The 128,645-nt window shown below is 39.7% G+C and overlaps 3 protein-coding genes, 2 long non-coding RNA genes and 1 pseudogene across 6 annotated transcripts; 5 read left to right on the top strand and 1 right to left on the bottom strand.

The window, feature by feature from the left end:
• Positions 1 to 263: 263 nt before the first annotated feature.
• On the top strand, positions 264 to 10,517 carry LOC147870848 (FACT complex subunit spt16-like; the record flags this gene model as incomplete). Its single annotated transcript, XM_087341817.1, has 10 exons — positions 264 to 406; positions 719 to 1,033; positions 1,979 to 2,148; positions 3,055 to 3,238; positions 4,962 to 5,037; positions 5,653 to 5,830; positions 6,444 to 6,530; positions 8,026 to 8,091; positions 9,376 to 9,483; positions 9,967 to 10,517. Coding segments are annotated over 10 exons (1,334 nt in total), but the record flags the coding sequence as incomplete, so codon positions are not given.
• A 1,948-nt stretch (positions 10,518 to 12,465) lies between these two features.
• On the top strand, positions 12,466 to 27,665 carry LOC110841224 (PI4KA lipid kinase complex subunit hyccin). Of its 2 annotated transcripts, none has more exons than XM_022086558.2 (8): positions 12,466 to 13,946; positions 15,826 to 15,986; positions 16,858 to 16,992; positions 17,369 to 17,494; positions 18,118 to 18,335; positions 18,874 to 19,154; positions 19,787 to 19,906; positions 20,171 to 27,665. In XM_022086558.2, exons 2-8 carry the CDS (start codon positions 15,837 to 15,839, stop codon positions 20,701 to 20,703), a joined length of 1,563 nt encoding a protein of 520 aa, XP_021942250.1. In that variant the 5' UTR covers positions 12,466 to 13,946; positions 15,826 to 15,836; the 3' UTR covers positions 20,704 to 27,665. The 2 variants fall into 2 exon arrangements, with proteins under 2 accessions (XP_021942250.1, XP_021942249.1); XM_022086557.2 differs by having other exon boundaries at positions 17,357 to 17,494.
• Positions 25,231 to 29,772, bottom strand: LOC147870847 (uncharacterized). The gene is made up of 3 exons (XR_015533112.1): positions 29,384 to 29,772; positions 29,037 to 29,307; positions 25,231 to 26,430 (listed from the first exon to the last, which is right to left on the bottom strand). It is a non-coding gene; the product is annotated as an uncharacterized LOC147870847 (long non-coding RNA).
• Positions 29,773 to 31,696: 1,924 nt separating this feature from the next.
• On the top strand, positions 31,697 to 100,223 carry LOC147870844 (transformation/transcription domain-associated protein-like). The gene is made up of 9 exons (XM_087341816.1): positions 31,697 to 31,723; positions 41,355 to 41,506; positions 41,831 to 41,928; positions 90,991 to 91,078; positions 91,323 to 91,543; positions 91,903 to 92,114; positions 92,650 to 92,863; positions 95,060 to 95,198; positions 99,907 to 100,223. The coding sequence occupies exons 1-5, from the start codon at positions 31,697 to 31,699 to the stop codon at positions 91,489 to 91,491; spliced, it is 534 nt and encodes a 177-aa protein (XP_087197942.1). The 3' UTR covers positions 91,492 to 91,543; positions 91,903 to 92,114; positions 92,650 to 92,863; positions 95,060 to 95,198; positions 99,907 to 100,223.
• LOC147870846 (uncharacterized) lies at positions 42,520 to 49,399 on the top strand. The gene is made up of 2 exons (XR_015533111.1): positions 42,520 to 42,967; positions 43,314 to 49,399. It is a non-coding gene; the product is annotated as an uncharacterized LOC147870846 (long non-coding RNA).
• On the top strand, positions 70,750 to 86,812 carry LOC147870845 (peroxisomal multifunctional enzyme type 2-like; annotated as a pseudogene).
• Positions 100,224 to 128,645: the final 28,422 nt, after the last annotated feature.

Here is a 128,645-nt window from a genome sequence, read left to right as displayed (position 1 = left end):
GAAAAAGGGAATGTTAGAATGACAGTGAAAATACTATTTAAGCGAAAGGAGATTTTTAGTGAGATGGAACAGGCCATTGGAACTTATTCTTGAAGTTGATCGTGGTTTAAGTATGGTGTCTCATTAGATGATTGAGAATTATTAAGTAGCCTTTTGGTCACTACAAGAAGTTTGGTGTTATTTAACTTTATGAAAAGTTTCATAATTTTCTCCAGAGTTTATTGATATTTCTGTTAAATGTTAAATGCATTTTGTCATTGCAGGATCATTAGAAGCTCATGTAAATGGATTTCGATACACTTCTGTTCGAGGTGACAAGGTGGACATCTTGTACAACAATATCAAGAATGCATTCTTTCAGCCATGTGATGGAGAGATGATCATCCTTCTGCACTTTCACCTTAAGGTGCTAAAATCTCACTTCATGATACCATTTATTCTGTTGTATGATCGTAATTCCACATCTGTATTACTTTTGTGGTCTGGTATTCTAAATATTTCGGTTCTAATGTTATTTTTTCATTTTATTTTTCGAGGTAATTTTTGTTCTCTTGAGTGTCATTGCTGCACGTTCCTGTAGGTAATTTAACATTAATTTTATATTTATTTGAAGTGGCAGTTAATTGATGTACAGTAATTTCCAGTTTGTCCTCTGATGCGGTTAATAAGACCTGAACGCTTGCGCAAAGTATTATGTTTATATTTGTGTTTCCTCCAGCATGCAATTATGTTTGGGAAGAAGAAACATGTTGATGTGCAGTTTTATACTGAGGTTGGTGAGATAACAACTGACTTGGGGAAGCATCAACATATGCATGATCGAGATGATCTAGCAGCTGAACAGTCTGAGAGGGAACTGCGTCACAAACTGAAGACAGCGTTCAAGAGCTTTTGTGAGAAGGTGGAGATCATGACAAAGCAAGAAATTGAGTTTGATACTCCATTCAGGGAACTTGGATTCCCTGGCGCTCCCTTCCGCAGCACAGTCCTTCTGCAGCCCACCAGTGGGTGTCTCGTAAATCTTACAGAGTGGGTGAGTATTGTCAAAAACTGCCGAGTTTCATTGTCCTTATTTTTAAAAGAATTATAAAATGCATGAAGCCACTAAAGGGACTGTAAAGGAAAGGCCACTTTTAAATCAAGAATTTTAGGGCCTGGTTTCATTCTGATACTTTAGTCTACGTATTGATGCTAGCAAGAACTCTGAAACATCTCCACAGTTTAGTGATTATTTCTTTGCATAATTTATGATAGCACAAATTAAGACTGCATTAAATTTGTCATATGCAACCTCAAGGTTTCGCACATTGCACTGTTTATAATTGTTACATGTGGCTGTCATATTTGCTAGCTACTGAATGTTGTGTCGAAGTGGCATATTTAGGAGGTCCCAGAAGACTGGTTGTCCTGTGTCCCCCCAGGCAAATACCAGTACAGCTCTTTAAATTAGGCCATGACCACTTCCTTTCCAAGTATTCCTTGTCTTATCTGATGCTGTGTAGTCTGAGTTGCTGACACCATTGTTAAATAAGCAGAAACAGCTTTTAGGACTTCGTTATGATATAAATTCTAAGGTTTAAGGCAGGTCTGAACGTCATATAATACAAAAAGAAAAGGTTCTTTATGAACAAACTGCCTGTGTGTTTGTAGGCGTGAGATTGTTTCGTTTATTCTGCGTAATACATAATTCAGCAGACTTTGAGTCGATGTCTGGTATGACGAAGGTATGGCCATTTGTTTTATTTCCATTCCCACACTTAATAGAATTAAATATGTAATCAGAGCTTCTAGAATAAGTCACATATATCCTTTGTAGGATCATAACTACATGATGATGATGATAGCTGAGGAGGTAAAGTTGGAGATGAACAATCACGTGGCAGTTAAAGTTTCCTAAGACATCTTTTGGGTTCATATGTGAAAGCTTTTCTTTGATAACCTCCTGTAATTATTTTGACACGAATTTGTGTGTTTGCAGCCTCCATTTGTGATCACCCTTGAGGATGTTGAGCTTGTACATTTTGAACGTGTGCAGTTTCATCTGAAGAACTTTGACATGATATTTGTTTTCAAAGATTACCATCGTAAAGTTGCTATGGTTAATGCTATTCCTATGAACATGCTTGATCATGTGAAAGAATGGCTCAAGTAAGTACTACGCTGCTTTTCTTTACATTTGACTCTAAGAACTTTCCTCTTTGTGTGCTCGACAGCTCTGAAAATGCACAGTAAAATACGAAAATGCTAATAGGATATTCTTTGCCATTGTGTAATAATGTGATTTGGAAGACCTCTATTGAAATGGAAGAGAGACGACTAACTTTAATACATGAAAATGTTTAAGTCTGCCACAAAAATGGTATCCAATTGCTATTGGGATTTTTACTGCTATAAAAATGTTACGTATGGTCTTCTGGGTTGTGACATTTTGAAGGAATTTTATCAGCTCCATTTTCAGGGTAACCACCTACAAGACTACTCAGTGTTACAACTTAAAAGACCGTAATGTACATTAATGTATATGTTAGCATATTTCATCATATAATTTATACTTTTTTTTAAAAAATTGGTACTTTATTTGAATGAGACGACGGTGGTCTGAAAGATGCCATATCCTACTTATGTATAAAAGTGAAACATATTCTCTGAAAAGTGGGTAACTTTTGTGTAAGGTTAGCAAAAATAATGTCTTGTTCTGTGAATTTAAATACTTCTTCTGTTTAGTAAACCAATCTTCATATCAAGTGCAACATGCTTCTTTGTGTGGTACATTGTCATTGCCACAGATTAAATAAACATTTGCGACAGGTCTTCAAATCGTCTTAATTGGAAGAATTCTTGTAATAAATAATAAATGTGCACAAAAGCGTTCTAGAAGTGAATGTGTTGAGAAGTAGCACCGTATAAACTTAACTCTAATAATAAATAATCTAAATATATCAGTCCCTTAGATTTTGCCAAATTGAGAAACCACATGTGCTGTCGTTTGTTAACTTTATAATCAGTAAGAGAGGAAATCATTTTGGTTATCTTTTTAATTGCTTCTGATCGCAGCTCATGTGACATTCGGTACTCTGAGGGCATACAATCTTTGAACTGGACCAAGATCATGAAGACAATCACAGATGATCCTGAAGGATTTTTTGATAGTGGTGGCTGGACTTTCCTGGATCCTGAAAGTGATGATGAGAATAATGCTGAAGAAGTGGAAGAAGAAGAAGAAGATGATGCTTATGAGGTTTGAACTTGATAAATATGATAACCTGGTTGACAAATTGATATTTAAAGAGAAACGTTTTTAGTTTGATGAGTTTGTCAAGGAGGGGAATAATAGATACTGAAGTGCTGATGTTCGTAAGTCAATTAATAGCAAGTTCCAGTGGTGGTTGCTGCAGTTTCTGCACTAAGATACTGTTCATTTAAGTTAATTATATCCACGATTACGATTCTGTGCAGTTTAATGCCATAGTAGGAGGTAAAATTATATGGTTCTTGAAGCTTTCATTGTGACTGTAAGTGATAAAAGTCCTCTTGGGTGATCAGCCAATTCAGTTTGGAGTAGAATTGCAGGAAACCAAATCACATGGATCTTTGCCTCGATACTAAGTCAACAAAAGGGGACATCTTATGTACACCAGTTGGCCGTGTGAGGACCATCTGCTCCATACACTAACCCTTTAAAGCCCAGTGATAACTTACTAAATGTGCCTACAGGTTTAACAGTCAATAACTGCGCTTATGGGTTTTGCGTGATTCTCAGTGCAGACAGGAATTCTTTCCTTAAACAGCATTTGCAAGTTGATCTTTGTAATGAACAAATGCTGCCTGCCTTTGACATATAGACTCATAAATATAATTTTCATGAACTTTGGCTTCAGAAGGCTTATATATGAGCATTAATCAACTTTTAAGTATTTGTATTTGCCCCTTTCCAGCATTTCTCATTTGCTTGGTATTTTATTAGTAACTAGCAAAATTCTCCCGCAATCTTTAACTGCATGTAGTATGAATGTAGTATATGCTGACATTCATGCTGTAAGGATAGAAGGCAAGAAAGACAATTATTTTTCAAGGTCAGGACTAGTGAACTACCACAAGTTTGTCTGAGGTACCTCCAAAGTTATAAACTGAAAATGGAATTGCCCTGTATGCACTTGTTCCATTCTTTCTGTGCAGACTTCTGTGTTTGTGTGGAAGAGTTTGTTTTCATTTCAGAGTCTTATTGCATTCAGTAAATATGGCACTTCATTGCTTGCATAGTTCTGTAACCAATGGCAGATTTATGAGCAAACAGAAACTGTACTCTTGAAAATCCAAGCGTCCTGTGGCTGAAACTATATTTTAAAAAATAACTGATTTGTTGTTAGCATAATTGTAAGTTTGGAAAAAATAAATGTATTTGATGGGTGCTCGTAATATCCGAGAACGGTTGAAATTTACACTGTTCAAGTAATTTCCAGATGCATCACAATATGGCACCAAGTTTAAAGGATTGAATGTGGGTAGGACAATTTATATTCCTTTTCAAGTGGTTGTCATTGACATGAACGTAATTATAATGTTTCAAGTCAAAGATTTTCTCATATAACCTATTGTCCCTGCAATGTAAGTTCCTGCATGTGCATACATGTATGAGAACCCACATGTTGACTTGCATGGAACTTGCTTCGTAGACATAATACACAAAGAAATTGTAGTGAACCATCATATGTATGTACTCTACGTTACAGGCCTGTGCCACACTTGACATGTACTAGTGTTTGCCAAACAGAATGTTGAACAATATCAACTCCCATTTACTAGCAAAGTGACACAGTAAATATACAATGGAACAGTGAAAAATATGAAAGTGTCACCTGTGTTCCAGTTTGTGAAAAGTTTTTTGAATTATAAACTTTTTAACTTATTAACTTGTTGAATTAATGTCAGTATCACATTGACATATTTATTTTTATTTTCAGCCATCAGACGTCTACTCTGAAGAATCAGATGATGACTCTGACTACTCTGAGTATTCAGAAGATAGCGAAAGTGAAGGTAAGATTAAAAAAAAATGTATATTCTTTATTTGTTTCATTTTTACACACAACCCCTCCAAAGGAAACATCTTTGTGTGTAGCGATCAGACTATCAAACTCATTGGCACTGTTATTGTACCTGACTCTATTGTCAGAATTTTCAACCCTTCATATATAAATTTAATGTCTTCTCCTCCAAAATCTCAATTTGTGTCTCAGAGGATAATCCTGATATTGGCATTTCCCTTTTTATTGTAGAATTCTTTGAAGCATTAAATCATTGTTTGAGTAAGCTTATATTTGATGGAAGATTTTACCTGTAAATGTAAATATTTTGATAATAGTATGTGGGGAGAAAAAAGTATATTTGATTTAAGAGAAGAAAGTTTGAATGAAACTGCAGGAGTGGTAAAATGGCCAAAATTTGGTAGACAGTGGTAAACAGTGTTTGTGGAAGTTACAGTTAAAACAAATATGCAATATGTGCATGTGCGCTTTGTGTAAATATAGTAATGTGATGCTACTGAAGTGGTTTAAAAAAACACAACATGAAAGTTGCCATCCTAGTGCATAAGTACTTTTAATGGACAAAGAACTATGCATCTTCATTCATGTCTGTTTGTTTGTTGCTCAGAGGAAGAGTTGGCCAGTTCAGAAGAATCAGGAAAGGACTGGTCAGATCTGGAGCGAGAGGCAGCTGAGGCAGACAAGGAGCGCAGTGACTTCCAGGATGAATATGCCGGTTCAGACATTAAAGGGAAAGGAAAACGGCCTGGGAGTTTCAGAGGACTAAAAGATTCTAACCAGGACAGGTTAGCGACTTCAATAATTTTCAGATTCAGCACTGATGATCTTCATTACACGTGTCCACGTTTCAAATGAATTGCAGTCACCTCAGTTTTTGTGACAAGTTGATTTGTGAATGTGGTGAGCAGAAATTTGTAACAGACTTCAGAATTTTCTAAGTTTTTAAAATATGTATCTGTATGTTGTCAACCAAACGTTTCCTCTTTGTGTCAGACGTACAGTGTACAGGTGAAGAAAAAGGAAGAGTATGTCAACATAGAACTAGGCAGATTGCAATAGTAAAAAATAATATAGTTCAGTATTTATGTGTATTATATTGTTACTGCCCCATGAAGATGTAATTTCAGACAATGCAGAAAATAAGCTCTGCCTTCCTTATTGCAGAGTTGTTAAATGTCGTCATAATCGTGCCATGTAAGAGGATATCTGTCCTTGAGCCAGGGTTTAACGTTGTCCCTGAGCCTCCTTTTAAAATGAGTGAACGTTTCGTTTGTCAAGCAGAAGCTAACCTGATTTTTTGAACCCTGCACCTTATGTATGCAGATTTTGATGTTTGTAATTAAACTTTTCCTCCACTCGTAATTAAAGATACTACTTTTTGTTACGTTTGTTTCGCAGACATTCTTCAAAACACAAAAAGCACAGCAGTACCTCCAATCACAAGGACAACCACAAGAGTGGCAGCAAATCAAGTGATAAACACAGGTGAGTACTGACGTTTATGAATGTGGTTCCTCAGATGAATACAGTAGAATTGTAATAATATCGCCTAATTACATCCATATAGGAATTCCCTTCTTAAAGTGGGTGCCACCTGATGTATTGAAACCTGAAGGTGTTAAAGAAGTTTGTAATGAAGGGGCCAAAATAGTTTGGTCTTACTACGCAGATATGCCTTTCCTGTACTTTGTCTCCAGTGAAGACTACGTTTTTGAGAATATGAGGAATACTAAACACGGACATTTTGCTCTGGCTATCATTCTTAATGAGCTGGAGTAGCTCAGTCATTATAGTGACTGACTATGGACTGGATGATCATGATTCAATCCGCTGTAGGGGCAAAGCATTTTTCTTTTGGCGTCTTGTGTCCAGACTAGCTCTGAGACCTACCCAGCCTCCTATTCATTGGGTGCCACGGTTCCTTCCCTGGGGATAAAGCACGGCCAAAACATGATGCTCACCACTCATCTCTGTCTAGTGCCAAGATCAAGAAGGAGTAGGAGCTGTGTCTTCTCTCCCCCCAAGCAGCTCCATGGCAAATAACAGGACAGCTTTACTTTTATCATTCACAGTATGGGGGTACCTGAGTACATTTGAGAAGTGAACTCCAACCATTGCCTACGCAGGCAAAAACCAAGAATATTGAATAAAACTTAACTGGTGTCATTAGACACAACTAATGCAGTATTTTTATGTAGGTTCTGTGCTTGCAGATAGGTCAGATTTCAAGATTGTATTGAGGTGACGCACTCATAAAAACATAGATTTTTAGAATGCTGCCTGTGCAGAATATAGGTATAGTGAATAAATTTAAAATAGAAATCATTGAATTACATTCAAAGTACACTGGAATGACAGGAAGCGTTCTGCATAATACTATATCGGTGCTGTATCGTCGTAGCCACTTCCTCTCTTCTTGTCACTTGTTGTTTCATTTATCTCGTAGTTTTCAGCTTCCTGGCCTTTTTAAAAGGTAGTGAGGGGCATCACAGCAGTTTGTCTGCCAGTACGTTTGTTTAGCTTGAATTGCAACACAGATTATTGACTATTAAAGTCCAGTGAAATGGATGGCAGTGAGAATGTTATGATTATTGTGTCTGATGATAAGATTCTACTGTGCTCAAAAGAAAAAGCTTCTGCCCTTTATATGTTTTATACACACTAATTTTAAGAATGAATAAATTTGGGGTAAAAGAACTGCATGTTTTACACCAAGTAAATATGGTGTATGCGGAAACTTTTCTTCTAAATCTAAATAAAATAATCGAAGTGAACTAAAATAATATTCTTCTCATTTTTATTTTTGGATGCCGCATTTGGAAAGAAATTCATAACGCAGTTGGTTAATATATAAATTTAACATCAAAAACTACTACGCTACTACTAAAGTTACGCAGAAATTCATTGCCATTTTACATTGAAGTATTATGAATTAATTATATGTCATGAGATTGTGTATTGTTTGCCTTGTGCTGCCTAGGCAAGCCCGCACAAAGAGTGGCAGAGCAGGTGGGCACAGGAAGGTGCCACCTTCATCAAAAAACAGGTTAGAAGGGTGCTCATATTTATGCATTTGATCTTTTATGCATGATTTCATAGAAGTGTCATTGAGTGATCATAATGTTTGCATTTATGTGTTCACCAATTTACAAATTTCAGTTTGTCATTTTATATGAATGAGGCTTTTTACTATTGCCTCGAAGCCCCAATAGAAAGAGCTTAACCTGTAATGAGGACTTCAATATAGGAAGCTTAATTATTGGCACCATCAATTTTGTAACATTGCGTGTATAGAAAATGTCAAATTAAATTAGAGGTTTTTCCATTTAGTTTCACCTTAATGAGTGATTTTTACCTAGTCATGACATTTAACGCTAATTACATGCAGTTTTACTTCTGAAGCTTGTTTATAGCTGGTGGTCTGTAAAACTGCCATTGACCCATCATATGTGCCTGTCCCTAGTCTATGAGGCTACCATTCACACAAATGATGATGTGAACTATCAGAACTGCAGAATTTGTGGCAATTTCAATCTGCCCACTATAATTTAATCACAGCCTAGTGGTTAGCATTCTTGCTTCATACTTAGGAGGTCAGTTTCAAATTTCAGCCTTAAGACTGGCTGTCCTGACTGAGGTTTTTCATGGTTTTCCTCAGTCCTAACCAAATCCTGGGATTATTTTAAATGTGGTCATGGCCACTTCCTTTCACGTTCTTTCCAATTTATCTTTCATTGATCGTTCTATCATTCAGTGCTTAAGAGTCTGATCTACTGACAGTGTCATTAAATCAACCATTTTGCAAGTATCTACTGAGCTTTGAAGTTTTCCTTGATATTTTGGAGGACTGTGTTTATGTAGCAGTGGTCATTTTCTACAGGATGGTGTTCTACCACAATTTAATAACATGATACACAGCTGTCATCATTATGCAGTTTTCTCCGTACCCCATCGTCTTCTCTCCTAGGCCCAAATATCCTCCTCAACACCCTATTCTCAAACATCTGGTGCCCAAAATAAGCAAAGCAAATTCCAGTCATTTTCCTGATTTGTTTTTATTCTTTAAGATTCATCCCAAATAAACGGCTGCCCCGATTAACCAATAACGCAATTAACTGGAATCTACTGTTCAAGGAAAAATGTTTATTTCTGCCTCTGCATCAAGAATAGTTGTGCAGTAGTGGATTTGTAAGGCCATTAAAGCATGCAGTATGAATTTTAGGAAAATGTGAACTACATTGGCATATACCTGCCCACTCTTGTAATGTTAAATAATATTTGTGAGGTACTTGTTCTGGTACATTACTTAAGTGCTGGTATTGTTTCACAGTCCATCAAAGAGTCGAGATAAACACCATGATAAACACAAATCTTCACCTTCAAGCAAGAAGAGGTCCCGTGAAGATAGTGGTAGTCGTGACAAACACAGCAAGAGGAGGTGAGTTGTTTCCATAACTGAAAAGTGTTTTGGCATTGGTGCATTACAGTGACTGAAATGCAAGTCACATGCTGATGTTAATGTTACTAAAAAATGTTAAATTTCTTATTGATTTTGTTGGATTTCTGCAACATAATTGCCGTTATGTCTGATAATATGTCAAGCATGCATGTTGTTGGAATATTGAAGGATGCTGTTTGGATAGATCTATGATGGTTAAAGATATTGCAGTGTTTAATGTCTTTTTATGCATGTTTTGAAACTTACCTTTATTTGTATTAAACTGCAAGTGTACTCTTTGTTCCATTTTAGAACATATAGCAACATGTATAAGTGTGTTCTTTTCACACGTGCTAGCTTCTTGTTCATTTTAGCACTTATCGTTATTCCCAAGATATTCCTCTTGTACAATGGGTGAGTTTTGACATTTAATATTTAAATTTGAGTTTATTACAAAAATAAAATTTAATATTTTACTTGCAGGAAGTAAGAGTACAGATGTTGGAAAGGGTAGTCTCGAGGGCTGCGGCAAAGTGAATCTCCACCATTCCATAATTGAAAGAGGCTCTGATAGATGATACGAAACGAACTTCGATTCCAACCTTCATTGTATTCTGGCATGAGAGAGCTATGGTCTTGCATATGGAAAAAACCAAAAGCACACAGAATTCAAACCATGTTTCTGACAAAAGAAAATGACAGTCAAAAGTAAACTTTCAAAATCACGAAACTCCTATATGTCCACTGCAGTCATTTTACAGTTACAGATCGCTACAGCAAGTGTCAAGGGGTAATGACACTGGCCAGACGAACTGACAGATGATAGTAGTAAGTTAATTAGAATTGTCACATAGAAACATATGTGCAGAAGTGTGTAATTTTGGTTCAAGCTCAGACTGTATGATTGATTTCAAGTGTTGTGAAGAACTTAGGAATGATGTGTTGTATCAGAAATATATTTGATACATTATTACAGTTTTTATGACGTGTGATATGTTTTGGAAATGTAAGTATTAAAGAGTTCATGAATCTTACTTTCTTTCCAGATATTGAAAAACATTATTCTTCATGTGGAATGTAGAGAGTAAATTTCTCTAAAGAGGTAGACAGTTATTTCATCTTTTACAGAATTTTTCAAAATATTTCATAGTTGCCTCTGTCCCCAAGGCCTTACTATAAAACAAAAAGTTACTGCAAATATTCACAGTTTCTGCGTGTGCAGTATGAGAGGCAGGCATGTCTGGAATTATTATTTTTTAAGCTACTTACATAATGTGAAAAACAAAATTGGTTATGAAAATGGTCCCAACTGAGTGTGTGCTTACAGATAATTTTCTTTAAAAAGTATAATTATTTTAGTACTCTTTCATTATTGATTTTACAACAGCTTTCATGACATTTCTTTATTACCCATTTGTAAAAAGAACAGGTGGTAATTTTTTAATGTTGTGAGAGATTAATTTATTTGGCAAGATAATATGTTGCATAAAGCAGTTGGGTTAATAGTGACTTCAGGAATAATTCAAACTCAACCTTGAAAATACTCAAAGTTTAAGTTTTTATGAGCTGAAATAAATCTTTCTACCTGCCTGTACTTATTTTGTTATAGGATGTCTTAACAAATAATGTAAATTATATATCACAATGTGCAACTTCGATTATTGGGGATAAGCTGTGTTAAATGTTGAAGGTTATTCAACATTTCAGCAAACAATGCGGTTGTCATCTTCAGCTGTCACTAGATCTTCTGCTTGGCTTGCGTTTACAAATCATCCTGGACTTGGGATTGAGGTCTTTGCATTGAACCCAGCTGACTAGTTTGTATGATTTCACCTGATGGAAGCAAAGCCAGCTTCCAGAATATTGTGGTTCTGAAAATGTTTTAAATGAATCTATTAAAAAAGTCGTAGAAGTTCAGTTTAAGATGCACCTTAATCAAAAACCTCTAGACAAATCTTGGAAGACTATTGGTAAGATACCACATATTTTCATCTTCACTTACTATGTGTGGATCTAGTCCGAGGATATGACTCGAACAATATTTTCTGGTCTTTGCACTGTAAGCATCACAATGTGAGATACTGTGTGTCATGCTGTACGTGACAAAGAATACAGTGTTCAAATCATATGTGTTAGCTTGTTTGTTCAAACAAACAGATAATTTCATTTGAATGTTAATTTAAAAGATGGTAACATAACTATGTTAAGTAGCTCATCAATTAGTCATCGTGAGCTCTTAAACTCATCAGTTTAAGGGCTCATAGATCTCTCAGGCTTTCCAAATCCTTGCTGAGAAGTGTTATGTTAAATATGTTCAATGCCCATAGTTGACTCATTTTGACATTCATACTTGGAAATTGTAGGTTTTTCAGGGTGCTGAAGTTGGTTAACTGAAAGTGACATGAATTGCGAGCAAACAGTAACACAAATTTATTTTTCAGGTAATGGGGAGATTTCCTTTTAAAGGAAGATGTACTTATACAGAAATATTTCTGTTCCCAAGTGTTTCCATTTTAGATAGGGACTTACAGATTAAAGAAATATTCAGTACATGTCCCATATGTTTATTACCCAGATCATAAGTCCGAAATTCATGCTGTGTGTGTACGCTACGGTGTCATCATTAAACAGCATAAATTTCCAATTTTCCCTCTTTTATTTTTCTCCCCTTTCCCTCCACTTCAGTGATCCATGAAAGTATTCTGCATCTATTCTTTTAGCAGTTGGGCCTAAATCTTTCTCATCTGTGACAGGAATTTTCCTTCTAAGATAAATTATGGGTTGTACTGTAATATACACAATTTCATGATCAGTGAATAATAAAATTTCAAGCAGACTAATTGATGTTATTTTCTTAATTTGTTCCCAACTCAGTTACGGTTTAAATCATAATTTTGCATTTATTTTCAGTCTGTATTCGTGGGATTAGAGACTTTTTCAGACAAAGTTTAGTTTATATTTAATCTGCCCAGTGGATTATTGATCCATGCAAATACTTCATTTGTTACCCTTTGGCACACCAATTTTCAGATATGGAGAACATTTTGTGTTATATTATTGAGATATCATCTGTTGGTAAGCTGATTGTCATCTGTATTAGCCAGTATATGATGGTTCTTTTACCAGTTTGGATGAGAGTGGATCTGTGATAGATGCTAAACAGAGAACATAGAAGTACATAATATATTTTTTTCATACTTGTCAGATTCTTCATTAAAGTCATGAATGTAATCGTTAAATGATTTGTTCTCACAATTTGTTTACATATATCATCATTAATTATCAAATGTTAACAGCAAAATTAAGTGATTAAAATATGACTGCATTTTTTTACAGTGAAATGTAGGTACAGCAAACTTCATTGTATGTAGAAAGTTTGTTGGAATGTAATTTTGTAAGAAAAATATATATAACATTTTCTTGCAGACTGTAGTTATGTGTATCGCTTATGAATGAACATGTGTTTGAAAAGTGTATTTATTTGGTGCTGCATTATTGCCTGTGATTTGCAGGTCTTCGTAGAGATATCATATTTGAATTGTAATTATTTTTAAAACACAAGTTTAGTTATGAAGTGTTTTTAAGCATTTCTTGTAACTGCTTTGCATTCAGGATAGCAGCTACATTTTTTGTCTCTTTGTCAGTCAGTTAGTCTATCATTTGTGCTGCTTCGATTCTCTGTTTATCCCGAAGTCTGTATGTAAAGGTCCAACATTGGTTTATAAAATTTCAATTCGTTTGTCTGTTGTAATGTCTGTTAAGGACACAATTAATTGTATTTTATTATCTTTTGATGCTAATGTTATATTGAAGACAGTTCCCATCGACGTGCGCGCTACAAAGGACGAGGTTTGTTACGCAGCAGCCCTGAGGAGAGCAGAGATTGCTTTCGAACCGTTGGCAGAAATGGTTTATTCACCATTCAGCCACCTGTCGCTGCTCCTTACCCGAAATTCTTTCATCAACTTCAGTTGCCGCGAAAGCTTCACTTTAATGTAATAATATTTCTTTATTGGGATGCAGTGTTCAATTCCAACTTCACCAGAATTTGGTTCCATATTTCAGATGTTGGTAGAATCGTAAGAATGGGGCGAAAAGTTGTGGACTTGGAAGGATTTCGAAATGTTCGGAGAGAGTGGTTTTATGTAATTAAGTCTGCATTAAACGAAGGACTCGCGTATTCATAGTTTTCAGATGATGTAATATAATGACAAGTTTATGTTGTTGGATTGAACCGAACTTGGTTCTGTATTTGGAAAGTGAAGGCAAAACCGACGTATTTGAGACTGTGTTAAAGCGCAGAATTCTTTAGAATCTGATAATATTGATATCCCAAAAGTACGTTTGTAAATAACGTAAAAAAGAATTTACAATCTTTTCGTTAAGCGCCCTCGTGAAAAATTCTAATGTGATAAATGCACAGAATTATTTCCGAGAACATTTCAGAACAAGAAACTACATTGGTAAGTATGTCTAAGAGACTTGACTCACGAAATTCAGATTGTAGTACCATTATTTTCATATAATTATTATTTTGCCTATGTTGAATTTATAAGTTGTCGTGTGATGTAAGTACAACGGTATGTTTTAAGTTATATGACAACAGTGACGTCCGAGAAGTGTATAGTAACTGGGCAGGACAAACAACCTGTTTACAGTTTTGTTTAATTTTAGGAGAGTTTACAAGAAGTTGTAATTTTCATGTGACATTAAATATCACAAGCCTGTAACTCTGGTAATATGACATCTACAAAACTGTTCAGTTAAGTATTGAGGGTGTGTTAACAATCATATTTATTGTCTGGATGTAGATACCTGACAGAATGAGCAGTAACAGATAAACCTGTTTATCCATGTAATTGGCAGAGTAACTGAGCTATTTGTCCTTGTGGTTTACCACCTGTTCAGTTCTGGCAGAGAAGAAATTAGGGCTTTGTGTCCGCACACACTGGTACGCCTCAGCCTTCACCTTGTCATGGCTGAAGAGTTTTCTTTCAAAATCAAGTGCTTTAGTGAGGTGAAAGTTATAGGCTGGACAAAGGTCAGGGAGTATGATGTAATCATCAAGACATTTGTAAAAAAAAGTGCTTCAAGAGTTGCATTGTGATGTATGTTGTGTGGAGGTTGATATTGTTATGGAGGATCAGTTTCTCTATAGACAAGTTCAGGAATTTCATTTTCATGACTTCCTTTAAACTCCACATTGTTGCATCGAAGTGGTTTGTATTTACTCTTACCCCATGCTCTAGGAAACTTGATGCCGAATGCTTCATGTGTCCGGAACTGCTGTCAGCAGTCTTTCTTGCATTCTGCATGGTCTTGAAAGGCATATCATAGTCCAAGTAGGCTATGATATGAGAATTTCAGAACATGTCACAGACACCAGAGTAGAAAACCAATGATCAGCTGTAGCCATTCTCCTTACAGACAAAATATAGTATAAACTCTAGCGAAAAAGAAGTTCAAGTTAATGCCCTGCATTATCAGGGAAGCCATATAAGCAGCAGAACGCACATAGAACTTCAGTCATGGTGCCAAGTCTATGTGTGTGTGTGTGTGTGTCACTTTGTCGTACCAGTGATTCACTGTGTCTGGTCTATTTAGTGAATTTAGGGAATAATAAATTATAGGAACAAATTCAGAATTTGTTCATTTTGTTTTAGTTGTATTAGGGTGTGAATAGCAGTGACTTGCAGAATTGTTTTCTGTTATATTGGTGTTATCACTGATACAGAATGTGACAACCAGTTTTTGCTATTACTGATTGGAGAATTATTATATCAGGTATTAATATTCTTAATTCCTTGCACTGTAATGGTTAATAATGTATTTAAAATGTTATGGATTCTTTAATCTTCAGCTCTTTTGTTTCAAGATGGAGGCTCCTTGTTTGTCGGCATGGATGTGTTTGGAGTGAAAGAATCTATTTTAATACAGCTTAGTAGTTAAATGTCACCTCGATGTAGTTTAGGGAAACAGTTTCATAACCATTTCTGATTCTCATAACATTCAGTGACATTGTTAGATGTGATAAGTGAGCGATAAATATGAAACTTTATGTCAGTTGCTGGTATCTTGCATTGTGCCATACATAATTGATGTGTGGCCAAGCGGATTGATCTGTTCTTGTCTTTGGAGAAGTGCCTACATCAAATCATGGCTGAGTTACCACTGTTTTTTTAATTGAGTCTTTTTGCTGTTTTGTGAATTCTGGGATGGCATTTGAAGTAAACCGCGACTGCCTCCTCATGAGTCCTTCCTTTTCATGTTCTCATCTCATTCAGAATTATGTAACAATTTGTTAGGGTGATTTTCAGAAGTTGTGGATGTTCACTTTTGTAGCATGTGACGGGATGACAGAGCACGTGGTTCATGAGTGGCTAGCCGATTACAGTGCGCTCAGCCCTGTTGAGGTGCATAGCTTTGCTAGCAGTCTGGAGCACGACCAGGAGGTAGTGGCAGCTCTGTACACAGTTCTTGAGGAGCGCAGCAAATATCAGGAGGTATTTCAGTACTTTGCTTCATTTGATATGCCCCCTTATCTGTAATTTATGCAGATGTTCTGTAGCCAGGTTTCTTTGGGTAGTAAATGAATCCATGTACATTTTGATAAGCACTTCAAAAAATTTAAGTCATAGTTTGAGGGTGCTGTCTTTTAATTTAATTTAAGTATATTTTGTGATACCATCTTTCTGTATTCTGCAAATACATTTTTTGCTGGCTTATGAATTAATAACTGAGAATACTGTTTTGTAGAAGTACAAATCTTTATAGAAATACAATATCCCAGTAACAGAGTAATTTTAATCTTGTTTTCCTATACTGTAGGCATGTTTTGACAACTTGAATGACACTAATGTGAAGAGAAATTGTTTATTTTAAAAAAAATTGCACATTTAGATTCTCAGAAATACTGGTCTCATACACAACTTTTTTTTAATAGGTGGACATTGAATATTCCATATCCCAGTTTGGATTAGGCATGTTGATAAGTATGTTTAATGTTGTGATTACGTTTCTGTGGGGACATCATAGAATAAAATGGGATTTTTTAGATTGGCATTTTTAAGATTTTAAATTATGTATGTAATTTTTCTTAAATATTTGAAAATTGGTTCTATTTCTACATGTTACTGCTACTCACTGTGATGCAAACTGTAAAAAAGTACAAAATTGAAGAGCCTTCAGAATAAATAAGGAAAAAGATAACATATCTCGTCACTGCGACTTAATAGTGCACTGCATTTGTTAGAGGAAGTTTACAGCACCAACAGCAAAGCTTGACTAGAAGTTATTGGTTTTTCTGTCAGAATATGTCAGGTTATTTATTTTAGTACAATGTAAATAGCCGTCACATTCTGTGATATCTTGCAGTTGATTGATCCTGTATGCAACCAGCTGTTTGGATTCTACCGTTCCCGTGAAATAGAACTACAAAGGTTCACACTCCAGTTTCTGCCCACACTCATTTTTGTGTACCTGAATTCTGTTGCGCACGGGGATAAAAAGGTACTCTCTTGCTCTTTGATGAGTTATTTTAGATTGTTTGAGTTTCATTTGCATTTTTCTATGTTCGTTTGTGAATCACAATGAAATATCAACACTAATAATGGTGGATGACAAAAATATAAACATCATCTCTGTCCATCTGGGCATTTAACACTCTGAAGCTTGGTGGTAATTATATGTACCATGTACTTTAACATCCAGTAACTGTGTATTTTGCCCACATAGTGTATTTTTGGTTTCATATGATTCTTAGAATAACTAGTTAGTATTTCACATTTTGCAGTTTTTATATATATATATATATATATACCAGCATAATAAAAAAGCTGCATCTTACAGCAGTGTGATTTTTAATTATTTAAAGCTCTTATTTCAGAGCTGTCGCAGCGTTGAAACACTGCTTGTTGGGTTGTACAACCTAGAAGTGGTGGATGAAATTGGTCAGCCGAAGGTTGTGTCATTTCGGCTTCCATCACTGGCACAAGCTTCCATTTATCATGAGGTATTTACACAGATTATTGATTCACTACATGAATTTTGTGTGACAGTGGTTGTTTCATTATACTATAATTATATATATATATTAATATTATGTATTCTTCATTGTTTGAGGTGGACTGTGCTTTATATACACAGTGTTTCTGGAGTTTGGCTGTTCTTGTATCTTTGGTTAACATAAAATAATGAAGTTTTTGTTATAATTTTATTACTTTGTTCAGTGTCTATTTTTAAATAGTAGTGGTGATGGTTAGGAACAAACCTGGGACATCTCAAATATTAGGTTAGTAGAAGTTCGTAGGAAGTGCCATAGTATTCTATTATTAGTATAATAGTGTAGTTTTTGGAAGGTCCGATGTTTGGTTTGTGCTGTTGCCAGTGATAATAAAACATATAAAATTATAAAAAAAATCTGTCATTGTATTGACAATCGCCTAAAGAGTAGGTAACTTGTGAAACATGATGTATAACCCATACACCATTCCATCATTGACAGTGGACAATGTTTAATATAATATTAGTATATCATGATGCTCTTAACATGTCTTTCGTTATTATGTCTCTCTCTCTCTCCCCGATATCCTCGATGCGTTCGCTTAAAAGTTTGGGTTGAATTTGTTGTTTCAGCCAATGAGCCTCGCACCATGTTCTCTGACAGAAAGTGCATTGCGGAGGCTAGAAGAATGCAACACAAAACTGGTGAGCTGGGGACCACTTCCTCAGGTCGAGGCACTTAATGCTCAGAATAGGCTCAAAGTCATGACAGCTCTCCTCTTTGTTTATAACCATCAGCTTAGTCTGCTACACAAGTCAGCTCTGGAGCATGTCTGCAAAGTGTCTTCCAAGTAAGTGTTCCAGGCAGTCCAGCATAAATCAGTGACTTGGTGAGAGATGTAACTGGGGTTATTCAAATAGACAGTTATAGTGAAATATTGATGTTCCATGCTTCTCAACTGTTTCGAGCCAATATTGTCTCTTCATGAAATGTTCATATTGATTTCCCAGCATCATGTTTTAATGAGGAGCATTATCTTAATCCATCAACATTTCCCCAGGACAGTCCATTGTATTTACAGCCAACCTTGCCCTTCTGTATTTAACCCTTTGACGTCAATCGCCATACCCCGCGTAGTTTTCCTCGCCGTGCGCGTGGTCCCTCCGCAACATCCTTTGTTTCTGCCATGGTTGCTTATTTTCCATCTTCATATTTACTGTTTTCAAAGAGTTCTGTTGTCATCCACAAATAATACTTGTATGTGATGTTAAGCCAGGTCATGAAGAAGTAGGTAGTGAATTAACCCAGCAAGTATTTTGTGATAATGGTGATGAATGGTTTGGATTTCTGGTATTTCTTCAGCATCCAATTAGAATTGGTTCTTACAGGTTGGTGACTCAGGGTTTCCACAAGCCAGGCCATCACCAGCGCTCATCATATGGGTCAAGCGACTTGAGTTTCGTTCCACGCCTGTTGCCACGAATCCCTGTGAGCTCACAATTCCTTCTGGAGCTGCTTCATGCTGTGTACTTTGCCATGTTTAATGACTTCAGTTACATTGCCACTCAAGCTCTTGAGGATATCTACGGCCGCGCCTGTCACGAGGGATATGCGCAGGTGGTGCTGGTCACTAGTGCTATCCGAAACTCGCTTCACGTGAACCCGTCAGGTACTGCGCGTGTGTAAGGTGTCACTTTATATGTGATTATTGGTGACATGGTTTTGAATATGGGTCATGCTGGCCAGGATTTGTATGCGGCGTTCTTTACGCAGATTGTGTCTGTACATCCATTTAACAAATTTCTCTTAAATTTTATATCAGGATTGTACTTTAAGCATTATCAGCCTAGTCTAATTTTGGCCTGTGCCCGGTCGATATACTTCTTGTTTTGTATGAAGCTGAAATCAGACACTGTTAGTTTCCCAATAATTGTTCAGTGATCAAAACATTTATAGTGCATAAACAATATCGTCATAATATTTAGACAAAACTTGTTGCAGTATACATTTAATGAAGGTAAAAAGTGGCTTTCCGACCATTTACATTTTTTAGCCGTGTAACAGCATATTTTAATGTGCGGCAAGTGGACGTAAAGGTTGATGAGGCATGTGAAATAGCCGTAGAAATGAATGTGGACCTCTTCACTTTCATTTTTCCACAATTTGATTTTTTGACATTTGATTAGGTAATGAAAATTGCATTGTTGTTTTAATTGCGTAGATGTTTTAAGTGGTACAGGATAAGTACATCCTTTGTTTCATTCATATCTATATGTGTGTGTATGTCTGTCTGTCTTGCAGGCCAGCCTGGTGATGGACCAATGGGGATCAGTGTAGCCTTGTCTCCTGCTACCACTACTGTCACCACGGTTTCAAAGTCAATGATTACTAATGCCTCATTCCGCACCAAGAAACTGCCAGGTAGGAAGTCGTCCATGTTTTTAATGTCTTATTGTTTTCTTGTGTCATTGTTTTGTTGCGTCTCATTGTTTTGTTGTGTCTCATTGTTTTGTTGTGTCTCATTGTTTTGTTGCGTCTTATTGTTTTGTTGTGTTTTGTGTTTTTTGTCTTATTGTTTTGTTGCGTCTCATTGTTTTGTTGTGTCTCATTGTTTTGTTGCGTCTTATGTTTTTTGTCTTATTGTTGTGTTGTGTTTTATGTGTTTGTGATAATCTTTTGTTGCAGATGATATACCCATCCAGGTAGCAAAAGATGAGTCTGGAGTTACAGGGGGTGAGGGAAAGAATCTTACATCCATATCAGAAGAACAGGAAGAGGAACGAATGACACCCCGAGGAAGTTCACTTAGAGGAGGTAAGAACCTGCCAAAACTGCCAAACTTTCCAGGTTTGGGTAAGAAGGCCAAGGCTGCAGCTGGAGGTGGTGATGTGGGTGGGAAGAAGGCTCAACCAGGTATGAAGCCTGTAGCTTGCAATGGGGATTCAGAGCCAGAGAAGAAACCTGCAGCTACCATAAGCGCAGAGAATACGAACGGGCCTCTTTCGCTGGATGGAAATGGCACTGCCAATGGAAGCATAAGCTCAGAACAGGATCGAGCCATTTCCGAGTTAAGTGAGCTGAGTGGACCGTCTGACACTCAGTCTCTGGTTACGGCAGACTCCATCGACCTGGATGATGCTACGACACTGCTTACGGTACGCAAAAAGCCTTCTTTGGAGTTAGAAAATCGAGCTGCTCTCCAGGTGAGCTCTGTGTAAGGTGGCTGCCAGACCAGACCATTCCAATAATAAGAGCAGACTCTTTTCATATGGGCTGTTGCTTCTAGTGCTGCCACATGTACAAAATCAAGTTTTCTGTCTGTTATTCCACACAGGCGTGTAATATAATTAATTCGTTTCTTTCTGTAAGATGATAGTAATGGCCGTTTGTTGAATAGGATTTGAGATTCTCACCAGTGAGTGTGAAGATGGCTATCATCAGAGTTGTAGCACTGCGTAGTCTGGTAGATGTTTACCAACGTTTCACAGTTCCTTGCTGTCGTCATCATTACCCTGTTGATGCAGGCGGGTAGAATCTCTGAAACATTGGTAAACTTCTATCAGACTGCACGGTCCCCGGAAGGTAGCCATTTCGTGGAAGTTTGTTGGTTATTTCCTTGGACAAAAGTTTTAAATTTGCTGTAACAGTAGTAATGATGATTATGATGATGGTGGTGCTTGTGAGACAGCGACAGATAGCCTGTGACATGGCATGAAAATAACAGTGATGACGATGGCGACCGCGGAACAGTGCTGATACTGCTTTTTGGTGCTGGAACTATGTGGAAGCTGGTTGTGTCGATGATATTTAGAGGACATACTGCCTTTATCAGGGTGGATAATTATAGGCAGTGTGCCAGCTTCCACATAGTTGCAGCACAAAAGTGGGATCAACATCAGTAAGTCACTGTGAGAGCTTAAAATCAACAACAGCGATAACAGCTGATGAGTAACACCAATGATGTGGTTGTCCATTTTTATGTACGTTAGTCCAGTACACGCACATCATAGTCACTGTGCTGTTGTGGTGAAGCGAAGTGTATTGACAGAACGGCTAATGCTGATTTTGTAACGCGTACAAGAGGACATTGCCGAGAAGCATCACTGTCCTATTAACTGCGATACTGACTGTTCTTAATGCCACATGGATCATATTTGTTTCTTAGGTGTTTGATATTGTTTCTCAAAAAAGAAAAAAATTTCGACGCTGTTGAGTCATTTGATAAGATCATTATAAAGTTTTGTGGGGTGATGTTCTGCATGATTGAGTTATTGCAACTATCAAATATTTACTGCGTGAAAGAATTATTGGCACATCTTCATTCGGGTTTGGTTTCGTTTCGTAGTTGCTACTCCGTCGGTTTTGCTATATTTCGAGCACCATTACTTTTCTTGACCATTTCATTTGATGTCACTGAATTTAAATCCACAAATTATGAATAAAAGAAATTTATATACTGTACTATATATATTATAATATGTATGTATATATATTGAAAAGATCTTTCCTGAACATAAGTCAGGTAATTTAGTAACATAAGCAGCTTTATTCGTTGATAGAAAGTCGGCCCCTTCATATTTTTTAGAAGGTTATGCATTTAAGAATGATGTAATTTAAAAACCATTATATGTCTTTAGGTTATGTAAATAACTCCTATGAATTTTTCTTCAAAATTCTTATTTTGTTTTCATTTTAGATTATAATTTTGCAGCACAGTCATTTACCCTTTGTGTCACTGGACATTTAAATACACTGCTTCTCAGGGCAGAGATCTTAAATTTCACATCCTAGTGATGAACTCACTGCTTAAAATTGAAGTATCTTTTGATCTAATGAATGGATATGTTTGAAATTTTGTTGGGTATGTACTTAAAAACATGCAGAATTTAACTGTGTTTCTAAAACTTATGTATGGTTATTCATTGGCTCAGTAATTCATTTTCAAAGCATTCCCTGCGCTCCGTGCAGTAGTACACAGTCTCATCCTTTCTGTCATGCTTGGTTGATACAACAGACATTTGCAGTCTTGAATTTTTCACGTTGGTTGCCCTTTTCTCAGAGAGTGACGTTCTATTATGTTGTCTGGTGTATGCCTTCCATGTTGGTCTACTTTTCTACAACTATGCAGAATCACCATTCTTGTTCCCCATTGACTCCTCCTCTTTGCATAACTGTGATGGGGCTAGTCTGCAGGGAATCGCGTGGTCTCTCATTCCGACCTGCCTTCCCGTCTTGTGTTTCAGAGTGTCCGGTGCCCTATAGGGTCTTACATTTATGGAGTAATTTCCTTGCGCCAAATAAATTAAATGTTTTTCCTTGTTGGTGCAGCTTGATCGCCTGTTAAGTAAAACATCCTGATAGTTGAATAATGTTTTTTGAAGGGAATTTTTGGAATTGAGATGTTTTCCCCTTTCTGTTTCAACACATCTCTATGTTCTTTCTGTTTGTCATAGTGTGTTTCACTGACACTGCAGCTTCTTCCTTCTCTGCAATATTTCATGTCAATAACTGGTTCCAGAATCTCTTTCCTTGTCTTGTATTTAACATCCTGGTTTCAGTGTGCCCGTCTACGACCCTCATTATAGAGCCTGTAAAAAATCTGCTGTCAGAATTTCTTTGGTACGTGTGGTACTTCACTTCCACTGTCTCTGGTAAAGGAGATTGTTTTCACGGCGAATCTAAAGATCGCCGTCTTCTGGGTCGGCGGTCATCTGCCGGATTACGCGGCGCAACAACCCAGAAGACGGCAAACTTCTGGGTTATTATGTCCTCATTTTTGTTTGAGTTTGATTTTCTTCACTATCAGTCGTCTGTATTGAAATGCCATGGCCCCAACCTCAGCATACTTGTGACTGTATCGGAGGAAATGTGTTCCCTGAGTGCTGCTGCAATTAATATTGACGTGTTTGCTCACTAGTTAAAATGTGAACGCAATTTCTATGTCTCTCTGACTTATTTTGGTCTCTATTCATCTATGGGTTTTGATAATGAAACCATCTGCACTATTGACACTGACCATTTCATTACATTAAAATCCTACCCTTTTACAAAAACTAACGTCTGTTGCTCAATCAAGAAGCAAGGACAATCGGTTTTCATCGCTCACATGAGGTCTAAAGCAACGTACACTGGCGATTATTGGTACAGCCTGCCGACGTTCGAACCCACGGTCCCAGTGACCGAGCGGCACAAGGCCCGCGCCTCAGACAGCGTGGCCACTGTGACCCGACACGTAAGATACAGGAAGCGCATTAAAGAATGTGTAACACATATTCCCTGATCTTTGCATGTATAGTGGTTTTTAAATACATCCAGTAAGAATATCCATATGAAGCATACCTGATGTGAGACTATTTCGCAAAGTGGCTGTATTTTTACAGCTCTGAGACCTATACTATAATATTTACTCACAGGAATTGCTGTATCTTATTGGACTTTGCATTATTATGAACTACATGTGTAAAGTCTGTGATGCTGATGTTAAGTTACTTATGTGACAGGTGTCGTTATTAAAGAATAAGTAAACTTTATGGGAAGGAGAACTGTGTTGGAGGCCTATTGCATTTACGGTGTGCTGTGGAAGGAATACCATGAAATATGAAGTCACTTGTTCAAGTGACATGTTCATAATGTCATCTTGACAAGAAATGTTGTGCTTATTGACGGAACTCATAGTTAAAGTTGTCCGTTAATAATTTTTCACTTTTTGTTTTCATATTGAGCAGCAGAAATGACATCTTCCGAGATATTGCATTACTCTCTTGTTACATTAAAGCAATTTTGGAGGATACATATTTAAACAGTCTGTTAAGAACGTTGTGTGTAATTTTTTGACGAATTATGTCTGCATTTAAAGTGTGATATTACTCTGAGATAAAATCTGCAGGTACATTGTCAATATCCTCCATGAGGTAAGAACCTCTGATCATAATCTCCTCAAGAAAATAACTTCTCCAGATTAAGAATTTGTTTCACTACATTGTTTTGTCCATAAGTAGTCTTAGGAACTGGAAGTTTAGTAGGTGTTATAAAGTTCTGTTATTTTTGTTCTTTAATGATGCAGTATATTTGCAAAAGAGCTTTTCCTACCTGTCTGCAGTATGTGTTTCTTCATGATCACTCTGCTGTGTGTACAGTAAGTCCTGTGTGTGGTAGCAGTCGTGTTACATAATTGGTTGGAACTGTACCAAGCAGAGGCAGAGACGGTTCATATAATTTTTACGTAAGTCAGTTGTCTGTTAATAGATGCAGGTGTACATTGTAACTTGTCATTTAAAATGTATCGTCATAACTTCTGTGAATGATTCTAGCACATGTCTTGTCTCCTTGTGCCTGCGTTTTGTAACAAGGGGTTTTGAAACTTTATTCTGTCATCCACGTTCTCTACGGCATTGCAGCCTCTAAAAACTGTACTGCACGCTATATGTGGCATATTTTTTCCTCTCAGAAAATTCTCGTATGTTGCCCTTGAAGTCGGCCTTGATTACGTTGTTCCCCATATAGAACACGCATGATGCTCCGCAACCTATGCAGTTGATACAAAAATTGTTGAGTGCCAGTTCATTGTATAGGGTAATACAGGTGTTGTAAGGGTTGACTAGGTTATGAATAAGCATATAATGAAGTTGAAATATTGAAGTGTGTTATGTTGTAGGTTCCCTCTTCATACATATGTACAGGTTCTACCAAAAAGAATACCAGGATTTCAGGCACCTGTGGTTTAGGAATGAAAACAGATATGAGGGTGATGTTTGCAGTATTTTATTCATAAACTGTAGCAGTTTTTTTACATACAAGTGGAAAAATTGTTAGATAACTGATACTTCACAATTAACGCTTGCCTGACGCACTGTAACACTTCCTTTGTAGCATTTGCAATTGCTGCAGTGATTCACTCTTTGAGTGTACACTTGGTCTTTCACGTAGCCACAAAGAGAAAGGTCAGGAGAACGAGGTGGCCACGCAATTAGTCCTCTTCATATCCATCGACTTGGAAAATTCACGTTCAGACATTCACGGACAGTGTGAGGAAAATGAATAGGTGCACCGTCCAGTTGATGAACATCATCATTGTTGTTGTTGCTGAACTGTGGAAGAGCGTGGTTTTCCAGCATGTCTAGGAATGAATTGCTTGTAATGATGACCTCATCAAATAAAAGCCGACCAATGACTCTCATGAGTTGCCGTGCACCACACGTTCACTTTAGGACTACCTCGTTCATGTTCTAAATATTCTCTGAGTGGCTTACTGCCCCAGATGACACAGTTATGCCGATTAACACGTCCAGAGGTAATAAAATTTTGCCTCAAAGTGAAGACAGTACGACTTAAGAAGTTATTGTGTTCCAAAATTTGTGCACACACGTGTGCCGCAAACTGTGATCAAAGCTGTTTATCACGTGCTTTAAGTTTCTGGACTACCTGTAATTTGTATGGTTTTAGACACAGGCTCTTGCGAAGGATTCTGTGGACAGTAATTTGCAGCATCTATAACTCTGCACTTCCTCGGGAGATCGATTTTGGACTCCGTATAAAAGCTTTCCTAACGCGATTCACGTCATCAGATCTCCTAGGCCGCTCAATAAAATGTCTTCTTTCCACACTGCCAGTCTCTCCAAATCGCTCTTGTCATCAGGTGGTCTTACACCATACTCGTGTGTGTTCACGTCGCACTCGAATAATGGGTTCAAATTCTGCGTACCACAACACGGACTGTGCTCTGTGCTGTAAGGTAGACATTGTAGTGAGCCGTCGCCCGTTGACTACAGTTGGGACGCGCACACAACTTGTGTCAGTGAAACTGTTTGAGTTGACGATTACACCCCAAGTACCAGCGTCGCCATATCTGTTTTTGTTCGTGAGTTGAAAGTGTTTGGAATCCCGGCATTCTCTTTGGCAGACTCTGTATTATAGCATAATCCTCTGCGTTTTCATCTTCAGTATAACTAAACACACAAAACACATATCTTTGTCGTAATTCCAAGTTGACTTATTTTGTTTTGTATTGGAATTCCTCCAAGCGCCTACATGTCGTGTAGTAGGACAGCTTTACGTTTTATTTGAATTATCAGACGATTTATTTTGTACTTTCTGATTTAAACTTGATTTATTTCTGTAACACAAATGCATGTACGTGAGCGGGGGTAGCTCAGTCAGAATGGTGACTGAGTATGGACTGGGCGACCGGAGTTTCATGCCCGTGAATTTTTTCTCTAGGCTCTGCATCCAGATGGGCTCTGGGGCTCACGCAGCCTCCTGTCCGTTGGGTAGCGGGGTATTGCAGAGGTTAAGAATGAGTATGAGTTTTCCCCTCCCCCCAAGTGCCAGCTTGGCGTGTAGTGGGGGACAACATCTTTCATTGAGTTGGGCATTATCATTTTATGAAAATTCCATATGGCACCATTTACAAACCAGACATGAATTCGCTAGCTGAGCACAATATAGATTTTCAGGGGAACAGCAAGTTTGCCAAGTCTTGCTTTGGATTTTACCTCTAGTCGTCATTTGACTACAAGCGTATCGGTGAGGTCCTGCGTTTGATTCTGAGCACATGAGTAGCCTCTTGTAAATGGTTTTTCACTGTTTTCCTCAGTATCCAAACACACGCCGATACAGTACCTTAGAAGAGGCTGCAACTCTTCATCCCACGTCATTTGCAGTCCGTTGCTCATAATTACTTTGCTTGTTGATAGAAAGTTGTTACCATGAATAATGCAAAAATATCAGCAAACCAGTTTGGAAACCTCTGTGTTGATAGTGTTCTTAAACAATTCTGAATTAAATTTCCTGTTGATTACACTCGAAATGGTGCCAGGGCAGATTTACTTGTGCTGGACTGATTCACTCTCCACTATAGCAATACAAACATTGTACATAGTAAACTGTGCAGAGGTGTTGAGTTTGTATATAAAGAATTGTATTTGCAATTATCAGAATGTGATTCTGAAACAGAGTGAATGCGTAGCGTTGGACTTGCAGCACGAGCCTTCTTCAGTGTTTTGCCTTTCTTTTTTTCTAAATATAGATTTCAAAGATGTTAGAAATTGTTTAAAGAAAAAGTTATGGAAATATGCAATAAGACATTTTGTTACAATATCATACTTCCAGGGAAATACAGAAAAAAAACATTATGAAAATATTAGTGTGTCTTTTCTGAATATTAAATGTATGATCTGTTAAATTTGGCTGGTGTTCTTCATTATAGAGGATGAGGTTTGGAGTCGTCTGGCTCAGGCTTCTGTGAATGAGGTAGTTGACCTTTGGCTTTCATAAAATACAGAGAATTTCTTCACTTGTTGAATGTACTATTAACATTTCAAGAAGTACTTTAGTTCCCTATAGTAATGTTAAAGTAACAAACTAATGTCCTTGAAAAGATGACAGTCGCTCATCTAGTCAAGAAATGCCCTGCTTTTTATGGAACCCATTGGTTAGTTTCTAAGAAGCCTGCAACCACTTCGTCTCTCACGCCAGATTACTCCACTCCTCACCCTCACACCCTTTCATAATTAATGTCTTGTCATCTATGCATTGGTCTTTTTCCTTCAGGCTTTACAACCGGAGTCTGTACACATTTGTAATATCTCTCCATGCTGCGTGCCCTGCCTTGATTTTATCATCGTAATAGCAGAATATGGTGTTGAATCTTCAGAATTTGTTTTAACTAAACGAGTAGTAATATCACAACTTAATTTGTTGCAGATTATTTGTTAACGCCTAAATTTTTTTGCACATGAAACCCCCAATATCTTTCTGTGTGCATTACGTGCGTTTCAGTGGAACCTTGTTTCTGCTGGCTGTAGCAAATTCTGATTTTATTTAAATTGGAGCAAATAAATTTTTGAAAAGGTGATAATATTACTTTGTTCAATGGTCTGTGTTTCCCGGGCTCACGGTGTTTTGTATTGATATATTCGATCTGGGGAAGTCCTGAACTGTATTGTCTTACGTCTGATGTCTTATTGCAACCTGTGATGAAGTTTTAATTCGCAATTGAGCAGACTCCGCCACTGGTAGAAGTCTGCGTAAAAACATCAACAGTTCTCTTTCTGACATATAAAATGAACTTATGATAACATTAATATGCTTTTTTGTTATAACTGTCGTGCAGCTTTTAAAAGCACAATTGCTTCATAAATACGCTCGGTGCTTCCCCTTAATTCAGCCTTATCCAAATCAAGTCTTTTATAGTAGGAACAGTTTCGTACCTGCATTCCAAAAATTGTAGACTGAACCGCTCCGTAATGGAAGGTAAATTGTGATAGCCTTTCCAGTGTGGTATCTTTCAAAGATCTGTATTAGGTCCTTTGTTGTTTAATGTGCAATGTCATTAAATTGTAAGGCCATAAAGTCTCCTCAATATAGTTCTCTACTTTGAAAGGACGCAGAAAACTTAAAGAATTTGAAAAATGTAAACTTCAAAAAATTTTGAAAAATTTCAAAGTTTTTGGGTTTTGTGTTGTTTTTTTTGACAATTTCCAGCAATTTTAGTTTTTTCAAAAAAATTAAAAAATTTATGAAAATGTCGAAATTTTTCCCATTCTATACCTACCAGAAACGTTGAATGACACCCAGTCCATGCGAGACTCCGTCTGTGCAGCACCCAATCTCTGCTTCTCACGGTCTCGTCCGGGCTGGCCATGGGGCCCTTCCCGCGAAAGAGTTCCCGGCGACCGGCCTTCGAGGCCTGCCTCGCTCGCGGCACTGCGTTCTCAGCCACACGTAAATCAGCAATCGCCGGTCGTGGGGGTCCGCAGGCCGGCAGTCGGCTCCTCGGCTGCCGCCAGAGGCACGGGCAGCCTCCCCGTGACAGCTCACTAACACTTATTTGCAAAAATATATATAAATACGTACATAAAAATGTTTGTATGCATATATATTGTTATTTTTTATTCTTACCAAGTCGGTATCGCCGAGGAGTTTGTGGTGCCAAGCGAAACAGAAAACTACGACGCACCGCCGGACATTGACTCGAAACTCGACCGACCAAGTAGCATGCACCGCACTCGCGCGCGCACACACAGAAGCCACGGCGACGTACTTTATGTGATTTCTTATTATATTATGTTTTTACTCTTTTTTGATTCTACCAAAATTTCTTATTCTCTCAAAAATATATATATGCATATTTATATACACATGCGTATATATATTCTTAATTTTATTCTTATGTAGTCGGTATCGCCGAGGGACTTGTGCTGTCAGGCAACGCGGAAAGTAGCACGCACCCAAGAAGTTAGCCAGTCAGATATTACGCACCGTGTGGCTTTGACTCAGAACACAGGCAGCCAACTACCACACACGGTGAGCTGCTTGTACGTGATGTTTATTTATATTTTAATTTGGAGTTCCCCCCCTCCCCTTTCTCTTATTGTTTCATTCTTCGCACTGCGTCGTACATGGACGGTCGAGCTCTGCGGCTATGTTACACGGTGCGTGGTTGTTAAGACAGTCGAGCAAAGTCCGTCATAAATAAATATGAATGTACAAAAGAAATGTATCTAATCTCGAACTTGTGTGTACATGGGATATACGGATATCCGCACGTAGGAACGTTGAAACTTCGATATCAGCAGACGTGCGTGATTACACCAAACGCACTGATGATAATGTTTGGCATGTATTGCCTTGCGTCAGTGGTCCCCAACCTTTTTTTGCCCAAGGGCACATTTGAGAGTTTATGAGATCGTGGCGGGCACCAACCAATTAAAGCCAAATTTTCTTTTCTCTGGACAAATAAGATATGGACACCAAATAATACACAAAACGACACGACGTTTATTGATACAAGAAACCACGCAATCAAAAATACGTAATTTTATAAGTACAATTATTATTACTCAAGTGGGAAGTTAGTGTGATGTTTGACACTGCATTTCAGCGGCCAGTTTTACAAATTTGGGAGAGTAGGATGATGTTGCTGCTCGCAATCGTCAAGATGGGCATTAGTACGTAGAGAACTGTGCTTTGATTTTATAATGTTCATGGTTGAACGGCCTTTATTATTCAGTATAACCTCTTTCCGTATCAACGCGGGCACCGCGTTGGGGACCACTGTTGTACATTATTTCGCCCTCACATCTTCATCAGTTATCAGAGTGATTATTCTCTTGTAACATTGATGTCACTGTTAGGTCAAGGTCATGACAAAGTCAAGACAAGATCGCCCCAATAGTTTGCCAGATAGAGGTCTTTAAAATTCTCAAGGTCATACGTATTTATGCCAAACGGTAAATACCTGATTGACCATACTCATGTCAAAATGAGGTCACGTATAGGTCAAGGAAGCCACGACAAATTCGGCCCAATAGTTTCGTAGATACTGGTCTTAAAAAATCTCAAGGTTATATCTTCTCACCAATATTTCTGCTAGCCAGTCACCCTAGGGCCACTACCCCAGTCGCACCCCTTCCCAGGGCTATCCCCTTCTTTGGGCCAACCCTCATGATCACCCCTACCCAAGATCGCCCCCCCGGGACCATCCCCTCAGGATCCCTTCAGCATCACCATATCCCAGGAACCACAGCATCCCCTAGGACCCAAGGATTCCCTGATGAACCCCAGGGACACTGCCCTCTAGGACCACGGCAGGATCCCCGAAGACAATCACCTCTAGAAACCCCTATAACCCCCTCCAGGATTCCTCGGATTTACCAGGACTCCCCATGACCATCCTAGTATTCCCCACAGATTTCCTAGGATCCCCACCAAGGATTCCCTACCTAGATCTAGCAGAATCTGCCACCAAACATTTCCAACAGAATTTCCCACGATCGCAACCCAGGATTCCCAGGGATTCACCACATAATATTACCCACGATCCCGCAGGATTCCCCACCAAAAATCCCCATATTATCCCACATAGGATCCACAACCAGAATTCTAAACGCGGGGCCGCCACCCCAAAAAAAAACCCCGCGCCCTAACCCCCCCCCCCCCGCGCCCTAAACCCCCCCGCGCCCTAACCCCCCCCCCGCGCCCTAACCACCACCCCCCCGCGCCCTAAACCCCCCGCGCCCTAAACCCCCCCGCGCCCTAAACCCCCCCGCGCCCTAAACCCCCCGCGCCCTAAACCCCCCCGCGCCCTAAACCCCCGCGCCCTAACCCCCCCCCGCGCCCTAACCCCCCCCGCGCCCCAGCGCGGATGTACACAGTCTTTACGTAATATTTTCTTAAACAGCATTAACCAACTGATGTTTGTAAAGGAGAAGGATGGTATTTGCTTTGAGGTATGGTCACGTGAGATCGTCGATGACACCAACGTTTCCCAGAAAGATAATGTGTCGATTCTCACATCTTCAGTCCTGAATTCTGATAGAGTTTGTTTCTGAGAAACTTTGGAATTTAGCAACAAGTCTACACGTCACCAAAGCTTATAAGAACATAATTATCCTCATCGCCGTAAAACTCTCAAATCTGAGATGGAAAGAGTATTTTACCAGGACGTTAGCATCTACGTAGGAGTCCACATGGCGCCAAAATCCATATTTACATCCGTGCACTTGCGACCTTCTGCCAAAAGGGACCAAGGGAGACTCTCAGAACCAAAATACTACATGTCAGCTTGCAGTTTATATATTGATTTGAATGTTTTATTACGATCTGCACTGAAGATCGTTGCAGGATTTTGGAACGTGATTTATATTCAAATGTGGTGTCTTGAGAATGTAACAAGAGCTTATATCCGAGTTCCCTTTCTTATTTAGCTTTCCCGAAATATCATCTTAATATAAATGTGCTTTTGTATCGTGTTGCCGGTTTAATTTAAAGCCGCCATGGACAATCTAGAAGATGCAGACGTCATGCCTGAAATCGAAAAACGTGCGAAATTGTCCAAAAAGCGCACAAAACCAAAAATTTTTGAAAAATTCTGAATTCAATTTTTTTTCGAAAATCTTTAGTTGGGTGTCTTATAGATGCTCGTGAAGTACAACCTGGTGGCATAGGGGCTGTGTAGTGGCGACATATGCAATAATCGTTTATAGTGCTTCGTTCATTGAGCTGTAGTTTACGAAATCCCACCTGTTTTCATAAATGATGAAAGATATTTAGGTTATGGAAATGTTTATTAGTTGGTGTCTTATAGGTGATGTTGGTCGGACTTTTCAAATGACTCAGCTCGCGAGACGTTTTCGCCCTTCTGCAAAATTACTTGTGAGAAATTATCGCGCAGGGAGAATGTCGGTGATGAATTTGCGTGATGTCTTGAGTGCCAACATGAAATGTGACGAGGATAAGTTCGTGTTGGAAACGACGTGGTCGATTTCACTGGGTGATTTATAGGTAGACGTGCAGGTATTCAAGAGTTGTGTCTGGTATCAATCTGAGCAGGGTGTCGAAGGTTGCTCTGTGCAGTAACATAACGGCGACCGACAGGTTATGTGACAAATGTGCCCTAGGATGTAGGCGATGTAGATGCAAATTGTGGGCTACTTGTTTCATAGTGCTTCGTGCGAAGTTGATTGAGCTGTAGTTTATTGGGTGTGGTTGGATTCATAAATTATTTTATGATTTTTGAGGTTATGGAAGTGATTGGTAGTTGGTTTCTTATAGGCGAAGTTGGTAGCTCGTTTCGCCTTAATTTTTTTCTTTACTTCCTGTCGTTTTTAAAGGAGAAGATGTGTCACTAATGGTATTCACGGAATAAAGTTTGAGGTCTTCATAATTTTACAGTCTTTGGAGTGGTATTTCAGTCAGCATTTGGTTCGGCAGTGCCGTGTAGTGTTCGCGGACGGGCATATACCTCAGGTGTATTGTCGGTAGATGACAGGACAGTTCGTCAGGGTGCGCACATATTGATCATTGAATATCCCTCATGCTCCGCCGGTGGCGGGATGTGTTCGCTGTTTTTCAGACGTTGCCGTCCCTGCGTGCGAGAAAATGGCGCAGCTCCTCTGCTGTTATTGTTTACTTCGGACGGCGTGATGGTAGGATGCATGCCCAGTCGAGTGCAGCTTTACTCTCTTATATTTCCAATGCTTGCAAGTTTATTTGATCTGATGTTTGTCATCTTTCTCCTGTGTGAAGTACGTAAAGTGGAAAATATTTTGGTTGCACGAAAGGCCGGATTAGTTGCCAGTAGGTTATTAATGTGGTGTAGAGTGCCTTCGTAGTAAGAATTAATACTGGTCTCTCAATGCGGATGTTTATTTCTGTACATGGTTTTGTTTCAGGTAGGCGTGAATGCAAGCATATGGGATACTTCAGCCGTTATGCAGTTTCGAGTCCATCATTACTACGGAGGTAGCAAGACTTTGCCCCGGTAGCTGACATGACCACTGTGCATGATGGACACAGTTCATCAGTCGATGCGGTTGGGATGACCCACAGACTCGTGGTGGCAGCCTCTGTTTTTGTGACTTGCATGTGGAAATTCAGTAGCTGTTGATTTAAATTTGTGCAAGAGCTTATCGCAGTGAAGAAGCTAGAAGTAAGCAGCTAGGGTTACAGGTTGTAATGTTGGTTATGTGGCCACCACACCACACCACAGTTGCCCACTTTTGATTCCTAGTGACCAAGTATGGGGTGTTCGTAGCATGCCTCACAATGCCACAAGGAAGACCTCAGGCCCTCGTGCGATTATATACCTTGCTTTCCGAGGAGGTGTACTGTTATAGATTTAGTGGGAGTGCCTAGTCTGTCTCAAAGAGGAGTTTGAGATCAGGGGATGTGCTGAGTAGCAACTTTCATGTGAACTGTAGCTGTAGTGTGTGTTTACTGGCATCAACCAAGACATGGAGGACCAATTTGTCTGAATATCAGTGTTTCAGAAGATCAGTTGTGTGCGTGATGGGGAAGCAGCTTTTTTGGAGTTGGAGATGTGAAGAACGAGACAGAACGAAGCACCTGGAGTGTTTGTTACTTGGATAAGGAATTGCATTATTCAGGTATGTTAGAGAGTAGAGTTTGTTTGCATTCCATAGATCCTTCTTAGGAGTAATCCAAAGGATGCAGTACAAGTCATTTCATACAATAAACATAAACTTCAGGACTTCATTCAATATACGTAAACCTCGGTACTTTTGACACAATTACAAGAACGTGTTTCACATATGAATGTACATAACCTTCAGATTTTGCAATTCAAGTATGAAAGCTAATTTCAGTGCAGGCTTGAATACATTTATATCACAATTTAGAGTTTTAATTGTTGGTTGGTGATTATTAAATAACTTGACACGTGTAAAGTACACTCCTCTTTGACATTTAGCAGGGTTTACATCTTGTAATTAAATTATGTACATCTGTATTTCTTTTAAAATTATCCAACTTTTCCACCACAAATGATAGCAAGCAGAGTATAAATTCCCTTGCAAGTGGAAGTATATTAAATTTACGAAATAATTCTCTACAAGGTAAGCTGCTTTTGACACCTGCCATTGTTGTGATTATTTTCTTTTGCATGTAAAAAGCCTTATTACTGTCTGTTGAATTCCCCCAAAATATTAATCCATAAGACACCACAGAGTGGAAATAAGCAAAGTAAACTAGCTTTATAGTATCTATTGTCATGGGTGGTATGACTGTTCTGATGGCAAGGCACGCAGAGCTTAATTAGGGAATAATATACTCAGTGTGCTTCTTTCAATCTGAGGTGTTGTCAACTTGTAAGCCAAGGAAATTGTTTGTTTCAACTTCCGCGATTAATTTCTCATCACCGTAACCTCTCCTTTTGCCTCTGTACGTAGGTACATGCACATTCACAACATTCCCTAGGGTGGAATGCTCTCCTCGGGAGCTTACAGAGTTGTTCACGCCGACATTGTTGGTGCCCCGGCATATTCCTGCAGGCAGTCCACATCCCTTCTGTACTCACGTTTTCGGGCGTATGCATTGTGCAGTGTTGATGGTTGTCGTTCCGTGCGCCGTGATGTCCGCTCGCTTGCTCTGTGTTGGGGTACTGTAGTATGTATTTTCATTAATGTTCTAGGACACCGGCCATGCCGTCATCATGAAGTTACCTGCTTCAGTTCCCTCTGGGTGTTCTGTTTGACAAGGCTGGGGTGAAGAACCAGAACGATATTGGCCGCAGTTAGATGACCTGTTACTGGCGAGTAAAACCTCTGTGTTGTGCCCCTGACACGAGATAGGGCGTTGGACCAACATTTCTCAAAGAGAGAGCATATTAATTGGCTCACAAAGTGCAGCGTATGTATAGAGCTACAATAACTGGATGTGAGTGAGTGAGTGTGTGTGTCTGTCTGTTCATAAGAGGCACCAGTACAAGAAGTAGGACACTGTCTTCTGACTTCATATCACAAAGAATATTAACTGGATGAATATTCGGAATATGTACCAAGTTGGAAGAGGAATACTTTTTCTGCCAAGCAACGGTAATGCTCTGACAGAGGCTGACTGCATGTTGGATGTTTGTTCTTACGTGTCTAATCCCCTGTATGTCTATGAACGGCATTCCCCCCCGCCCCCATTTCAGATTAATTATTTGAATAAGCAGGAGGCACCCATTAGATAAAATAAGTTGGCATGAGATTGTTCCATTTCAGACGACTTTGCCTCCAATGTCTGTGAAAGTGGCCCCTTGAGATTCTAGATTTCTTGTGTATCTTACACCTTTCCTGGTATATTGCAGGAGGAGTGCACCAACACTAGACAGACTGATATCCGAGAGAAGACCGCTTGTGTCCCCGATGGTTGGCCGTCCTGTTGCTGAGTGCGTACATGGAGAAGAGGACTGAATGCAGCGTGTAAATTTTGTGTGCCTCTGGAGAGGTGGTGGAGTTTTCTGTTATTTAACCCATTGACAAGGGCTTGCTCTGTTGTGGTAATTGTGTTGCAAGTGTGATAGCAACTTAGATATGAATCATGTGAACGTGTAAGGTGTGGATGTCTAGTTATGTGTGTGGGGTGTTCTACGGAGTGTAGTAAAATAGTAGAAATGTCGGCCGCAATCACATTGCGTTGATAAGAGTCTGCTTCATAGTGTGGTGGCCAACACATCTCGGAATGAGAGAGAGTTTGTCATGTGTGACAGGCTGTAAGTTGCAGGTGCTCTTGGCTTTGGCCGCAGCTTGTCACCAAAGATGTGATTCCTCTTCCTGGAAAGAATATGTTATTTCGTTTTATCTGCTTCATCCCATTTCACATTCTCAGTTCAAGCTAATGCCACAGGAAGATCCTCAAAACGTCGGTAATTCTGCATCTGTTCGGAAGCAGATGGGGGGGCTCTGCAGTTTCACTCGTTTAGGAAGTGCGGTGATGAAGATCTCTGGCATAGCTATACCAGACAGTCTTGATAATAGTGGATGTCCGTTCTCTGACCCAGGAGGGCTTTAAAAGTGTGCTGACCACGCATTACTTAGTTTGTATTTTCTCTATGTAAATCTGTAAAGAGATGTCAAAGCGGGAGGTAACGGGAATACTTGGTGATCATCACCGAGAGGGAGTTTCCAAACAGTCGTTAACGGGAGATGCGCAATAGCAGTTGTCCTATGATCGAAAAGTGTGACTTGCCAGTGATGAGATTGCTTTTTGTAAGTTAGGTAAGTGCAATGAGTTTTATGGATTGTGTGTGTTTTTCTGCAAGTGGTTTTCAGCGAATATTGCCGGCATTAATTTTGTTGGTAGTGTATTAAGTGTTGATTGCTGCATGTGCCAAAATGAAGTCTGACGAAGGGAAGTTGGTGTTGTTGAAGTACGGTCACCAGTGGGCTGGGTCGTTGGGTGTGTTATAGATGCTCGTGAAGTACAACCTGGTGGCAGAGGGGCTGTGTAGTGGCGACATATGCAATAATCGTTTATAGTGCTTCGTTCATTGAGCTGTAGTTTACGAAATCCCACCTGTTTTTATAAATGATGGAAGATATTTAGGTTATGGAAATGTTTATTAGTTGGTGTCTTATAGGTGATGTTGGTCGTACTTTTCAAATGACTCAGCTCGCGAGACGTTTTCGCCCTTCTGCAAAATTACTTGTGAGAAATTATCGCGCAGGGAGAATGTCGGTGCTGAATTTGCGTGATGTCTTGAGTGCCAACATGAAATGTGACGAGGATAAGTTCGTGTTGGAAAGGACGTGGACGATTTCACTGGGTGATTTATAGGTAGACGTGCAGGTATTCAAGAGTTGTGTCTGGTATCAATCTGAGCAGTAACATAACGGCGACCGACAGGTTATGTGACAAATGTGCCCTAGGATGTAGGCGATGTAGATGCAAATTGTGGGCTACTTGTTTCATAGTGCTAAGTTGATTGAGCTGTAGTTTATTGGGTGTGGTTGGATCCATAAATTATTTTATGATTTTTGAGGTTATGGAAGTGATTGGTAGTTGGTTTCTTATAGGCGAAGTTGGTAGCTCGTTTCGCCTTAATTTTTTTCTTTACTTCCTGTCCTTTTAAAGGAGAAGATGTGTCACTAATTGTATTCACGGAATAAAGTTTGAGGTCCTCATAATTTTACAGTGTTTGGAGTGGTATTTCAGTCAGCATTTGGTTCGGCAGTGCCGTGTAGTGTTTGCGGACGGGCATGTACCTCAGGTGTATTGTCGGTAGATGGTGCGCACATATTGGTCATTGAATATCCCTCATGCTCCGCCGGTGGCGGGATGTGTTCGCTGTTTTTCAGACGTTGCCGTCCCTGCGTGCGAGAAAATGGCGCAGCTCCTCTGCTGTTATTGTTTACTTCGGACGGCGTGATGGTAGGATGCATGGCCAGTCGAGTGCAGCTTTACTCTCTTATATTTCCAATGCTTGCAAGTTTATTTGAACTGATGTTTGTCATCTAGCTCCTGTGTGAAGTACGTAAAGTGGGAAATATTTTGGTTGCACGAAAGGCCGGATTAGTTGCCAGTAGGTTATTAATGTGGTGTAGAGTGCCTTCGTAGTAAGAATTAATACTGGTCTCTCAATGCGGATGTTTATTTCTGTACATGGTTTTGTTTCAGGTAGGCGTGAATGCAAGCATATGGGATACTTCAGCCGTTATGCAGTTTCGAGTCCATCATTACTACGGAGGTAGCAAGACTTTGCCCCGGTAGCTGACATGACCACTGTGCATGATGGACACAATTCATCAGTCGATGCGGTTGGGATGACCCACAGACTCGTGGTGGCAGCCTCTGTTTTTGTGACTTGCATGTGGAAATTCAGTAGCTGTTGATTTAAATTTGTGCAAGAGCTTATCGCAGTGAAGAAGCTAGAAGTAAGCAGCTAGGGTTACAGGTTGTAATGTTGGTTATGTGGCCACCACACCACACCACAGTTGCCCACTTTTGATTCCTAGTGACCAAGTATGGGGTGTTCGTAGCATGCCTCACAATGCCACAAGGAAGACCTCAGGCCCTCGTGCGATTATATACCTTGCTTTCCGAGGAGGTGTACTGTTATAGATTTAGTGGGAGTGCCTAGTCTGTCTCAAAGAGGAGTTTGAGATCAGGGGATGTGCTGAGTAGCAACTTTCATGTGAACTGTAGCTGTAGTGTGTGTTTACTGGCATCAACCAAGACATGGAGGACCAATTTGTCTGAATATCAGTGTTTCAGAAGATCAGTTGTGTGCGTGATGGGGAAGCAGCTTTTTTGGAGTTGGAGATGTGAAGAACGAGACAGAACGAAGCACCTGGAGTGTTTGTTACTTGGATAAGGAATTGCATTATTCAGGTATGTTAGAGAGTAGAGTTTGTTTGCATTCCATAGATCCTTCTTAGGAGTAATCCAAAGGATGCAGTACAAGTCATTTCATACAATAAACATAAACTTCAGGACTTCATTCAATATACGTAAACCTCGGTACTTTTGACACAATTACAAGAACGTGTTTCACATATGAATGTACATAACCTTCAGATTTTGCAATTCAAGTATGAAAGCTAATTTCAGTGCAGGCTTGAATACATTTATATCACAATTTAGAGTTTTAATTGTTGGTTGGTGATTATTAAATAACTTGACACGTGTAAAGTACACTCCTCTTTGACATTTAGCAGGGTTTACATCTTGTAATTAAATTATGTACATCTGTATTTCTTTTAAAATTATCCAACTTTTCCACCACAAATGATAGCAAGCAGAGTATAAATTCCCTTGCAAGTGGAAGTATATTAAATTTACGAAATAATTCTCTACAAGGTAAGCTGCTTTTGACACCTGCCATTGTTGTGATTATTTTCTTTTGCATGTAAAAAGCCTTATTACTGTCTGTTGAATTCCCCCAAAATATTAATCCATAAGACACCACAGAGTGGAAATAAGCAAAGTAAACTAGCTTTATAGTATCTATTGTCATGGGTGGTATGACTGTTCTGATGGCAAGGCACGCAGAGCTTAATTAGGGAATAATATACTCAGTGTGCTTCTTCCAATCTGAGGTGTTGTCAACTTGTAAGCCAAGGAAATTGTTTGTTTCAACTTCCGCGATTAATTTCTCATCACCGTAACCTCTCCTTTTGCCTCTGTACGTAGGTACATGCACATTCACAACATTCCCTAGGGTGGAATGCTCTCCTCGGGAGCTTACAGAGTTGTTCACGCCGACATTGTTGGTGCCCCGGCATATTCCTGCAGGCAGTCCACATCCCTTCTGTACTCACGTTTTCGGGCGTATGCATTGTGCAGTGTTGATGGTTGTCGTTCCGTGCGCCGTGATGTGCGCTCGCTTGCTCTGTGTTGGGGTACTGAAGTATGTATTTTCATTAATGTTCTAGGACACCGGCCATGCCGTCATCATGAAGTTACCTGCTTCAGTTCCCTCTGGGTGTTCTGTTTGACAAGGCTGGGGTGAAGAACCAGAACGATATTGGCCGCAGTTAGATGACCTGTTACTGGCGAGTAAAACCTCTGTGTTGTGCCCCTGACACGAGATAGGGCGTTGGACCAACATTTCTCAAAGAGAGAGCATATTAATTGGCTCACAAAGTGCAGCGTATGTATAGAGCTACAATAACTGGATGTGAGTGAGTGAGTGTGTGTGTCTGTCTGTTCATAAGAGGCACCAGTACAAGAAGTAGGACACTGTCTTCTGACTTCATATCACAAAGAATATTAACTGGATGAATATTCGGAATATGTACCAAGTTGGAAGAGGAATACTTTTTCTGCCAAGCAACGGTAATGCTCTGACAGAGGCTGACTGCATGTTGGAATTGCATTATTCAGGTATGTTAGAGAGTAGAGTTTCTTTGCATTCCATAGATCCTTCTTAGGACTAAACCATGGGATGCAGAGCAAGTCATTTCATACAGTAAACATAAACTTCAGGACTTCATTCAATATATGTAAACCTCAGTACTTTTGACACAATGCAAGGACGTGTTTCACATGTGAATGTACATAACCTTCAGATTCTGCAATACAGGTATTAAAAAAAATTACAAATTAATATACATAAACCTCAGAATTTTAAATAGAAATGCAAAACCACTTTAAATATAGATTATAGATATACATAAAACTGAAGAAATTTCAGCAGAGGTGAATTAAACTGCAGAATGGAAAGTGTGAGTGATGAGGTGACCTCTCAATGCACGCTTGAACACCTTTAAATCATTTAGAGTTTAAATTTTTGGTGGAAGATTATTAAATAACTTGGTACGCGTATAGTACGTTCCTTTTTGACGTTTATTAGGGTTAGCATAGACTATACAAAAATTATATGCTTGTAGTTAATTTTTATTTCAGTGTTGTTGAGATTTGTCAAACTTGTTTCCACTTGCAAAATAAAAGTCTAGGTGTCCATGAAACCCAAAGTTTCTGGAAATAAATATGACATGCGCCCTGATGTGGAGAAAAGGTGTTTAGAGTATTACAGTAAGTGCAGTACGTGAAAGTATTATAACAATGCCGCATGGAAGTTACTGTAACTAAAACATTTGACTTCCCTTACTCGTTATAACTTGAAACTGTTGGTTGTGTTTTCCAGTTCGTGGAGACAGCATCTAGTGCTCAGAAGTCAAGCACGACGGATCCGTTCTACCGTCGTCAGTGCTGGGAAATAATTTGCTGTTTCTTGGTGGCATCCCTGAATTTTAATGATGATGAGAATAGAGTGCAGCAGCTGTTCTCCTGTCCAAGGTATATAAGAGCAGTTGGAGGCAGTCTATGAGGCACTGTTATAGATTTTTCTCTGAGCACCCAGAACTCATCATTTACTGGTTCAGTGAGCCCGTTAGAGGCTGTATCACAATTAGTTTGGGTTTAGTATCCTGCCAGTACCAGGAGGCTTCTACAAGTAATGTATTTCTTTGTCATATCATAAACCCAGATTTCCCATTTGCTCTGTGCCTCTTACATCAGTTGCTGATTTAGGAAGCAGCAACTGCATTGGCCACTGCTGTGACCATTGAACATTAGGATGTGAGTGTAATTGTCTTTACTCATTGTGATTCGCTGTTGCAGTTTTGATGATCCACATGTGGAGATCTCCGCAGTCCATGGGATTCCGTACAGATTGCAGGACAAGCAAGCCAGAGCCACTCACCAGATGGCAGTCACAGGTAAGTTCATCCATTTGAGTAAATTGTTTAATAAACTTCTTTTCTGAATTACAATGCCATTATTGAAAGAAGAAGACCTTTTTTCCTGAAAGGTAGCAAATGGTTTTAATGAAATGAAGAACTTGTCTATTTCTTCTATTGAGACTACAAAGAAACAATGAAGAACGTGATTTTTCTTTGCCAGTGTAAGGAACCACATTTTGAGGCTGACCTCCACATAGTTCTATAATTGAGAATGCATGGAGTTTACCTCCATGCTCCCACTGCCTCACGGCATGGCGCTTAGTCACAAGGATAACTTCAGCTGATATAGCGAACCATTAAATGTTTGAAAACCATAATCGGTGTTGGTTTTCTGTAAGTCCAAGTGGTGTTAGAACCCAAAGACCACTGTGAGAACCTGAAATCTCTCTTAAAACCACATTTAGTATGTGAACTTGTTGAAAGCGTCTGCTTCATATCTGGAAAAGCCAGTAAGGCCTGTTGTGTATGTTGGTAGGAGTGTTTGTTGCTGCAGCCATGAAAGAGTTATGACGGTGTTCCTTGTGTGTCACTACACAATGGTGGCGATATCACAGGAAGCTGGTGAGTTCAGTTTTATAAATTTAGATTGTTCAACATTGAAACAATTTATATTACTGATGGTGAAGTTTCCATCTTTGCTTCCAGAAGGCATTATAAAGTGGCATTACTGATGGTGATATGGAAAATAAATCTAATTGATACGGCTACCTCTTGCCCCTTGTCGGTTGAATTCACCTTAGTAGTAGAAGTGCTACAGATGTTGGCTGTGTTGTAGTGGCTTGCCATTTCTTAATCTTTCATTTACGTCCTTTCTTCATGACATCAAAACAGGCGAACCTGAAGGGCATGGGCCCTTCTGGTGTTTATAGACTCCCTCGCTGTCATAACGGGGCATGAGGAGAGGGAGCCGTGTAAGCCGGGACACCTCGGCTCCAAACAGACGGCAAGCGAACTGTTCGTAAAATATCCACTGAATCAGTGGCAAGGGAAGTTGCGTGGGTCTGACGTGATGTGTGTGAGTTGTAGAGTTTGTAGTTGCAGTATTATGACGTGTGGAATAATGGCCCACTTGGCGAATGTTTTAAATTTGCTGGGGGGGAGGAAAAAAAGGCTCCAGTATGAATCTGTAAGCGAGGGAGTTCAGAATTTGTCAGGTCGCTGGTTGTGACCCGTATTTAAAGTTAACTTGTGAATGGGTTTGTAATGAACTTGACAGAATTTGTCTTCTGAAAATGGAAGGTGCTTGTTCATTGGCTAAGGTAGGAGTGTTAACTGCTTGGTGAAGTAAAACTATGTGTTCTTAGAAGAGTGTGATGTCTTGATTTCTTGAATGTGAATGTATTTTCTCTTTCTGGGAGTAGCAGATTACGAGAAACAGAATGATCCTTCAGATTGTACTGAGCACCACGTGACCTGCGTACTGCTAGCCAGAGAAGCGTTGAAGTACGTGCGGCAACAGTTGGCAGACCGACTTGATGTCAGAAGATTAAACCTGCTGGGACAAAGAAGGAACCTCGTATCCGCAAGAAACTGATATCAGTCTGAACCAGGCATTCGTTGTGTGAGTACATGAGCATTAGAATGTATTTGATGCGGTTGTCATGTGAGAGAGATGAGTCTGTCCAATTTTATTAGGTACTTTAGATGTTGTGAACTTAAATGTGAGATTTGATATGTTGAAAGACCTATGTGCGGTGAGAGATTGGCATAATTGCAGTATCTGTGGTATGCTAGAGACATTCATGATTCTCTAGTGAATATATTGTTCATAGGACATCTAAATTGGAGGTTAGGTGTAGCTTGTAGATGAGGGTGGTGACTATTTGTGATAAGGTTTTGTTACACGTGAGATGTGTGCAGTGCTGAGGAGCCTTTAATGTGGTCTGTTTACTAATTAATAAGTGAGCATTTGCCAGTGTAAGTAATTTAGTTTTGTGCACAGTGAGCGGAGCTGCCGGGATATTTTCTGTGTTTGTGCTTAATTTTAGAGTTTGCTGTGTTGAGCAAGGGGATCGGTTACAAAACTTGTAAGTTTGGGGTGTGGTGTTTGTTATGAATTTGGATTTGCTTGCAAAAATGGAGATGACTGTCAGAGGTTCCATTTATTTGAGACTTAACCATAAGTTGAGAGTTGTCAGGTGTCAGTCTCATGGACATGTGATGAGGCTCAGTATTACTTCTGGTATATTCCGTGGTTGTTGGTGGGGTAAGGGGATTTGCATTAGGATCGAGGAGTGGTGTGGTTGGTTGGAACCAAGTATAGAAAGGCAGTGCCACTTATGTGGGTCACAATGTACCAGTGGTGGTGTTCATCAGGATTGTTATTTTATGTCTGTAAAATGGTTGTGAAGAGTTCTTGGCTTAGGAAAGACTAATTTGTTAGTGTTGTCAGTCAGAGTGTTCCTTAGGAAGAATGTAGAGATTGTGTTTTTGTGTGTGTGAGAGAGAGACAGGCTGAAGTTATTGACCATTTAGTTTGGTTAAAGATTGTTGACCTGGAAATGAAATGATATATGATGTCTGTTTGGTGTTCGTTGACCACCTTGGCTGCTCCCTCATAAATATATTTTTACATAACCCCTCCTTCCTCTCATCTTGGGCTCCCATATCGCACCCACGAAAACCCTCAGTTATTTTTTAGAGGGCAGAAATCAGGAAGGAAATGCATACAATACGAAACCCGTGTCTCCCCTCCATTCATTTCTAGAACTTATTACTACTGTAAGAATCCGTGCTGAAATGGAAGGGAGGGGACTTTAAGTGGTACAGCTCTTTTGCAGGATGTTTGTTAAAATATTAGATGTTCGAGCCGTCTGTGAGTGAAGATTCCTTTGCGTATGATTCTTGGAGGTAGAACGTAGCTTTGTTTGTTGCACGTTTTATTGATCTTGTTATTGGGTAGTCAATCAACATACGATTATGATGTTGAAGGGGTCCCGGGATCTTAATAAACATTGTGACCACAATCAGAAATTCTCGTGTAGACATGCTGGCAATTCCGTAATCAGCGTGCACTAAAACTCATCTCGTAAAACTGTTTATTGACGTAATGTCAGATACAAAATATTGTTTTGTAGAATTGCTTTCTTTATTTTGTTGTGTTTCTACTTGTTACATTGAGAGTGCTGCTGCTGGTGTCATGGAGAGATGTTTCCTCAAAGTAAGAAATTTTTGGTGGCTCCTTTACTTAGTGGGGAATCCCCACGTCCATATTACAGAATGTCTAAGTATTTGCGACCGGGTAGGTGGCCCCAGCACCCTGCCAGTTTCTTTAGCACTTACAGTCATCCTTCCATCATGTTATGTGAATTGGGTGTGGAGCGAGAGAGAGAAGGCAGGCAGTTGTCTTCTGGCAAACTGCTGCTTCTGTAATTGCTGGAAATGTGACCATACGAGTAACCAAGACTTTGAATAAAAATCTGCCCCAAGATGTGGTCGTAGGTGTGCGGATTGTTTTAAAAAGGGTAGCAGAAAAATTGAACGTAGTTTAGCGTAATGAATGGCGCGTTGCTTTGGTTAACAAGGAAATGATCATTTGTTTACCGTAACTGAAACAAATTATTTACGAACACACAGTCACGAAGGTCATATTGAACGGCTTTTCGCGTTTGCTTTACTTCATCGTTTTGTCGTCTGATTTGACTTCGTTTGTCCCCACCATTTTCCTACGTGATACGACCATAATTCGTTGCGTTGGATACGTTACTGGGCGGGGGAAAAGGGTCCCTTTGTAATTTATGAAAGTGACATTTGACAACTTGCCGAAGTGTAGCCTAGAACGTTTGTACATTGGCCGACAGAATTCGTGTATTTCTACATTGATTTGAGGTCTTGTTCGTCCTCGTAATCGTTAAAAAACAACTCGGCTCAATTTGAATACTAAGAAAAGTGTTAAAACTAGCTACTACATGTTTGTCCAGGAAGGCACTGATGTTTTGTAGTTGGTAGTATAGCCAGTATGATCTGAGTTTTTATCCATTTTTGTTGTCTGGATTTGGAAACAGTTATTATTGAAATATGATATTGTGTAATATTACCAGTTAGGATTTCAGTGAGACAGATTAGATGTTTGGAAGAAGAAGATGACAATAATGATGACAGTAATTGCAGTAAACTTGTCTTCGCGATGTGTGTGTTACTTTTTTTTTCAGAATTGTCACCTTTACTCAGAACACCTGATGTGATCTGGATATGCCATTCTGGTCGCTGCGGTGTGACAGCAGATAGGTTGCGGTGTTTAAATATCAGTGTTGTAATGCAGTTTGGAATAAGCAGGGTTCCTAATGACTTAGGATGTGGAAAGAGGCAACTCCATTCTGAATGAATCTGGTTACATGTGGAATGTCACGGACATAGCACTTTGGAATTTCCTGGAAACTCGGCTATGCTGTCAGAGGAATTTTGCACTTATCTTCATCCAAGATTGTTTCCTTCCACACAAAAGACTGAGCTACGCCGCAGTTTAAAATATAAGGTGACATTTTCATTGATCTGTCTTTTACACGAACATTTGTCATTTCAGAGTTGGTGACCATGAAATAATGACTTTTTGTACAGACTGGATGCAGCGGCTTGTTATCGTTTAGGTTCATTTGTAACAAGGTAAATGTTAGGTGGAAGGAATATGTTGTTTGTGGCAATTCTTACTAATATAGAATATCACAATTTCTTATCTTATACAAGAATTATTAAGAAATCTGTCAAACTGCCCTCCACTCTTTCCATTTTAGTTTTGATTAGATCGATCATTGCTGGTGGACGTCGTGGTCTCTTACAATTGAACAAAGTTTGAGGTAAGGGATTCCTATTTATTATTATTGTTCATCACATTTAATGTTTTCATCTGCATTTTTGAACTCGTGTACGAGAATTAGACTTGTCTTCTTTTTAACACAATTTCAATTAACATTAGATTGACTTGTGTGTGTTCACGGCAACATTGATAATAAAAGAATATTCCAGTAGGCAATTAACTTTTTACAATTTTAAAGGAATTAAACGTGTTTCGTGGCCCAGAATCTTAATAAAAATATGTTGATGCTAAGAAGTGGGGTACATATTCTGAATAATAATTCTAACACTTTACAATTCCTGATACATCGACATTATTAAAGCGTTTTAGGGAACTCTGAAGAATTTTTATTTCGGATTTAGAAGCCTAATTATCTACGAATCTCCCTCTCATTATCTCCCTACATCAGCAGATTAAATCCGGGGAATGTTTGCTATTATTGAGTGCAAAGTATTTATGGGTGCAAAACGTGGTCTTTCACTTTGAGGGAGGAACATAGACTGAGGGGCTCTGAGAACAGAGTGTTGAGGAAGATGTTTGGACCCAAAACGGGAGTGGGACAGATAAGAGAGAAAAATACTTGACGAGCAACTCACCCGATGTTGTTAGGGTGAGTTGAGTGTTTACAAGGCCTGAAGGGAGGAGACCTCGGCGTAGGTCGCAGGATAACATTAAGATGGATCTTAGGGAGACTCGATGTAGCGAATTGGCTTTCCGAACACGATAATGAATCTTCTGGTTCAGTAAAGGAAGTGGGATGTTCTTTGACAAGCCGAGAACCATAGAATATCTTGCTCATTGCAGGTTGAGAGTAGCGTGATGTAGGCCCGATCTGCGCATGCGTTAGAACGACTTTGAGATTTTGTGACTGTTCCCAACTGTAATTCTCGCGTTCATTTGATAAATTTAAATGACGTATTGTGCTCTTGGTTTATATAAACGTGTAACTTAGGCAGGAAAGTCCTTAATCATGTAAGCTCTTACGCACTTTTACTTCTACAGAGAGAGAAGAACTCGAAAATTTTATGCTTATGAAAAGGCGTAACCTTCTTTTTCCAAAATTTGTTTGTTAACTGCCCGGTTCTGCAACAAAGGTCGCATAATTTCTGTGGCATGTTTTTGTAAACCTTGACAAAGATGGCTTACTACATCGGCGAGCGGGAGGTCATTGCCCCGATCAGCTGGTAATGCCGCATGTGTTAGTAAATGACGTCATAGCCTCGCGTCACATCCAGGACAGAACAGGACTCTGAAGCCACGGATAGAGCGAGCGATACAATCCCATGTCAGCAGATGCGAGTCGAGAGACCGACGGAAACAAGGCCATGAGAATAAAGCCTCAGTGGGAGACCCGGAAGGGGCGAGGGAGCCATCTCAAGCGTGCGCCGTGGATCATAAAGCATCAAGGATTGGACTGCGAGACGCGGGATCAACATTTCTAGATCAACGATCACGCAGGTTATGAACTGGCCGTGACACCAAATGAGACTCGAGTCCATGCCTACCGATTCGCTAAGCTAATTAAGAATCCCTGAGACAACCCATCAAAACCCCTAAAAATCCCACCAGCTACGTCGCTCTCCGGGATGGGACGCAGTGTGCGACCAGCCACGTCGTAGCGGACGCCGCGATGTACGCGACAGACATTAAGGAGGCTAATAAGTCCTTTGAAAGTGCGACAAAGTTCAAATACTTGGGAAAAACAATAACGATTCAAAATGATGCTCACGAGGAAGTTAGGAGGAGATTAAATTCCGGAAATGCTCGCTACTTCTCAGTTCAAAATATTTTGTCTTCCCGTCTGATTTCTAAGAACCTGAAGATTAAAGTATACAAAATACTAATTTTGCCTGTTGTGTGGTATGGGTGCGAAACATGGTCAATTTCGTTGACATTACTGTGTTGAATATTTCGGGCACAAACCTGGGTCCACATTTTCGCCTTCCGCTGTTATGTTATGGCAGTGAGCGTCAGTGTGGACCCGGCTTTAAGAGGCCGAGAAGTGAAAATGAAACTTAAAGATAAAAAGAAGAAGAAGAAGGCAGAGCTAAGACTCGAGAACAAGTGTCCATATCCAGAAAATCATTCCGTACCGAGCATATTTTATTAGCCACGTGATCTAATTAGAGGTTTGTGGCGACTATTACCGATTGGGTACAAGAATACTTTGTGGGGTGGAGTTATTTTATCACGTGCTCGAGGCTGATTTTCAAAAGACATGCGTAATTTAGAATTTAAAAAGAACCGGTTATGACGACAGGCGTTTTACTTCTGTACGCTGTCAGAACTTTCGTTCACTGTTTAACGTTCAAATGCGGCAAGCAAACTTTTTAAATTTTGGGACTTTACTGAGTTACGATGCAACTGACCATGAATGCAGAATGCAACGTGCGTGTTATTTCAACAATTTTAGCGTTCCTGAATTTCTTGTCACAGTGAACTTACTAAAACTGCAGCTGTGGTAGCTTGCTTGGTGACACACGCTATGCGACTCCACCCCCATTTAAAAGAAGGTTGAGCTGAAACAGGGTGTTTCATGTTAATTGTCGTTGAAATAAAATTTACTGTGCGTTAGATGTATAACACACCTCTTTCGATCTTTACTTTTTATGTATTAGGGGATGGTTATTCATGTAATAAATGTTTCGAACCCCCTCTGAGCTTAAGATTATGGCAGAGCAGATCTCTATCTATCTACCTGTCCGAAAGTCCATCCACCTGTCTTTATTATCCAGAGTTTCCGCATAAAACACAGTAACTAAGTACAACAGCAGAGCATACAGGCTTGGATTCAAACCAGTAACCTGCCGAGTACGAACCCCATTCCACAGCGCCCAGTTCCCAAGCCGCGCGTCGATGCCTGTTCGTTGCTTGGTTCTCAGCGTCAATAACAAATATAATGCTCCATGCGCTGTGATCTAATAGGGCAAACCACGGAAGTCTAGAATACTTTTCCAGAAGTCAGATTTCTTGAATAGCCCAGCGACTATTACGTTGTCAAGAAGCATTCTGTTCTATAGTTTGTTTCGCAGTCAAATCTAGAGCTCATAACGTGACGAGAACAGTCCTAATGTATTTGAATACATTTATACAAAGACTGAATAATGGCTACAGATTTTCATGAAGCTAAACCTACGATGGCTCAATTTTGTGGGCCCTCAGATTTTAATTGGGAAACTTGGATGTTTCCAAGTTAATGTATGTTCAATAATTCTCTTGTGTTTGGATTATTTACGACGCGAAACTTGGTCAGTGGCATTTATGCAGTGTCACAAACGCCTACATTTTGCGTTTTGGACGAATGCTTTGTGTTGAAAAGCATGAAACATTGGGTACTTGGCTAGTAACAGCGGACATAGCGTGGGAACCGCGGCGCGCCATTTGCTTGTCTGGTCTCTGACGTCACTTACCCCAGGTTAAATTTTATATAATTTTATGTGTGTCGAACTTTAAAACCCAAATAATAGGCGTACTAAATATATTTAGTGGCGTCTGCACTTATTATTTTGATCATTAAATGCCGTCCATTTGTTAGATTTAGCTTTAACCGTCACAGGATGTCAGGTGGGGTGACATCTTACGGGCGAAATCGCTCTTCATTTTTTTAATCGCGTAGCATCAGAGAGCCATTAGCCTTCGTAAGGGTGAGACGTGAGCCTGCCTGCAGTCTATCTTGGCCTACAGCGTACGAATCTGGTATTGTAGAATAAGCAACTAGTGTCCATAAGTTGTATTAAATAGTTTACGTGAAATTAATTGTGATTTCGTATTAATAGAGACAAATTAAATGTTTTCGGACACGTCCAAAAGCTACTTCACTTTTCTTTGTATAGTTGGATAAAAAGTAGTTCGTGGTGTGTGCAAATTAGGTCGTGTGAAACAATGAAGAAGTGTTCACTAAAAACGTCGTAACAGTTTCGTGATTTGAAATAACTTCGACTTTGATTTCACGTTGCTCGGTCAACAATTGCAAAATCATTATTCACGATATTCATTCCAACATGGAAAATTACGTGCGAAGTTGGTAGCCATTATGGCGTCTTTTTGCGATGTAGAAATATTAAATATTCAAGTCATTCAGAAATGAAGAACTTTTCCAAAATATTAAATTTGTTTGCCGACTTTTGAGCACGTACACAAAATTACTGCTGACCAGTGGCTTTGTAATCCGCGTAGCCTATAGGAACTGTACCGAGTACACATTAATATGAATAATTAATTAGTTGCAAAAGTGGTAGACATTTTGATTTTTCCGACATGAATATTCAAGCTGATCTGAATTATATTACATATTAATAATGAATGAGTTTTGCAAAGTTTCTAGAAGTTTCTCTTCAAAATTCTGGCGAACGTTTGGGAATCAAATTACTGTAGGACATTAATTGTTGATTGTCATTCTTATGATTTAGTCTAAAAATTCAGTGGTCCCATTGTAAAGTTATTGTCGTAGTTTCATGAAAATAATTTTAAATGCACTTGAGGAGATACTTAAATAATTATTGTGATAATATTATGTCAGTTCGGTTTCATATAAATTGATGAGTACATTTCAGTCAAATAGGGTTACGATGCACTCAGATGTCATTGCTAATATTAAATAGTTTTGTTTTCATATTTATAATCAGCTATTTACATGTGACATTACCGTAAAATGACCTCGCTCGGCTCACTGCTTGTTGCATCCGGAAGGCTCTCGGATAGATTCCCGAGCTGGTACAGAAGGTTTCGTGTTTTTATCCAGTTTCTCAGCGCATAACTAGTCACTGTGTCTTATATTATACTTTATTTTCGAAGCTGCAAAATGATGTGAGCACTAATGTACCAAAGTTAAGTCGTGGGCAATTCTTTTGCTGATCCTGGGATTTGTGCAATAGAATGACGGACAATTGTCTTCCTGTGATTAAATGAAAAAGTTAATTACACTTGAGAAATGTGAAATTCATTTCTTAGGATGTCTGCACCATTCCACCCCTTCAAACTACGTTACATTTTATCTTTACGTCGACACGTTAAATGATTTGTTACATCTTTGCAGCTTTTCCTGTACTCTCGCGTAAAATATTCCCATTATCCATAGAGTCAGGAATTCTTCCACTATTTCATCTTCCAGGATAGGAAACCATGAACACTTTTCATCTCCTCGTAAACTCCCGTCGTTTGTTCTACTTAGGCTACGAAGTCTAAACTGCAGTGCGTTTAAAAAGTTCGGTTCATTGCATTCAGGATTTGTACAAAACTTGAAACATGTTCTCCTGCACCAACAAATTATTCCCCATTATAGCCAAGGTTCTTGGATTGTGACTGAGTAAGAGCAGTAACTGTCAAATCCGCTGACGTCACGTAAATTAAACATTGATATAAAGTTATTTGATGGCAGACTCCACACACGAATCGTACAAATTATCATTCTTTCTGCATGACTAACTCACTAATAAACCTAATAATTCTTTCCTTCTGTGTGCATGGCCGGCGAACACTAACTTTTCATGATTTGTACGTTCTCGTGTGCCCCTGCCATCCGTTGCTTCTTTGAATGTAGACAAATTTTAAATTTCGTTTCGTGAAAGAGCTTAAGAATGAACTTCAGTCGAAATCACGACAGTAAATAAATGGGACCAAAGGCGTCCCCACTCACAAATTCAAGGAATATTATAAAGAGTAGTATGATAATATTAAAAATGTCGCTAAATATGTTACTTGTGATGGGTAGTTGGACAGAACCTTCTATTTAATGTGTTTTGTTCTGAAGTTTCGGTCAGGATTACCACAGTGAAGTTTGCAAATGTTGAACACAGCTTCCATATCAGGTGTTATGTTATCCTGACATTTCAATAAGAGCTCTTAATTAATTTACACCTCGACGCTGAATCTCTTTGTCCCTGTTTCGACTTCTCGATTCTCTTCCACGTCTTCATACATTACAACGTTTTCGGGAAATTCACTGCCACAAAAGAACACGGAAGTTAATTCTCGTCACCAGAAAAACCGAAATTCTACTCCTAGTCCGAACCATTTACCTTAAATTCGGATCTTAACTCCGTTTTAATAATATTCTCCTCCACTCCGAGGCCCCTTAGCTCGTGTCACGCGTTTCCGTGTCAAAGTTTTCTGCTAGGTTTCAAATTCCTTGGGCGTGGCCTTCTTGATGTAATCACAGGAAGGAATGAAATAAATGAAACTCCTTTAACTGATACATCGTTGTTATATCATCATGCTTCGAGTCGAGAATAATTTCAGTTATTGTAGAGTATGAACTTATGTAGGCGTTGCCTTAGTTTTCTAATTTGTTCTGTGCTAGAAAAGATGATTCCATGGACCCGGAATCAAAACTTTAAATAATTCATTTTGACCAAACATCGGACGGCCGTCTTCGCTATGTGAAACTGAATAAAATCACGAAACCAAGCAAAGAGGAGGTTTTTGATCAGAGGAGCTTATGAATGCAACCAGTGGTGGACGGAGCACGGAAAACCAAAACTGTTTTGTTATTGTTAAATTGAGATTTGCAGACATCAGCAACAAATCTTTTTAAAATTGGTTGTCTGTCCATTGAAGAGCCTCCCCCCCCCCACAGCTTATATTTTATACGCAACGTGTTATGTATGCTGTCTAAATGCCCAGCCAATCGTAACCATATTGATTTGTTTATGGCTGTGATGTTCTCACACTAAAAGGCCATGTTACACGATCATATAACTTGCCGAATTCGATGGCGCACGCATTCATCGCGAACTAACAGACATGTCGAAATTTCGTAGTTATATCGCGCGGTGTATTACAGGCAGGCAGGCTCTGGTCATTGCGGTAAGATTTTCGATAAACCAGGAAATATAAGAGAATATTTGCTCGTCAGGGATTTCGAAGTGTTTAGTGTTCAGTAAAGATTGGCTCAGAGTTTCGAAAGAGTGTAAAGTCTGTGTGTGAGTGAAGCGGCCCTCTGAGTATTTGTGGTTGTGTTGTGTTGTGTTGTGTTGTGCCAGCGAGAGACTTCGAACCAGGGACCATGGCAAGAGGAGCAACGCGCAAACAGTAAAGTTAAGAGAAAAAACCAGTGTCGGCCGAACCCCTAGTGGACGAGGACCCATCCGCTGGAGGATGGGCTGGGTGCTCGCGGCAGATCTTGTACGCCATAGCATCGGCACGGTCTTATCAGAGCGGCCAGGCCCCAGGTTGCCAACGATAACCACGTCGGTCCGTGCCAGGCAACTTGTATTTGACGCGGCGCCCGCCACGACTGAGGGCATGTTAGGTTAAGGTCAAGTTGGCAACCCTGTGCACTTTATACTTTTTTTTATAGTTTGTAAGTGTCCTCCCTGCCCTCCCCGATAGGTGCCCAAGTTAGGTCGCGTGCACTTAGCTTTTGTGTCCATGGCAATGGACGTTCAGTCAGGAGGGTTTGATATTTCTGTGTGTGTTTTTTATCACAGGGTGCACAACTTGACAGGTTCGGTCGGCACGACCAATGAAATCAATGCGAGAAGGAGAGACAGACAAAAAGAACTTTTGCATTCTCTTCCTGTGAACAAATCGCATTGCAAGGAAAAAGATTCAGTAAAGCCAAAATACGTAATTTGGTTCTTCAATCTTTCGCTTCAGTGCTGAAAGATTTGTCTGAATCTGTAAGGTTATTTATTGTCAGGAATTCTGAAGAGAAATATTATGTTTTGTTGTGTGTTTTATTCTGTGAACTGAATTACAGGTTATTCGACGTTAGAGAAAGACATCGATTGTGTTTTTTCTTAAGAAAGCGTAATTCAGCGTTATCGAACGCAGATCAGTTACACGAACATTTTGCGTTTCGTTTGTCCGCGAGAATCGCGGAATTGGCGCCGGAGTTAGGATTTTGCACGACGAAAACTTCGCCGACGTAATAACGCGCTTTGGTTTGAACAAATTAGGAGTTTCGTGTGTTGTTCCGGGCCGCGAATCCGTGTCGCTGTTATTTTTTTCAGGAAGGCGAACTCCTTGCACGGGCGTAAAGGTAAGTGACAGAATAAAGGTGGGTGAGAGGTTCGACGTTGTTTGGTCCTCGTTTCCGACGTTTCGTTCTTCGATTCAGTGAACCGTCATTCCAGCGCGACAAATCTGAATTTCGTGTTCTCGTTTCATTTCCGATCTTATTGCGACGTCGTAAAAGCTCGATAAATTTTAGTCCGCGTTTTCGTTCGCTGAAGTGGATGGCCTGCAGTCGTGTCGCTTCGAAGTTGCGCTTGTCAAAACGGACAACTGCAGTGAGCAATCAGAAATGGCTACTAAACTCTGCGCATGCGCACAGCAGAAGAGATGAGTCACGGAGTCAACGAACAGCACAGGTAAGTTTTCTGAGTTCGTGTTCTTACTTCCAATGTATGATTGTTGAGCCGTTCTTACAGAAGTCGTTTTGTTTGTTTGTTTGTTTGTTACAGTTCCCGCTCATTTCCTGTGCCTCAACGTGGCGAGCGGGTGAAACAAAGAACGATGCACGTCCGAAATTGGTTTTCGGTTTTACTTTGACGGAAATCCGTCCATTTTGGTCACACTGTTTCGTCTGTGCGCGGTTATGATTCGTGATTTGCCCAAGTTAATTGTCCTTTAACCGTTTTAATATTATTTCGCGTCGCCTATTGACACGTGTTCGTCTGTCTTATTTTCTCCAGGTTGTGAGGATTTGAATAGGAGAGTCGACTTATGCACATAAGTGACGTGGAAATTATAATGGAAATGTCCGGGCAGTATTTTACGAAGTTGTGATTCATCGATTTTGATTAACATGGTTCGGGTAATTTGGACAATTACTCGCGGACGAATACGATGAGACTAATGGGTGGTCTTTAAAAAACACAGACGAGGGGGATTGTTTTGGTTTCTTAATTGTGACACTCTGTGGCACTTATAAAAGTGTCAATTATTTGCTTTCATGAATGTACAGAATTGAAAAATTTGACAGGGTGACCAAAAATGCTCGGAATGATGAAAGAACGTTTTGATATTTTGGCCAAGCAACGGAAGTGTGATGATACAAACTTCTGTTAAACCTCTGTTGTGTGACCACAGAGTTGTATTCGTGAATCTGGTAATTTAGAAATTATGGGGATGCATCGTTCCTTGGCCAAACAGGATGAACCTGATAATTTTAAATAATTTCCTGGTCACCAAACCCTCGTTCACAGCTTCAAATGCATTCAGTTTTTAGCTTTTCAAGAAGTTCCCTCTTACAAATCCTGCCATTTCAGTCTGAACCTGTAACCTAGCAACCTTAAATTTATTTTCATGTTAGCGATGTCATGTGTTGAATGTTAACCGAAGAGATTTTCTGAATCTTTCCGAAATTATTCACGTGTCTGTAGTAATAGCAGTGCCTGGATCCAGTTTCTGAAATTTAATGTCTGAAATAGTCATTCTTATAAGAATTTCTCTAACTATACATGAGTCAATTAACTCGACTTTTATCACAAGAATAATTTTAACATTTGCCTTAACGTCACGTATAAGAATTGTGGAATGGAGGGCTTAATGTTCATCAAAAGGTTTCAGGTAACTCGTGTCATCCCTAGCTCAAGTTGAATTTTGACACTCTGTGAAAATGATGTACGTAAATCTGTGATTTATCGGAAGGTACTGCGCCTGCAGGTACTTGGAACAACTAACAAAAACCAGGACAGCTCATCCGCAGTCCAATTCTTGAGCACAGGACGTCCAGAACACAGAGCAGAGGGGCTACGCCTTCAACAATTCATCATCACGAAGTTTTGTTGTTAACTTGATGCATGTTTTTGGATATTTCCTGGGGATTGAATTAGTTTTTCTAGTGTTACAGGATAATGTAAGCAGAGCCAGCGTCTGAAATGTTGTTTTTTCAACAAAAATATATTTGTTTCGAAAGTGCAATTAGCCTCTTTACCGTCCAGTAAGATGTTAATTTTAACTTTGTCCAGTTAACACAGTTTATTCCAGCAGAATCAATACAAATCACATTAAAATTACGCAATTTATAATATTTCTCTTTAGAGTAAATTAAATGTAAAAATACCTTCACGGCGACTACCAAAAACACGTAAATAAAACCGAGCGCCTTACTCCAGACTCCTCCCAGTTCCACAAGAGGCGCCACCATCACCTCGTTTTCATCTCGTGCTACCAAGGTCTCCTACGTCGCACTCGCATAGCAAATTATGATGAGCATTGACTATTATATTAGGAGCAAACCTTCGTGTGTTTTTAAACATAATTCTCGTATGTTCTAATGGTGGTGCAATGTATTCAGTACAGCTGTTTCTCTGTCGTTCAATATCCTAGAAACAAAGCGAGCTCCTGAAACGCTGAGCGATGGATGAACACAAATCTTAGTACTTAGTACATCGTATTTGATTCTGTGTAAAAATGTTGTTTTGAAATTGATGTTGCTAAAACTTCTGTCATTATTTACGAGATAAATTGTTAGTATTAACGGAAATTATGAATTGTAAAATAGTATCAAAGATTCTGGACTGAGAGCTGTGTTTTAAGTCCACCTGACGTCATATTTTCAGGGGCTTAAAATGTCGCCTTTGATACATTTCATTGCCTCTTCTTTCTCAATTCCTCGTGGCGTCTGTTTCGTCTCTGTCTCTGAGAGTTTGTTTCTGTTTTGTGCGGTCGAAATTGGAACTCCATTACGACAACTGAATCATCCAAATTCGAAAGAGTTCAGAGAAAGTTTCGTGCTTTGTGCCACGGTAATTACGAATGCATTTTAGTTACAGTAAATATCTCAGGCGGCGTCTTGATGACTTCCCTTTTCAATTCGTTTAAGAACAAAATTAACTTTTTCCGTGTTTGATTTTGCCATTTTCCTAACCTCTGTACATTTACGGTTGGTCTCAATTTCAAGGTCAGAGGCGTACTGCGTGTTTTTGTGCAGTAATTAAAGTTAAGATTCATCCGCGAAAGACTTGCTCGTGTTGTGTTGGTGGACGTGTATTCGCGTTAATAGACTTCTATGTCACTTTTATTATATTCGATGTAAAACAGGGCAATTGATAGTACGAATTAAAATAAATGTATGCTTATAAAAAATCCGGACAATTTGTGACCGAATGTCAAAGTATCATAATAATTATACACTGTCGTCTTCGTTACTTCAATGCTACACGAATATTCAAAATAATAACGTGTAAAATTTACTGCGATGTAACTTAATGAAGCTTCTACAAAGTACAGTCAAATAATTAAATAACTTTAGAGCGTGATGGAGCACGTACACACAGACGTAGTGTTCCGTGACCGGAAAAACCTAAATGGAGAACAGCCCGTTAAATCGGAAAATGTTGTGGGAGATTTGTCGCCAGTTACGAGAAAAGCTTTGACCTTGGTAGTGCGCGCAGAGCATAAGGAAAATGTTTTCTCAGCTAGAATACGTTCTCACGGCGGGGAGTACGAAGACGCCCGTCTTCTGCGTTGTAGCGCCGCGAAGTCTGGTAGGAGGTACCTCCTGCCTCCATCATCACGTCGTCTTATCGCCCTGACGATGGAGGCATCAAGCAGCGACCAGATATACTACGTCGGTTTGAAGCCGCAGATTTACAACCCTCAGACTTTTAGAGAGGTCAGAACTGCCGAGGTCAAATCTTTCGCCCTGAGTCAGGAATAATATGCATAGCAGATCGTTACAGATTGCACCGTCCTTTAATTACGAGTCGTAGTTCGTGAGTTTTTTTCTACGCACTTGTTAAGTAGCTGAGCGTTGCCACGTACAGCGCTGATTAGATCGCTTTAGCCTTTATGTCCGGATCCCTTGTTTTCAGCTGCACTTGTATCGTGTCTCAAGGTCCCCTCCCCGTCCTCCCCTGCGCCTCATCGTGGGAAATTGCAGGTGTCCGGAGTCTTTTTCTGTAACTTGTTTGTCAACTTGTTTTTCACCTGAAAATAAATAACTAAAGCCTCAGCTGAGGGATCTTTAATTACACCCCGTAAACCCAGCAAAAGAGTCCCATAAATCCCTTCATCGAACCCAAACCCACCTTGGCAACAAAGCAAAGAAGAAAGCGAACGGTTACACAACCTCTTCAAATGCCATGCTTTCAGCTAACAGATGTATTTATTTATTCGCGGTATTTTGTAAGGTACTTTTAGGTATTTTAATGAATAAGCACAAAATATTACCACAAAATACACAAAACTAGGAACTTGATTTAAGTTAAGGCACATACGGAGTAATGGAAAAATGAGACAGCTCTAATCAAACGGGGAATTCGAAGTATCTTTAGGAGATAAAATCGAATACAGAATCAGCTTAACAGATGATAAGCCGGGCCTGAACGAAGACTACGCCTTCTAACTGCCTGGTACCTCGACAATACCTCACCAGAATGCGCCACTAACCAGGACGTGGTTAACATAACACATCATTTATTCCGGCCCGAGTCCATTGTGTTACAAGACAGAACAGTTTCATTTCTTCGAGGATACCAGCAGAATCTAAAGTTCTCACGGCGGTAAGAACGAAATTTCTTTCGTTCTGGATTGACCACTGATCGGCGCTGCAAACCAAGGACAAAGTCTTTCCTTCCTCAAGCGCAGAAAAATCAATAACGTCCCGAAGTTCCTCGTCCGACAGATGGCAGGAGAGTGTTGATGTAGACCGTGCACGCAGCTAGTTTCAGCTCGCAGACACAGATAGCGCGCGTGTCAACACTTCCACTTCCTGTTCGTACGGCGCATGTAATGATGACGTATATTGATTTGCACGTGTTTAACTATAAACATAATTCACTATGGCATGTAATTAGCAAATGGTCATTTTTGGTCCAACAACACAAAGTTTATTCGCGGGAAATCTGTTGTCTCGTCTCAGTAAATAAAGAAATAAATTAATGCCAGACTGCGTGACCAAATATCCTTTGAATTTTAAGTTAATATTCATTAACGATGCCATTTTATAATGTCTCAACTTTTCGGTTCATAATTAATATATGATATAATGATTACCAGTCAATGGCCCATGAATATTGGTCATTTGGAGAGAAATTTTAACTGTGAAAGAGACTTAGAGCCTGCCACTTCAAAACCATCGTCAGTATAGGCTTCTACTGCACATTCTTCACTTAACCGGAAATCTTCTAGAACTATCTAAACAAAAGACGGAGCCTAACGAAGGTTTATTGCGATTACATACGAAATTCTTTCGCACTAAAAGGGCTATAAGCTGTCTATTTCTTCTTCCTACTTTTTAATTTCTGTTTTGCATGGATCAGAGTCCTTCATCGGAATCACTCAAGAAATTCATTGAATCCAAAGGTTCATCACCGTGTTCACAAGATTATCCTTATTCAAATTCAACCCACTCTCTAACATTTAACTTCATTACAATCCATTTTAATATTATCCTTCAACTTACTCTTATGTTTCAGGGTAAATTTAAAGTGACATAGAAGATGCTGTAGAATCTATTTTTCTTACAATCTCTGATTGATTAATTAGGTTAATGGACGTTTAATAACTTCACCTAGATTCTAGGTTGTCCCCAGACATTGTGGAAAAGGGAAGGAAACCCCCGTCCTGCCAAGAATTGAAGCCCGAACGCCCAGTTCGTAGCTAGTAGCCTGAAAGAAACGTCGTGCCATTTCAGAGGCCCCAATCCGGATTGACGGAGGCGTTACTTATATACTTTGTATATCATCTTGGAAATTCAGCGGACGCCGACTTCCTTATGAGCTCGGCGTAAACCGTAGTCAGAAATGGGGGGCGAACGCGATGCCTTTTCTAATAAAGTAACTTTTCTTTTGAATTCGAATCGTTTCATTGGAAAACAGAGACAGACAACGGCGAACGAATAAAATGTACGGAGAAGAAACATGGATCTGAAACAAGAGGGAACACAATAATAATTGTGATGTTACCTCTCGTTCGATGTTTGTCTTTTCCACGGATCTGCGTTCTGGCATTCGACAACCGAAACCTCCCAATCGCAACCCACACCGAGGAGTCGCAATATATCGGTACAACCCCCCACGCCTCCACCCCAACCCGCGTTATTAGAGCCAAGGACTGGAAGGAGGGGAAGAATGGAGACAGAGCCCTTGGGCAAATCATCTCTTTTATTTTACCTCCTGTAGCAGAAATTTCTTTTCCGAAGTATCGCCGTTGTCATGCGAGCAGAACGACGCTGTAAACGTTGGATTTAAAATTTAAATGTTGACGAGTATACTCGTCACTACATTTAAGATTTATTTATAAACGAAGTTGTAACATTTGATTTTTTGTGTTTGTTTGTAACAAGATTTATGAAGCCAACGCTCATATTTGCGGTGTAGAACGGTCATCAGACACTGGTATCACTGGTTCGAATCCCGCTGACGACATTTTCGCCTTGCAGCTGCGCATTTTGCGACGAGCTCATTCCGCGTCTACCGTCAGAGGATTAAAAGGACGAGTTTCTCACACGCGAAAATATTTCCACACTACTTTCAAATCCTGTACACCATCTCGTGCATTTTGCAAGAGGACTTCAATGACTGTCGGCCATCTTCATAAACCGTTGTCATGTGGTCCACGGTTCACATAGAACAGGTCAGTAGGAATGACCTTTTATTCCTTGCATTGGGTTCAGACTCTGACCACTAAAAGGTCCACGGCCGTGTTCCTGGTTTTTGCGCCATGTAGAGTAGGCGACTAGCAGCGTCAAAGACAAATGTTTCGGAGACTAACTCTGTTTCCATCATCATGTTAAGTTAATGTAATTCACCGATGAGTCCGTGACACCGTTTCAACTTGCAACAACTGCCGACTCCTCTCAAAAGAAGTCTGCGTTTCAAATATATTAATTTCCCCCACTCATTCCGAAATCTGAGATTTTGTAACATCATTGGTTGGACTTCCCGCTTAGATTTGTGATTGGTGGAATATTTTAAATTCAAGTCTCTGATTGGTCGGTTCGATACCCGAGGCCAACTGTTACAGTTTACATCGCGTGGAGACGCTAGGTCACTTATGCCTACTTTTGCATTAACCCAATTAATAGGGGTCGGACCTCCCAGGGGCGAAATACTGCAATGGCCAGTTGAAAGAAGTTTCGAACTTCCTGGATGTGGATTTTTCGAAAGGACAGCTGACATTGCTTCGTCCTTGATGGGCGGTCATAGTCCGAGCTCGACCTCATGGCTAGACGATTACAGTTGGTTCTTCCTCAGGCACATGGCACAACTCGGCCAAATTTAATTTTGCAATTTTTTAAATAAGACACGTAGATCAGAAATCGATACAAAATTCACAGTCTGTTGCCTTCATAATGACGTTTTTGTAAACGATGTTCATGAAGCAAGAACATTTAATCATGACGGTTTCGTAACTCGAAGCATGTCGCCACAAGTGGATTCATTTAATACAAGACGTAAAGAGAAACTGCTGTGTGTTGATGAATGGTAATTTTTTAGATAAAATTAAACGTTTTTAAAATAATTAATTTCAATAAAACTTCTTGAGCAGAAAATAACGAGAAGAAATAATTTTTCCTTCTTTGCTGCAAACAAAATTTCTCTTTATTTTATGTTTTTGTAGCTACTACACCAATTTCTAGTTTTCTACATTATTTTCAACAACAACAACAACTGTGTCGTGAAGAATTGCACCAGCTCAGTGACTTCGCTGCCCTCCCGCGAGCGCCGCTCCAATTAAGGCCTATCCGTGTATTCAATGAGAGTCGGAGATCCTCGCCCACCGACTGAATCTATGTCAAGGTATCCAGAGAAAACCTTGAACTCTTTCCACGCACCAAAGTAAGAAACGATGTAACCACACCAGGTTCAAACCCGTCGCTACATCAACAGAAGGAGTGTTACGTTTCTCCTTCAACATTTTTTTACGTTTCTCCTCCATTAATTTCTCTCTGTATTTGTAGGCGTAATCGCTTGCATTCGGTAGGTTCTCGATGACACAAGTCGACATCCCGGATCTACAAACATTCATGTCTGCCGCCTTGTCCCTGCAATTTGAAATATTAAAAGTGAAAACAAATTCTCTTTCATCGTCCATTAATATAATCTACACTCAATATAATTTTTATCACATTTCGCAGACACAGTTACAGAAAATATGTGTGTATATATACTTGTACTTTTGGGGTTTTAAAATATCAGAGATTTCTGTGTAGAATGTAGAGATTGTGTTTTTGTGTGTGTGTGAGAGAGAGAGAGACAGGCAGAAGTTATTGACCATTTAGTTTGGTTAAAGATTGTTGACCTGGAAATGAAATGATATGTCTGTTTGGTGTTCGTTGACCACCTTGGCTGCTCCCTCATAAATATATTTTTACATAACCCCTCCTTCCTCTCATTTTGGGCTCCCATATCGCACCCACGAAAACCCTCAGTTATTTTTTAGAGCGCAGAAATCAGGAAGGAAATGCATACAATACGAAACCCGTGTCTCCCCTCCTTTTATTTCTAGACCTTCTTACTACTGTAAGAATCCGTGCTGAAATGGAAGGGAGAGGACTTTAAGTGGTACAGCTCTTTTGCCAGATGTTTGTTAAAATATTAGATGTTCGAGCCGTCTGTGAGTGAAGATTCCTTTGCGTATGATTCTTGGAGGTAGAACGTAGCTTTGTTTGTTGCACGTTTTATTGATCTTGTTATTGGGTATTCAATCAGCATATGATCATCATGTTGAAGGGGTCCCGGGATCTTAATAAACATTGTGACCTCAATCAGAAATTGCTGGCAATTCAGTAATCAGCGTGCACTAAAACTCATCTCGTAAAACTGTTTAATGACGTAATGTCAGATACAAAAGAAATGTTTTTGTAGAATTGCTCTCTTTATTTTGTTGTTTCTACTTGTTACATTGAGATTGCTGCTGCTGGTGTCATGGAGAGATGTTTCCTCAAGGTAAAACATTTAGGTGGGCTCTCCTTTACTTAGTGGGGAATCCCCACGTCCACTCAAAGTATTTGCGACCAGGTTGGTGGCCCCAGCACCCTGCCAGTTTCTCATAATAACTAGCTCCTTAGCACCTACAGTCATCATTCCACCACTTCTAAATGATGTTCTGTCATTGCCCCAGATGCATTTCTCTCGTAATCATTGTCTGAGTTTCCTTGTGATGATCTCAAGGTCGTCCGTCACATGTCACGTGAGTTGGAAGGGGAGGGTGAGGTTGAGATAGAGACGCAGTTGTCCTCTAGCAATCTGCCGCCAGAGGCACGGGCAGCCTCCCCGTGACAGCGCACTAACACTTATATATATATATATATATATATATATATATATATATATATATATATATATATATTGTTATTTTTTATTCTTACCAAGTCGGTATCGGCGCCGTCTGACTTTGCCTCAGAACGCGACCGACCAAGTAGCATGCACCGCACTCGCGCGCACACACAGAAGCCACGGCGACGTACTTTGTGTGATTTCTTATTATATTATGTTTTTACTCTTTTTTGATTCTACCAAAATTTCTTATTCTCTCAAATATATATATATATATATGCATATTTATATACACATGCGTATATATATTCTTAATTTTATTCTTATGTAGTCGGTATCGCCGAGGGACTTGTGCTGTCAGGGAACGCGGAAAGTAGCACGCACCGAAGAAGTTAGCCTCAGAACGTGACCAGCCAGTATCACGCACCGTGTGACTTTGACTCAGAAAACAGGCAGCCAACTACCGCACGCAAACGAGACACGGCAAGCTGCTTGTACGTGATGTTTATTTATTTTTAAGGCAAGTCCAACGGTGCGTCGTACATGGACGGTCGAGCTCTGCAGCAATGTCTACTTCAAATTTTTTTCGGAATATTTCAAGAATTTTTAGTTACTTTCGACTTTCACGCCATTTAGAACGATCTATCCAATTTTTTAGCGGGCAGAAATCGGGAAGGTAAAGCATACAAAACCAAACCCGTTTCTGCCCTCCTTTTATTTCTAGAACTTAATACTACCGTAAGAATCCGCTGGGTCTCGAACTGCCGACGTCGTCCTCCTACGTAACCCATTCGGCTACGAAGCGTGTGGTAGATTAGGATTCTGGATCGACCTGTTATTCCGATGCCCTTCTCCCGCTGAATACGTAGTTTATTGGGTTCGTTACTAGAATTCGTTGTGGCCAAGTTCGCAGAGAGAGAGAGAAAAAAGAAGACAGAAGTGGGTAAAAATTGTTGCGTGATTGTAGTCTTTGGGTTTATGTAAAGAAATTCTCAGACACCAACTCCCGGTTAATGAGATGGTCTCTCAGATTAGCGGAGTTCGATTTCCACCCAGGATAGTCTATCCAGCATGTAGACGCCCTAAGTCGACACATCGCGACCCTCGAAAACAACCCCTTGAGTCGGGAAGACATGGCTACAGCAGCAGAGCGACAGTTTTCGTCAGCGTCTGTAGAAATAACTTTGACAAAGGTCAGTTCTACCTTGACAAAGATGGCTAGAAACTGACCGACGTTTCAGAGGTGCTTACTTCCTGCATCATTGGGCACTCATCGCCCTGATGATGGTAGGTAATAAGCACCTCTGAAACGTCGGCCAGTTTCTACTAGATTACTTGCCGCTGTGAGAAGCTGAAATCTCACTTACAGCAAGGATGTTTCTGGCAAAGTGACAACTTGCAAGATCAAGAAAGAGATGGGGGATACCATTGAGGTACGTGGACTGGATCCGTGTGGCTTGGCACTAGGACAGACGGAGGATTCTGTTGATCCTCGGGGTTCTGTTAAAGGCCTGCTTCGTGTTCGGCAGGTCCCGGGTTAAAATCTCGGCTCAGAGCCCGGCTATCTCAGCCCCTTCAGGCAAATTCCGGGATGGTACCGTAAATTAGGCCACGACCGCTTCCTTCCACATCCTTTCTAATTCATTATTCATTGTCTTCCTCTCATTCGACGCTGTGTAATCCGTTGAATTGTAAAAAGATAATCACGTGTACGCGTCTCACGCACGGCTCTGCCTGATTTCCGCTGGCCGTGACCTAAGTAATTGGTTCACGCGGCGATTTCTTGCTTCAGGCAGGATCCGGTACGAGAGCTCGTGGCAGAATTTCCTGAAGAGGACGTCTGCATTTTATGGCTGTCGACACGATCACTGTGATGGAAAAGTTCTCTTATCACGGAATGTTAAACTGCAGGTTGTGTCTCAAATATTTTTAGATGCATTTAACTCTTTGAAGCACAGTGGTAACTATATGTACCACCTGCAGTTATATTTATGGGGTCTTCTTAAGGTACAATTTGGCTGCACGCGATAGAGACGGACTCATCGCAGCTTCCCGCCACTCACTTTTGAGGTGACGACCGAGACATGCGGCAAAGTGTTTGTTTTGTTGAGACGCGTGCACATATTCTGTGAAAAATGAGTAGAAAAATGCTTCTAAAAAGGTTACTCGAAGAAGAAGAAGAAGAAGAAGATGTGTTGCTGTGTTATTTGTTGCGAAAGAAAGAAAGAAAGAAAGAAAACCTACGAGTTCAATATTCAAAACCAGACGCGAAGAAGGGTCTTTCTGTCTGTTAATAAAGAATCATTTATCATTAGAAGAAGAAAGTTTCAGGAGTTATTTCAGATTGAATCAAAAGCAGTTTGGTTACGCACTGAGTTTAATAGGAAAAACATACAAACAACAAAAACTGTCGCTCACGTTACGGTTAAGTTTCTTATATTGTATTATTACTAATTATGTCACAAATGTAATGACAATTGTCTTCATTCTGTGATGTTGGTTGGTTCGGGGGTCGAGGCAGTTCTTAAAGGAGAATACCTCAGATGAACTTGGGTTGGACATCCCATGTTGCTCCTCGCATATCCATCTGAATCACTTCATAGTGACTTAAAATGTTAGCTTGTATTTTCAAACGTGGAGCCTTTACGTGGTTCCCAAATGAAGCAATTTCGTCTTCAATTTCTGTATCAGTGTTGGCACTTAACTGTTGCACGAGATTATCAAGAATATCATCATGATTGTTGTTGCGTCTTTTTCGTCGTGGAGGCTGTGGTACAGAGGACTGCGATGCTTCATCTGGACAACCTTCGCTGTTTTCAGTCCGAGTCTCAAACTGTGCGTTTGCCGCTGAATCTGACTCAACATTAGATGCAGTAGGTCTTTCTGTTGAAACCGGTTCTAAGAATTGGAGTCTCTTGAAAAAATCCCACTTAGAATTTTTCGGTGGTGCAGCTGATCCGGTTGACATTTTTCTTTTGCGTTTAAATCGATTGTATGAATCCCGTATATACTTCCAGCGTTTTCTACAGTCTCCATATGAAATGAGAAAATACGCCCATTTTCGTGTGCGTGTTCTTTGTGTACGATATCACTTATTGAGTGATTGACAATTTTTTCCCTTCAGATTTATGGCGACTGGCGAAAGTTACGCTTCACTATCGTTTGCTTACCGTATATCAGCGCGTCATATTTCACCAATCGTGAAAGAGGTTCTTAGGTGTCTAAGAAACAAGTTGGTACCTCAACTCATGCCTGAACCTACGCAACGAGAGTTTCAACGCATTTCAAACGAATTTTGGATAAAATGGAATTTTCCGAACGCCGTTGGAGCCAATCTCTTTCAACTACAAAGCTTTCTTTTCTATCGTTCTTTTAGCCATCGTGGACGCTAATTACAAGTTTATTGCGGTCGACGTCGGTGCGTATGGCAAAGAAGGTGATTATTGGAAATAACTTTAATCTTCCGGGTCCTGAGTGCCTTCCGGGAACCATTTCTAACTTTCAGGCGAAGCATCGGGTCTCGACGCGTATCTGATGAAGTTGCAAAGAATAACGTAACTGAACAGACATTCAATTATCGCCTTTGTCGTGCCGGAAGGGTATCGGAAAATGCATTTGGGTTGATTTGCCAAGTATTTTGAGTGTTTTATACACACATAAACATTTTTCCGGAGACATGTGATGATTTGATATTAGTCGCCTGTTATGCGATGGATTCCTAGTAAAAATCTGGAAAAACTTTCTATCACTTCAGTAATGACGTGGAAACAACGCCACCAAACACGCACTCCTTATCTCGAGCAGGAGGCGAGATAAGAGAAGAGTTGAGAAAATATCTCATGTCAGACGCTGGTGCAGTTTCTAGGGAAGTAGATCGCAAAAACCTGGTAATAATCCATTCATTGCATGACGTGTTTAAGTCTAGAAGACGTTATATTGTATTATAAAAACGCAAACAACTAACCACTTTTGTCTAATTAGGCGAGCTTCGGGATTTAGAGGGTTAAGTCTGGCATTTATGAAAGCGACAGTGAACTTATGAGTCCTGCAAATTTCGTGACTGTCAGGCATCGAGCAGGACCCCGTTCCTTGGCGTATAAAAATGTATTCTGTGAAAGTTAAGTTGCCACCACGCCCCGCAGTAAAGCTGACAACCGATTTCAGACTACGTTGCCGATAACTGGGTTACACCGAACGCCTATTGATTGCAGCATCCTTGGCGATGTAAAAGTCTGACCAGAACGAGCTGCATGGAGCAGAGTCCATCTTCAGCCCTCGGTCGGTCGGCTAGTCAAATTCTGAACGAAATTCCTATCTCCTTATAACGCAGTTTCCTCCTCGCTCTTGTCACTTCATCCGTCTCGGGTCCAGATATTACCCTCAGCGCTCTCTTCTCAGACACCCCGAGTCTGTGTTTTCGCTTGAAGTGAAAGACCGGGTTTCACACCCATACAAAACAGTAGGAAACATTCGTTGTTAGAGAGGAGACGGGAAACAGAAGATTGTGAACTGCGGGCGGGAGAATGTGAAGGTGCGTCGTGCAGTTGTAAAACGCTTGGAAGTGCCTGAGGTAAAGTTGGTAATCGGCTTCCTCAGACGTTGGTAGTATTTCGTAGGATTGGCGGGCAGATTGAAATAGCTGAAGGTTGTCAGTTTGTAGATAATAATATGAAGAGTTTTATTCAGTCTCAAGACAAGATCAAGTTCACGCGCCCTGGGATCATGAAGTTTATGTATAATATCGAAGAAGGTGGCCTGATGTCATTCTCTTTATGAGTGCGACCTCACACGTGATCTCGTTACAGGCGATGACATCATAAGGAAACTGTTATCACAGGAGGCAGAGTTGCGAGCTGTGAGGGCGCTCTCATGTTACATCTGCTTAATCTCAATACGTGGAACTTACACAGTGTCTGAATTTAATTCGGATGGAGTTCGGACCTCAGCTTCTGGGGAATGCGGTGATGATCCTTCGTGGAAGTGTAGGCAACTGTCAGCTGCTCGAGAGACGTGCTAATTCCTTTCTTGTAGTTCCTGAGAAATGCCGCCAGTCGTTTTTCTGGGTCTCTCCGACTGTCGGTTGTTTCCATGGAGACGGTTCCCTGACCTTGACCGCTATTTGTGATCTGGCCTTCGGCGTTGTGCGAGGGCTGGGCCAGCCAAAGAATTACGGAATGTTGGTCGTTCGCTTAATAACTCGCCCTGCTCGATTAATCCAGACCCGGGGACTAACAGGAATCTTTACTCGAATTTACCGCGGGCCGGCGAGGGAAGTAGGTTGTGTGGATAAAGCTGGCTCAGGAGGAGAATGCCCCGCGTAGCGAACTTTCGGGTTGCTGCCCTCAACAGCGCTGAACGGATTTTGATGAAACTGAACGCGAACTGGCGTCGGTAGGCATCGCTTCGGGAAATTCTCCGCTCCACATTTAGCTCATCTCTGGTTTTCAGAGTTCACTTGGCAAATGTTCACATTCGCTGGCTTCATATTTTAGGGTAACAAGTTTGAATCCACGAAGTCATTGTCATTATCGGAGATAGAATTGAAGTTGCTCAAAATCTGCCACCACGCGAGATCCGACATCCAGACAATTGTCTCAGTTCCTTGCCCACGTAAAACCGACGTTTCGGGAACAAACCCTGAAGATGGGGACAGAGTTTGTTCCCGAAACGTCGGTTTACTACGGTAACCAGTTGATTATGTGTAATAAAATTGTTTGTATCTTGTGAATCACACAAAACATCATAGTTGAATGGTTAGTACTCCTGCTACATGTTTGGCAGGTCCTGGGTTCAGATCTTGGCCTGCAGACTGGCTATCGTGACGAAGGCTTGTTGTGGTTTTCCTCAATCCCTCCAGAAAATGCTTGGATAGTTCCTTAAATTAGGCCATGATCACTTCTGTCCACATGTTTTCCAATTCTCTGTTTACTATCATCCTCTCACTCGACATTATATAGTCTCAGCTAGTGACAGCATCGTTAAATAAATTGTGAGTCACATGAAGATGGCTGCCTTCTGGGTTGTAGCATTACAACACAGAAAACGAGTCATATTCGTACTCGCCACTGTGAGAACCTCAATTCTTACTGTGACTCGCATGCTTTTGTTATGCTGTAACTTTGTGTGCCTGAAACTCGGGACTGTCAGTGTGATGGTATGAGATAAGAAATTCATGAACATGTGTCTGCACGACCTTGAATTTTAAGACATCCCATCTTGCTAGTGACATCTTATAAATTGATCTGAAGTTGTCACTGACATGAAATCCCACAGTCTTGGACTGGGGACATTAAAATATCATAGTAATTTATAAAAAATACATTTAACACTGCTTTAGCTTTATTCAGCTTTCAGTATCACATTAAATTTTCATTGTTGCAATTTGCATGCTCTTTCCTAATGTTCTTCAGTAAGACACATCCTAGTTGCTGATTTAACTTCCTTGTGTAGAGCAGATGCTCATGGGAAAAGAGTGTGAAGATGACAACGTTGTGGGATATTGCGCAGTGTAGTGTAATATAAATTGACACCATTATTAGGCGATCTCTCTGGTGATGAAGGCAGTAAGCATATTCCCCTTGTTACTTCATGCTTTTGAGTTAGTCTTGTTTCTTTTCTGTATTAATAACATAGGCAGGAAAACTGTGACATGAGTTAAGAAAGATAAAAACAGTAAGTACAGTTTCTATGGGATATTATGATACAAGGTATAAAATGTGAAAGTAGGGCAAGGAAATATCTCAATTTGGGAACTCTACATTCAGACAGGTAAAATGCCATTTGTTGCTTTCGAACATTTTCGCTAGATCTACTGATACTATTGGTAGCACTGCATTAATCTAAATATATCGATATGGGAAAGAATGACTAGCGAAATTGCGTCGATCACTTTCGTAACCTGTTTTGAAGTACAGTACATATCTCTTGTACAGAGGTTTTGCAGTTATGTCAGACAGCAGACTGGCCGTATCTGATGCGAAGGTCTGAAAACACAAGCACACAAACTGTGATGATCTCGTGGTAGTGGATTGTGTCTTGGAGTCTACGACTAGACAGCGGCGGATTTATCGTACGTAGTAAGATTTAGCAATTTGTGCGTTGTATTATAATTTTAACGGTTACATTATTTCTTGACGATGACTTCGCAGTTATACACACGAAAGTAAACAAGGTACGAAGTACTGGTTAATCTTGCACTTGTACTACCTTATCCGTGTGTTTGGTCACGTAACTTCGTCTTGTTTCAGGTTCGGACTTCTGTAGGGCCCTATTAAGCATGACAGATCTGCGATTCGATGGCCGAGTGGTTGTAGTTATAGGAGCTGGTGCAGGTGATTATCGTACACGAAAATAATGTTTGTGCCTGATCGCTTTTTTAGTATGCAAGACTTTCTTTCGGAAATATTTAATTCTTGTCGAAATTATTTTAGGTTATCGTTCTTGTCTTCGCGGTTTCAGCTTCATTAATGACTATATTGTACAAAAAAAATATAGTTCTTTCCCTCATTTGTTAAGACAAAAATATGAAATTGAAGGGTGTGGGCTGCTACAACAGTATGTTTCCAGTTTTAATTGTACCAGTTTGTGTGTGTCCATTTCCATGGATAAAAGTTGTCATGATAATATTAAAGTATGATGAGACTCCACATGCCATGTGATGTGTGCACTGCAGAGGTGAGTTAATACCCTTCTCTTTTATCATTTGTCTGTTTCCATTGTCTCATAATCGTATTAATCATGGCATTTGCTTACAACTTTTTGCAATGAACAGTTCTGTGTGTCGTTTCACCCACTTATCATTTCTTGTGTGCCAGTTCCTCATAATTCTGACCAGCCATGACTTTATGTTTCAGGCCTGGGTAAAGCATATGCCCTGCTGTTTGCGGAGCGTGGAGCATCAGTTGTGGTGAATGACCTTGGTGGTGGTCGCCATGGCGATGGGAAGAGTAGCAGTGCAGCAGACAGTGTTGTAGAAGAGATCCGGCACAAAGGTGGGTTTAGTGCATTATGATGCTTGTTGGCTGCTACTGCATTTGCATGTAAGTTTCTTGTTTGTCCTCTCACCTCTTCTCTTTCTCCTTCCTTCTTACAAACTGCTTCCTTGTGTCCCCCTCTACCACCTCCGTCTGATTCCCTTTCCTTTCCAACTTCTGTTTTACGGTGAAGTCGCAGCACCGCGGGATTGCATTTGTATCGTAGATTGTTTTGTTTCTGGTAGGTGGCAAGGCTGTAGCCAACTATGATTCTGTGGTGAATGGAGAGAAGATTATACAGACGGCTCTGGAAGAGTTTGGACGAGTAGATGTGGTAGTGAACAATGCTGGCATCCTGCGGAACAAGTCATTCTCCAGGATTAGTGACGCAGACTGGAGTATGTTTGAGATTAAATCTTATTCTTGGCCATAATATCAGATTGTGGGGTACTTTCAGTGTATTTGGACTGCTACAGTCAGTCAGTCAGAAAACTAAGAGCGCCAGTGACTGGATATTATGTAGCTGTCCCAGGGGCCATTTTACCTTAAAGTCTGATAGTTCAGTGAAATTGGAATATCATTTTTCTGCAGAGACTAATTCTGAAAGAGTTAAAATTCACAAGCGTCTATTATCATTGTGGTTCTGACCAGTTTCAAGAGACTGTCCATGGCATTTGCCTAGAGAGGCTGAGGAAAACCTTGACAAATACTGTCTGCTATGCTGAGCTGTTTTGACTGTTATTGATATTGTATAGGAGGCCAAAAGAAAAGGGACTATGGTAGATTTCTTGAGTTTAGGGATGGTTTTGCATGCTTTTTTGTCTAGTTACTAGTGCTGTTGAGGTTTAATGATCATTTGTTACTGTTGCAGGCTTAATTCAGGACGTACACCTAACAGGTGCTTTCAAGGCAACTCGAGCCGCGTGGCCTCACTTCCGTAAACAAAAGTATGGACGTGTCATTGTGACATCCTCCAATTCTGGTCTATATGGGAACTTTGGGCAGGCAAACTACAGGTCGGTGTTAGTGACACTTCAGTATATTTATCTTTCATAGGATTGATCATTTGTATAATGTGTGCGTGATATCTTGGACATTAATCTGTTCTGCTTTGAATATCTTTGGGATTTAAAAGTATTAATTACAATACACCCCTCCCCCCGCCTATGAAATATTGATTTAACATTCTGGTTATTTATAAAAATAAAAGTTTGTCTTTGGTTGCCAGAAATGGTAGAAACTGTTTTCCCCCACAGTTCCTCAAGACAGATGCTGGGTTAGTGTGTTATATAACCGAGGGTCACTTCTACATCCTCTCCAATTCGCTCTTCCTTTCAGGACTGTGTAATTTGTGCGGCTGAAAAGTTGTTCTCAAATAAGAAAGTTGGTGTGAGCGATGGCCGCTTTATGCATTTCTTGGGAGGAGTCCATGTATGTTTTTTTTATGGTTGCAGTGCTGCCAAGATGGGGCTGGTTGGTCTGAACAATACGTTAGCGATAGAGGGCAGGAAGGACAACATCCACTGCAATGTGATTGTGCCAACTGCGGCATCCCGGCTTACTGAAGACATCCTGCCACCTGGTGGGTGCTGCTGATACTAAAGCCTGACAGTGTGTCACTTCTGTTTACAATAAATGAACATCAAAATGATGCAAACAGTGCATTTTGGAAGTATATTCACCCTTTTGTCATATTATCAGTTGTAATAAATAGTTCATGTTTTGGAGATCTGTTATCAGCAGTTTTTAATATTGTCTCATGATTATAAACACTAATGTGATACTGATAAGTCACTTGTTTGTTGCACAGATTTCTTTGCGCAGCTGCGCCCAGAGCTGATTGCGCCAGTCGTCGCGTGGCTGTGTCACGAATCCTGTGAGGAGACTGGCTCCATCATCGAGTCTGCTGCTGGCTGGGCAGGAAAATGTAAGTGTCAGTGGCACCCCTGTTCGGAATATGCTCGATGCCTGTAACGACACCACTGGTTCTGAGTCGTGATGCCGTCCAAAACAGGACTGCATTTCATTAGGGTCATGAAGGTTGGGTCTGTTGTTGCTCTTTCAGTGAAATGCAGAAATGATTTTTTCACTGCAAATCACAATCGTAGATAAGTCGCAGAATCTGCATGTGGACTTCCGTAGATGTGTCAACAGCGGTAGAATGACCGGATTCATGTTTCAAGGGTCCTGATTTCAGTGAGACAGCTTGGAATAGCCATGAAGCGCAGTAATGATAGACAAGCAGAGAACCGTTTACCTCCCGTGCTGAGTGTCGGCAGAACTTTCCATCAGGATGCGTTCTTGTCTGACAACCTTCAGGTTATCTGGTGCGTTCACCGGGCGGCCTGCTGCGTGCACAGATGAATGAGCTGGTGACGCCAGAGGCTGTACGTGAGAACTGGGGCAAGGTGACAGATATGTCTGCTGCCGTTAAATTGGAGTCCATCCAGGAGGCATCTGGTACCCTGATGACCGTTCTGGAGCAGATGAAGTCGAACTCTGGGCTTTCTTCTGATGGCGTGAGTTATGACTCGATGTAGTTTTTTGCATATGCTTTCAGATAGTAATTATTCAAGTTACCCCTGTGTCTAAGCACCATCCAGTGGAGGTGTATAGAGGGAGTGTAGTATAAGACGTATGAATGAGCAGAATTAATTTTGTTTATTGTGTACAGGATTTTAGCCCGTCGCCATAATTGTAGTACGTGGTTTACGTTACTTCAGTTGTGGCTTACGCCACTGGAGGTCCAGTATTTTGTTAAATGAGGTGTACATTAGTTTTGGCAATGGCTGGTGCTGCCATCCAAGTATTGATGGTGGCTAATCTTTGTGCAGACTTGAACTTCTTTTGTCTTCTTGGTGACACTTATTCTGTGAACATGGTTTAAGGTCCTGATTTCCTTTCCAGAAGAGTGTTGTGACAAAGTTCCAATACACTCCTCATGACCTGATCCTGTATGCACTGGGAGGTGAGTAATGTACCATTATGTGCGTGTGTTTGTGACAGTGTGACAGACAAGTAATGTGTTTGTTTTATTGCAGTTGGTAGCACTGTGACCAACCCAAGTGACCTGAGATTCCTGTATGAAGGCCACGCAGACTTCTCTGCGTTGCCGACGTTCCTCGTGTTGCAAGGCGTGTCTGCCGTGATGGAGTCTAGTGTTACTGCTGAGGTGTTCAGTGGCAGGGATTTCAATCCTGCCAGGGTAAGTGAGGTTATGTCTTGATAAGCAGACTCTTTTGAGGATAACCGCAAGGTTCAGCATCGGTCATTTCGAAGCCTGCCTTCGGATGCAACCCTGAGCCACCTCACAATCTTCTTGCTGTGTTTTCATCTCTGTATGTGCATTTCTTGCCTTCGCAGCTGAACATGTCCATATATCTTAACGCAAGGCACATTTTACTGCCTGTGCTTTGTCTATTACGAATATAATAGCCAGTCTCCATCGCACTTGACTTGTTTAGTTCACTGTACATGCAGTGAGGAAGAAATTAAAAGTCTGCTGGTCCTCATGGAATGAAAGCAGATCCAGCTTCTGCAAAAATAATACTGCAGTGAGTTGTTTTTCTGTTCAGTGCAACGGAGGATCATTCAGGTCGTATTCTATGCTAGTGAAGTTGTAATTGAGCAGTGTGGTGTGGACTCGGGGAATGCTTGCTATCATTCAGTCCAAAATGTTTTGTCCTCTCATCTCACATCAAGAAAACTAAAGATACAAAAGTTGTGCTGTATGGGTGTTAAACTTGGTCTCCCACTTTGAGGGAGGAACATAGATTGAGGGTCTTTGAGAACAGAGTGTTTAGGATATTTCGACCTAAGAGGCAGGAAGAAAATTGCATTATGAGCTTCACGGACTGTACCCCTCACTTGATACTGTTAGGGCGATTAAATCGAGGAGGATAAGACGGGCGGGACATGCGGAACGCATTGTTAAGGGGTGGGGTGTTTACAAGATATTGGTTAGAAGGCCTGAAGGGAGGAGATTGTGGGTGAGACATTGGCGTAGGTGGGATGGCGTTAAGATGGACCTTTGGGAGATAGGAATCTATGGAGCAAACTGGATGCAGCTGGCTCAGGTTAGTCTTATGGCAGGCTTTTGTGAACTCAGTGATGAACCTTTGGCTTCTATAAAGAAAGTGTTCTATTTTTTGAGAAGCCAAGTATACAGTCAGTTTTTCAAAGAATATCCTGCACCATAGAGAGAGTGAGGATAGAATTCACACTGATTCAGTGAGCTGCACAGAGTGTAGATGCTTCCCACTGGCATGCCACTCGGTCATGTAAACAAATGACAGTATTCAGTTGTTTTTGCAGATATATCATAAAGTATTTCTTTCTTTCTTTCCACTAAATGGATTCGAGAAGTTCTGCTAACTTAAAGATAGTTCAGTGGTTTCGACGTAGAGACTGATTGGATTATGAACCTTAGGGTTGCTGATGAGGCACAAAGGAATGAGAAACGATTGAGTACATAATTGGAGTTGACTGAGGAGGATCGTGTTGCTGCTATGTTGCCAGATGTTGCATGGTGAGCAGTACTTGGAGGTTCTGCGTCCCATCAACAGTTGAAGGGACTCTTGAGGTGCACTGCAAGGTGGTGGATATGTTGGACAAGGGATCCGGGACTGTTGTGCTGGTGGAAGGTGAGATAAAATTGTGCAGTATGATCATTCCATTTGTAACTTCTGTCAACTTGGTTCGTGCAGTTGTAACGTGTCTCTTTTTCTTTGATCTGTCTAGGCTAGGGGGAATATAAGTGGTTTAAAAGTCTAGTCTTCAAGGTGATACAAATTCAGTTGCTGTCTGTTGTCATTATTGCAGTGGAGACATTTGATGAAAGTGGTGAGAAGGTGGCACAGTCCCTGCTGACAACATTTGCTGTTGGAATGAAGGGTGTTACAGACAAGCGTACTTCACCCTATGATGTGCCAACAGCAGAACCACCAAAGCGGATTCCTGATTTGTCTGTTGAGCAACACACGTCTCTTGATCAGGTCAGAATAGAGGGAAGCATGTGTTACGTGTGAGGCTCTTTGGTTATTTTTCTTTGAGGGGGGGGGGGGGGGGGTGAATGTAACTTTTCTTATTCTGTGTATGTATTTTTAGTTTCTTCTGTCAGTAGTACTAACATGTAAAATATGGAGAAGAAGCACAATCTAATTAAGATCTTGACATATTTGTGGTGATAGAGCTTTGTAAAATGTGCATCCTTAAGATTATTTGATGTAGACTGAAAATGCTGACTGCTTTGAATCTGCACTTATTGCTGTGTGTGAAAATTATGACTAATGAAACACTGCAGCTAAGTCTGTAGAATTTAGTATGGAGAGAGATCATAAACACACCTACAAATTAATTGTCAATGTTTCTTCACTTCAACATTATTTCCTGCAGGCTGCACTCTACCGACTGTCTGGAGACCGCAACCCACTTCACATTGACCCGAATGTGGCTGCATTTGGTGGATTTGATCGGCCCATCCTGCACGGTCTGTGTTCGCTGGGCTTCTCAGCCCGCCATGTCCTACAGCAGTATGCGGATAATGATCCAACCAAATTCAAAGCCATAAAGGTGTGTAATAGAAACATCTCTTTTTGGGGCTTTCCTATTTTCACATTCTCATGATAACATTCCAGCACCCTCTTTCTGTTGTTCTATGGATTGTTTGTGTTCACAGCATTTTTCACTTGCCTCTTCCGTGTCTGATGTACAGTTCAGTTGATGTCAGTCATTGTACTTTCTTATTCTTTCCACATGCTTTCCTATTTTCTCGCATATGTGTTGGAATACTTCATAACCGTGACTCCCATTCACAGTGGATACGTTAAGGGAGGCCTATGGTAAGTAAAAAAAATATTCATGTGAAGCATGGTGCAATGGTGTGGCTTGATAGTAGATTTCTAAGTTGTAATTCCGGAGGACTGTTCATAACATTTTACCATTTCAGTCTCTTTTTTTTAATTTTATCATCTTGTTGCTTTGTAAGTTCTTTGTACTTTTTTTCCATCAGAGAGATTGTTAAATATGATGTTATTTCATGAATGTGTTTAATTTTCAGAGGTTATATAGCATCAGATAGAATGAGAGGATAATGAATGGGTATGAATTTGGAAAGGGGCAGTAATATTAATTTTCATGTTACTATGCTGGAAGTTTTTTGGAGGGACTGAGGAGAACTCTGATTAGCCTGAGAAGGATAGTCAGAAACTGGACTGAGATGCAACCTGATATCCCCATTAATATGGTTTAGATCGTTGCACTACACAGGCCATCAGAGTGTGAGGGTATGAAGAAAATGATGACTGTCACTGGTTTACAGGCTCGGTTCAGCAAGCCGGTTATCCCTGGGCAGACACTACAGACTGACATGTGGCAACAGGGGAACCGTATCCACTTTCAGACCAAGGTGAAAGAGACGGGGAGCGTGGTGATATCTGGCGCATATGTCGATCTCACCGAGGCATCCGTCCCGCAGCACAAGGTACGTTTTTGTGGCTGACTGATGGGCCAAGATCATCTTTGATGATGGTTGTTCTGCTGGTGAGAAATTTTGTTGCTGCTGGCCTTTCACCACGTTCACATAATTCTGCCCTTATGCTCTGTCATGAGCTGGTTGAGTCTATCTATTTCTTCACATCATATTTCTCTAAGGTGCATTTTAGTAATGTCTGTGTGTGTGTAGATCTCCCAAGTACTGTTTTCCTTTCAGCTTTTCCAATGAAATTTTTGTGTTAAATTTCATGTCTACGCAGTGGAAATAAAAGGTCACACATATTGCAGGTTCCTCACAGAAAAATGCAATTTGATTATGCAGTACACTGCTACTAAACAAGACGAAGCATTTGAGCTGTGTTGTTTGCATGTAAAGCTTACTTAATATAAATGTACATTTTGATGTAAATTCTGTAATTGTGTTTTGGAGAATGTTTAATTTAGTGTGGGTTTAATGAGCCAAATATAAGATTTAATTCTGGATTTTTAGTAAAATGATAGGAAAGCTCTGATGGGCAGGGCATACAGCATGCATGAGCAAGACATGAAATGAGTACAGAATTTTGTGTGGAAAACCTGAGGGAAGAGATGGCTTCAGAGACCAACTCATAGATGGGAGTGTAATATTAAAATGGATCTTTAAAATACTGGGTGTTAGGTTGTGGATTGTGTTCAAGTGGTCCAAGATAAGTCCATGAGGCAGGCCTGAGCTGTGTGGTGTTTGTTCCTACAGATTGCAAGTTGTGTTTATAATCGATATAAAGTGTAACTGATATTCTGTTATCTTGTGATAACCTGCATTGTTCAGCCTAGCAATTTCTTACTCTCAGTGACAAGGTTATGTTTCCTTTTTGTTAAGATCCAAAACATTACAGCATTGCTAGTATCACATCTTCAGTAAGATCCATTTTAACCCTTTAAAGCTGAGTTGTAACTGTATGTACCACCTGCTGTAACAGTCATTATCTCTGCATTTTGCCCACAGAATATATAATGTGGGTTTTATATTGATCTCAGAATAAGCAGTAATTTATTTCTCTAAGCAGCATTAACTAGTTTAGTGTTGTCGTGGAGACATGTTGTGTTTTCTTTGAGGTAACAATGGATTGATAGAATATTATGCACCTTTACTGTGGCTGAAGGGGTTAATTATTTTCTTTAATTATCTAGTTGGTCTTCAGAGGTTACTCAAAAGCTCTATGGAATTTCTTTGTTTTCTCTTTCCTAGTTACATTTCCAGCTTATGGTAAATATCTGCAAATCAATTTCTCAGGATATTTGCATCTTCAGTGGGCAAAGTGAGGAACAAACTTCACGATTTGTACAGTTCACTTAGTGCTTTGTGAATAGTGAACTGTGGGAGACAAAGAGAAGTTGTCACATGAATACATTGTTTCACTACACTTGTTTATGTAAAATGTCATTAGGTCAGAAATTGGCTTAGACTTGGAAAAAAATTTTGGCATGATGCTGGGGGTGGAGCCGAGTCATGATATGGCCATTTGTGTGTGTTTTGTGTAACAGAATAATGAACCTTTGTTTTGTAAAAGCAGTAAGTTTTTTGACTAGCTGAGTCACTGTCAAGGAGGCAGGAAAGACTTTGCACTTTGTATAGTTCATTTAGCCTACATGTAAGGTTGTCTTGATAACATGTACAGTACAGTAGCTGTGTTCAAGGTCATGGAAGAAACACAAGTGAGTAGCTCTGATGTATGCTGGTTGCATCAGTCAGTCACTATGCCTGCTGTGATGAGGTCCACCAAGGTGAGGGAAGTGAAAACTGGAATTTGTAGTTCAGAGGCACATCTCATGTCCTGACATAGAATGAAAATATGAACATGGTTTTGCATTTGTTTTTAAGCTAAAAATATAGTATTCATAAATATTTAACACGTTCAGGAAGTACTCATTATTGATTACAGAGTGTGTAACCATCGAAACTACTCTCAGTAATGCTAAAGATCAAGTTACATCATATCCATATTTTTCCACTTTTGTATGGTTGTAAAATATGGTTTCTTTCTTTGTGTGAAGAACCTAAATTGTGTTTGAAAACAACCAAATATTATTTGGGATCTTGAAGGATCAAATAAGTGGATTCTTAGGATAGTGAACTAAAGGACTAAATGTGTTGTTCATAAGATGAAAACACATAATGTATGCATAGTTTGGTGGGAATCCTGTTAAAAAAATTGGACATAAGTAAGACTGAGAATTTAAGGGGAGGATAATATTAAGCTGGATCTTAGACAAATACAGATGTGTTTGAACTGTGCCAAAGTGGCTTGGTCCTGCAGCTAGTGACACTGTTTGGTATTGGCAATGTTCGACCTTCGTTTTCTATCACCAGAGAGTTAACAGGTTCCTAGAGACATGCAGAAATGGTGTATGATGTTGGTGGCTTTGTAAACTGTAATGTGAGGTTGCATTGTTGGTGCAGGCATCCACATCAGCGCTGGATTCGGATGGTGTGTTTGACTTGCTGAAAAAGCGGGTTGCGGCAAACCCAGAGCGTGCCAAGAAGATCGGTGGTGTGTTCCAGTACAACATCACCAAAGATGGCAATACTGTTGCCACCTGGAGTATGTATCACACAGTTGTCATGGATTTACAGCACTTTTAGAGAGTAAATTTTATACAGACTAACTTAAAACTTTCATCTGTTAAACGTTTTGTCTGTGCGGTTAACTCTCCTACTTCATATCTGGCAGATCTTGGGTTTGTATCTCATTTGAGAGACAGGGTTTTCTTATCATAGTCACGGAAGGCAATGATGAGACCCTCGCCGGGTTCGCTCGTCACGGCCACTTGCAGCTGAAACGGAAAGACTTGTTATGCATTTCTGTTGCGTCCTACAGGAGCAGTGTGTGACGATGTTAACAGAAACCCAAAAAACAAAACAAGAGATAAACTTAGGAATTTTACATGATTACAGGCTTTGTGGCATATGTATTTGTCAAGAAGTTCTGGAAAAATGAAATGTATGCAGAAATTTGATGGTGAAACCTGAGGAACACCACTTGGAAGACTTGTAAGAAGTTTGGAGATTAATATTCAATTTTAGCTTTGATGTTAGCTATATTCAGTCCTCAGTTCATTTTAATTATGAGCTTTGAATATCAGAGAAGCAGACAGAAACAAGTATGGTGTCCATAGATGGATTTTCCAAGTAATATTTAAATGTTTCAAAATGAAAATCATTTTATTAATCTGAAGAATTTGTGTTTTATGCTCATTATTTTACAATGGCTTCCTGTACATTCTAAATATATAATTTAGGACCAGCACAATGGAAATTACAAACATTTCTATAAATTTTGACCACGGTCCATGCAAGTGATAACTCACTTCAGAGGCATCCTCTGTTGGTCTGTAGTTGACTTCTGCAGCTGTGAAGTTGAAGTATCCATATTTCCTTGGTCTGACAACTACTACATGAGATACATTTGTCCCTGCAGGGATCCTGTCAATCTTGATGTTGAGCTGACCACCCACCAAAGTGAAGGCCTCTTTGTGAAAGCTACTGTCACTCAGCTTAACACCAAGAGCAGTACTTGTGCCAACATTATATAGTGTGTACTGCAAAGAATGTTGTGTGTTATAATCAAACAAGTTTATGAGGTATGTTGGTATTATATGGGTACTAAATACAATATTATCATGAGATGCTCCATATTCTTTGGCTTGTAACATAAACGGCCTATGATATGTAAAAATTTCTATTCTGCAAAAACAACCGGACGATAACTTTTCTGAAACAATATGACATCTAAATATCCCAGCTACTATGTCCATGTCTTCAACCAGATATCTATTCAGTATCTGTTTCGAAATTAGCAATCTGGCACCCGTTTCTTCTTCCTCATTACCATCTACATAAGCAGCTAGGGCTGCGAGAACAAAAATACTTGGAAATTTCATTCTTTCAAGATTTTTAACGAAATATTAATTTATACACTCCCCAACGTGTTGTACGCAGGAGTACTTCGAATCTTTCCCAACGGAATGGCACTTCTTTATCAAAACTTCCAACTCGTTGCCAACTCACAAGCAACAAAGCATGTAATTCGACTCCTACTGGCAATGACCGCACTTAAAAATTAGTTCCGGTTCCCTTCATTGTCACCAATTTAAAAGTTAATGACGATAAAATATACCGTTCCAGCCGTTGCCAATGTTAAAATGAAACTGTTTTGGCTTCACTGTTAAACACGGAAGTTTAGAAGTTCCATAGTTTGTAACATGCTTTGTAACTCAGAACTGTAGTTTGTTAATCGGCTGTACTTCGTATGCGATTATTTGGAATAATTATTAGGCACATATGGATGTGCTTTGTTATCGGTAATATAACGTAACTGTGTTGAGAATCGTGTCGATGTCTCTGTCATCAGACCCGGAATTGGAAATGAAAGTTAAAAAAGGTTTGAAAACGTGTCAAACATGGATTGAGTTGTTTATGTTGAACTTATATACGTAACATTGCAAAGCACTGCCCCCGATGGTGGAGAAGAGGGTAGAAGTTACCAGACTGCATCATGAGTTGCAGGGACGTTGCTACGATGTGGAGTATGCCATTGGGTAAGGTTTAAAGGAAATTCTGTTCGTTCACTAGTATTCAAGAGGAACCTTGTTCCCAAGTGAATACTTTTCCACAGGCTTGTAGCAGCATCTTGCTCATTTCTAGTTGACATTTTGAATTATGTGAAGTGTAATTTCTTTATGTTACAAGGAAAGCTTATTATTTAATCAATTAACTTAGTGATTTTAGACCTTCATTCATTTGACATTTCTGCCTGGCAAAGGAATAAGATCCTGAGTCCTGACACAAAGTCGCCAAATATGGTGTGTGTGCGTGTGTCTATCTATCTATATATATATATATATATGATTTGGAAGAAAAGTGAGAATCACAAGACCTTCCCAGAACTTTGTGTAGTTTTTTCAGCAGTTGTATTGTTCTCCAGGGCAGTGAAGTCTATGGAGGGGGCAGAGGATAACCTTGGTAACATACAGGAACTGCTGAAGAATGCGGTGTTCTTGCGACAGCAGATTAAGTATGAAGAAGCTCGCAGGTGAGTGTTATTGTGAATGTTGTGGACGTGATTTCTGTGGTCTGTCTGTGCCTTCTCTCAGGGTTCTTCCCATTTTATTCATATGTGAACTGAATGTAAGATGAGCAAATGTGTTTCAGTTGGAAAAGAATGTACTATAGCAAGTACAGAATGCTAAATTTGTGGGTTACCTGTGTTTTAGAATACATGAAGGAAATAGGGTTTGGGGAATTTGGGACACAAACTTGTTTTATAGCAACAGGAAGGAAGTCTGTCACTAGTGTAAATCCCCCATAAATAAATATCTCCTATGCGTAAGGAAAAAATGATCTGAATTGTTGTGTAGTACATGGACAAAACTATTCTGTGCAAATCCTCGTTTGGGAAGGAGTGATTCTACCAGTAAATTATAGCAGTGTGGTGTTAGCACTCCTGTTTCTCAAATGAATTGCGTCCTATGCACAAGTCTCAGCAGGGGATTTGCTGTCCTGACTGAAGAGGTTTTTTTTTGTCAGTTTCCTCAGATCTTCCAGTTGAATCTGATCATAGTGTATCAGAATATGCCAGTTGATCCAGTGGTTTTTGAAAGACTTATAAAGCAGTCTTATTAATTAAGTACGCTGCATGTGTATGTCCATCTAGCCTGATTCAGTTACACAGCAGTTGACTGGTTTTTGTGAAATTTGGTGTGAATATCTACCATTTCAGTTCTCTTGATCTTCTGTTCATTTTAACTTTGTCATCTGCCATTACTGAATTGAGTTTTGAGGTTCTTATGATAGTGAATATGGAGGTGGCTGTCTTGCAGGTTGTTGCACCATTTAATGTAAAAATCAGTTTGTGCAACGTCGCAGGCAACCATCTTTGTAATGAGTTGTTTTGTAGGACACTAAATTAATTTTATTGCTCTGTGGATCACTGTTTCATTCACAGTAGTGTAGAATACCGGTCAGACAGTGTGTTAGTGATTTTTCACCTTGCTGTGATTCTTCATGTGTGTTAGAATTGTGTTTTGTTCCTGTGTGCTGATCCAAGAACATTTGGATTGGCATGCGCATATGCGCAACGCATGTGATTTATGTTGCATGTCTTGTCTGTGTAGGCTCCCCCACTAATGCTGTGACATGCCAGGTAATTGCTGCTTCCTGTTGTTTATTATGTTGGTAGTATATTATGGTAAGCAGTCACTACATGATCATGATGAAATTGGGGATATCACATGGCCTTAGAATTGTTACTGTGTAGGAGAAAGAGTGCATGGTCACATGGACATAATGTTTCATTGATACAGAGGACACTACAGAACAAGGGAACTGTGGTCCTATAAGTGGGAAATATTAACCTGTCAGTGTGGGCTGTGTCGAATGGACGTCTTTGCACGGTGTGATAGGTGCCATGTATGTTTCCAACATCAGAGTGAAAGAAATGACTATATTTATTCAATTGTGAGGTGATACTGAACTGTGCAATATCGTTATACTAAGAGACAGTATATTTAAGACATTTATTTCCTCTATTAGGTTGAAGGCCAGTTCATGCTTCATTGTTCAAAGTTCCTGCTTTTGGAAAAGTTCTTAATTACAGATAATAATGGCTACTTATTTCACCTGCTGTTTTGTGTGGGTGTTAAACTTGGTGTCTTGCACTGATGTCTGTGATGAGCAGAATACATGTAACTAAGAGAAACATACAGGCAGCGAGAGAAAATTACATAATGAGGAGCTTCATGAATTGTGCTGTTTTTTTGGGAAAGTGTTCAAATCAAGAAACCAGTGGGTGGTTGGTGTTGCCCAAGGAATGTAGTGGCACTTTAGTATTAGCAGTGGATAGTTATATAATCAATATTGTTTGTGCATGTTTTTTTTCCTTCAAATTAGCCATTTAATTACTATGTATTTGCATCGCTGTTTGTTTAATTTTGTTCAGATTACAATTTCATGTCTTGGATCCTCCATTCACAATAATCCTAATCCCATTTAGTATTAAGTAATTTGTACGGTTGAAATATAATTATTAAATAGCCTACGAATCAATTAGTCAGTTCATTCACCCTTTTAGCCACTTGATCTCTTAATCACAGTCAGGCGGCTAAGCAACCAGTGGATCAATCAACTGCTCATTCTGTTCAAAGATATTTGTTCGTACAGGAACAAGAAGGAGTCATACTAAATTAAGGATTTGGTGCAGTCTTTACTGTATGATCTACTATTAGCTTCTCAAGGACTCTGCTTCATGAAAATTTTATTTACAATCACAAAATCATGTTTGGATCTTCAAGGACACTGGTTGACCACAGTTTGTTGGGAACAATACTGGTGATTCATGGTTAGGATCATTTTTGTTATATTTTGAGGATAAAATTCATATTTTGGGTATGAAATTCTTACTTGAAACTACATTTCTCGGGCATTTACAGTGAATCCTTCATTTAGTTCAGATGCCAAAAGTGGTGTTCTGAAAGTGCAAAGTTAAGAGCTTTCATTAAAGATTTCGGTGAGGAATATTTTAGTTCTGATGGAACAATTCTGTTCTGTAAACTTTGTGAAGTTAATGTTACAGCTGGTAAGGGATTTAATGTGCAACAACATTGTGATACGGCAAAACATAAAAATAAATTGAGCAAGCAGTAGGCAGGTCAGGTTTCTGTTGCGATATGAAGTGAGCCTGCCAAGTGTACTGAACATACTGCACTGATTTCCTGGCAAGCAGTAGGCTGGTCAGGTGACAGACAGCTTTTCCCCGAGTAAAATCCCAAGGATCAATTAAGCTTCTTCTCTCAGCTATTCCCAGAAAGACAAAATGCATTCACTTTTAACTAACACAAATGCAAAAATAAACAGCATTCTGATGACGCAGTTGATTGAACATGTACTTTTGTTCTTGGGGAGGGGGGCACACCACACACACTTCTGAGTATATAAATGTCACTTATCAATGCCGTAAACGCCTCATGGCGTTTATTTATTTGATTCCTCGGGAATCATCGACACATAACCTCAACCGTTAAACGAGAACACCCTATCATTCCGTAACCTGATGACAGCCCACCTAGATCGCTGTTCGCACACATAATCTTACAGCACCTCCAACACTCCGAAGACTAGATTCACGCAACAAATTTTACCAACTCTATCTCTGCGCGAACTTGACTACAGCGAATTCTAGTAGCGAACCCAGTAAACTACGTATTGGCGGGAAAGAGCAGGGCATCGATATATCAGGAAGATCCAGAATCGTAATCTTGTAGGAGCCTGGTAGCCGAATGGATAGCGTGCTGGCGTGCGGAGTACGAGTACGACATCGGCAGTTCGAGACCCAGCGGATTCTTACAGTAGTATTAATTCTTAATTCTTACAGTAGTATTAAGTTCTAAATATAAAACGAGGGCAGGACTCAGGACTCAAACGATTTCTGATTTCTGATTTCTGCCCTCTAAAAATAATTGTGGGTTACCGGGAGGGTGGGGCGCCTAATATGATAGAATGAGGGGGGTTATGCACAAATATATAAAAGGGGGCTCAGTTGGGGGGTATACCAAACATACAGACATCAAAGCATATGAGTCGAAAAAGAAACAATACAATCCAGCGAAATAAATTAAACCTGCATGCTTGTCATGTAAGCTGTTGAGTGTGTTCGCAGACTGACTTGATATCTGAACAGGAAACCTGATGGGACAATGAATGAAGTGTGTAATTACCTGACCTATAGGATGTACTTTAAATGTTGTGATTGTAAGTGTGAGGTGATATGTTGACAGAAGTAAATGCAGTTTGGGATTGACATTATTGCTGTTTCCAGTTGGTATAGGTATCGTTTGTAGGCGTGGGTGGAGACTATTTGTGAAGTGATTTCGGTTTTTGTTATGTAGTGCTTTGACCGGAGCTGCAGGGGTATTTTCTGTGCTTGTGGTTAATTTTGAGTCTGCTGTGTTAAGCAAGGATAAAGGTTATAAAACTTGTAAGTTTGGCGTGTGGTGTTTGTTATGAATTTGGATTTGCTTGCAAAAATCTCATGCCCAGTAGATGACAGATTTGTTGATTTATTTGGCTGGATTTTTTCTTTCGACTCAAGTGCTTTGAACACATTTTGGTTAAAGATTGTTGATTGATATGATGTCTGTTTGGACCACCTTAACCCTCAATTATTTTTTTAGAGGGCAGAAATCAGAAATCGGTTCAGTCCTGCCCTCGTTTTATATTTAGAACTTAATACTACTGTAAGAATCCGCTGGGTCTCGAACTGCCGATGCCATTCGGCTGCCCTTCTGTTCCCGCTCAATACGTAGTTTACTGGGTTCGCTACTAGAATTCGCTGTGGTCAAGTTCGCGCAGAGAGAGAGAGAGAGAGATAGAGAGAGAGAGTGAGTGAGTGAGTGAGAGAGAGTGAGTGTGTGTGTGTGTGTGTGTTGGTAAGCGTGAATCTAGTCTTCGGAGTCTTGGAGGTGCTGTAAGTTTATGTGTGCGAACAGCGATCTAGGTGGGCTGTCATCAGGTTACGGAATGATGGGGGTGTTCTCGTTTAACGGTTGAGGTTATGTGTCGATGATTCCCGAGGAATCAATAAATAAACGCCATGAGGCGTTTACGGCATTGATAAGTGACATTTATATACTCAGAAGTGTGTGTGGTGTGCCCCCCTCCCCAAGAACAAAAGTACATGTTCAATCAACTGCGTCATCAGAATGCTGTTTATTTTTGCATTTGTGTTAGTTAAAAGTGAATGCATTTTGTCTTTCTGGGAATAGCTGAGAGAAGAAGCTTAATTGATCCTTGGGATTTTACTCGGGGAAAAGCTGTCTGTCACCTGACCAGCCTTCTGCTTGCCAGGAAATCAGTGGAGTATGTTCAGTACACTTGGCAGGCTCCATTCTTATCGCAACAGGAATTTTGCACGTGGAAGATTGTTTTTTGTCCAACAGTTCTCAGACTTTTCCTGCGTAAGACGTAGTTTACTACTACTCTGCTATGACAAGGAGGTCGGATGAGTTCGCTGTTTTTCAGACGTTGCCGTCCCTGCCTATGATAAAATGGCGTGGGCGTTCTGCCCCTCTGTATTTCTTTGGTTGCTAGGATGCATTCTGAGTCCAGTGCAGATTTACTCTCATATATATTGCCAGGGCGTGGAAGTTAATTTGAATTGATGTGTGTCATCTTTCCCTTGTGTGAAGGACGTAATGTGTGAAATATTTTGGTTGCATGGAGGGTTGGTTTAGTTGGCCAGTTGATTATTGATGAGGTGTAGAGTGCATTCGTAGTAGCAGTTACGACTGGTGTCACAATGCGGATATTTATTTTGGTATTGTTTCAGGTAGGAGTGCCTGCAAGCATGTGGGATACTATAGCCGTTGCCCACTTTTGATTCCTAGTGACCAAGTATGGGGTGTTCGTAGCATGCCTCACAATGCCACAAGGAAGACCTCAGGCCCTCGTGCGATTACCTTGCTTTCCGAGGAGGTGTACGGTTATAGATTTATTGGTAGTGCCTAGTCTGTCTCAAAGAGTAGTTTGAGATCAGGGGATGTACTGAGTAGCAACTTTCATGTGAACTGTAGCTGTAGTGTGTGTTTACTGGTATCAACGAAGACATGGAGGACTAATTTGTCTGAATATCAGCGTTTCAGAAGATCAGTTGTGTGCGTGATGGGGAAGCAGCTTTTTTGGAGTTGGAGATGTGAAGAACCAGACAGAACGAAGCACCTGTAGTGTTTGTGACTTGGATAAGGAATTGCATTGTTCAGGTATGTTAGAGAGTAGAGTTTATTTACATTCCATAGATCCTTCTTAGGACTAAACCAAAGGATGGAGAACAAATCATTTCATACAATAAATATAAACTTCAGTACTTTTGACACAATTACAAGGATGTGTTTCACATGTGAATGTACATAACCTTCAGATTCTGCAATTCAAGTATGAAAAATAATTTAAATGCAGGCTTGAACACCTTTAAATCATTTAGAGTTTTAATTGTTGGTGGAAGATCATTAAATGACTTGATACGCGTATAATACGTTTATTAGGGTTAGCATAGACTATACAAAAATTATATACTTGTAATTAATTTTTATTTTATTGTTGAGATTTGTCAAACTTGTTTCCACTTACAAAATTAAAGTCTAGTCAATGATATGTTGGTGTCCATGAAACCCAAAGGTTCTGGAAATAAATATGACATGCGCCCTGATGTGGAGAAAAGGTGTTTAGAGTATTACAGTAAGTGCAGTACTTGAAAGTTACTGTAACTAAAACATTTGACTTCCCTTACCAGTGAATCTGGCCTGCGTTGTCACTCGTTATAACTTGAAACTGTTGCTTGTGTTTTCCAGGTCGTGGAGACAGCATGTATTGCTCTGAAGTCAAGCACGACGGATCCGTTACCGTCGTCAGTGCTGGGAAATAATTTGCTGTTTCTTGGTGGCATCCCTGAATTTTAATGAAGATGAGAATACAGTGCAGCAGCTTTTCTCCTGTCCAAGGTATATAAGAGCAGTTGGAGGCAGAAGAATATTGTAAAACTAACCTCATTCTTGATATTAAAAAAGTGTACAAAATAAAAGATGTTTTTCCAGCCTGATGGTACTAACATGACATAACAGATTGTTAATCACTGGCTTTTCAACGCAGAATTGTAAGCGAGTCCCATGGCAGTCTATGAGGCACTGGTATAGATCTTTCTCTGAGCACCCAGAACTCATTATTTACTGGTACAGTGAGCCTGTTAGAGGCTGTATCACAATTAGTTTGTGTTTAGTATCCTGCCAGTACCAGGAGGCATCTGCACGTAATGTATTTCTTTCTCATATCATAAACCCAGATTTCCCATTTTCTCTGCCCCTTTTACATCAGTTGCTGATTTAGGAAGCAGCTACTGCATTGGCCACTGTTGTGACCAACATTTTGTACACTGAACATTAGGATGTGAGTGTAATTATCTGTACTCATTGTGATTCGCCGTTGCAGTTCTGATGATCCACATGTGGAGATCTCCGCAGTCCATGGGATTGCGTGCAGATTGCAGGACAAGCAAGCCAGAGCCACTCACCAGATGGCAGTCACAGGCAAGTTCATCCATTTGAGTAAATTGTTTAATGAACTTATTTTCTGAATTGCAATGCCATTATTGAAAGAAGAAGACCTTTTTTCCTGAAAAGTAGTAAATGGTTTTAATGAAATAAAGAACTTGTCTATTTCTTCTATTGAGACTACAAAGAAACAATGAAGAACGTGATTTTTCTTTGCCAGTTTAAGGAACCACATTTTGAGGCTGACCTCCACATTGTTCTATAATTGAGAATGCATGGAGTGTACCTCCATGCTCCCACTGCCTCATGGCATGGCGCTTAGTCACAAGGATAACTTCAGCTGATATAGCGAACCATTAAATGTTTGAAAACCATAATCGGTGTTGGTTTTCTGTAAGTCCAAGTGGTGTTAGAACCCAAAGACCACTGTGAGAACCTGAAATCTCTCTTAAAACCACATTTAGTATGTGAACTTGTTGAAAGCGTCTGCTTCATATCTGGAAAAGCCAGTAAGGCCTGTTGTGTATGTTGGTAGGAGTGTTTGTTGCTGCAGCCATGAAAGAGTTACGACGGTGTGTTCCTTGTTTGTCACTACACAATGGTGGCGATATCTCAGGTAGCTGGTGAGTTCAGTTTTATAAATTTAGATTGTTCAACATTGAAACAATTTATATTACTGATGGTGAAGTTTCCACCTTTGCTTCCAGAAGGTATGATAAAGTGGCATTACTGATGGTGATATGGAAAAAAAATGTAATTGCTACGGCTACCTCTTGCCCCTTGTCGGTTGAATTCACCTTAGTAGTAGAAGTGCTACAGATGTTGGCTGTGTTGTAGTGGCTTGCCATTTCTTAATCTTTCATTTAGGTCCTTTCTCCATGACATCAAAACAGGCGAACCTGAGGGGCATGGACCGACTGGTGTTTGTAGACTCCCTTGCTGTCATAATGGGGCACGAGGAGAGGGAGCCGTGTATCTTGGAGACAGCGATCAACATCCTCGGCTCCAAACAGACGGCAAGCGAACTGTTCGTTAAATATCCACTGAATCAGTGGCAACAGAAGTTGCGTGGGACTGACGTGATGTGTGTGAGTTGTAGAGTTTGTAGTTGCAGTATTATGACGTGTGGAATAATGGCCCACTTGGCGAATGTTTTAAATTTGCTGGGGGGGGGAGGAAAGAAAGGCTCCAGTATGAATCTGTGAGTGAGGGAGTTCAGAATTTGTCAGGTCGCTGGTTGTGACACTGTCGTGACCCGTATTTAAAGTTATCTTGTGAATGGGTTTGTAATGAACTTGACAGAATTTGTCTTCTGAAAATGGAAGGTGCTTGTTCATTGGCTAAGGTAGGAGTGTTAACTGCTTGGTGAAGTAAAACTGTGTGCTCTTAGAAGAGTGTGATGTCTTGATTTCTTGAATGTGACTGTATTTTCTCTTTCTGGGAGTAGCAGATTACGAGAAACAGAATGATCCTTCAGATTCTACTGAGCACCATGCTGTTTGTCACGTGACCTGCGTACTGCCAGCCAGACAAGCATTGAAGTACGTGCGGCAACAGTTGGCGGACCGACTTGATGTCAGAAGATTAAACCTGCTGGGACAAAGAAGGAACATCGTATCCGCAAGAAACTGATATCAGTCTGAACGAGGCATTCGTTGTGTGAGTAGATGAGCATTAGAATGTATTTGATGTGGTTGTCGTGTGAGAGAGATGAGTCTGTCCAATTTTATTAGGTACTTCAGATGTTGTGAACTTAAATGTGAGATTTGATATGTTGAAAGACCTATGTGCGGTGAGAGATTGGCATAATTGCAGTATCTGTGGTATGCTAGAGGCATTCATGATTCTCTAGTGAATATATTGTTCATAGGACATCAAAATTGGAGGTTAGGTATAGCTTGTAGACGAGGGTGGTGACTATTTGTGATAAGGTTTTGTTAATGAGTGGTTTTGTTACATGTGTGATGTGTGTAGTGCTGTGGAGCCTTTAATGTGATGTGTTTACTAATTAATAAGTGAGTAATTGCCAAGGTAAGGAATTTAGTTTTGTTGACGTGTGAGTATTGTGCACAGTGACCGGAGCTGCTGGGATATTTTCTGTGCTTTTGGTTAATTTTGAGCAAGGGGATCGGTTATGAAACCTTTAAATTAGGTGATGTGTTGAATGTGATTGCATTTTTTTTTCTGGTAATAGCTGCAGAGAAGAAGCTTGATTGATCCATGGGACTTTACTGAGGTTGAAGGATGCGTCACCTGACATGACTACTGCTTGCCAGGAAAAGAGTGGAGTATGTGCAGAAACACTATGGTGGCTCACTGATATGACGACAGGAAATCAATCGGCTGTTATCACGAAGGACCTCATGTCTGCGAGAGATTTATCTCTGTGTCAACTTGACATGCATTGTGTAAGTATACGAGAAATATGATTATCAGATGTGCTAATTCATGATTCACACAATCAAATTCTTTGGCAAGATAGCGAAATATTCCACCAACATGCTCTTCATTATTTAGTTCACTTAAGATTTTGTGTGTAAAATTCAATAGCACGTTGTTGCATGTCTTTTTGAAAATTTTTTAGAGAATGCCGTTGGTAATGAAACTGGTCTGTAAGTAGAAATACCTGTCAATTTAGGTAAAGATCTTGTTTATGTTTACAAGATGTTTTGATATCTGCATTGGAACAAGTTTCACAGTTTGAAGGACAGTATTAGGGTGTGGTGTGGAGTACTGGCAGACCTAATAATATAAGGTTGCTTCACTGTCTTAACCTAAAATAGACCCATGACAAAAAATGTCTTCTCAAAATGGAATGTGAATTTATTTGCTTTACATGAGGTGTAGGGGCCGTCAAAGACATGTATTTCTTTAATTATTTGATGTTAGTATTCTACCATACTGACTAAAAGACTAGAAAAGAAGAGTGATGGGAGACGACCAATTTGGATTCAGGAGAGGAAGAGGAACCAGAGATGCCATCGGAGTTATGAGAATAATTTCAGAGAGAGTTCTCGATGTCAAGGAAGAAGTATGTGCCTGCTTCATCGACAGGAAGAAGGCTTTCGATCGAGTAAAATGGAAGAAATTAATGAGGATCCTACAGAGAATTGGAATTGATTGGAGAGATAGAAGACTAATCGAAAACCTGTACATGCAGCAGAAAGTCAACGTGAGACTGGACTCAGGAGACACCAACAGCGTTGAGATAGGTAGAGGTGTAAGACAGGGATGCTGCGTATCACCACTTATTTTTAACCTGTACGGGGAATGGCTTGCCAAGGAAGCTGTGGAGACTTCAAAATTGGAGGAAGATGATAATGACTGTAAAGTATGCAGACGACTTGGTAGTATTGGCGAAGGAAGAGGAGGAATTACAGAACATGATGGACAAGTTAGTGGTAACAGGTAGAGAGTATGGAATGGAAATCAACATTGAAAAATCAAAGGTAATGAGGATGGCATCGAGAGCAGAACCATTGAACGTTGTAGTTGGAAACCAACGGCTGGAGAATGTGGAGAATTTCAAGTACTTGGGAAGCATAATCACGACGGACGCCCTATGCACCAAGGAAATAAAAGCAAGGATAGCCATGGCCAAGGCAGTTTTCCGTCAAGAAGAGGATACTTCTCACTAACAAGTTGGGATTGGAGATGAAGAAGAAACTAGTGAAGTGTTACGTATGGAGCAGAGACCTGGACACTCAGGATGAAGGAACAGAAATACCTGGAGAGTTTTGAAATGTGGTGTTGGAGAAGAATAGAGAAGATCAGGTGGACGCATCGAGTTACCAACGAAGAAGTATTGAGGAGAGTCGACGAGCAAAGAAACATTCTGCAGGCGATTACACGAAGGAAAGCTAACTGGCTCGGACATTACGAGAAGGAATGGGTTACTGAGTGGCATCATCGAAGGTCAGGTTGAAGGAAAGCGAGGACTGGGAAGAAGACTGATACAGCTAACCGACGATCTGAAACAAGGAAAGAAGATGAAGTTCCAGGAATTAAAATGAGAAGCTGAGAATAGGGAAAACTGGAGAGTTCTTTTTGGGCAAAGCAATGGACCTGTTGTAAGACAGAACACTGAATAATAATAATAATAATAATAATAGTATTCTACCATGTTTTCCATTGGAGGTAGCTCTGCCTTCATTTTATGTGTTTGGCATTGGTATTTTAATTTGGTCAAGAAAGGGGCTTTCTAGGATAGGTAAGATAGCTGTCCTATCTCTCGGTGAGAGACTGAGGCGAGTTTCTCTTTTTTGAGAGAGTGTTTTATTTATTTCTTGTGAGAGGTTGAGATATTGTTTGAGTCTTCGTTGTCGTGGTTTTGAACTTTGTAAATGTTTGCTCATGTTTGATTCTTTTGAAATTGATATTGTATTTATATCTCCTTATCATTGTTCATTTACATCCAGTTTACATAAAATGGGATTGCCGGTGGATGTAATGACACCAAGAACCTCCCCATTTTAACTTCAGAAAGGCCGATACTGTTAAAAGGTTTGTTTTCTTTCCATTTTATCGATGTCATTTCTGAGCATTGGCGATCGGTGGTTGGTATGTTTGACTTATATTCTGTGTTTGTGTTTCATGTACGCCAGTGCATCGGACACGTACCAGTGGACGCGGCGTGTTCTGGAGGGGACTCGAAGCGAAGGGCTCTTTGTGCGTGTGTTGCGGTATCGTTCATTAGCTTACTTTGAATGGCGTATGGTGCAGTACTTGGTGCAACGTGCAAAGGTAGTTGATTTTTTCGATCACGTAGAGTTATTATTGTCTCTAACGGAGTCCGACGAACGCAAAGGAATTTTGAAATTTCATTCTGATTTGAAATCAGACATTGACATGTGCCCTCTGTTGGCTGTTTAGAACGGTCAAAGAGGTAGGCAGATTGCGTGTAGCCCCATTAAATGTAGAGTATGACACACTCTGAGTAGGTAAAGTATTTGAGTTTGGTTGACCACGAGGCTCACCACGGCAAGTGTCAGCCTCAAGGAGAGACTGAGGCAGAGTGACTTATTTTTTAATTTATTTTAAGAAGCAGAGATATGGATGGAAGGAAATTGGTTGCATTGTGCATTTCGCTCTGTTTACTTGCCCCCTGGACCACCACCATGAGGCACGTGGAAGATTGTGCTGTCAATTTTGTTTTTTGGCGAACACTTCTCAGACATTTCCTGCATAAGACATAGTTTACTACTACTCTACTATGACAAGGAGGTCGGAAGCGTAGGCATGTATCCATCAGCCTTTAGTCTTTTCTGCTTGCGAAGAGGCACACCTACTTTCTCACATGTCACGCCACCTCTACCGAAATGTTCACTAGCATATGTATGTTTTTATTGTGGATTCGTTTGAATCAGGCCACCCGAAAAGGGTCACGGTGTAGTTTGCGTATGCTGCGTCTTCGAGATTTTCAGCTCTTGGAGGATAGCTTGGATTTACTAGGAGTAGGAGCAGCTGCGTTGGAATCAGGCTAAAAGAAAATGGTGATACATCATGTTCTGTAGGTTATAGAAACAGCAAGGTACGTGCTCTGCGTGAATAGGTAGCAGGATGCTGGCTCACTTGCATGAATTGTTGAGGGTGCGCCGTGTCCGTAGTTGGCTACGATCTCAGGTACACACTTTCGTTCGGCTATCCCGCATCTGCAGGGCTTAAGAAGTCTGGGTTAGAGTGCGTCAGTAGCTGGCCATCAGGCTAGTGGTCGACATGTATAGTTTTGTTGGGCGATGCTTCGTCCATGCCAGGCGACTGGTTGACGTGAATATCTTGCTTAGCCTAGGCTGCGTCTGTAGCCGTGTGCCTTGTCAGTTGTATGGGTTTGTTTGGTAATGCTGCATGTGCAGTGCTGTACCAGTTAGGTTTATGTTTGCTTGCCTACTTTGTGTCTGAAATAGGCCACCACTGTAGAGGTTTGTTATTAATCCTAGGTTGCTGCGGTAGCAATAAATCTTTTCACGTGCTTAGTTTGGCCCAGCTGTGGCCGTAGAAGGCAACAAGACCACAGGCAAACATTGGTCAGTCTGGGTTGCGTACATAGATTCCTAGTGGCTGAATAAATCACAGGTTGGGTTGACAAGGCTCTGTCCGAAGAGATCGACTGTGTTGAAGGCCGCGTCCATAGCAGCTTACTGCCTTACTTGCATAGGTTTGTTGTGTCAGGCTTCGTCCAGAGGAGGATAATTTGTAACGTGGATATTACGATAGTACTAGGCAGTGTCCTTTGCTATGCTGCGTCCGTAGCTGGCTAATTGCTCACTATAATTGATATCTTAGGAAGTCTATCACAAGAATGATTGAAAGAAAGTGATTTAAGAAGAACTGGAGTGCACGGAAGCACAGAAAAGAATGTTTAAGAGCACATGAAATTTTGAAATATAATAAATTGTTTCAAATACAGAAAAATTGAATTAAATTAATTCTTAACGTTTAATTTAGATAGAAGAAAAATAAAGAAATTTATTTAACTTGTTCACTTTACTATGGTAATCTTTAAGCGTTAAAACATTTCTGGCAAACACTTATTAAAGTTGAAGTAGTACATTATGTTCATGAGATGGGAAGCCATAAATGCAACAGATGATGCTTACATACACATTAACAGATCACTCTTAAAGATATTGTGTGTCTATTAACCGACTAACAAAGTTCTAATTCTTCCTTCTACTGGTGATGGGTTCCTTATGTTGCTTATGCATGGCCGGCGCACTGTAGCAGTAACATTAAGTGATCTGTAAATGTGTTTGTATTGTCATTGCTTCTTGTTTGTGCGAGGAAGCAGACAGGCAACTTATTTGAGAAGATACAAGATGATTTATAGTACAATACAACTGATAAAGATACAGAAGGAAAGATGCAATTAAGTAAAACTGAATTTAAAATTGTAGTATCATACAGTTGATATGTAGTTATGATAAAGTGAGGTCTGATGACAACTCCCTAAAATGCTACATTCTTAGAGGCATAGGTTGGTGTGGCTAGGCTACGTCCACAGCAAGGTACTTTCTCGAGTGTATTGGGTGATTGGGCTATGCTGTGTCTAAAACAGGCTACCACCTGATTGGCATAGGTTGTTTACTTTAGTGTGCGTCCAAAGCGTGAATAGGTTCTTTAGCCGAGGCTGCATCAAGTACGTGGGAGTCGTATGTTGGTGAAGGCTGCATCTGAAGCAGGTTAAGGCTATCGGTAATTTTTGCGAGGCAAGCGAGCTACATCCTAGCGTGTTTAATTTTCTGATAGTTGGCTGCGTTCTAAGCAGGATACAGGCTCAATTGCATAGATTGGTTGGAGTAGGCTACGTCCGTCGCAGGTTACGTGCTCAGTTCCAGATATGTTTGGCCATACTTTTTGACGTGAAAACGTTCGAACATTCGAACTAGAATATAATAGTGACGAAAATTTAGAACTCTGATGTGCGTACCTTCAGAAATTCTTTAAACTTGAACTAGTGAATAATTTGGACAAACCAACCACGCAAGGGAAAACTTGTATAGATTTGACATTTGCAAGAGGTATTCAAATAATTTCAAAGCCATATGTATCCTACTTCTCATACCACTACCCTGTATTCAATAAATGTAAGTTGCAAATGAATTAAACGATTCAAAACAAAAATTTTGTTTAATTTCAATATACACGATTTTTTCTGCAGCGATCTGCTCTGTTATGGGCATAATTTAGTTTGGCTGTGCTCTATGCTCAGGAGGCTTCTTACACATACTTGACAGGTCACCACCATTCACCGACCTCACTACGAACATATGTTGGTTAGGCAAGGCTTTGCTCGAAGCAGAGTTATTTTCCGTAAACCGCGTACGAAACAGATTACTGGGAGATGGCTGCGTCCGAAACGGGATACTACTGCATACGCTTTATTTAGTTGGGCTAGGCTGCGTCCACAGTTGTCTTCATTCGTTCGTCTAATCCGCTTCAGGTTTGTTGGGCTAGGCTGTGTCCGTAACAGCATACGTCCTTAGTAACTTAGGTTTGTTGGGTTTGGTTGCGTCCAAAGCAGGGTACTTTCTCATGTGGATGAGTTGATTTGGCTTGTCTGTGTTCTTAGCTAGCTACCAGTTCAGTGGCATAGATATTGTTTGACTAGGGTGCATCGGGTGCATCTGTAGGTGGCTGTATATTTGTTGTGCTAAATAAAAGCCATATATCCATTTCGTTACTTTTATTTCATTCCCATATCGCAAAGAAAATATTACCCGCAAACGCAGACATATTCGTAATGCTATAAAGCGTTGCACTAGATGGTATACCAAGTTATTATTAAGGGTTCTGAAATCCTTGCTACTATTCTTAAATTTATTTTCAATTTTAGCTTCTCTCAGCAACAATTTCCCACTTTGTGGAAACAAGCAGCTATTGTTCCAGTTTTCAAAAAAGAAGACAAAACTATTTCTGTTATAAACTATAGACCTACTACCATAATTAATAATGTTTCCAAAATATTTGAAATTATTGTACATACCATGTTTCTTATAATTTTAATTCTAAATGAATCCCTTGTCAACATGGTTTTAGTAAATCCAAATCCACCACTTCTAATCTGGTTACGTTTTTGGATTTATTTTCCCCTATAGCTTGTTCCCAGTCTCAAGCTGATGCATTTTATGTTGATTTTATCATTTATTTACTTCCATCATTTTGTTTTCTATATTACTCCATATTTATTAATGTTTTCTTTAAATCATTGCTTTACAGACTAATAATGAACATAAGATGAACCACGCCATATAAAAAACAATACCTTCGTTCTAATATATAAGAGTAATTCTGATAAGAACATCTTCCATAAACTGCATAACATTGTAAAGGGTTGTAATTCGAGTTTTAAATTTACCAATCTAATTTATACCTGAAGACGGTTAAATATAACCGAAACATGTCGTAAGAGACGTTCCAATTTCTAAATCGATCATTCGATGCGGAACGTGAAATGATATTTTAAATATTTTATCATCTTATTATAAATTGTGATTTGACATTTATCAGTGTTGTTTCGCATGTCTTACGTTTGCACAAACTTGGTGACTATGAACTGTCTGCTGGTTATATGATTGATTTCTTAGTTACCTAACCAGCAGACATTCGCAAGTACGTTATTCTGGAGTTTTGTCATTTCCTTTTGATTTATTGTCTGGGGGTTTGGTGCCAAGCAAAACAGAAAACTACCGCGCGCCGTCTGACTTTGCCTCAGAACGGGACCTGCTGACTACGACGCACCGCCGGACATTGACTCGGAACTCGACCGACCAAGTAGCATGCACCGCACTCGCGCGCACACACAGAACCCACGGCAACGTAATTTATGTGATTTCTTATTATATTATGTTTTTACTCTTTTTTGATTCTACCCAAATTTCTTATTCTCTCAAAAATATATATCCATATTTATATACACATGCGTATATATATTCTTAATTTTATTCTTATGTAGTCGGTATCGCCGAGGGACTTGTGCTGTCAGGCAACGCGGAAAGTAGCACGCACCGAAGAAGTTAGCCAGTCAGATATCACGCACCGTGTGACTTTGACTCAGGCAGCCAACTACCGCACACCGCACACAAACGAGACACGGTAAGCTGCTGATGTTTATTTATATTTTAATTTGGAGTTCCCCCCCTTCTCTTATTGATTCATTCTTCGCACTGCGTCGTACATGGACGGTCGAGCTCTGCGGCTATGTCCCACGGTGCGTGGTAGTTAAGACAGTCGAGCAAAATCCGTCATAAATAAATCTGAATCTGCCTTCAATGTGTGGATAATGGCAACCCATATCAACATGAGTACCATCAGACATACATGAATGTACAAAAGAAATGTATTTAATCTCTATCTTATGTGTACATGGGATATACGGATGTCCGCACGTAGGAACGTTGAAACTTCGATATCAGCAGACGTGCGTGATTACACCAAACGCACTGATGGTAATGTTTGGCATGTATTGCCTTACGTCAGTGGTCCCCAACCTTTTTTTGCCCAAGGGCACATTTCAGAGTTTATGAGATCGTGGCGGGCGCCAACCAATTAACAAAGCCAAATTTTCTTTACTCTGGACAAATAAGATATGGACACCAAATAATACACAAAACAACACGACGTTTATTGATACAAGAAACCACGCAATCAAAAATACGTACTTTTATAAGTACAATTATTATTACTCAAGTGGGAAGTTAGTGTGATGTTTGGCACTGCATTTCAGCGGCCAGTTTTTCAAATTTGGGAGAGTAGGATGATGTTGCTGCTCGCAATCGTCAAGATGGGCATTGGTACGTAGAGAACTGTGCTTTGATTTTATAATGTTCATGGTTGAACGGCCTTTATTATTCAGTATAACCTCTTTACGTATCAACGCGGGCACCGCGTTGGGGACCACTGTTGTACATTATTTCGCCCTCACATCTTCATCAGTTATCAGAGTGATTATTCTCTTGTAACATTGATGTCACTGTTAGGTCAAGGTCATGACACAGACACTACCACTTCCAAGACAAGGCAGGGGTTTCTTTTAGCAATGACGTGCGTGATTCAACCGAGACACTACCACTTTTAATACAAGGCAGAGGTTTGTTTTGGCAATTACGTACAAGATTCACACAAGACACTACCACTTCCAAGTCTTGAGAAGTTCTTGTCCCAAGTCTTGAGAAGTTCTTGTCCCAAGTCTTGACAAGTCACTCGTCCCAAGTCTTGAGAAGTTATTGTCCCAAGTCTTGTCTGCTTGTTTAGGGCTGTGCCTCACCTGTCTTAGCTGAATTCAAATTTTTTCGAAAATTCTTAGTTTTCTTCGCGTTTCGCGCCATTTGCAGTCGTTTTTAATTTTTTTAAAATTTCGAAAAATTTTGAAAATTCTCAAAGGGAAATTTCAATTTTTTCGAAAAATTTCGAAAAATCGAAAAACGTGGCAAATCGTCCAAAAAGCGCACAAAACTAAGAATTTTTGAAAAATTTCAACTTTTAATTTTTTTCCGAATATTCCGAAAATTTTTGGTTTTGTGCGCATTTCAGAAGGTTTGCAGCGTTTTTTGATTTTTCGAAAAATTTGAAAATTTTTCCTTCTAAATTTGACCTGTCCCATCCTTATCAGGACTAGACTCCCAAGTCTTGAGAAGTCACTTGTCCCAAGTCTTGAGAAGTCCTTGTCCCAAGTCTTGAGAAGTTCTTGTCCCAAGTCTTGAGAAGTCACTTGTCCCAAGTCTTGAGAAGTCACTTGTCCCAAGTCTTGAGAAGTTCTTGTCCCAAGTCTTGAGAAGTTCTTGTCCCAAGTCTTGAGAAGTCACTTGTCCCAAGTCTTGAGAAGTTCTTGTCCCAAGTCTTGAGAAGTCACTTGTCCCAAGTCTTGAGAAGTCACTCGTCCCAAGTCTTGAGAAGTTCTTGTCCCAAGTCTTGAGAAGTTCTTGTCCCAAGTCTTGAGAAGTTCTTGTCCCAAGTCTTGAGAAGTGCTTGTCCCAAGTCTTGACAAGTTCTTGTCCCAAGTCTTGACAAGTCACTCGTCCCAAGTCTTGAGAAGTTATTGTCCCAAGTCTTGTCTGCTTGTTTAGGGCTGTGCCTCACCTGTCTTAGCTGAATTCAAATTTTTTCGAAAATTCTTAGTTTTCTTCGCGTTTCGCGCCATTTGCAGTCGTTTTTAATTTTTTTAAAATTTCGAAAATTTTTGAAAATTCTCAAAGGGGTACCCCTTTGAGAAATTTCAATTTTTTCGAAAAATTTCGAAAAATCGAAAAACGTGGCAAATCGTCCAAAAAGCGCACAAAACTAAGAATTTTTGAAAAATTTCAACTTTTAATTTTTTTCCGAATATTCCGAAAATTTTTGGTTTTGTGCGCATTTCAGAAGGTTTGCAGCGTTTTTTGATTTTTTGAAAAATTTGAAAATTTTTCCTTCTAAATTTGACCTGTCCCATCCTTATCAGGACTAGACTCCCAAGTCTTGAGAAGTCACTTGTCCCAAGTCTTGAGAAGTCCTTGTCCCAAGTCTTGAGAAGTTCTTGTCCCAAGTCTTGAGAAGTCACTTGTCCCAAGTCCTGAGAAGTCACTCGTTCCAAGTTTTGAGAAGTCACTCGTCCCAAGTCTTGAGAAGTTCTTGTCCCAAGTCTTGAGAAGTCACTTGTCCCAAGTCTTGAGAAGTTCTTGTCCCAAGTCTTGAGAAGTCACTTGTCCTAAGTCTTGAGAAGTCACTCGTCCCAAGTCTTGAGAAGTTCTTGTCCCAAGTCTTGAGAAGTTCTTGTCCCAAGTCTTGAGAAGTTCTTGTCCCAAGTCTTGAGAAGTCACTTGTCCTAAGTCTTGACAAGTCACTCGTCCCAAGTCTTGAGAAGTTATTGTCCCAAGTCTTGTCTGCTTGTTTAGGGCTGTGCCTCACCTGTCTTAGCTGAATTCAAATTTTTTTGAAAATTCTTAGTTTTCTTCGCGTTTCGCGCCATTTGCAGTCGTTTTTAATTTTTTTAAAATTTCGAAAAATTTTGAAAATTCTCAAAGGGGTACCCCTTTGAGAAATTTCAATTTTTTCGAAAAATTTAAAAAAATCGAAAAACGTAGCAAATCGTCCAAAAAGCGCACAAAACTAAGAATTTTTGAAAAGTTTCAACTTTTAATTTTTTTCCGAATATTCCGAAAATTTTTGGTTTTGTGCGCATTTCAGAAGGTTTGCAGCGTTTTTTGATTTTTCGAAAAATTTGAAAATTTTTCCTTCTAAATTTGACCTGTCCCATCCTTATCAGGACTAGACTCCCAAGTCTTGAGAAGTCACTTGTCCCAAGTCTTGAGAAGTCCTTGTCCCAAGTCTTGAGAAGTTCTTGTCCCAAGTCTTGAGAAGTCACTTGTCCCAAGTCTTGAGAAGTCACTTGTCCCAAGTCTTGAGAAGTTCTTGTCCCAAGTCTTGAGAAGTTCTTGTCCCAAGTCTTGAGAAGTCACTTGTCCCAAGTCTTGAGAAGTTCTTGTCCCAAGTCTTGAGAAGTCACTTGTCCCAAGTCTTGAGAAGTCACTCGTCCCAAGTCTTGAGAAGTTCTTGTCCCAAGTCTTGAGAAGTTCTTGTCCCAAGTCTTGAGAAGTTCTTGTCCCAAGTCTTGAGAAGTTCTTGTCCCAAGTCTTGAGAAGTTCTTGTCCCAAGTCTTGACAAGTCACTCGTCCCAAGTCTTGAGAAGTTATTGTCCCAAGTCTTGTCTGCTTGTTTAGGGCTGTGCCTCACCTGTCTTAGCTGAATTCAAATTTTTCGAAAATTCTTAGTTTTCTTCGCGTTTCGCGCCATTTGCCGTCGTTTTTAATTTTTTTAAAATTTCGAAAATTTTTGAAAATTCTCAAAGGGGTACCCCTTTGAGAAATTTCAATTTTTTCGAAAAATTTCGAAAAATCGAAAAACGTGGCAAATCGTCCAAAAAGCGGACAAAACTAAGAATTTTTGAAAAATTTCAACTTTTAATTTTTTTCCGAATTTTCCGAAAATGTTTGGTTTTGTGCGCATTTCAAAAGGTTTGCAGCGTTTTTTGATTTTTCGAAAAATTTGAAAATTTTTCCTTCTAAATTTGACTGTCCCATCCCTATCAGGACTAGACTCCCAAGTCTTGAGAAGTCACTTGTCCCAAGTGTTGAGAAGTTCTTGTCCCAAGTCTTGAGAAGTCACTCGTCCCAAGTCTTGAGAAGTCACTCGTCCCAAGTCTTGAGAAGTCACTCGTCCCAAGTCTTGAGAAGTTCTTGTCCCAAGTCTTGAGAAGTCACTTGTCCCAAGTCTTGAGAAGTCCTTGTCCCAAGTCTTGAGAAGTCCCAAGTCTTGAGAAGTCACTCGTCCCAAGTCTTGAGAAGTCACTCGTCCCAAGTCTTGTCTGCTTGTTTAGGGCTGTGCCTCACCTGTCTTAGCTGAATTCAATTTTTTTCGAAAATTCTTAGTTTTCTTCGCGTTTCGCGCCATTTGCAGTCGTTTTTAATTTTTTTAAAATTTCGAAAAATTTTGAAAATTCTCAAAGGGGTACCCCTTTGAGAAATTTCAATTTTTTCGAAAAATTTCGAAAAATCGAAAAACGTGGCAAATCGTCCAAAAAGCGCACAAAACTAAGAATTTTTTAAAAATTTCAACTTTTAATTTTTTTCCGAATTTTCCGAAAATTTTTGGTTTTGTGCGCATTTCAAAAGGTTTGCAGCGTTTTTTGATTTTTCGAAAAATTTGAAAATTTTTCCTTCTAAATTTGACTGTCCCATCCCTATCAGGACTAGACTCCCAAGTCTTGAGAAGTCACTTGTCCCAAGTGTTGAGAAGTTCTTGTCCCAAGTCTTGAGAAGTCACTCGTCCCAAGTCTTGAGAAGTCACTCGTCCCAAGTCTTGAGAAGTTCTTGTCCCAAGTCTTGAGAAGTCACTTGTCCCAAGTCTTGAGAAGTCCTTGTCCCAAGTCTTGAGAAGTCCCAAGTCTTGAGAAGTCACTCGTCCCAAGTCTTGAGAAGTCACTCGTCCCAAGTCTTGTCTGCTTGTTTAGGGCTGTGCCTCACCTGTCTTAGCTGAATTCAATTTTTTTTCGAAAATTCTTAGTTTTCTTCGCGTTTCGCGCCATTTGCAGTCGTTTTTAATTTTTTTAAAATTTCGAAAAATTTTGAAAATTCTCAAAGGGGTACCCCTTTGAGAAATTTCAATTTTTTCGAAAAATTTCGAAAAATCGAAAAACGTGGCAAATCGTCCAAAAAGCGCACAAAACTAAGAATTTTTGAAAATTTTCAACTTTTAATTTTTTTCCGAATTTTCCGAAAATTTGGTTTTGTCCGCATTTCAGAAGGTTTGCAGCGTTTTTTGATTTTTCGAAAAATTTGAAAATTTTTCCTTCTAAATTTGACCTGTCCCATCCCTATCAGGACTAGACACCCAAGTCTTGAGAAGTCACTTGTCCCAAGTCTTGAGAAGTCACTCGTCCCAAGTCTTGAGAAGTTCTTGTCCCAAGTCTTGAGAAGTCACTCGTCCCAAGTCTTGAGAAGTTCTTGTCCCAAGTCTTGAGAAGTCACTCGTCGCAATTCTTGAAAAGTTATTGTCCCAAGTCTTGTCTGCTTGTTTAGGGCTGTGCCTCACCTGTCTTAGCTGAATTCAAATTTTTTCGAAAATTCTTAGTTTTCTTCGCGTTTCGCGCCATTTGCAGTCGTTTTTAATTTTTTTAAAATTTCGAAAAATTTTGAAAATTCTCAAATTCTTTGAGAAATTTCAATTTTTTCGAAAAATTTCGAAAAATCGAAAAACGTGGCAAATCGTCCAAAAAGCGCACAAAACTAAGAATTTTTGAAAAATTTCAACTTTTAATTTTTTTCCGAATTTTCCGAAAATTTTTGGTTTTGTGCGCATTTCAGAAGGTTTGCAGCGTTTTTTGATTTTTCGAAAAATTTGAAAATTTTTCCTTCTAAATTTGACCTGTCCCATCCCTATCAAGACTAGACACCCAAGTCTTGAGAAGTCACTTGTCCCAAGTCTTGAGAAGTCCTTGTCCCAAGTCTTGAGAAGTCACTCGTCCCAAGTCTTGAGAAGTCACTTGTCCCAAGTCTTAAGAAGTCACTCATTTTAAGTCTTGAGAAGTTCTTGTCCCAAGTCTTGAGAAGTCACTCGTCCCAAGTCTTGAGAAGTTCTTGTCCCAAGTCTTGAGAAGTCACTTGTCCCAAGTCTTGAGAAGTCACTTGTCCCAAGTCTTGAGAAGTCCTTGTCCCAAGTCTTGAGAAGTTCTTGTCCCAAGTCTTGAGAAGTCACTTGTCCCAAGTCTTGAGAAGTCACTCGTCCCAAGTCTTGAGAAGTCACTCGTCCCAAGTCTTAAGAAGTTCTTGTCCCAAGTCTTGAGAATTCACTTGTCCCAAGTCTTGAGAAGTTCTTGTCCCAAGTCTTGAGAAGTCACTTGTCCCAAGTCTTGAGAAGTTCTTGTCCCAAGTCTTGAGAAGTCACTTGTCCCAAGTCTTGAGAAGTCCTTGTCCCAAGTCTTGAGAAGTCCCAAGTCTTGAGAAGTCACTCGTCCCAAGTCTTGAGAAGTCACTCGTCCCAAGTCTTGTCTGCTTGTTTAGGGCTGTGCCTCACCTGTCTTAGCTGAATTCATTTTTTTTTCGAAAATTCTTAGTTTTCTTCGCGTTTCGCGCCATTTGCAGTCGTTTTTAATTTTTTTAAAATTTCGAAAATTTTTGAAAATTCTCAAAGGGGTACCCCTTTGAGAAATTTCAATTTTTTCGAAAAATTTCGAAAAATCGAAAAACGTGGCAAATCGTCCAAAAAGCGCACAAAACTAAGAATTTTTGAAAATTTTCAACTTTTAATTTTTTTCCGAATTTTCCGAAAATTTGGTTTTGTCCGCATTTCAGAAGGTTTGCAGCGTTTTTGATTTTTCGAAAAATTTGAAAATTTTTCCTTCTAAATTTGACCTGTCCCATCCCTATCAGGACTAGACACCCAAGTCTTGAGAAGTCACTTGTCCCAAGTCTTGAGAAGTCACTCGTCCCAAGTCTTGAGAAGTTCTTGTCCCAAGTCTTGAGAAGTCACTCGTCCCAAGTCTTGAGAAGTTCTTGTCCCAAGTCTTGAGAAGTCACTCGTCGCAATTCTTGAAAAGTTATTGTCCCAAGTCTTGTCTGCTTGTTTAGGGCTGTGCCTCACCTGTCTTAGCTGAATTCAAATTTTTTCGAAAATTCTTAGTTTTCTTCGCGTTTCGCGCCATTTGCAGTCGTTTTTAATTTTTTTAAAATTTCGAAAAATTTTGAAAATTCTCAAAGGGGTACCCCTTTGAGAAATTTCAATTTTTTCGAAAAATTTCGAAAAATCGAAAAACGTGGCAAATCGTCCAAAAAGCGCACAAAACTAAGAATTTTTGAAAAATTTCAACTTTTAATTTTTTTCCGAATTTTCCGAAAATTTTTGGTTTTGTGCGCATTTCAGAAGGTTTGCAGCGTTTTTTGATTTTTCGAAAAATTTGAAAATTTTTCCTTCTAAATTTGACCTGTCCCATCCCTATCAAGACTAGACACCCAAGTCTTGAGAAGTCACTTGTCCCAAGTCTTGAGAAGTCCTTGTCCCAAGTCTTGAGAAGTCACTCGTCCCAAGTCTTGAGAAGTCACTTGTCCCAAGTCTTAAGAAGTCACTCATTTTAAGTCTTGAGAAGTTCTTGTCCCAAGTCTTGAGAAGTCACTCGTCCCAAGTCTTGAGAAGTTCTTGTCCCAAGTCTTGAGAAGTCACTTGTCCCAAGTCTTGAGAAGTCACTTGTCCCAAGTCTTGAGAAGTCCTTGTCCCAAGTCTTGAGAAGTTCTTGTCCCAAGTCTTGAGAAGTCACTTGTCCCAAGTCTTGAGAAGTCACTCGTCCCAAGTCTTGAGAAGTCACTCGTCCCAAGTCTTAAGAAGTTCTTGTCCCAAGTCTTGAGAATTCACTTGTCCCAAGTCTTGAGAAGTTCTTGTCCCAAGTCTTGAGAAGTCACTTGTCCCAAGTCTTGAGAAGTTCTTGTCCCAAGTCTTGACAAGTCACTCGTCCCAAGTCTTGAGAAGTTATTGTCCCAAGTCTTGTCTGCTTGTTTAGGGCTGTGCCTCACCTGTCTTAGCTGAATTCAAATTTTTTCGAAAATTCTTAGTTTTCTTCGCGTTTCGCGCCATTTGCCGTCGTTTTTAATTTTTTTTAAAATTTCGAAAAATTTTGAAAATTCTCAAAGGGGTACCCCTTTGAGAAATTTCAATTTTTTCGAAAAATTTCGAAAAATCGAAAAACGTGGCAAATCGTCCAAAAAGCGCACAAAACTAAGAATTTTTGAAAAATTTCAACTTTTAATTTTTTTACGAATTTTCCGAAAATTTTTGGTTTTGTGCGCATTTCAGAAGGTTTGCAGCGTTTTTTGATTTTTCGAAAAATTTGAAAATTTTTCCTTCTAAATTTGACCTGTCCCATTCTTATCAGGACTAGACTCACAAGTCTTGAGAAGTCACTTGTCCCAAGTCTTGAGAAGTCCTTGTCCCAAGTCTTGAGAAGTCACTTGTCCCAAGTCTTGAGAAGTCACTCGTCCCAAGTCTTGATAAGTCACTCGTCCCAAGTCTTAAGAAGTTCTTGTCCCAAGTCTTGAGAATTCACTTGTCCCAAGTCTTGAGAATTCTTGTCCCAAGTCTTGAGAAGTCACTTGTCCCAAGTCTTGAGAAGTTCTTGTCCCAAGTCTTGACAAGTCACTCGTCCCAAGTCTTGAGAAGTTATTGTCCCAAGTCTTGTCTGCTTGTTTAGGGCTGTGCCTCACCTGTCTTAGCTGAATTCAAATTTTTTCGAAAATTCTTAGTTTTCTTCGCGTTTCGCGCCATTTGCCGTCGTTTTTAATTTTTTTAAAATTTCGAAAATTTTTGAAAATTCTCAAAGGGGTACCCCTTTGAGAAATTTCAATTTTTTCGAAAAATTTCGAAAAATCGAAAAACGTGGCAAATCGTCCAAAAAGCGGACAAAACTAAGAATTTTTGAAAAATTTCAACTTTTAATTTTTTTCCGAATTTTCCGAAAATGTTTGGTTTTGTGCGCATTTCAAAAGGTTTGCAGCGTTTTTTGATTTTTCGAAAAATTTGAAAATTTTTCCTTCTAAATTTGACTGTCCCATCCCTATCAGGACTAGACTCCCAAGTCTTGAGAAGTCACTTGTCCCAAGTGTTGAGAAGTTCTTGTCCCAAGTCTTGAGAAGTCACTCGTCCCAAGTCTTGAGAAGTCACTCGTCCCAAGTCTTGAGAAGTTCTTGTCCCAAGTCTTGAGAAGTCACTTGTCCCAAGTCTTGAGAAGTCCTTGTCCCAAGTCTTGAGAAGTCCCAAGTCTTGAGAAGTCACTCGTCCCAAGTCTTGAGAAGTCACTCGTCCCAAGTCTTGTCTGCTTGTTTAGGGCTGTGCCTCACCTGTCTTAGCTGAATTCAATTTTTTTCCGAAAATTCTTAGTTTTCTTCGCGTTTCGCGCCATTTGCAGTCGTTTTTAATTTTTTTAAAATTTCGAAAAATTTTGAAAATTCTCAAAGGGGTACCCCTTTGAGAAATTTCAATTTTTTCGAAAAATTTCGAAAAATCGAAAAACGTGGCAAATCGTCCAAAAAGCGCACAAAAAGAAGAATTTTTGAAAAATTTCAACTTTTAATTTTTTTCCGAATTTTCCGAAAATTTTTGGTTTTGTGCGCATTTCAGAAGGTTTGCAGCGTTTTTTGATTTTTCGAAAAATTTGAAAATTTTTCCTTCTAAATTTGACCTGTCCCATTCTTATCAGGACTAGACTCCCAAGTCTTGAGAAGTCACTTGTCCCAAGTCTTGAGAAGTCCTTGTCCCAAGTCTTGAGAAGTCACTTGTCCCAAGTCTTGAGAAGTCACTCGTCCCAAGTCTTGAGAAGTCACTCGTCCCAAGTCTTAAGAAGTTCGTGTCCCAAGTCTTGAGAATTCACTTGTCCCAAGTCTTGAGAAGTTCTTGCCCCAAGTCTTGAGAAGTCACTTGTCCCAAGTCTTGAGAAGTTCTTGTCCCAAGTCTTGACAAGTCACTCGTCCCAAGTCTTGAGAAGTTATTGTCCCAAGTCTTGTCTGCTTGTTTAGGGCTGTGCCTCACCTGTCTTAGCTGAATTCAAATTTTTTCGAAAATTCTTAGTTTTCTTCGCGTTTCGCGCCATTTGCCGTCGTTTTTAATTTTTTTAAAATTTCGAAAATTTTTGAAAATTCTCAAAGGGGTACCCCTTTGAGAAATTTCAATTTTTTCGAAAAATTTCGAAAAATCGAAAAACGTGGCAAATCGTCCAAAAAGCGCACAAAACTAAGAATTTTTTAAAAATTTCAACTTTTAATTTTTTTCCGAATTTTCCGAAAATTTTTGGTTTTGTGCGCATTTCAAAAGGTTTGCAGCGTTTTTTGATTTTTCGAAAAATTTGAAAATTTTTCCTTCTAAATTTGACTGTCCCATCCCTATCAGGACTAGACTCCCAAGTCTTGAGAAGTCACTTGTCCCAAGTGTTGAGAAGTTCTTGTCCCAAGTCTTGAGAAGTCACTCGTCCCAAGTCTTGAGAAGTCACTCGTCCCAAGTCTTGAGAAGTTCTTGTCCCAAGTCTTGAGAAGTCACTTGTCCCAAGTCTTGAGAAGTCCTTGTCCCAAGTCTTGAGAAGTCCCAAGTCTTGAGAAGTCACTCGTCCCAAGTCTTGAGAAGTCACTCGTCCCAAGTCTTGTCTGCTTGTTTAGGGCTGTGCCTCACCTGTCTTAGCTGAATTCAATTTTTTTTCGAAAATTCTTAGTTTTCTTCGCGTTTCGCGCCATTTGCAGTCGTTTTTAATTTTTTTAAAATTTCGAAAAATTTTGAAAATTCTCAAAGGGGTACCCCTTTGAGAAATTTCAATTTTTTCGAAAAATTTCGAAAAATCGAAAAACGTGGCAAATCGTCCAAAAAGCGCACAAAACTAAGAATTTTTGAAAATTTTCAACTTTTAATTTTTTTCCGAATTTTCCGAAAATTTGGTTTTGTCCGCATTTCAGAAGGTTTGCAGCGTTTTTTGATTTTTCGAAAAATTTGAAAATTTTTCCTTCTAAATTTGACCTGTCCCATCCCTATCAGGACTAGACACCCAAGTCTTGAGAAGTCACTTGTCCCAAGTCTTGAGAAGTCACTCGTCCCAAGTCTTGAGAAGTTCTTGTCCCAAGTCTTGAGAAGTCACTCGTCCCAAGTCTTGAGAAGTTCTTGTCCCAAGTCTTGAGAAGTCACTCGTCGCAATTCTTGAAAAGTTATTGTCCCAAGTCTTGTCTGCTTGTTTAGGGCTGTGCCTCACCTGTCTTAGCTGAATTCAAATTTTTTCGAAAATTCTTAGTTTTCTTCGCGTTTCGCGCCATTTGCAGTCGTTTTTAATTTTTTTAAAATTTCGAAAAATTTTGAAAATTCTCAAAGGGGTACCCCTTTGAGAAATTTCAATTTTTTCGAAAAATTTCGAAAAATCGAAAAACGTGGCAAATCGTCCAAAAAGCGCACAAAACTAAGAATTTTTGAAAAATTTCAACTTTTAATTTTTTTCCGAATTTTCCGAAAATTTTTGGTTTTGTGCGCATTTCAGAAGGTTTGCAGCGTTTTTTGATTTTTCGAAAAATTTGAAAATTTTTCCTTCTAAATTTGACCTGTCCCATCCCTATCAAGACTAGACACCCAAGTCTTGAGAAGTCACTTGTCCCAAGTCTTGAGAAGTCCTTGTCCCAAGTCTTGAGAAGTCACTCGTCCCAAGTCTTGAGAAGTCACTTGTCCCAAGTCTTAAGAAGTCACTCATTTTAAGTCTTGAGAAGTTCTTGTCCCAAGTCTTGAGAAGTCACTCGTCCCAAGTCTTGAGAAGTTCTTGTCCCAAGTCTTGAGAAGTCACTTGTCCCAAGTCTTGAGAAGTCACTTGTCCCAAGTCTTGAGAAGTCCTTGTCCCAAGTCTTGAGAAGTTCTTGTCCCAAGTCTTGAGAAGTCACTTGTCCCAAGTCTTGAGAAGTCACTCGTCCCAAGTCTTGAGAAGTCACTCGTCCCAAGTCTTAAGAAGTTCTTGTCCCAAGTCTTGAGAATTCACTTGTCCCAAGTCTTGAGAAGTTCTTGTCCCAAGTCTTGAGAAGTCACTTGTCCCAAGTCTTGAGAAGTTCTTGTCCCAAGTCTTGACAAGTCACTCGTCCCAAGTCTTGAGAAGTTATTGTCCCAAGTCTTGTCTGCTTGTTTAGGGCTGTGCCTCACCTGTCTTAGCTGAATTCAAATTTTTTCGAAAATTCTTAGTTTTCTTCGCGTTTCGCGCCATTTGCCGTCGTTTTTAATTTTTTTAAAATTTCGAAAAATTTTGAAAATTCTCAAAGGGGTACCCCTTTGAGAAATTTCAATTTTTTCGAAAAATTTCGAAAAATCGAAAAACGTGGCAAATCGTCCAAAAAGCGCACAAAACTAAGAATTTTTGAAAAATATCAACTTTTAATTTTTTTACGAATTTTCCGAAAATTTTTGGTTTTGTGCGCATTTCAGAAGGTTTGCAGCGTTTTTTGATTTTTCGAAAAATTTGAAAATTTTTCCTTCTAAATTTGACCTGTCCCATTCTTATCAGGACTAGACTCCCAAGTCTTGAGAAGTCACTTGTCCCAAGTCTTGAGAAGTCCTTGTCCCAAGTCTTGAGAAGTCACTTGTCCCAAGTCTTGAGAAGTCACTCGTCCCAAGTCTTGATAAGTCACTCGTCCCAAGTCTTAAGAAGTTCTTGTCCCAAGTCTTGAGAATTCACTTGTCCCAAGTCTTGAGAATTCTTGTCCCAAGTCTTGAGAAGTCACTTGTCCCAAGTCTTGAGAAGTTCTTGTCCCAAGTCTTGACAAGTCACTCGTCCCAAGTCTTGAGAAGTTATTGTCCCAAGTCTTGTCTGCTTGTTTAGGGCTGTGCCTCACCTGTCTTAGCTGAATTCAAATTTTTTCGAAAATTCTTAGTTTTCTTCGCGTTTCGCGCCATTTGCCGTCGTTTTTAATTTTTTTTAAAATTTCGAAAATTTTTGAAAATTCTCAAAGGGGTACCCCTTTGAGAAATTTCAATTTTTTCGAAAAATTTCGAAAAATCGAAAAACGTGGCAAATCGTCCAAAAAGCGGACAAAACTAAGAATTTTTGAAAAATTTCAACTTTTAATTTTTTTCCGAATTTTCCGAAAATGTTTGGTTTTGTGCGCATTTCAAAAGGTTTGCAGCGTTTTTTGATTTTTCGAAAAATTTGAAAATTTTTCCTTCTAAATTTGACTGTCCCATCCCTATCAGGACTAGACTCCCAAGTCTTGAGAAGTCACTTGTCCCAAGTGTTGAGAAGTTCTTGTCCCAAGTCTTGAGAAGTCACTCGTCCCAAGTCTTGAGAAGTCACTCGTCCCAAGTCTTGAGAAGTTCTTGTCCCAAGTCTTGAGAAGTCACTTGTCCCAAGTCTTGAGAAGTCCTTGTCCCAAGTCTTGAGAAGTCCCAAGTCTTGAGAAGTCACTCGTCCCAAGTCTTGAGAAGTCACTCGTCCCAAGTCTTGTCTGCTTGTTTAGGGCTGTGCCTCACCTGTCTTAGCTGAATTCAATTTTTTTCCGAAAATTCTTAGTTTTCTTCGCGTTTCGCGCCATTTGCAGTCGTTTTTAATTTTTTTAAAATTTCGAAAAATTTTGAAAATTCTCAAAGGGGTACCCCTTTGAGAAATTTCAATTTTTTCGAAAAATTTCGAAAAATCGAAAAACGTGGCAAATCGTCCAAAAAGCGCACAAAAAGAAGAATTTTTGAAAAATTTCAACTTTTAATTTTTTTCCGAATTTTCCGAAAATTTTTGGTTTTGTGCGCATTTCAGAAGGTTTGCAGCGTTTTTTGATTTTTCGAAAAATTTGAAAATTTTTCCTTCTAAATTTGACCTGTCCCATTCTTATCAGGACTAGACTCCCAAGTCTTGAGAAGTCACTTGTCCCAAGTCTTGAGAAGTCCTTGTCCCAAGTCTTGAGAAGTCACTTGTCCCAAGTCTTGAGAAGTCACTCGTCCCAAGTCTTGAGAAGTCACTCGTCCCAAGTCTTAAGAAGTTCGTGTCCCAAGTCTTGAGAATTCACTTGTCCCAAGTCTTGAGAAGTTCTTGCCCCAAGTCTTGAGAAGTCACTTGTCCCAAGTCTTGAGAAGTTCTTGTCCCAAGTCTTGACAAGTCACTCGTCCCAAGTCTTGAGAAGTTATTGTCCCAAGTCTTGTCTGCTTGTTTAGGGCTGTGCCTCACCTGTCTTAGCTGAATTCAAATTTTTTCGAAAATTCTTAGTTTTCTTCGCGTTTCGCGCCATTTGCCGTCGTTTTTAATTTTTTTAAAATTTCGAAAATTTTTGAAAATTCTCAAAGGGGTACCCCTTTGAGAAATTTCAATTTTTTCGAAAAATTTCGAAAAATCGAAAAACGTGGCAAATCGTCCAAAAAGCGCACAAAACTAAGAATTTTTTAAAAATTTCAACTTTTAATTTTTTTCCGAATTTTCCGAAAATTTTTGGTTTTGTGCGCATTTCAAAAGGTTTGCAGCGTTTTTTGATTTTTCGAAAAATTTGAAAATTTTTCCTTCTAAATTTGACTGTCCCATCCCTATCAGGACTAGACTCCCAAGTCTTGAGAAGTCACTTGTCCCAAGTGTTGAGAAGTTCTTGTCCCAAGTCTTGAGAAGTCACTCGTCCCAAGTCTTGAGAAGTCACTCGTCCCAAGTCTTGAGAAGTTCTTGTCCCAAGTCTTGAGAAGTCACTTGTCCCAAGTCTTGAGAAGTCCTTGTCCCAAGTCTTGAGAAGTCCCAAGTCTTGAGAAGTCACTCGTCCCAAGTCTTGAGAAGTCACTCGTCCCAAGTCTTGTCTGCTTGTTTAGGGCTGTGCCTCACCTGTCTTAGCTGAATTCAATTTTTTTTCGAAAATTCTTAGTTTTCTTCGCGTTTCGCGCCATTTGCAGTCGTTTTTAATTTTTTTAAAATTTCGAAAAATTTTGAAAATTCTCAAAGGGGTACCCCTTTGAGAAATTTCAATTTTTTCGAAAAATTTCGAAAAATCGAAAAACGTGGCAAATCGTCCAAAAAGCGCACAAAACTAAGAATTTTTGAAAATTTTCAACTTTTAATTTTTTTCCGAATTTTCCGAAAATTTGGTTTTGTCCGCATTTCAGAAGGTTTGCAGCGTTTTTTGATTTTTCGAAAAATTTGAAAATTTTTCCTTCTAAATTTGACCTGTCCCATCCCTATCAGGACTAGACACCCAAGTCTTGAGAAGTCACTTGTCCCAAGTCTTGAGAAGTCACTCGTCCCAAGTCTTGAGAAGTTCTTGTCCCAAGTCTTGAGAAGTCACTCGTCCCAAGTCTTGAGAAGTTCTTGTCCCAAGTCTTGAGAAGTCACTCGTCGCAATTCTTGAAAAGTTATTGTCCCAAGTCTTGTCTGCTTGTTTAGGGCTGTGCCTCACCTGTCTTAGCTGAATTCAAATTTTTTCGAAAATTCTTAGTTTTCTTCGCGTTTCGCGCCATTTGCAGTCGTTTTTAATTTTTTTAAAATTTCGAAAAATTTTGAAAATTCTCAAAGGGGTACCCCTTTGAGAAATTTCAATTTTTTCGAAAAATTTCGAAAAATCGAAAAACGTGGCAAATCGTCCAAAAAGCGCACAAAACTAAGAATTTTTGAAAAATTTCAACTTTTAATTTTTTTCCGAATTTTCCGAAAATTTTTGGTTTTGTGCGCATTTCAGAAGGTTTGCAGCGTTTTTTGATTTTTCGAAAAATTTGAAAATTTTTCCTTCTAAATTTGACCTGTCCCATCCCTATCAAGACTAGACACCCAAGTCTTGAGAAGTCACTTGTCCCAAGTCTTGAGAAGTCCTTGTCCCAAGTCTTGAGAAGTCACTCGTCCCAAGTCTTGAGAAGTCACTTGTCCCAAGTCTTAAGAAGTCACTCATTTTAAGTCTTGAGAAGTTCTTGTCCCAAGTCTTGAGAAGTCACTCGTCCCAAGTCTTGAGAAGTTCTTGTCCCAAGTCTTGAGAAGTCACTTGTCCCAAGTCTTGAGAAGTCACTTGTCCCAAGTCTTGAGAAGTCCTTGTCCCAAGTCTTGAGAAGTTCTTGTCCCAAGTCTTGAGAAGTCACTTGTCCCAAGTCTTGAGAAGTCACTCGTCCCAAGTCTTGAGAAGTCACTCGTCCCAAGTCTTAAGAAGTTCTTGTCCCAAGTCTTGAGAATTCACTTGTCCCAAGTCTTGAGAAGTTCTTGTCCCAAGTCTTGAGAAGTCACTTGTCCCAAGTCTTGAGAAGTTCTTGTCCCAAGTCTTGACAAGTCACTCGTCCCAAGTCTTGAGAAGTTATTGTCCCAAGTCTTGTCTGCTTGTTTAGGGCTGTGCCTCACCTGTCTTAGCTGAATTCAAATTTTTTCGAAAATTCTTAGTTTTCTTCGCGTTTCGCGCCATTTGCCGTCGTTTTTAATTTTTTTAAAATTTCGAAAAATTTTGAAAATTCTCAAAGGGGTACCCCTTTGAGAAATTTCAATTTTTTCGAAAAATTTCGAAAAATCGAAAAACGTGGCAAATCGTCCAAAAAGCGCACAAAACTAAGAATTTTTGAAAAATATCAACTTTTAATTTTTTTACGAATTTTCCGAAAATTTTTGGTTTTGTGCGCATTTCAGAAGGTTTGCAGCGTTTTTTGATTTTTCGAAAAATTTGAAAATTTTTCCTTCTAAATTTGACCTGTCCCATTCTTATCAGGACTAGACTCCCAAGTCTTGAGAAGTCACTTGTCCCAAGTCTTGAGAAGTCCTTGTCCCAAGTCTTGAGAAGTCACTTGTCCCAAGTCTTGAGAAGTCACTCGTCCCAAGTCTTGATAAGTCACTCGTCCCAAGTCTTAAGAAGTTCTTGTCCCAAGTCTTGAGAATTCACTTGTCCCAAGTCTTGAGAATTCTTGTCCCAAGTCTTGAGAAGTCACTTGTCCCAAGTCTTGAGAAGTTCTTGTCCCAAGTCTTGACAAGTCACTCGTCCCAAGTCTTGAGAAGTTATTGTCCCAAGTCTTGTCTGCTTGTTTAGGGCTGTGCCTCACCTGTCTTAGCTGAATTCAAATTTTTTCGAAAATTCTTAGTTTTCTTCGCGTTTCGCGCCATTTGCCGTCGTTTTTAATTTTTTTAAAATTTCGAAAATTTTTGAAAATTCTCAAAGGGGTACCCCTTTGAGAAATTTCAATTTTTTCGAAAAATTTCGAAAAATCGAAAAACGTGGCAAATCGTCCAAAAAGCGGACAAAACTAAGAATTTTTGAAAAATTTCAACTTTTAATTTTTTTCCGAATTTTCCGAAAATGTTTGGTTTTGTGCGCATTTCAAAAGGTTTGCAGCGTTTTTTGATTTTTCGAAAAATTTGAAAATTTTTCCTTCTAAATTTGACTGTCCCATCCCTATCAGGACTAGACTCCCAAGTCTTGAGAAGTCACTTGTCCCAAGTGTTGAGAAGTTCTTGTCCCAAGTCTTGAGAAGTCACTCGTCCCAAGTCTTGAGAAGTCACTCGTCCCAAGTCTTGAGAAGTTCTTGTCCCAAGTCTTGAGAAGTCACTTGTCCCAAGTCTTGAGAAGTCCTTGTCCCAAGTCTTGAGAAGTCCCAAGTCTTGAGAAGTCACTCGTCCCAAGTCTTGAGAAGTCACTCGTCCCAAGTCTTGTCTGCTTGTTTAGGGCTGTGCCTCACCTGTCTTAGCTGAATTCAATTTTTTTCCGAAAATTCTTAGTTTTCTTCGCGTTTCGCGCCATTTGCAGTCGTTTTTAATTTTTTTAAAATTTCGAAAAATTTTGAAAATTCTCAAAGGGGTACCCCTTTGAGAAATTTCAATTTTTTCGAAAAATTTCGAAAAATCGAAAAACGTGGCAAATCGTCCAAAAAGCGCACAAAAAGAAGAATTTTTGAAAAATTTCAACTTTTAATTTTTTTCCGAATTTTCCGAAAATTTTTGGTTTTGTGCGCATTTCAGAAGGTTTGCAGCGTTTTTTGATTTTTCGAAAAATTTGAAAATTTTTCCTTCTAAATTTGACCTGTCCCATTCTTATCAGGACTAGACTCCCAAGTCTTGAGAAGTCACTTGTCCCAAGTCTTGAGAAGTCCTTGTCCCAAGTCTTGAGAAGTCACTTGTCCCAAGTCTTGAGAAGTCACTCGTCCCAAGTCTTGAGAAGTCACTCGTCCCAAGTCTTAAGAAGTTCGTGTCCCAAGTCTTGAGAATTCACTTGTCCCAAGTCTTGAGAAGTTCTTGCCCCAAGTCTTGAGAAGTCACTTGTCCCAAGTCTTGAGAAGTTCTTGTCCCAAGTCTTGACAAGTCACTCGTCCCAAGTCTTGAGAAGTTATTGTCCCAAGTCTTGTCTGCTTGTTTAGGGCTGTGCCTCACCTGTCTTAGCTGAATTCAAATTTTTTCGAAAATTCTTAGTTTTCTTCGCGTTTCGCGCCATTTGCCGTCGTTTTTAATTTTTTTAAAATTTCGAAAATTTTTGAAAATTCTCAAAGGGGTACCCCTTTGAGAAATTTCAATTTTTTCGAAAAATTTCGAAAAATCGAAAAACGTGGCAAATCGTCCAAAAAGCGCACAAAACTAAGAATTTTTTAAAAATTTCAACTTTTAATTTTTTTCCGAATTTTCCGAAAATTTTTGGTTTTGTGCGCATTTCAAAAGGTTTGCAGCGTTTTTTGATTTTTCGAAAAATTTGAAAATTTTTCCTTCTAAATTTGACTGTCCCATCCCTATCAGGACTAGACTCCCAAGTCTTGAGAAGTCACTTGTCCCAAGTGTTGAGAAGTTCTTGTCCCAAGTCTTGAGAAGTCACTCGTCCCAAGTCTTGAGAAGTCACTCGTCCCAAGTCTTGAGAAGTTCTTGTCCCAAGTCTTGAGAAGTCACTTGTCCCAAGTCTTGAGAAGTCCTTGTCCCAAGTCTTGAGAAGTCCCAAGTCTTGAGAAGTCACTCGTCCCAAGTCTTGAGAAGTCACTCGTCCCAAGTCTTGTCTGCTTGTTTAGGGCTGTGCCTCACCTGTCTTAGCTGAATTCAATTTTTTTCCGAAAATTCTTAGTTTTCTTCGCGTTTCGCGCCATTTGCAGTCGTTTTTAATTTTTTTAAAATTTCGAAAAATTTTGAAAATTCTCAAAGGGGTACCCCTTTGAGAAATTTCAATTTTTTCGAAAAATTTCGAAAAATCGAAAAACGTGGCAAATCGTCCAAAAAGCGCACAAAAAGAAGAATTTTTGAAAAATTTCAACTTTTAATTTTTTTCCGAATTTTCCGAAAATTTTTGGTTTTGTGCGCATTTCAGAAGGTTTGCAGCGTTTTTTGATTTTTCGAAAAATTTGAAAATTTTTCCTTCTAAATTTGACCTGTCCCATTCTTATCAGGACTAGACTCCCAAGTCTTGAGAAGTCACTTGTCCCAAGTCTTGAGAAGTCCTTGTCCCAAGTCTTGAGAAGTCACTTGTCCCAAGTCTTGAGAAGTCACTCGTCCCAAGTCTTGAGAAGTCACTCGTCCCAAGTCTTAAGAAGTTCGTGTCCCAAGTCTTGAGAATTCACTTGTCCCAAGTCTTGAGAAGTTCTTGCCCCAAGTCTTGAGAAGTCACTTGTCCCAAGTCTTGAGAAGTTCTTGTCCCAAGTCTTGACAAGTCACTCGTCCCAAGTCTTGAGAAGTTATTGTCCCAAGTCTTGTCTGCTTGTTTAGGGCTGTGCCTCACCTGTCTTAGCTGAATTCAAATTTTTTCGAAAATTCTTAGTTTTCTTCGCGTTTCGCGCCATTTGCCGTCGTTTTTAATTTTTTTAAAATTTCGAAAATTTTTGAAAATTCTCAAAGGGGTACCCCTTTGAGAAATTTCAATTTTTTCGAAAAATTTCGAAAAATCGAAAAACGTGGCAAATCGTCCAAAAAGCGCACAAAACTAAGAATTTTTTAAAAATTTCAACTTTTAATTTTTTTCCGAATTTTCCGAAAATTTTTGGTTTTGTGCGCATTTCAAAAGGTTTGCAGCGTTTTTTGATTTTTCGAAAAATTTGAAAATTTTTCCTTCTAAATTTGACTGTCCCATCCCTATCAGGACTAGACTCCCAAGTCTTGAGAAGTCACTTGTCCCAAGTGTTGAGAAGTTCTTGTCCCAAGTCTTGAGAAGTCACTCGTCCCAAGTCTTGAGAAGTCACTCGTCCCAAGTCTTGAGAAGTTCTTGTCCCAAGTCTTGAGAAGTCACTTGTCCCAAGTCTTGAGAAGTCCTTGTCCCAAGTCTTGAGAAGTCCCAAGTCTTGAGAAGTCACTCGTCCCAAGTCTTGAGAAGTCACTCGTCCCAAGTCTTGTCTGCTTGTTTAGGGCTGTGCCTCACCTGTCTTAGCTGAATTCAATTTTTTTTCGAAAATTCTTAGTTTTCTTCGCGTTTCGCGCCATTTGCAGTCGTTTTTAATTTTTTTAAAATTTCGAAAAATTTTGAAAATTCTCAAAGGGGTACCCCTTTGAGAAATTTCAATTTTTTCGAAAAATTTCGAAAAATCGAAAAACGTGGCAAATCGTCCAAAAAGCGCACAAAACTAAGAATTTTTGAAAATTTTCAACTTTTAATTTTTTTCCGAATTTTCCGAAAATTTGGTTTTGTCCGCATTTCAGAAGGTTTGCAGCGTTTTTTGATTTTTCGAAAAATTTGAAAATTTTTCCTTCTAAATTTGACCTGTCCCATCCCTATCAGGACTAGACACCCAAGTCTTGAGAAGTCACTTGTCCCAAGTCTTGAGAAGTCACTCGTCCCAAGTCTTGAGAAGTTCTTGTCCCAAGTCTTGAGAAGTCACTCGTCCCAAGTCTTGAGAAGTTCTTGTCCCAAGTCTTGAGAAGTCACTCGTCGCAATTCTTGAAAAGTTATTGTCCCAAGTCTTGTCTGCTTGTTTAGGGCTGTGCCTCACCTGTCTTAGCTGAATTCAAATTTTTTCGAAAATTCTTAGTTTTCTTCGCGTTTCGCGCCATTTGCAGTCGTTTTTAATTTTTTTAAAATTTCGAAAAATTTTGAAAATTCTCAAAGGGGTACCCCTTTGAGAAATTTCAATTTTTTCGAAAAATTTCGAAAAATCGAAAAACGTGGCAAATCGTCCAAAAAGCGCACAAAACTAAGAATTTTTGAAAAATTTCAACTTTTAATTTTTTTCCGAATTTTCCGAAAATTTTTGGTTTTGTGCGCATTTCAGAAGGTTTGCAGCGTTTTTTGATTTTTCGAAAAATTTGAAAATTTTTCCTTCTAAATTTGACCTGTCCCATCCCTATCAAGACTAGACACCCAAGTCTTGAGAAGTCACTTGTCCCAAGTCTTGAGAAGTCCTTGTCCCAAGTCTTGAGAAGTCACTCGTCCCAAGTCTTGAGAAGTCACTTGTCCCAAGTCTTAAGAAGTCACTCATTTTAAGTCTTGAGAAGTTCTTGTCCCAAGTCTTGAGAAGTCACTCGTCCCAAGTCTTGAGAAGTTCTTGTCCCAAGTCTTGAGAAGTCACTTGTCCCAAGTCTTGAGAAGTCACTTGTCCCAAGTCTTGAGAAGTCCTTGTCCCAAGTCTTGAGAAGTTCTTGTCCCAAGTCTTGAGAAGTCACTTGTCCCAAGTCTTGAGAAGTCACTCGTCCCAAGTCTTGAGAAGTCACTCGTCCCAAGTCTTAAGAAGTTCTTGTCCCAAGTCTTGAGAATTCACTTGTCCCAAGTCTTGAGAAGTTCTTGTCCCAAGTCTTGAGAAGTCACTTGTCCCAAGTCTTGAGAAGTTCTTGTCCCAAGTCTTGACAAGTCACTCGTCCCAAGTCTTGAGAAGTTATTGTCCCAAGTCTTGTCTGCTTGTTTAGGGCTGTGCCTCACCTGTCTTAGCTGAATTCAAATTTTTTCGAAAATTCTTAGTTTTCTTCGCGTTTCGCGCCATTTGCCGTCGTTTTTAATTTTTTTAAAATTTCGAAAAATTTTGAAAATTCTCAAAGGGGTACCCCTTTGAGAAATTTCAATTTTTTCGAAAAATTTCGAAAAATCGAAAAACGTGGCAAATCGTCCAAAAAGCGCACAAAACTAAGAATTTTTGAAAAATATCAACTTTTAATTTTTTTACGAATTTTCCGAAAATTTTTGGTTTTGTGCGCATTTCAGAAGGTTTGCAGCGTTTTTTGATTTTTCGAAAAATTTGAAAATTTTTCCTTCTAAATTTGACCTGTCCCATTCTTATCAGGACTAGACTCCCAAGTCTTGAGAAGTCACTTGTCCCAAGTCTTGAGAAGTCCTTGTCCCAAGTCTTGAGAAGTCACTTGTCCCAAGTCTTGAGAAGTCACTCGTCCCAAGTCTTGATAAGTCACTCGTCCCAAGTCTTAAGAAGTTCTTGTCCCAAGTCTTGAGAATTCACTTGTCCCAAGTCTTGAGAATTCTTGTCCCAAGTCTTGAGAAGTCACTTGTCCCAAGTCTTGAGAAGTTCTTGTCCCAAGTCTTGACAAGTCACTCGTCCCAAGTCTTGAGAAGTTATTGTCCCAAGTCTTGTCTGCTTGTTTAGGGCTGTGCCTCACCTGTCTTAGCTGAATTCAAATTTTTTCGAAAATTCTTAGTTTTCTTCGCGTTTCGCGCCATTTGCCGTCGTTTTTAATTTTTTTAAAATTTCGAAAATTTTTGAAAATTCTCAAAGGGGTACCCCTTTGAGAAATTTCAATTTTTTCGAAAAATTTCGAAAAATCGAAAAACGTGGCAAATCGTCCAAAAAGCGGACAAAACTAAGAATTTTTGAAAAATTTCAACTTTTAATTTTTTTCCGAATTTTCCGAAAATGTTTGGTTTTGTGCGCATTTCAAAAGGTTTGCAGCGTTTTTTGATTTTTCGAAAAATTTGAAAATTTTTCCTTCTAAATTTGACTGTCCCATCCCTATCAGGACTAGACTCCCAAGTCTTGAGAAGTCACTTGTCCCAAGTGTTGAGAAGTTCTTGTCCCAAGTCTTGAGAAGTCACTCGTCCCAAGTCTTGAGAAGTCACTCGTCCCAAGTCTTGAGAAGTCACTCGTCCCAAGTCTTGAGAAGTTCTTGTCCCAAGTCTTGAGAAGTCACTTGTCCCAAGTCTTGAGAAGTCCTTGTCCCAAGTCTTGAGAAGTCCCAAGTCTTGAGAAGTCACTCGTCCCAAGTCTTGAGAAGTCACTCGTCCCAAGTCTTGTCTGCTTGTTTAGGGCTGTGCCTCACCTGTCTTAGCTGAATTCAATTTTTTTCCGAAAATTCTTAGTTTTCTTCGCGTTTCGCGCCATTTGCAGTCGTTTTTAATTTTTTTAAAATTTCGAAAAATTTTGAAAATTCTCAAAGGGGTACCCCTTTGAGAAATTTCAATTTTTTCGAAAAATTTCGAAAAATCGAAAAACGTGGCAAATCGTCCAAAAAGCGCACAAAAAGAAGAATTTTTGAAAAATTTCAACTTTTAATTTTTTTCCGAATTTTCCGAAAATTTTTGGTTTTGTGCGCATTTCAGAAGGTTTGCAGCGTTTTTTGATTTTTCGAAAAATTTGAAAATTTTTCCTTCTAAATTTGACCTGTCCCATTCTTATCAGGACTAGACTCCCAAGTCTTGAGAAGTCACTTGTCCCAAGTCTTGAGAAGTCCTTGTCCCAAGTCTTGAGAAGTCACTTGTCCCAAGTCTTGAGAAGTCACTCGTCCCAAGTCTTGAGAAGTCACTCGTCCCAAGTCTTAAGAAGTTCGTGTCCCAAGTCTTGAGAATTCACTTGTCCCAAGTCTTGAGAAGTTCTTGCCCCAAGTCTTGAGAAGTCACTTGTCCCAAGTCTTGAGAAGTTCTTGTCCCAAGTCTTGACAAGTCACTCGTCCCAAGTCTTGAGAAGTTATTGTCCCAAGTCTTGTCTGCTTGTTTAGGGCTGTGCCTCACCTGTCTTAGCTGAATTCAAATTTTTTCGAAAATTCTTAGTTTTCTTCGCGTTTCGCGCCATTTGCCGTCGTTTTTAATTTTTTTAAAATTTCGAAAATTTTTGAAAATTCTCAAAGGGGTACCCCTTTGAGAAATTTCAATTTTTTCGAAAAATTTCGAAAAATCGAAAAACGTGGCAAATCGTCCAAAAAGCGCACAAAACTAAGAATTTTTTAAAAATTTCAACTTTTAATTTTTTTCCGAATTTTCCGAAAATTTTTGGTTTTGTGCGCATTTCAAAAGGTTTGCAGCGTTTTTTGATTTTTCGAAAAATTTGAAAATTTTTCCTTCTAAATTTGACTGTCCCATCCCTATCAGGACTAGACTCCCAAGTCTTGAGAAGTCACTTGTCCCAAGTGTTGAGAAGTTCTTGTCCCAAGTCTTGAGAAGTCACTCGTCCCAAGTCTTGAGAAGTCACTCGTCCCAAGTCTTGAGAAGTTCTTGTCCCAAGTCTTGAGAAGTCACTTGTCCCAAGTCTTGAGAAGTCCTTGTCCCAAGTCTTGAGAAGTCCCAAGTCTTGAGAAGTCACTCGTCCCAAGTCTTGAGAAGTCACTCGTCCCAAGTCTTGTCTGCTTGTTTAGGGCTGTGCCTCACCTGTCTTAGCTGAATTCAATTTTTTTTCGAAAATTCTTAGTTTTCTTCGCGTTTCGCGCCATTTGCAGTCGTTTTTAATTTTTTTAAAATTTCGAAAAATTTTGAAAATTCTCAAAGGGGTACCCCTTTGAGAAATTTCAATTTTTTCGAAAAATTTCGAAAAATCGAAAAACGTGGCAAATCGTCCAAAAAGCGCACAAAACTAAGAATTTTTGAAAATTTTCAACTTTTAATTTTTTTCCGAATTTTCCGAAAATTTGGTTTTGTCCGCATTTCAGAAGGTTTGCAGCGTTTTTTGATTTTTCGAAAAATTTGAAAATTTTTCCTTCTAAATTTGACCTGTCCCATCCCTATCAGGACTAGACACCCAAGTCTTGAGAAGTCACTTGTCCCAAGTCTTGAGAAGTCACTCGTCCCAAGTCTTGAGAAGTTCTTGTCCCAAGTCTTGAGAAGTCACTCGTCCCAAGTCTTGAGAAGTTCTTGTCCCAAGTCTTGAGAAGTCACTCGTCGCAATTCTTGAAAAGTTATTGTCCCAAGTCTTGTCTGCTTGTTTAGGGCTGTGCCTCACCTGTCTTAGCTGAATTCAAATTTTTTCGAAAATTCTTAGTTTTCTTCGCGTTTCGCGCCATTTGCAGTCGTTTTTAATTTTTTTAAAATTTCGAAAAATTTTGAAAATTCTCAAAGGGGTACCCCTTTGAGAAATTTCAATTTTTTCGAAAAATTTCGAAAAATCGAAAAACGTGGCAAATCGTCCAAAAAGCGCACAAAACTAAGAATTTTTGAAAAATTTCAACTTTTAATTTTTTTCCGAATTTTCCGAAAATTTTTGGTTTTGTGCGCATTTCAGAAGGTTTGCAGCGTTTTTTGATTTTTCGAAAAATTTGAAAATTTTTCCTTCTAAATTTGACCTGTCCCATCCCTATCAAGACTAGACACCCAAGTCTTGAGAAGTCACTTGTCCCAAGTCTTGAGAAGTCCTTGTCCCAAGTCTTGAGAAGTCACTCGTCCCAAGTCTTGAGAAGTCACTTGTCCCAAGTCTTAAGAAGTCACTCATTTTAAGTCTTGAGAAGTTCTTGTCCCAAGTCTTGAGAAGTCACTCGTCCCAAGTCTTGAGAAGTTCTTGTCCCAAGTCTTGAGAAGTCACTTGTCCCAAGTCTTGAGAAGTCACTTGTCCCAAGTCTTGAGAAGTCCTTGTCCCAAGTCTTGAGAAGTTCTTGTCCCAAGTCTTGAGAAGTCACTTGTCCCAAGTCTTGAGAAGTCACTCGTCCCAAGTCTTGAGAAGTCACTCGTCCCAAGTCTTAAGAAGTTCTTGTCCCAAGTCTTGAGAATTCACTTGTCCCAAGTCTTGAGAAGTTCTTGTCCCAAGTCTTGAGAAGTCACTTGTCCCAAGTCTTGAGAAGTTCTTGTCCCAAGTCTTGACAAGTCACTCGTCCCAAGTCTTGAGAAGTTATTGTCCCAAGTCTTGTCTGCTTGTTTAGGGCTGTGCCTCACCTGTCTTAGCTGAATTCAAATTTTTTCGAAAATTCTTAGTTTTCTTCGCGTTTCGCGCCATTTGCCGTCGTTTTTAATTTTTTTAAAATTTCGAAAAATTTTGAAAATTCTCAAAGGGGTACCCCTTTGAGAAATTTCAATTTTTTCGAAAAATTTCGAAAAATCGAAAAACGTGGCAAATCGTCCAAAAAGCGCACAAAACTAAGAATTTTTGAAAAATTTCAACTTTTAATTTTTTTACGAATTTTCCGAAAATTTTTGGTTTTGTGCGCATTTCAGAAGGTTTGCAGCGTTTTTTGATTTTTCGAAAAATTTGAAAATTTTTCCTTCTAAATTTGACCTGTCCCATCCCTATCAGGACTAGACACCCAAGTCTTGAGAAGTCACTTGTCCCAAGTCTTGAGAAGTCACTCGTCCCAAGTCTTGAGAAGTCACTTGTCCCAAGTCTTGAGAAGTTCTTGTCCCAAGTCTTGAGAAGTCACTCGTCCCAAGTCTTGAGAAGTTCTTGTCCCAAGTCTTGAGAAGTTCTTGTCCCAAGTCTTGAGAAGTCACTTGTCCCAAGTCTTGAGAAGTCCTACTCAGAATATATTTATTTTGTTTTCAGTTAATTTTCTTTGCTTTGATTGAAATTAATGTTTGTTTTTTGATTTTGTTCAGGTGATGATACTTTTTTCCAGTCGAGATTAAGAAGATGAAATAAGTGAATGAATTATATTTTGTAAACTGATGTACAAACAGAATTTTTTTGCATAATAAAGACTTTTTTATTTTGAATAATGTTATCATTTAGGATTCCTGAATTCCTTTCATACACTCTAGGTAGAACTTAGAATTTTTTCGAACTTTGCCAAAAACTTAGTTTTTGGTACAAATTCGGAAAATTCTAAGAAAAACTTGAGAAGTTATTGTCCCAAGTCTTGTCTGCTTGTTTAAGTCTGTGCCTCACCCGTCTTAGCTGAATTCAATTTTTTTTCGAAAATTTCGAATATTCTTAGTTTTCTTCGCGTTTCACGCCACTTGGGACGAGTGACTTCTCAAGACTTGGGACAAGAACTTCTCGAGACTTTGAACAAGTGCTTTCTCAAGACTTGGGACGAGTGACTTCTCAAGAGTTGGGACAAATGACTTCTCAATACTTGGGACAAGTGAGTTCTCAAGACTTGGGACAAGAACTTCTAAAGACTTGGGACGAGTGACTTCTCAAGACTTGGGACAAGGGACTTCTGAAGACTTGGGACTAGAACTTCTCAAGACTTGGGACGAGTGACTTCTCAAGACTTGGGACGAGTGACTTCTCAAGACTTGGGACGACTGACTTCTCAAGACTTGGGACAAGATCTTCTCAAGACTTGGGACAAGATCTTCTCAAGACTTGGGACGAGTGACTTCTCAAGACTTGGGACGAGTGACTTCTCAAGACCTGGGACAAGAACTTCTCAAGACTTGGGACTAGTGACTTCTGAAGACTTGGGACGAGTGACTTCTCAAGACTTTGGACAAGAACTTCTTAAGACTTGAGACAAGAACTTCTCAAGTCTTGGGACAAGAATTTCTCAAGACTTGGGACGAGTGACTTCTCAAGACTTGGGACGAGTGACTTCTCAAGGCTTGGGACGAGTGACTTCTCAAGACTCGGGACAAGTGACTTCTTATGACTTGGGACAAGAACTTCTCAAGACTTGGAACAAGAAGTTCTCAAGACTTGGGACGAGTGACTTCTCAAGACTTGGGACGAGTGACTTGTCAAGACTTGGGACGAGTGACTTCTCAAGACTTGGGACAAGAACTTCTCAAGACTTGGGACGAGTGACTTCTCAAGACTTGGGACGAGTGACTTCTCAAGACTTGGGACAAGTGACTTCTCAAGACTCGGGACAAGTGACTTCTTATGACTTGGGACGAGTGACTTCTCAAGACTTGGGACAAGATCTTCTCAAGACTTGGGACAAGATCTTCTCAAGACTTGGGACAAGGGACTTCTCAAGACTTGGGACGAGTGACTTCTCAAGACTTGGGACGAGTGACTTCTCAAGACTTGGGACGAGTGACTTCTCAAGACTTGGGACTAGATCTTCTCAAGACTTGGGACAAGATCTTCTCAAGACTTGGGACAAGGGACTTCTCAAGACTTGGGACAAGAACTTCTCAAGACTTGGGACGAGTGACTTCTCAAGACTTGGGACAAGTGACTTCTCAAGACTTGGGACAAGAACTTCTCAAGACTTGGGACGAGTGACTTCTCAAGACTTGGGACGAGTGACTTCTCAAGACTTGGGACAAGTGACTTCTCAAGACTCGGGACAAGTGACTTCTTATGACTTGGGACAAGAACTTCTCAAGACTTGGGACAAGAAGTTCTCAAGACTTGGGACGAGTGACTTCTCAAGACTTGGGACGAGTGACTTGTCAAGACTTGGGACAAGGGACTTCTCAAGACTTGGGACGAGTGACTTCTCAAGACTTGGGACAAGATCTTCTCAAGACTTGGGTCGAGTGAATTCTCAGGACGAGTAACTTCTCAAGACTTGGGACAAGATCTTCTCAAGACTTGGGTCGAGTGAATTCTCAGGACGAGTAACTTCTCAAGACTTGGGACAAGATCTTCTCAAGACTTGGGACAAGTTTAGGTTAGGTTAGGTTAGGTTAGGTTAGGTTAGGTTAGGTTAGGTTAGGTTATGTTAGGTTAGGTTAGGTTAGGTTAGGTTAGGTTAGGTTAGGTTAGGTTAGGTTAGGTTAGGTTAGGTTAGGTTAGGTTAGGTTAGGTTAGGTTAGGTTAGGTTAGGTTAGG

The sequence above is a fragment of the Zootermopsis nevadensis genome, unplaced genomic scaffold (assembly GCF_977971745.1).
Source record: "Zootermopsis nevadensis isolate Lab colony 2312 unplaced genomic scaffold, Znev_1.0 Znev_ptg000092l, whole genome shotgun sequence".
Classification (NCBI taxonomy): Eukaryota; Metazoa; Arthropoda; class Insecta; order Blattodea; family Termopsidae; genus Zootermopsis; species Zootermopsis nevadensis.
The sequence above is the reverse complement of the archived record's forward strand: the minus strand, read 5'-3'. Positions and strand labels throughout refer to the sequence as shown.

What these genes read in the sequence shown, in the direction of transcription:
- LOC110841224 (XM_022086557.2), top strand. Translation starts at nt 15,837, where the DNA reads ATGACAGAGCACGTGGTTCATGAGTGGCTAGCCGATTACAGTGCGCTC. An exon ending in AGCGCAGCAAATATCAGGAG is followed by an intron (nt 15,987 to 16,857) that starts GTATTTCAGTAC and finishes GATATCTTGCAG; the next exon opens with TTGATTGATCCTGTATGCAA. An exon ending in GTCTGCAAAGTGTCTTCCAA is followed by an intron (nt 18,336 to 18,873) that starts GTAAGTGTTCCA and finishes TGGTTCTTACAG; the next exon opens with GTTGGTGACTCAGGGTTTCC.
- LOC147870844 (XM_087341816.1), top strand. Translation starts at nt 31,697, where the DNA reads ATGGTATTTGCTTTGAGGTATGGTCAC. An exon ending in TCACCAGATGGCAGTCACAG is followed by an intron (nt 41,929 to 90,990) that starts GTAAGTTCATCC and finishes GTATGTTGGTAG; the next exon opens with GAGTGTTTGTTGCTGCAGCC. An exon ending in GGCGATATCTCAGGTAGCTG is followed by an intron (nt 91,079 to 91,322) that starts GTGAGTTCAGTT and finishes TCTTTCATTTAG; the next exon opens with GTCCTTTCTCCATGACATCA.